Source organism: Gouania willdenowi, chromosome 1, assembly GCF_900634775.1.
Source record: "Gouania willdenowi chromosome 1, fGouWil2.1, whole genome shotgun sequence".
NCBI lineage: Eukaryota > Metazoa > Chordata > Actinopteri > Blenniiformes > Gobiesocidae > Gouania > Gouania willdenowi.
Window position 1 is genome coordinate 18068698 of NC_041044.1, and position 144179 is coordinate 18212876.

At 38.3% G+C, this 144179-nt stretch overlaps 6 protein-coding genes across 17 annotated transcripts in view; 5 read left to right on the top strand and 1 right to left on the bottom strand.

The window, feature by feature from the left end:
- Nucleotides 1-55733: 55733 nt before the first annotated feature.
- Nucleotides 55734-73499, top strand: frg1 (FSHD region gene 1). The gene is made up of 9 exons (XM_028460443.1): nucleotides 55734-55890; nucleotides 59896-59963; nucleotides 60404-60526; nucleotides 63120-63177; nucleotides 65126-65240; nucleotides 66089-66193; nucleotides 66366-66457; nucleotides 72059-72169; nucleotides 73354-73499. Exons 1-9 carry the CDS (start codon nucleotides 55832-55834, stop codon nucleotides 73388-73390), a joined length of 768 nt encoding a protein of 255 aa, XP_028316244.1. The 5' UTR covers nucleotides 55734-55831; the 3' UTR covers nucleotides 73391-73499.
- Nucleotides 73500-75012: 1513 nt separating this feature from the next.
- asah1b (N-acylsphingosine amidohydrolase (acid ceramidase) 1b) lies at nucleotides 75013-84127 on the top strand. Its single transcript, XM_028460354.1, has 14 exons — nucleotides 75013-75131; nucleotides 75258-75304; nucleotides 79885-79975; nucleotides 80062-80148; nucleotides 80231-80309; nucleotides 80396-80470; nucleotides 80541-80586; nucleotides 80666-80810; nucleotides 80883-80937; nucleotides 81036-81117; nucleotides 82503-82634; nucleotides 82890-83013; nucleotides 83652-83708; nucleotides 83790-84127. Exons 1-14 carry the CDS (start codon nucleotides 75063-75065, stop codon nucleotides 83877-83879), a joined length of 1179 nt encoding a protein of 392 aa, XP_028316155.1. The 5' UTR covers nucleotides 75013-75062; the 3' UTR covers nucleotides 83880-84127.
- Nucleotides 84128-85306: 1179 nt separating this feature from the next.
- Nucleotides 85307-110235, bottom strand: pcm1 (pericentriolar material 1). 6 transcript variants are annotated; one of them, XM_028444747.1, is made up of 40 exons: nucleotides 110031-110235; nucleotides 108267-108383; nucleotides 107837-108085; nucleotides 106950-107276; nucleotides 104764-104934; nucleotides 104216-104305; nucleotides 103527-103734; nucleotides 102762-102871; nucleotides 102396-102666; nucleotides 102180-102318; nucleotides 101669-101890; nucleotides 101383-101549; nucleotides 100235-100464; nucleotides 99909-100060; nucleotides 99635-99764; nucleotides 98737-98907; nucleotides 98464-98636; nucleotides 98151-98357; nucleotides 97820-98060; nucleotides 96505-96650; nucleotides 96204-96403; nucleotides 95566-95737; nucleotides 95172-95476; nucleotides 94854-95015; nucleotides 94568-94624; nucleotides 94193-94365; nucleotides 93322-93453; nucleotides 92891-93014; nucleotides 92481-92624; nucleotides 92272-92369; nucleotides 91275-91409; nucleotides 90993-91205; nucleotides 90834-90893; nucleotides 89366-89507; nucleotides 89133-89278; nucleotides 87461-87515; nucleotides 87095-87357; nucleotides 86105-86197; nucleotides 85885-86008; nucleotides 85308-85785 (listed from the first exon to the last, which is right to left on the bottom strand). In XM_028444747.1, the coding sequence occupies exons 2-40, from the start codon at nucleotides 108360-108362 to the stop codon at nucleotides 85742-85744; spliced, it is 6342 nt and encodes a 2113-aa protein (XP_028300548.1). In that variant the 5' UTR covers nucleotides 108363-108383; nucleotides 110031-110235; the 3' UTR covers nucleotides 85308-85741. The 6 variants fall into 6 exon arrangements, with proteins under 6 accessions (XP_028300558.1, XP_028300548.1, XP_028300524.1 ...); XM_028444723.1 differs by having other exon boundaries at nucleotides 90834-90908; XM_028444732.1 differs by having other exon boundaries at nucleotides 90834-90908; nucleotides 109941-110235.
- A 3203-nt stretch (nucleotides 110236-113438) lies between these two features.
- On the top strand, nucleotides 113439-118203 carry sart1 (spliceosome associated factor 1, recruiter of U4/U6.U5 tri-snRNP). Its single transcript, XM_028458803.1, has 2 exons — nucleotides 113439-113604; nucleotides 115872-118203. Exon 2 carries the CDS (start codon nucleotides 115880-115882, stop codon nucleotides 118184-118186), a length of 2307 nt encoding a protein of 768 aa, XP_028314604.1. The 5' UTR covers nucleotides 113439-113604; nucleotides 115872-115879; the 3' UTR covers nucleotides 118187-118203.
- A 2218-nt stretch (nucleotides 118204-120421) lies between these two features.
- LOC114463797 (oxysterol-binding protein 1-like) lies at nucleotides 120422-133761 on the top strand. 7 transcript variants are annotated; one of them, XM_028447599.1, is made up of 17 exons: nucleotides 120422-120937; nucleotides 122990-123162; nucleotides 124897-125105; nucleotides 125783-125945; nucleotides 126031-126142; nucleotides 126242-126440; nucleotides 126571-126682; nucleotides 126787-126850; nucleotides 126952-127119; nucleotides 127195-127440; nucleotides 127598-127718; nucleotides 128536-128639; nucleotides 128798-128893; nucleotides 129003-129187; nucleotides 129278-129507; nucleotides 130757-130804; nucleotides 133566-133708. In XM_028447599.1, exons 2-17 carry the CDS (start codon nucleotides 123029-123031, stop codon nucleotides 133706-133708), a joined length of 2334 nt encoding a protein of 777 aa, XP_028303400.1. In that variant the 5' UTR covers nucleotides 120422-120937; nucleotides 122990-123028. The 7 variants fall into 7 exon arrangements, with proteins under 7 accessions (XP_028303400.1, XP_028303407.1, XP_028303424.1 ...); XM_028447606.1 differs by having other exon boundaries at nucleotides 120422-120878; XM_028447623.1 differs by lacking the exon at nucleotides 120422-120937 and adding an exon at nucleotides 122153-122172.
- A 7581-nt stretch (nucleotides 133762-141342) lies between these two features.
- The window catches only part of casp3a (caspase 3, apoptosis-related cysteine peptidase a), an 8901-nt gene continuing 6064 nt past the window's right edge, over nucleotides 141343-144179 (top strand). The window contains exons 1-2 of the mRNA XM_028447668.1: nucleotides 141343-141567; nucleotides 142493-142632. Of these exons, the coding sequence (XP_028303469.1) occupies nucleotides 141503-141567; nucleotides 142493-142632 (205 nt within the window). The 5' untranslated portion in view covers nucleotides 141343-141502. The remainder of the gene's footprint in view (nucleotides 141568-142492; nucleotides 142633-144179) is intronic.

Genomic DNA, 144179 nt, shown 5'->3' on the forward strand with positions numbered 1-144179 from the left:
CGACTTTATCTCGGCAGATAGGTTTCGTAGACCCTCGCATATCATCTCCTTGACCTCTTCCAAACCCGAATTGGGTTCTGAAGGGCCTCCCTGCGGTTTTTTCACCATTTTCCTTCAGTCTTGGGCCCAATGTTTCAGGCTGTTCAGCTGTAGCCAGCTGTAGCCAAGGTCGTGTTATCGGAGCAAACGAAAACACGTCTGCTCTCTCCAAAGACCAGAGAAGTATTGCACCTCTGTCTTTCCTCAGAGCCTGTTAGCCTTCATGGCCCCTAGAATATTTCCCACCAAACAACGCTCAGCGAAGCTGCGTCTGTATACTCCAGTCTCTGATGAATAGAAAATTAGTGCCTTGCCAATGATCTTCAAACAACGCACTTATCAATGCGTCAGTGGGAGCTGCTTGAACACCACATGGTTCTGTAAATATTCTTCCTGCAACTGATTCTGTTAGCTTGTTTGCTAATTAGCCCATTTATTTTCAAAAATTGGGAACATTTTACAAAACATTCTTTGGTAAAATGTTGTTATGTTGTTGTTATTGGTAAGAAATATTGTTATTTTATTTATTTCAGTCTAATTTATTTAGTTTCATAAGCATACCTACACTCGTAGCCTATTACATGTAGGCTAATATTCCATTTATCCATTCATGTTCCCTAATTTCTAATATTAATAGGTGCAACCCATGTTAGAGCCCTCTGAGTCTTATCTCACAATAAGGTTGGCAAAACAAAATGAAATGTAGTTATGTAAATAATATATGAAGTCAGTTCACATAAATGTGTTGCGTGTCACTCTTATCGAAATAAAGGTCAGTGCAACACTGTTATAAGAACATACAATAGCTGACAGTCACACGACATGCTCAGTTTATTAAAGATTAAATGAAATCAGGGCTTTTGCCTTTATTTATCATCATATATGTTTTACACATATATGGAATTTGTTCTCTGCATTTGGCCCATCCCTGGGGGGTAGTGGGCAGCCATGGTGTGGTGCCTGGGGAGCAGTTGGGGGTTAAGGGACTTTTTCAACATCCCACAGTGATGGCCCAGGTGAGATTCAAGCTGGTGACCCTCGGATTACAAGCCCACTTCCTAAACCACTAGGCCACCACTCCCTGTTGCTTCCTTTCTTGTTATTTATGAGGGTAAATTCTCTGTTCCAAGAAAAACATTACCCAAATTCCAAGCCCCAATGCGTAAGTTGAGGTCAATTACATTTTTAAATTATAATTACACATTCAATTATCAAAGTTCAATCACAACTCAATTATGATTACAGTGAACAGATTATATACCAATTATAATTCAAATTCAAATTAATATTTTTCCCCTGAAAGTCAATTACAATTAATCACAATTATTGAGTCTTCAATAAACAAGCCCATGAAACGTAACCTTCCTCTTGTGTTAGCTTTTTGTTAGCATCTCTTATGATAACGGGTCAGTTTGACCCATATCTTAAATCAGCTGTAAAATACACAAAGAAATCATCTCTATCGTCAAATGTGTTTCTCATCCCTTGGTTTCCTTGTTATGCTTCCTGATCCATGAAAATATTGGTATTGATAGTTTTGTTGTGGGCGTCTGAGCCTTTTTTCTGTCAGTATATCCTTTGATTTAAATTTTTTTTTAAATGGTAAAGTGATCCTCAAGAGAACTGACCGGTAAACTTGATATGAAACACATTTTGATATTTGTTAACTACATATGTGTAAGCCATAGAAGTATAACATGGTTACCCAGTTATGCATTTAATTACCTTGTAATTGGCAGTTTTTATAGCATTTTCATACTAATTACGAGTACAAAGTCAATTATATGAACTCAATTACAATTCAATTATGATTACAATCATAATTACATCACAATTGTAATTAGGGATGTAACGATTCACTCCCGGTTCCACTGGCGTGGCACGTACAGGTGTCGAGGAGCCTTTGTGGTGTGGCCGTGCATGCACTGGAGCGCTGTCTGGCATTTCAGCAATCATAGCGCACGCTTTCCCTTCAGCGTTCAAGCTGTTACTGTGTGGACCGGGCTGCCTCACTGGAAGCCCTCTTGACAGGGTTTGTGTATCCTCGTGGGATTAAAGTGCACGCCTTCCCTTGTATCCAGGTGTGCGCACCGCTGTTCTTCCTCCTGCTTGGCCCCGGCCCCCCCGACGAGAGAGGACGCCACCAACCACCCAAGCAGGGCCACCCCGCCAGCCACGAACTGAACCCAAGCACCCCCAGCCAGTCCACTATTTCACGATGCAAATCATCTTATACATTCCACAGTGTGGAGCAAAGCATTGACACTGGAGGATTTGTGTCAACTCTCTACTCCTTTTATGTTAGAAACGATTAAAAATATACAAAAATGCATCAGTTTACATCAATGATAAACACTGCTATTGCTTTGTTGGCCATGATGCAGTTGCGCCTCAATTGTGCTCTATTGATTCCTGCCTTATTCAAAATGTCTATGCAGAGATGATGATTGTTAAGAGGGAAATCATCTGCTAATTTCATTTTCACAGTTACATTTGTTCTTGAAACATCTGCACAATATTACAACAATAAATTGTGTTGATGGCAAGAATATTTCGACTACAAAATGTATTATTTTTGCAAGTGTGTCTCCATATTCACAGCCACAGTGCTCCCTCGTGTTTGTTTGGTTCAGGAGGATTTACAAGGCAAAAAAAAAAGGTTAAAGATTTCCGACATGGATTTCTTCTACAGTGACTCGCTGTAACAAAATATTCTCTACAAAGTGGCAGTGCTTTCTCAGGTGCACAAGCAAGCAAGATTGAAGATCAATGGAGAATACATTTGCGTAATTTCGTTCTCCCTGGGTGGGATATTGCCAAAAGGAAAGCTGCTTATTGTGTTAGTTTCTTGTTTGCAATGTTCGATTCTCATGTCTAAATGGTTTTGCATTATTCTGTTTAAAACTAAACACCAAAGTACTTTTGCTTCGACTCTAACGACATCCCACTCCTCAAACAGTATGACGCAGACTACCTTTGACCTTTTGCAGCAAATAATGGCCAGATGTTGTATAGAACGTAAATGTTGCTTTAAACATCAAAACAGTTTGTCCTTGGGGGTGGTGAGGGGAAGGCTGTGAGACTTTGTTTGATTTCGCTCTATCTTTAGTGATCATGTGTTCATAAAATGTGTCACTTAACATGGCAGTGATGACCCATTGATTTGCCTGCTGTCCCTCATTGGTATTCACCTTTAGTTTGTTATCTACATATACGCAGAGCTTATAAAAAGAAGCCTTGGTGGCCGCACAAGGTCAAATACTGATATACATGCAAATACCATCATCATGACTTCAATATACACGTTAATAAAACATCAATCAAATGAAAAGCTGCTTCCTTTCAGAAGCTGATGCTTTATGATAAAAAAAGACTAAACTGTTTGGCTCAAACTGTCAAGTGGGTGGTTGTTATAATCATAGCCTAATTTACTCCAAACTGAAACAACAGCATTAGCAACAACAATATCTGTCAAAAATGTTTTACGTTAAGCAAAAAAAAGCATATCTGTAGCCTACTATTCAACCCTTTAACTTTTATTCTTTAAACCAGAGGTGTCGCCCAATCACAAAACAAACAAGAGCCCTTAGAGGGCTCCAACCTTCGCCAAGCGCCAAATATCCTCTTTGCCAGATATTGTCAGTTATCTGGATCAGTGATTCTAATCATGGTACTATTATCATTCTCACTTTAAAGGCTTGGAAGAAAGTTCTACCTCCATTAATAACAACACAGTAGGTCCAAAAGTATAAGCAACCCCATTTCTTTAAAAAAATTCAGATGAACTGTGCAATCCGGATCTGATCCAGATGTGGGGTGACTGAGGAACCAACCCGACATAACTGATTCATATATCATAAAGATTAGTCCCCTCCAAAATATATTAGAAACTTCCAAGGCGTAAGGTCTATCTTTGGTTAAAATTTGGTGAAAATCACACACATTCCGTTCATACTTCAAACTGATTGAAGCGTAGTTAATATGTAATATGAACGTTCATACAAAAAAATCTGAGTTTTTTTTGTGTGAAAAAAGACTTCCGAATTGTGCATTAAGACCTGCAGTGTGAACGTAGTGACAGTGTCCTGCGGTGTGTAGCCCAAGATGTAACGGAAATGTAACGGTATTTAGATTAGCTGTACAGCAGAGTGATATGATCCATAAGAAGTCACGGTGCTGTTGTTGCTCTGTATCAGCACTCTCGGAATGTCTGTCATCCAATCAAATCACTTGGTCTGAACTAACATTTGTATAAAAGAATGTCTTTTTCTTTCTAAAGTAAACCACCTGATTGTGAGTGACACGGGCTTTTCTCTTGTCTCCTACGAGTCCAAACAGTGTTATTATCCCGTTCAGTGGAGCTTTGATTACCATGGATGTGGAGATAGACACTAAGGTCAGACCGAATGAATAAGCAACTAAACACATTGTCACTATAAAAAGATTTCCAAAGATGACATTTCGAGGGAAAAACTCGATCGACTACTGCAGTAAACCAATGTCAATTACCACATGGTGATAGAGGAGAAGAGAGCAGCAGGCAGACTTTATACTGATAATTCAAGTTTAATCTGAGCTCTGCAGTCGTACACATCACGACAGATTTACTCACAGTGGCCTAAAGGTATCAGACCCTGCAAACAAACACGGAGAGGGCTGAGCAAACTCTGGATAAAACCTGAATTATAACATTTATCCTTGATAAGAAGGGAATTGCAGCAAAATTGTGTTCACATGCTCTAACAGAGGGAATGATATGAATCACTCTGAGCCACTGCCTTTGAAAGAAGTGACCGTAGCCTTAAAAAAGTGAAAGTAAAGAAAGCGTTTCCACACAGCTGTTGCCATGGGGACATTGATTAGAGAGACTGGTCGTGATTGTGCAGCTTGAGCTTGATTTCAATCAGATGAAGATGATAAAATGAAGACTGAAATGTGTTTTCATTTGAATGTAACCATAGTTGTAGGTTTAACAACCAAGTAAACAAATGTTTAGTTGTTTCTTGAACAAAATAGTTGTAAAAGTAGTAGCTTCAATCCAAACAAACACTAAGCCTTTCAAAATAAAACCAATGCACAAGTTATGGCTGAGAAAGTGAAAATATAAGACACGGTTGTTTGACATTGTGTGTGGCGTTTGAAGAAGAACAATAATTAAAAAAATTCAAATATAATTTTAATCAGAAAAAAAAAAAAACTATATACATTTCAGTCAACCCCATTTAATTTCAGCATTTTTTGACAGCTGATACTGTATATAAATCTGATAGCACTTTGACTGACCAATGGACCCATCTCAGGCTTAATCAACATTGGAATAAATATTTTTGTTAAAACTTTTGAATTCTTCAACTGCCCTCTTAAAGAGAAATAATAACTGGATTTTTTTTTTTTAATGAAATTGTTTTGTAAAAAGGCCACTGGTCCATAATGTGTTTCACTTTTGAAAAATGATGAGTCCTTTGCTGTGACGCTTAGTGGATAGAAGACTTCATTGTCCTATTCTGTTCAGGAAATCGTCTAATTTGACAAGGACCAACTTGTGATGCCTGCCAGAACTTAATTAGATTCATCTCTAAGTAGCACACTGAGCCACACAGTCACATTAATGGAGATGAGATAGACTGAGCACATTTCTGATGGATAGTGGAGTAGTATAAAATGTATTGACAGCAGTGTTGCCAGTTTAAGTGATTTCAAAAGCGTAAAATGAAGGTTTGTAGTATCTTTTTGGTGATTTAAACTAGTTTTTGGCTAAGTGCATTTGTTTTTATGTGGCAACACTGTGAACAATAATCATAGGTTTTAATGCACATTGTCATATAAATGATTGGTTATGGATGGAGACAAGAATCACATATATTACTCATTGCATTAATACATATTTATGGTTTGATTTAAGTAGTTCGACTAGGATTTGTTTTATTATGCATAGCATATAGACGCCATTGTAGCAAAGTTCATTTAAAGATAATTTTTAGATAGAGTGTTTTGCTGTTTTTCTGTCTAGCATAACTTGCACATGTATAGAATATGTTTGCATTTGTATTGATGTTGAGAGGATAATCTGTAATGCCAATGTGTATAAAATGTAGAGAAGATAATACTTCTCTGGGCATTTCATCAGATTGTAACAAACTGAAGAAGTTTCTCCCTACATTCATGCACGTCAAAAAGTAAAACTTAAAGAAAAGCTGTTTTGACTCAATGTTGTTGTTTTGACCTTTATTTCACAGCCAGGGTTGGGGGCGCTTTCAGTCACAGTGACAGGTTTTAAAGAAAAATCAAAGTTGATTTATGTCATTTCAAGGTTTAAAAGGTTTCCTCCCTCAGGCTGGTTGTTTAGATGTTTCACCAAAACACAAGTTGATTAAAGTTGAGCTTGCAGGTTTTTGCACAATCGTAACACATGATGCAGATCCCTGACGAAACAAGCACACGCTTGAGGAGAACATGCAAGCTCTTCTGCTAAAAGCTTGAGCTTGGACCCATAGCCTTTCATCCATTGCTTCCCAACTTTTTTGGATCGTGACCCCATTTTGGTATCAAGAATTTCTGGCGACCCCAAAGACATTTTTTCGAGAATTTGTTCTCGAGTTTGTTCTACTGTACTGTTTTGTTTTGGGTGTTTTTTTTCTTTTCACTGCATTTCATTTGAACTAGATTCATATTTGACGAAGTGAAAATGTATAATACAGTCATTTAAGATTGTGTTTTAATATGAAAAAAGAATACAAATTTAAAAATCAGTAAATATTATTTTTTGATCAATTACTAGATATTTCAGGCGACCCACATGGGGTCCCGACCCAAAGGTTGAAAAACACTGCTCTAACCATTCTCAGCTAGCCTATTTGTGCAGAAACCTAGAAACATTAAGATAGAAGACTCTTTAAATAATTCCTCAGGTACTACAGTCCTTCTTTTTGGTATTAAACTGTATATTCACCCATATGATGACACAGAGTAGTTGTGTACAGTATCTACCTGTTATTCACTTGTATGTATTTCCCAAAGCCATTAGATATAACAGCCCATGATGCAGCAAATAGCCCATTTGATTGATTTGTATTCCCCAGTATGATTTTGCCATTTACACTATAGATTAGAACCGTCACTAAAATTAACATCAACCTTTAAATGTCAGACTTTAAGCTGATCCACTGAGACGCTACACTACACTGTAAACCAAAGCTGGTTAGAGCTATAGCTTGTCTTGATTAGTGGATGTTTAAACTCACAGCCAGTGCTGAGCCGTTTTCCCATGGGTAAAATCAAGTCTATAGACAGTGTGATGTGCTTTAAGTCCTACTGTGCTGGGCAAAATGATTGATCACTGCGATGTCTTTTGTTCTTACTGTAGCAATCCATCAACATTGCCATAAAGACAATGGTCGCTGCTCTAGTTTGGCATTTAAAGGAAAAGATACAATGTGGATCAAATACCACCCGGATTTCATTCGACACAACTAAATAACATGTGACAAAGTTAATATCTTGTACATTTACCTTTGGCAACAAGTGAGCTGCATTTAAAGCTCGACTGATGTAAGTGTTTTGATAGCTAGAAAAACAGGCCAGATGATAATTCTGTTATGGTTGTCCTGGACAGAGACAGGCTGGAAATGGATTCCGATCCGTCAAAAGGACAGACACTGATTACAGACTGTAGGAGTACACGGGAGTGCCTTTAAAAAAAGGAAATACAAGAATGGAAAGAACATGCAACTACCTTAACAACACTGCTCCTTTCACAACCAGACCATTATTGGAAAAAAAATTGGTATTTGCTTGTATTATTGTAAGTTATACAGTTTTAATGCCAAGTAGGGATGTAACGATTTATCGTAAGGCAGTTAAAAATCGATTCATAGGTACCACGGTTCACATCGATGCTCTGAAAATTGAATCGCAGTACTTTTTTTAAACAGCAGAGGGCGCTATATATTAATCCTTCCAGATGCGGACGTGGGGGGCGGAGTCTGCTACTATTTTCTTTCTGGCCGCCATTTACTGTTAAACATGCTCATAAATGATTCTTTACTCCTTTAGCACCGAAAGAATATCTGTAATATTACGTGAATATCTGTAAAAGTCACGTTTTTCTATTAGCTCTGTCTGCTAGCATAGCTTCTCTTCTTCTTTGGTGGAATAACTGCATGCCAACCGACCACTGGGTTACCAGCGCCCTCTGCTGGTCTAAACAAATATCTGACCTAAATACAGTAAAATGACTGTTTTTTTGTTTTGTTTTTTAAAAAAGTCCAATTGTTAAGGCACAAAATACATTTTCAGTTGCACTTTTAAAAAGAAAAAGAACTATTATGCAGTTTTGAAGCGTTTACTATAGAACCAGAATTTAAATTAATAGGTTTCTTCTTCATTTGTATTATTCCTTTATGTATTTCATTCATTATTTATTTTTAGTTAAATTGCATCATTTTGCATAGTTTATCAAGGGATTCTTTTGACAATGAAAAATAAAAGGAAAATAGTATAGTATTTCCCCCAAAAAAATAAAGGAATTTGTCAACATTCCCATTTTGTAAAATAAATCGTGAGAAAATCGTATCGCGAACCCAGTATCGTGAATCGAATCGTATCGGGAGTTGAGTGAATCGTTACATCCCTAATGCCAAGTATGAAAAGGCTCTCCTCGAGATTCATGTTGTTCACTGGAAATGTTTAATATTAGCTTTTAGCCCATATCCAATGATGTTTGACTTTTAAATTTCCATTTCTCATAGTAATTTGATATTTGAAAATGAATATCAGTGGAAAAACTGAAAGCGACGTCAATTATACATTGATACATTACATTTAATGGCAAGTATTGACTGATAATTGTTGTGTATACTACTGTAGACTGAACAATGTTGTAAATTTTCCATGTGTCCATGTGTTAGGTCCTGGGGCGTCATTTATAATCACTGCGTTCATGCAAAAGAAAGTGTACGCCACTTGTAGGCAATGTTTGGGATTTATAAAGAAAAAACAAACTTGGCGAGATAATGTGTGCACCCCCACGACAGGTCTGACAAAATCAGGAAAAACGGAAAACTTCGACCCCAACAGGTGAAGGATGAAAATAAAGACAGCACTGTGAAATTCATACATTTGTGTTAAATAATCGAATATTACAAATTTCACAAATCACAACACATATCATATATGAAGGATATACTGGCAAAAACAAAGAAGGAGGACAAAAATATACTGACTTCCCAGAGAGTGTGTGAATGTGCCCGCGCCTACAAATACAGTTTTATATTATTAATAATTGTAATTAAAAGGACTTGATCATTGTGCAAAAATGCTGATCAATTAGCTGCAACACCTGGAGCTGTAGGAAGCTGTAGCTGTAGAAAGTTTTTTGCATATGCATTTCCTGTGTTTCATCGTACACCAGCTTAAATGAGCTTACCTATGCACAGTTTTATAAATAAGCCCCCTGGTTGGCATCCTGAGTTGCTTCTGTTAAATATCCTGTTTCCAGTGTCTTGCCAGATGCTGGCATATGTTTTGGTCTCTTAAAAGTCACTGGATGATGATCAGAAGTTAGTATTTATTAATAGGTTTTTTTTAACACCTTTACAGCCTTTATTTACTGAAGTGCTCACACCATCCATCTACATCAGGTTTCTCGTGGCTCTAGGCACATTTACACAGCAATATCAATTCCACTGCATTTACACACAGTTTACTGGATGAAATGCACTTTATTCAGTCGATTTTCTCCTATTAAGTTAGCTTCACAGATTTCAAAACCTTCTCTTTTATTTTACTTGGCTCTTACTTTTACTTTATTTTTGAAATGTGGTTACTTCAATGCATTTTCAGCTTCAACCTGCAAAAAATAAAATAAAAACATAAATCAAACACAGTAACCAGGACTTTGTAGTAATTTTACATCAAGCAGAGAAAAACATAGATCCTAAAAATGCCTTGAGGGGGATTGGCAACATCCACATAGTGCACTCTAGTCTGCCTTTTGTGCTGTTTTTGGCATCAGTATGAGAAGAACGTAGCCTAGATAAAGTAAGCACACTCTTTGCACCAACTGTGTCCCTATTCCAAGTGATCACTTTTGATCAATCAAAGTTGCAATTGTTACTTACTAAACTATGAGCACCATCATTTTGTTGCAGAATGGAAAAAAGTACCTCCTCTGTGGAACCTGGTGCTTTTTAGTGCCGCCTTTGTTGGCCAACAGAGGCTGACAGGTGGAATATTGAGACATAAGTGACATAAAATGACAAAATTATTATTCCGTCAAAGAAACTTTTGTGCTTACTTATTTAGAAGCAATTATATTGTGATGGATTCCTTTTTTAATTGACTAATACCTCTAGCCAGGCTTACATCATTTGTTATTAGAATCTCAGGTGAAAGACTAATCGTTCTTTGTTATTCTAAAGTGGTGGACTCGTGTCAAATGCAGAAAGATGTTTACAGACAGCAGCTCTTTGATCACAAAGATACCCTACCATTATGTTCTAAAAGTGTCAGAAATTTAGAGTGATTTCCACACCAAGGCTTGCAACGTGACAGCCATTATTTTCATTTACCAACAGAGAAAAGAGGCATCGATCACTGTGACTTTTCCAATGTTTCTTCAGCTTCAATTTCTCTCCCCATTTACCTGAAGCTAAAAGCAGCTTTTTTTCAAAGTAATTACAGTGCATGAATGACATGCTGTAGATTGCAATGAATTATTCAAAAATGTCAACACCTTTTAAATAGATGTTACTCCTGATTATGGGTTTTCTTTTTCTTTTTTTTAATGCTGTTCACAGAAAGTTGAAATATCCACTAAAAACTTTTTGAGCAATGCAACATGTAGGTTTATATACTGTATACATCTTTTTTTTAGCCTTTTTTTATTATTTGTGAGATTATAAAAATGTTTTAAATGCTAAATCTTCACCATCAATAATCCTCTTCTTGTATTTGTTGTAGATTTTGTGTAAAAGTAGCAGCAAAACAGTGTATAGAATATTTAGTTTGAGCTCCATCGCGTTGTTTCAAGGCCCTATTCTTTTTTATATTTTTCTGACCTTTATCCTAAGCTTTTCAATCTATTTCAATTTAATGGAAGAAAATTTGTCATTCAAACCATACATGTGTTTAAAAGGAAACGTTCATCAACATTCAATTACATACTCACATAAAAATGACCAACTTTTTCAAAAGACATTGGGCAAAGTGACGATCCAGATGACAGATGTTGTCATTTTGAGGAAATAGTTTTGGTCTCTGAAGAGAGCAGAAGTGGTTTATGCTAGATGTTATGTAATGCTCTTCTTTGAAGGAAACCTATGGCAGAGTATTAGTCTTAGTTACTTCTTAAATCCAAGAGCAGGCAGCTCAGTGAGCACTCGATCAAGCTCTTATTCAAAGTGTCAGGCTTACTTTCCTCCAAAGACTGGATGATCACTTCACAGCTCAGCGTTACGATGATTCAGAGAGTTCCTTCGAATATGCAAAGGGAAACACTCAAAATGTTAATGCTTGGATTACAGTGTTCAAAAGGCATATCTATTGCATAACTGTGTGAGGATCTGGGGCGGAGCTGCGGCTTGGAATCTTCAGGAGAGCTGGGCACCTGCCTCTGATCAGCGCTGATTACCTGCAGCAGGATTTAAGCTTTGCTGCAACTCCACATCAGTGCGAGTTTGTTCGTCTTCCTGAGTGGTATTACCTGTTGCCTCTCTCTTGAGGTCACTCTCCACATGTCTTCTGTGCGTAACCTACTTCTCATTGCAATCTCTCTTTTCTCCCTCCAGTGTTCTCTGTGCCTTTGCCAGTGTCTCCTGCCAGCTTCTGCTCATCGACTTCCAGTTTCCCTTCACTCCAGGACCTTCTCCCTCTGCACATCTAAAATAAACCAATCCTCTGTCAATACTAACTCCTCCATCTCGCATTTGGGTCTACATCCTCAAAATGTGACACATCGAACTGGCCAAGAATAGACCCAGCGGACGCGAGCACTGTAAGCGCTGTAACTTACAAGGAGTCCTTTTGCAGAAGCATGACGAGCTGCTGGGCAGCAAGCTGGAATCACTCCAGTACCTGAGCTGGCAGGTACAGGATATTAGCGTTCATGTCTCCCAGGATGCTGCTGGAGCTGCCAGGCCTGCTCTCTCTCAGTCTGTGAGTCATGTTCCCCCCACAGTTTTTTCTCCTAGTTCAACGGAGGCTTTTGTTCCTACCCCCGAGCCTTGCTGCGGTGAGCTTGGTTTGTGTAGCTGTTTTTTGTTGAACTCTAATCTTGTATTTGAGCAGCAGCCCTCGAGTTATTCCTCTGACAAAGCTAAGATAGCTTATTGTATTAATTTGTTACGGGGGAGGGTGGGACAGTGGGCCCCCGCCTTATGAGATAAACAGTCTGAGGTTTTGAGTTCTTTTTCTTCTTTTTGTTTGGAGCTGCGCAAGATTTTTGATCACCCGATGAAAGGAGGCTGGTAGCCAGCTGCTCTCTTTAAGACAGGGCTCACAGTCGATGGCCCAATTTTCTTTTAATTTCCACATAGTGGCCGCGGAGAGCGGATGGGATGAGCCAGCTTTAATGACAATTTTCATCCGAAATTTATCTGAGGAGCTTAAGGACGAGCTCGTTACCCGAGACGAGCATCCTCTCTCGACCTCTGGCAATTTGAATAGACAATCGGCTCTGGAAACGAAGGAAAGGTCTTTTCAAGCCCAGAGTCCCCACCCCCTCCCATAGCCAGTCCTGTCCTAATGCCGGCTAATGTAGTTTCACCCCCAGAGAGTTTTGAGGAACCCATGCAGTCAGGGAGAGCACGTCTTCTACCTGCGGAGCGTCGTAGACGTATAGAAGGAAGGTTGTGCCTCTACTGTGGCCAAGCAGGGCACTACGTTTCCCAGTGCCCGTCTACGGGAAACGCTCCGGCTCATCAGTGAAGGAGGGGGCACTGGTGAGTCAAACATCTTCAGTGTATCATGTTTTTCCTGCAGTCTGTGCCTTCTCCTCGCCCTCGGAGGGCTCTCTTTTCTGTTTCAGGTGTTATTGATGTTGGAGCTGGCGGTTCCTGATTGATGGTTTGCAGCTCAACTAGTCTTTAACACTCGGATGGACTGATCATTGGTCTACGGCTCAGCTAGTCTGGGACACTCGGATGGACTAGCCTTCTATCCTATCCTGTTTACCCTTCTGTTCACTAACTCAACCAGTCGAAGCGGATGGCTTCAACCTCGGAACCTGGAGATTTCTTCCTATAATATAGAGGGAGTTTTTTCTTCCCACTGTCGCTAAATGTTTGTTCATGTGGATCTTGTTGGGTTTGTGTTCTTACTATGGACTCTATATTTTGTTAAGCGCACTGAGATTACTTTGTTGTAATTTGCCTACTGTAGTGATTGCTGAGATCACTAGGTTCGCCCAATACAAGACAAAATCTGTAATGGCTACATACTCAGCATGGTGGATGGCCGCTAGACCAAGCGTCCTTTCCTGTGGGGTCCTGAGGCACAACAGGCCTTTCAATTACTCAAGACACGCGGATCTGTTTGTGGTGGAGGTGGATGCCTCTGACTCTGTGGTAGGAACTATCCTATCGCAACGTAATCCTGAGTCTTTCAAGCTTCACCCTTTTGCCTTCTTTTCTCGCAGTCTAAGTCCTGTAGAACGGAATTATGATGTCGGGAATCGGGAGCTTCAGGCTGTGGTTTTGGCGCTTCAAGAGTGTAAACACTGGTTGGAGGGTGCAGAGCAACCTTTTTTGATTTGGCCAGATCATAAGTTTTTTGCCTACATCAGTTTGCCTCACCGACTCAACTTTTGCCAGGCTCGTTGGGCTCTGTTTCTCAATTGTTTTAACTTTTCTCTCTCTTATAAACATGTATAACAACATAAATAACACCAAGCTGGATTCCTTGTCTCAAATTTCTTCCCCTTTATCCTGCTCAGATGACTTGGACCCAATCCTCCGTGGGTCCTGCATTGTGGGAGCAGCATCTTGGGAGATTGAGGAGGTGTCTGAGAGGCTCAACAGCACACCCCAGATCCTGGAGATGGCCCTAGAGACTGGTTGTTTGTGCCTCTCCAGTTGCAATCTCAAGTTCTTCAGTAGGGGCACTCATCTAGGATCACGTGTCATTCATTCGCCTGTGGTTTTGGTGGCCCAGCATGAAGTATGTACTAGAGCAGGGGTCACCAACGCAGTGCCCGCGGGCACCAGGTCGCCCGTAAGGACCAGATGAGTCGCCCGCTGGCCTGTTCTAAAAATAGCTCAAATAGAAGCACTTACCAGTGAGCTTTTATATATATATATATATAGATTTATTTATTTAGCTATTCTTGTTTAAATCACACATACATGTAACTTAGAAATGACAATACATATATATAAACACTTAAAATGTAAAGTGTTTTTTGTGTTTAATACATACTTGCCAACCCTCCCGATTTTCTCCTGCTTTCTGCCCGACATTGTCCGGGCGGACCATCCTTCACTGAGCGTCGTTTCCAGCCGGACAATAATAACGATTACACCGCATAAGAAGAGGAAGAAGACTCTTCTTCCTCTTCTTATGCGGTGTAATTATATTATTGTAATAATAATATTGTTGTAATAATAATAACGATTACACCGCATAAGAAGAGGTGTAATCGTTATTATTGTCCGGCCGGAAACGACGCTCAGTGAAGGATGGTCCGCCTGGACAATGTCAGTGAGGAAATCGGGAGAAAATCAAATCCAACCATGTGTAGGGAAGTGTTTCTGTTATGGTTATAGCCGTTGTTGTATAGGCTATGTTTAATTTTCTTTTTGTTGATTATTTTTATTTCAAGCATACATTGCATAGATTGATGGATAATTTATGCAATGTATGCCTCTTTTGTTTAATTTTATGTTATTTATTTTATTTATTCTACAACTACCACCATTTACCATTTGCACGGGTACTGTGGAATTTGTTCTTTACTTTATGTGTTTTTCAAATAAAAGAACACTGTGAAATTGAATTATTTCATTTTCTCTTTAAAAAGCAAACTACACCCCCCCCCCCCCCCCCCCCCGCTCTTTTGAATATAAAAATAAAGTGTTGCATATTGATATTTATCTGTTTCTATATATATTTATTGTTAGAAATCATTGAGATGATCAGTGTTTCCACAAAGATAAATATTAATTATTAATAATAACATAGAGTTTGGCTATTTCTGGCAATTTATTTAAGTGTGTATCAAACTGGTAGCCCTTCGCATTAATCAGTACCCAAGAAGTAGCTCTTGGTTTCAAAAAGGTTGGTGACCCCTGTACTAGAGTTTGTTTCTGCCTGATCTGTCCGGGGAAAAGTCTCTCATCAGGTTCCAGCCAGTCTGCTGTGTCCAGTTCCTATCCCTAGTCGCCCCTGGTCTCACATTGCTGTAGATTTTGTGACTGGACTTCCAGCATGCGGTAATACCACTAACCTCACTATTGTTGACCACTTCTCTAATTATGTCCAATATGTTCTCTTGCCTAAACTGCCATCAGCTCTGGAGACAACCAATCTACTTGCAGTATATGTTTTTAGGATTCATGGGATCCCATTTGACATAGTCTCAGACTAAGGACCCTAGTTCTCCTCCACAGTCTGGAAGGAGTTCTACAAGGCTGTGGGTGCCTCTGCCAGTCTGTCCTTGGGATATTATCCTCAGACTAATGACCAGATAGAGCGACCCAACCAGGGGCTCCTGGAGTTCTTTCAAATACGCCCATCACTCCCTGATCAGTTCCTCTACAGGTATGTCCCCTTTTATGTTCTGCAATGGGTTCCAAACCCTCTTCTTCTGACCAGGAAAAGGAAGAAGAAGGGCCTTCAGTCTGATACCACCTTAGGAGAATTTGGGTGGTCTGGAGGAATGCTAGGGCAGCTCTTGCTAGCTGCCCTAGCAAGAGCTCCCAGGCTCCGGATTATCTGGTGGGACAGGAGGTGTGGTTGTAGACCATACAATTTTGTTGCACAGATTGTAACCATTGAAAACTTTGAATCTGGCAGATTTCCAATGTCTTGTGGGGTTCCCCAGGGCTCTGTTATTGGACCCCTTCTGTTTAGCCTTTATATGCTTCCTTTAGGACACATTTTACACAACTGTAAAGCTGATTATCAGAGCTATGCAGATGACACACAACTATATCTATCACTGAGCCCAGATGACTATGATCCCATAGAGGTGTTGTGTGACTGGTTCGGAAAAAGTACTGTTGGATGAGTAAAAACTTACTTCAACTAAACCATGACAAGATGGAGGTGATTGTCTTTGGTAACAATGAAAAGAGGACTGCTATCAGCAAGTATCTTGAGTCTTGATCTTTAAAAGCTAAAGACCAAGTCAAAAACCTTGGTGTTCTGATTGACTCAGATCTTACATTCAACAGTCAGATCAAATCTATCACAAAAACAGCCTTCTACCACCTAAAGAACATCTCCAGAGTGAAAGGTTTAATGCCTCAAAAAGATCAGGAGAAACTGGTCCATGCTTTTATCTCCAGCAGACTGGACTATTGTAATGGTCTTCTGACAGGAATCCCCAAAAGAGCATCAAACAGCTACAGCTGGTTCAGAATGCTGCAGCTCAGGTCTTAACCAGAACAAAGAGGTCAGAACACATTACTCCAGTTTTAAAGTCTTTACACTGGCTCCCAGTCAGCCTCAGAATAGACTTTAAAGTTCTGCTGCTGGTGCATAAATCTGTGAATGGGTTTGGTCCAGAATACATCAGTGACATGTTAGGCAGGTATGAACCCAGCAGGTCTCTCAGATCTATGGACACAGGTCAGATAATGGAGCCCAGAGTTCACAGTAAACATGGCGATGCTGTGTTTAGTTGTTATGCTGCAAAGAAGTGGAACAAACTGCCAGCAGAGCTGAAGTCAGCATCCAATGTGAACATTTTTAAATCAAAGTTAAAGGCACTTTTTTCTCTACTGCATATGATTGAGAGGGAGATTTTTGGTCACGTTGTTGTTGATGTAATGTGTTTGTTTTACTGATGATTTTAAATGTTCTTATTGATTTTTTGCTGTTGAATGTTTTCTGTTGCACTTTTTGATCGTAAAGCACCTTGAGTTGCCTTGTGTATGAAATGCTCTCTACAGATAAATTTGCCTTGCCTTGTCTAACTGTGATCTTCCCCTCCAGGTTGAGTCCCGGAAGTTGGCTCCCTGGTTTGTTGGACCCTTCTCGATCTCAAGGATCTTCAGCCCAACTGCAATTCGACTCCTCTCCTCCCCCCGTCCACGAAGGAACATCCCACTTTCCATGTTTCTCTTCTCAAGCCTGTCTCTTCCAGTGACCTCCTGTTTTTTTTTTTTTTTCTTTTTTTTTGTCTGTTATTCTGTTTTCATCTAGGTGTACTTCGTTTGCTAAATGTCCTCCCCTACTATTTAAAGAAGATGTCTTTAGATTGTCTTTCCTGTCCAGTTTGTTTGCCCTTTTCCAATCAGTCTATTTGGTATATACTTAACTTAATTTTGTTAGGGTTTTTTATTATTATTATTTTAAACATTTGTTAGAATAAACAAGGACTAATTAGTGCAATTCCTGCTTGCTCAATCCTTGAGGGGTGGATTTATTTGATTAGATATTTACAATACACCAATATTAATCCAAATTTAACTTTGATTTTTGTTTTGTTTTGCGCATTCCCTTAATTTCATGTGAAAAATCTATAATTTCAGGGTTTTGGGGTTTTTGTTTTTTTTTTACAAATAAAAGATGCTCTTCTGCACCGCCCACTGTTCCCAGTAAGGAGCCGTGATTGGAACAGGCATGTGGGGATGATTTAACACGAGGATTGAGAGTTTGTGTGTGTTCTTGTGTCAAATGTGTTACATTAAGATGTTTTTTGGTTTTGAATTCTTAAATTTCTCTTGTTTTTCAATTTAAAAGGCCACGTACAGTGCACTTCAAATGACAAATATAGCGTAGTGTTTAAAGCATAAGTATGTGGGATGCTTTGCTGTTGTCCCTTGAGAAAACAGCCAAACTGATCTCCAGTTAACAAAGAAATGTGGAGCGTTTAACCACCTCTTAATTAAATCTCCCTCATGAAAAACCAATTCTTTCTGTCCCATGGTGACTGGTAATGGACATCAAAGCAAAATCCAATTAAGAAGTGCCTGCTGAATTAAATACCCCTGCTCCCATCTCCTGCCCCTTTGCTTTAATTCATACCTATTTATGCTGTTTCTGAAGTAGCTCTCTAATGTTATGCTTCACATGCAGATATAGTTGAAGTTTTGTGAGTTTTTCTTTCCTGCCTCACCTTGAAAAGACTTTGGTGTAACACATTTGATTTTGTGTTACTTGATTTTATTCACCAAAAAAAAAATAGTTTTGGTATTTTTGGTCTTTGCTTTCAATGTTGCATCAAAACGTTTTTCATTATGACCATGGATATGTACTGTATGTTAAATTAGCACTAATCTTATTGATGATTTTGGTTATAAATGTTTTGGTCACACTTTACAATAAATGTCCCCTAATTAAAGTTAGTTAAGGCATTATTAAACATTAATTGACAGTTGAATAATGTTATAATAATCATTATAATGTATGAACTAACATACCAGTAAAAGCATTAATAAACAGTTAATTAATGCTTAGCAATTTAAAAATTACTAAGCATTAATAAATGTTATATAATGTAACTAGTTATCTTTATGGATGCATCACTTATTACTGTAACAGTAAAATGTAATATCCCTCATAATCATTTACTTACAGTGTTTATTTGGAGTGTGTATGTCACTCTCATCACCAGGAGCCTGGAGCCTGTTATGGCAATTTTTATATTCATCATAATATCGTCAAATGTATGTTCATGTGTACAATTTGCCATGTTTTAATACATGATGACTCCATTACTCTTCGCACTTTTGAACAGCTGAATCATGTTAGATTAAACAGTACAGATCGTATTGTACTCAGTGCAACACAGAGTCTCAAACTCACATGCAGATACACATGAACACACACACTATCAAGGATAGATAAGAGTGGCGCCCAATCTTCCTCATAATATACACGTCTTCATCATCCTCAAATGTTTCCACTGTTGGGCATCTGACTCCCTCCTTCTCCTCACCTCAGGGTGGAACTTTTCTGTTATCTGTATAAAAGCCTAAGCTGTGAAACTGTTAGTTAGTGAGTCTTGCCTTTTTGCTCTGCCACGAGCCTTTTGCCTTTCATTCTTTCAGGATGGAAGCTTCTTTTTTACTCCTTTTTATTTAATTTTATAATAAATCTTTTTTATAAAATCATCAATGCCTCGACTGGACTCCATCATTCAATCAGAGCAATAAATCATGTCTCCAAATGAGGTCAACCTCAAATTTGCCGTGACAAGCTCTTACCCTAAGTAAGGTATTGCGTAACATTAGTAACCTGACATAAACCTTAATAAATGTATAGGAGTTCTTCATGAGCATTACTTAACCATAGTTAACCATTAGTTGAGCCTTTCTTTAATCAATGTTGAATAATGTCTTAACTAAAATTAATTAAGGGACCTTATTATTATTATTACCAGTGTTTTTTAAACCAGCACTTTGAATGGCAGGTTGTACAGTTGGGACAAATAAATCAAATTTCAGAATGCTGGGCAGAAAGGGAAAAGCTTATGGGCTATTTTCCACTAATGCAGCACGATGTGTCTGAATTTGTGTATTTATTATCATGGTGAGACAAAACAACACAGAATTCACATCAGCAATCATGTCACTAACTAAAATGATCACTTTATGTTAGTGTTGTGGTGGTCAAGACCGGTCTTGGTCTCGAGACCAAATTTTAAAGGTCTTGGTCTTGTCTCGGACTCTGAAGCATTTTGACTCGGTCTTGTCTTGGACTCGGGCTGCCCGGACTCAGGATTTTCCGTCAAGACCGTTCGAGACCAGCACTAATTCCTGCTATTTTTAAACTTTTTTATAATGTGATAATAACACGGAGAAGAACGGGATAAAACAATCCTTTATTCATTATTTAATCCACCCTGTATAATGACCACAACCTTCCTTAATGTGACTGAGTGACGTGTGTGACACACTCATACGTGTGTGACTACGGTGTCAGTTTGGACCGCGGAGCGCAAGGGAGATATGAACTAATCACCGGTAAAAATCCCAGTAAAACTCCAGAAAACAATCACCAGTAATAAATATTATCTCCCTGGTAAAGACAGTAGCTCTAATAACTGGTAAAATGATAAACTGATGATATTACAGCCTGTGAAGGCTGGATAGGAGACGCACTTACTCTGCTTCTGGGTCCTAGTGCCAGCCGTGGGGTGAAGCCTGTTCCATTTACCATGTTTACTGAGGTCTGTGTGTGTTTAATAAGTCCGTGTGTGTTTAATAAGTCCGTGTGTGTTTAATAAGTCTGTGTGTGTCCGTGTGAAAGTCCGCATGTTTATGCATCTGTCCATCCACTCTTTTCATTATATCCATGTCTTTTAAGGCTTTATTACATAATGTCGGCTGTAGTCCGGGCCGCCGCCATCTTGGATTATGTCGTCACCAGCGCGTCATCGCCGCAGAGTTGCACGAGCATAGAATGACGCATATAACTGTAAAAAGGTCTTATATTAGTCTATTTTCTTTTTAAAGTGGTGTTTTTTTTTGTGTGTCTTTAGACTCCAATTACATGTATGTATATAATATGTTCCCCACAATATAAACAGGTTCACAATGTAATTATTATTTATAGTTTCTGTTTCCACTGTATCCAGAATAATAATAATAATTCTCAACAAGAACTATTGATTAATTTGTTACATGACTTTTCCAGGGTTTGAGTTTGTTTTATTTAGTTTCACATCTACCTGTAGCTGTTTGTTTTTTACACTGATGACAACTTGTTTGTAGTTTTATTTCAGAAAGTTTCACTTTTACAGTTGCAGTTGAAAACCTTTGTAATTGAATATCCTAGTTACATTACAGCAACCAAATTAAACTATATCAACTAAGTGAATTAATAAAAATAACCTGTGTAAAGGCTTTTTCAAACTAAAAAATGATCTTGTGAAATCTGTGACCTGTTGACCTGCACAACTCAAAGAATCAGAATCAAGAATCATTATTTCTTGGCAGAAATACTTTTAAACACTTGCTGTACATTCAGCTGACATAAAAATCTTGTTTTCAAATATGTAGAATAATTGTGAATTTATCAGTAGCAGTAGTAGTTTTAATATTTTAGTTAATTTTTTTCCAGGCACGTTTTTTGTCCTTCAAATGTATTTAAAATAAACTAAAATTAAAGAGAGAATGTTTTTTAACTGTCGAACCTTGTCATAATTTTATTTATTTATAGATTTTTTTAAATTGAAAAAAATAATGTTTATGGTCTTGGTCTTGGTCTCGGCTTGTCTCGGTCTTGGTCTTGACTCGGTCTCGGTGCATTCTGGTCTCGGGCAAGTCTTGGTCTCGGATGGTGTGGTCTTGAACACAACACTACTTTATGTGACTCAAATTAAATTTTTTCCATTTGAGAGATCATGATGTCATCATCAGAGGGTTTCTTTCAATTGAAACGACTTTAATCAGAAAGTGGTGTTCACATTTAAGTCAGGTCTATATATTTATTCAGATTAATGCCTCTATGAGATGTAAACTTAAGAAAATCTCAGATACGTAACAGTATTGAAATAAGCTTGTCAGCAGGAATGAGGTTGTTATCTTCCATCCACCATCCATCTTCTGTAACTGCTCTCATGCAGGAGCTTTATCTAACAGACACTCTATGACAGGATGAATGAAGGCTAATGGCTGTCAGCTAAAGCCTGACCTTGGCATCTGTTTAATACCTTATTACTCCACTCTGAAAGCTTTACAGCCTTCATAATAGAGGACAATGACATTTTCAGAGGGTTATATTATAATGGACAGCCTCCAGTTCCAGCTCATCACTTCCTGTTCAATAGCATTGATGAGGTAGGCTTGTGAAGACTGGATTAAAATGTGCACTAAAATCCTGAGGTTACTTTGAATGTCTTCTACACCCACTTTGCCTCTTTGCACTATTAATATTGCATTATGCAATTACATCCATCAAGAATGTAATATGTTCACCAAAGTTTATTTATTTGTTTGTCTGTTCACAGGATCACATTGAAAGTAGTTACCCAAAGACCTATGCTATGGAAAATTTCAGTAAAGGTTTGTAGGAGATCCAAATCAATATACTGATTCTGGATCAGTTTAAAAAATGACAGAAAAAGTAAATCCCTATCTCTTATCCTTTGCGACATTTAAAAAACTCATATCTCAGTCCGTAATGGACCAGTCTTTGTGAAATTTGACTCAGTTATGTCAGGTTTGTTTCTCAATTAGTCCATCTACACAAACAAAAATATAAACGCAACACTTTTGTTTTTGCTCCCATTTTTCATAAGCTGAACTCAAAGATTTTAAACATTTTCTATATTCACAAAAGACCTATTTCTCACAAATATTGTTCACAAATCTGTCTAAATCTGTATTACGGTGCCTTCACACCAAACGCGTTTTCTGCGGCACACGCGAACAGATTACATGCAAAGTCAATGGTTTAGACGCGCTGGGAGGCGAATTAGTGAACACTTCCTTTGCAGAGATAATCCATCTCACCTCACAGGTGTGGAGTATCAAGATGAGGATTAGACAGTAAAGAGGATATTTGCAGCTTGGCCAAGGTTTTCAAGTGTTTTTCTGAGTACTTATGTTGTTTTTTATTATGAAATTACACATTTGTCTTTAATAATTATTGAAATATTTTTAAACCATTTTACTAGTGTTAAATGTAATTTCAATTATTTTATTCCAACACTATTTTATGTAAATATTAAATTTTTCTACTGTAGAAAAGATTATGGGCCCAACTTGTGTTATCAAAAAAGGTAGCAGTTCTTTAACATTTACATTATAATACATTGATATAAGCTTTTTATTTCTTAAGAGTAAGAAAGCGCTTTGAGTCACCAAAATAAGGCGCTAAATACAGTATATCCAATTTATTATTATTATTAGAAAGTGTCTATTTGTACAGTTGCCCTATGGACAACCCCGGTGCAATTGGTACAGTTACCGAAGTACATGTACGTAGCGTCTTGGGTTAGGGTTAAGTTATAACCCAATATCACAACAATTTTTAGGGTAAGGTTTAGTCTTAGTCACGTGACCTAAATTGGCCTAATAGGAGCACTGCGTAAATGGACTTGATTTATATAGCGCTTTATCACCACACTGAAGCAGTCTCAAAGCACTTTACATATCAGCTCATTCACCCAATCACTCTCACATTCACACACCAGTGGGACAGGACTGCCATGCAAGGCGCTAGTCAACCACTGGGAGCAACTTAGGGTTCAGTGTCTTGCCCAAGGACACTTCGACACATAGTCAGGTACTGGGATCGAACCCCCAACCTCTCGATCAGAAGATGACCTACTACCACCTGAGCCACGGTCGTGTACTGATAGAATGTCGATATATTGATACGGCAACCGTACGGATAGCCACTGCCTTATTATTATTATTATTATTATTATTATGATTTTGTTTATTTTGTTCTTATTGTAAAAGGTTAGAGGTAAAAGTTGATATTCACATGTACCACTTGAGACAGGAAGTTGCACCAATATTCAGGAAGTAGCACACTTGGTGGGACTTGAGGCCATGTTCTCTGCCCTGAGAGACAGCAATGTTCATGCATCGTAAAAGCAAAAGAAATAAGAATACCGTAGCAGATGCTACACTGACGCATTGGCATGAATCGGATGTCTGCACACATTAACGGTTACAGGCCACTTGTTTAATCACTCCATCATTTTAATGGGGCTTTTATTATTTGAGGTCTGAAGACTAGCTTTAAAAAAAAAAAAAAACTGCAAATATACCCGACAGTCCCTTTTGTTTGTTCTGTCTAAAATTTCATGCTAACAAGTCTTCTCATCTCCCTTGGGAATCTCATGAATATAGTGGGGAGTATTAAAGTCTTTTTTTCTTTTTACCATTTTGCATGCATACAGTTAAATCATTACAATGCAAATGAGACCGGTGGGATGGTAAATACCATCTGAATGAGAAAATGGAAAACAGATAGGGAAACCCATTAGGATGCTCATCTGTGAGCGACGAGATATTAGTTAGGTTGCCCATTATAGTCAACTTTTATTAGTGGTTTTGTCATATTGATGCAAGGCTGTATGCAGTTATATGAGCCGTTATCAGAGGGCGCAGCAATTTTCTGCCTTACCTGTAAATGAATGTAACTGTCACACCCTGAGTGTTGTTGCCTTCTCTCCTTGACAAGATGTTCTGCAATCGCTATTAGCCCCGTTCCTGTTTGTCATTTTGATGTAGCCGTGTGGTTTCATTCAAAAATCAAGAACTGTTAAAATAAGCAAAATAATTCCTGCTGAGAAACATCCAATGTGATATTTATGATGCAGTAAGATAACGCTGTGCATGGATTCAGATTGGATGTTTTAAGTGATTGGCTCTTTCTTTCCTTTAATAATCAGAGTTCTCATCATCTCACATGCCAGAGTAGGGCGAGTTCAAACTAAAGTCTCCATTGAAGAGGCTTTGGTGCAAGTTTAACTTATTTCTCCTTTACTTAATCACACAGATAATCTCAACCCACCAAAGAAAGTCTCAGATCATTTAAATCATTGGTTCCAAAGCTTTTTGTTTGATGAACCTCCTTAGACTTTTTAACACATCACATGTACTACTTCATTTTATACTAGTATCTCCCTTGTACGAGTTAGATTTGCTATGTATTTGTTTTGGGCTTTAATCAATTTTTTGTGTATCACTGACATTCTTTACAAACCTTGGCGTTTTGACTTTATTGAAACTCTTCAACGTCATTAAAAACATATATATACTGTATATATATATATATATATATATATATATATATATATACTAGGAAACTTATCTGATTAAATAAAGATGACTTGATTTCTAATTTGATCGGTTTGCATTGCATACACCCTGTGTAGAGGGCTCACATACGCCTCTCACTCTACACCTCCAACCATATGGTCCATGCTGCTGATCTGCTCTAACGCAGCTCACACAAAGGTTGTACTTGAATATGTAAATAAAAGAAGTATCAACTTGTGCAAATCTAGTCATGTTTTATTCAGTTCTATTATTCATGGAATGCGTGTGGAGAAGATGGACCTTAGATGGACTCCAGAAAATATGGGTCAAGGTCCCTTTGGTGGCCCCTAGCGTGTCTGTCATTGTGTGTTTGTTAGTGCTGTGATAGTCCCTGCTCATCATAGACCCTGTGCTGCTAACAATCAGACAACAAATTTAAATGGCTAATAAACAGAGGACTCTTTTTATTTTATATTTTAAACACGCTGTGCTAATTTGTAAGTGCTAGCAAACACTTTTGGGCAGAAATTGGCAATTTTTATTAAAGCAAAGCCCATATAAATATTCATGTCAGCATTTACTTGTAGAATAATGACCAGTCCGAGCATTAAAGGTCCCATGTCATCCTATTTTTCACCCATCTCCATTTGTTTTAAGAACCCCCAAAACATTGTATTTGGGGTTTATTTTCCCAATCTCGCCTGTTTTCCAGTGTTTTAGCCTCTGAAAAGTCACTTTACTCTACACAAAAAAAGGCTGATTTGCGGCCTACTTATGCATATTCATGAGTGGGCGTGTCTATAGACGAGACACTGACTTCCTCCTCCCCGCACAGTGACGTAGGGCCAGAGGACAGCCCGCCCTCTTCCCACCCACTCCGTAGCCCAGCTCATGCTGCTTTATAAACACGAGACAGAGCGTGGGGGCGGGGCGTTTGCCGGTACATATATAGACTGTAGATAATACATACATTGTACTGCACAAAGGACGCTGAAATACACCTTCATGGGCGTGTCTGTTTACATGTCAATCACAGCAGGGAGCTTCCTGGAGGCGCGGCTTCTCCAGCTCAGTGCCGCGTCAAATTCGTCATCAAAGTGGGAACGCTTCATCAAATTGGAGCGAGGTGTTTGGGCTCACCCTGCAGTAAGAAAGGAGCAAATCACCCTCTAACTAACGATTGAGGGAATCAATGAAAAAAAAGCATTTTGGGCATGTGTACGAAGCCCTATTAGCACTTTATGATGTTTAAAGCACAGAAAAGTTGATTTAGCATAACATGGGCCCTTTAATACAGGAAACAACAAAGTTGTGTTTGGTATTTGTGCATTGTGTTTTTGTTGATGTGTGTTTTTAGAGTCATTTTGTATGTGGGTTGTTGTTTTGTGTGTTCTTATTGTCATTTTGTGAGATTTATGGAATCGTTTGTGTGTTTTTATTGTTACTTTGTGTTCTTTTGTTGACATTTTGTGTATTTCGCTGTCGTTTCATGTGTTTTTGGACTGATTGTGTTGGTATTGTTATTAATTTGACTTCATATTACTTCCAAAATTACAATTTTTTTGAAGTTTGCTATGGGGGCCGCACAAAATTAGGCTAAGTGCTGCATGTGTACCCCGGGGCTGCAAGTTGCCCATATCTGCTGTTGGGTATTAAGCAGGAGGTGTTGGAAAAATTGCCACAAGAAAAACAGGCTTGTGTTGACCAAATGTTTAAACTAAATCTGTTTTTTGATGCATTGTATGACTAATAGCAATCCAATTATAACAATAGGATATTTTATTAGTCATCTACTTAGAGGGTCAAATCTGACGCCTAGTGTGGCAAGACGTATTGTTTCTCCAAACACTCATTTGGAAAGTAACAAAACGCCCATCTGACCAGCAAAACACAGGTTTGACCACACCAGTGGCAGAAGACAGGATTCCAATAGTTTAGCTTAGTTTTTATTCAATAATAACATTATACGTTTTTAAAAACATTCTTTTGTTGGCCTCTGTTGTGCTAAACAGAAGGTAAAAATACAAAACTATATCAAAGTAACTTATATAATAACTGTTGAGGACCAACGTCACACAGAGACAAGACAAAACACATAACACCTGACCACCCGTGAGGCACAGCACATCACTCCAAATATGTGAAGGAAGCCGCCACCAGGGCTATTGAAAACAAAAGGCTAACCCAAAATACAGTACACAAAATAGTAACAAATTAAAAGAATAAATTACGAAAAGTAGTTAAATTAAATTAACATGCTACGTGGCATTGAAATTATTTTCTTAAAACTTTGACACACAACACACACAGCAAAAATACAGTTAATTAGTGGCAGCCTTAGTCCGTGATCTCCTGTCCTCCAACAGCTCCACTGTCTCCCCTTTCAATACCGCATTCAATACAAGTTTCTCCTTCTCACCTACAAGTCCATTCATAACCTGGCCCCGCCCACCGGGCTCCTGCAACAACACCAACCCACCCAAAACCTCCGCTCATCTGACACCAACCGCCTCACTCCCATCACTTGCACTAACCGCCGGACCTTGGGGGACCGAGCATTTGCCACCGCTGCCCCCACCTTTTGGAACTCACTCCCACCACCCATTAGAAACTCTGACTCACTACCAAACTTCAAATCATTACTCAAAACCCACCTGTTCAAACTGGCTTTTCCATAAACCCCATTTTTGGTTTAGTTTGGTTTGTTTTGTTTTGTCTTATTCCCCATGTAAAGCATCTTTGAGTGTCCAAAAAAGTGCTTTACAAATTTGATGTATTATTATTATTATTATTATTATTATCTGTAGCAGAGCCCAGAAAACAGCAGCACAGTAGGAGTTAAAACAGGACGACAGTAGTCACAGAGGAGGGACATAACAGCAGTGCCCGCCCAGGAGTGGCCCCTCTGAGGCAACCTTCGTGGTGAGCAGCCTGACACACGTCTCACCACCTGCCTTTACGGCAGCGCATGGCCCCCGCTACATTCCACACGATAAATTGCTGCCTTGTAACCACTGAAACCATATATTGTGAAGAACTATTCTGACCTACCTCACAAGAGGGAGCGGCCAGCACTGGGAGGACCAGGAAAGAGACCCGAACAGTACAGGTGTCCCAGGCAACACTGTTGATACACAGCAAAGCTAAGCATCACGCTAGAGCTGAGCAATGAGGTCAAAAGCTGCACCTACCTTCCTGAGGTTAAAGAGGAATGTGCCGATTGCCGGTATGAACTGGAGACTTCAGCTTGACGCCGTCAGCACAAACACCCGACCACGGAAGGTGCGACGTAGAAGGAAGTGAATACTGCATCGGCTCCTGACCGATACAGATATACACGTTCTCCTGGTTACCGCAACGCCCACCAATTAGGGTGTCACAGGAAATTATCAATGTCTAAGCAAAGCCAGGTGAAGTTTTGGCATTTTTCTTTTTTAACATGATTTTTCTTGAATGTTACACAGTAGTTTTAGATTTTTAGCTCATGTGAGGGAATACTTTCAGAAATATACACAGTGAATCTGTTCAGTTTGAGGCTTCCCAGAGAAGTGAAATACTGTAATACTTCCTCTACTTGCTCGGTTTGTGTTTAAGGGTTTAGAATTTGTGTTTCAACTGGGAATTCAGCTGGGGCTGTGTTAGCGTAAGGAAGCAGACTTGATATCAGAGAGTCACTGGTTCAAATCCAACCTGGACCTGGGATGTTAACTGCTCATGTTATACCTCACCTTGGACAAAAGCGTCTGCTAAATGTAATGCTGAATTCCTGAAGGAAACAACACAGGAGGGGCAAAACAACACTTTACCCTCCTGTGAAGAGGAAATAAAATTAAGTTTTGCACACCAGGCTTCTGCCGTTTCTTTTTCCTCACTGATAAGAATAATTTTGAAAAAACTTTGTTCTATTTGTTTATATTGCCTCTTAGTTGAGCTTGAGTTTCCTCAGCTAAAATTGCCCAATAACAGAGCTTAATAAAGACTATGAGGCAAGTTTTTTTCTGCTTAAATATAATAACGATTTCATTTTACAAGCTGTAACTCACTTAAGGCTGGGATACACTGTGCGATTTTTTTCAATCGTTGCACTCAGCTCCAGCTCAAACTGTGCGACTCAGACGCAGAGCCCGAATGTGCGCAGTTCACGATGCATGTTCTCACACTGTACGGTCCGACACTCTGATACGATCTGACTGCTCACACTGTACGTTCATACACAACACGTCGGGGTCTTGTTTCCGGAAATGCAACGTACAAATTAGAAGAAGAAGCGTCACCATTAAAACAGACGAAGAAGAAAAACCCGGAAGTGGGGAGACGCTCGCAAATCTCAGCAAAAAGAAAAAAGAAAAGGCGGCGATGTGATGGACCAGGAGCTGGCTGGACAGACGTGGGCACGACAGTCCGTCAATTTTACAGCGGTCCTACGGTGTTCGCGCACGTGCAGTGTGAGCGTTAACGGTATGCCAGTCCGTGGCACTGCTTCAACTGTGAGATACCCTTCACGAGGAGCGACTGGATTTCAAACATGTCTTACGACCTACGATTGCTGATCGGGAGCTGGTTGTGAGGTGTTAATCGCTTCACGTGACCCCATGTATATGTTGCACGACACACGATCTAGCAGAGACTCGCACGATCTCACAAAATAGTCGCACGAGTCAAAAGTCGGCTCAAAATGGGCCAAAAATTGCACAGTGTTTGCCTGCCTTTAGTTGAAAAATATGCATGATTGAATTTAAATCTGTTAAGTAGTGGGGGGAGTTGTTGTGATGTGTATGTTCTGTATATGACCACTCTATTGAATAATCTGAATAAGTGAGTGGATAAGTGTGCACCTGGCTGGTTCTGTCCTCCTCCTCATGAGGCTTTTCTCCTGATGTTTCTGCTTCCAGTAGCATTTATTTATAACAGAGCTCTTCTCTCAAGTGTTGAGAGGGTGAAATCTGCTTTGAAGAGTCTGTCTGACATAAAAGACACTGAAATTGTTGCTTTGACCAGGCATATCCCCTCCTCACTATTAGCTTACACACTCTGAAATGACACATTTTTCCCCTACTTTAGGTTTGATCCTTCTTTGGTCTTTTCACATCCAACAGAGAAACAGTTTTAGATGGATTTGTAGAACTGTTGTTTTGCGTTCTAGATTGTGATTGAATTGAATCTTACTACACACTCTCTCACTTCTCACCAAAGCAACTCTGTCCCAGTCTTCAGCCAGCTCAATATTCCCCCATTGGCATTTTGTTTCCTGCTGAGAGCAGAAAAACAAGAGAAAGAATGTTTGCCTTGTTAAATTCAGCCAGCGGGAAGAAGAATAACAGAAGAAGGTCGTGTATTTTTTTGACAAAAATACGTAGTGGCCATTTGCCTCAGGGGGTTTACTGTTACAACACGTTGATGGGGATTGTCACATCGTAGAGCATCATAGCAAACTATTAGCTATCATCCATTATGTAGCTTTCTCTAAACAACACCACAGGCAGCTTCACTCCCTGAAGCACTCAAAGGTAAAGATGCTCCATCACAGAGTTACCTGCGTCTACAGTATGTGCTCAAGTATCTATTGTTTGGAAGGTTTAAATCTACCTCACTAAGGGCCCTATTCTCCCGTCTGGACTTAAGTGCTTTTTTGCGCACCTGCAGGTATGCACCTCTCTCCTGTTCGTATTCTCCGGTCCAGGTTTTTGACACGCGCACCACGCGTAAGTAGACCAAAAGCATGCAGTCTGTGAATGAGTAGGTGTGAAGCAAAAGAGGCGGTGATGTCATTTTTTGGGGGCTGTCTAGAAATCACGGAACATGGAGTTGTAAATGTCATTGAAATCCGTGAAAATGATAAAGCACACTTTTAATTTGAAATGCCTTCATTGATAAACAATGTAACAGGTTGATTTGATCAGATTACTGAGGATCAACCGTATTCTAGTCACAGTTAAAATATCTCCTTTTTTCCCCTCATACTAACGACAGATTAACCTTTGTTAGTGTGGAAAACCTGATTTTATTAACTTCACATTCCTACATTCAGAAATGATCAGCGCCTCACCATCATCCAGTGACGTGCCGTCAAGGTAGGCAAAGTAGGCAGTGCCTACCCAATGGTGAATTGATATTTTGATTATTTGTTTTAATTATAATATAATTAGAAATTATTTATTTTTCCATTTCCAATAGCCTACAGTAAATATAAGTTTGAAAGTGTCCGCATTTTCTGCATTTCATAGCCCAAATTACTAAACAGCGCTATTTCCTGGAACAGCTGCACAGTCTCACTCCGCTGTAAGGCAGAGGGAGGCCACGCCCCCAAAGGCACGTTGCTCCTCAGCCTCTGTTCCCATTGCATGGTTTTACGTCTTTGCGCATGCGCACTCAGGTCCCCAAGATGACAACCATTTATGTCCAAAGGCAGCGTAGAGAGATGCCTTTGGACATAACCGCGCTATGCTAAATGCTATACGTAAGTTCATAGTACATTAGTAAATTGATATCACGTGACCGCTGCTGCAACGTTCTCTATCTAATGGGCGGGATAACACTACAGGCAGGATGACAGCGCTAGAGACGATAAAGAAAACAACAGCTTTTAAAAGATGGGAGACCAACACCTGAGTTACCAGACCTTCAGCAAAGGAAAGGTCGGAAAATGTTTCATACTTTTCACAGTGAATGGAACAAAAGGAAGGATTGACTTTGTGGATGCCCCTCACTGAGGCTGTTCTGAGTTGTTGTTGTTGTCATTTTCTCTGTGTTTCTGTGTTTCCAACACAAACAACGGATGGGCTGCTGTGTCATGAGATATATCTTGTTGGGAGAGTATGGAGGCTATGTTTAATAATTGTTTATGTTTCTTTAATGGCGTTTATGTTATTGATTTTGTTAGACGGCTAAATGTTTGTTCATGTGGATCTTGTTGGGTTTTTTCTTTGTTATTATGAAATTTATATTTTGATAAGCGCATTGAGATACTTTGTTGGAAATTGCGTTATACAAATAAAGTTGTTTTCAATTGAACTAACACTTACCAGCAGAAACATATGAAATTGTCATTAGTGGTCTCGATTTGCTACGTGCCTATCCAACCCTAGTGGTGACAGCACGTCACTGTCATCATCAATACGGTACCTACTCTAAAGTGTGACCGAGTGTGATGCGCTGGAGGTTTGAGGAAATAATGAGTGTCCAGTTTAATACAGAGGAGACAGAGATGTTTGCAGTAAAACAGAACCATTGGCTTCCATAAGATGCCGTTTTAAATATAAATTGTTTAATGCCTTATGGAGCTGATGGAATGAGTCTGATCTGAAATGAACATCATTTAAATATGTGTGAGAACAGTTTCTGCTCCATCCTTTCATAAGATTTCACCAACGGCATGTTTCACTTGTTTACTCTGTAGTGCTATGAAAATATGAAAATAGTTGAATCACTAGTGGACTTTTGGACTTAGTTACAACTGTAACTAAGTCTATATTTCTAGTGCAATATAATGTTTCACCACTTATTCAAGGGTTAGAAGCATGTAATAGGAAAAGAACTTAAGCATGCGTGTAAGGCCAGATTTGAATGGGAACGCCCACATTTCAGGCTGACTGGGATGAAGGTGTGCAGCGACTGACTTAAGTACAGGGGGAGAATAGCGTGCAGCCAAAAACAGCGCCACTGTGCGGCTTATTTGACTTACGGAGAATAGACTCCTAAAAGACTAACTGTGCTGAAATATTAAAAAAATATACAAAACGGGAAGGAAACCATTTTTAAAATCAATGGCTGTTTTTCAGCATTCTCCTTCAGTTTGGAGGGCAGGGGTTCTCAACTGGTTTCACGCTGGGACGGACATTTTGCCAAGGTCACTAAATCGTGACTCACTTTTTTTTCCTTTTTTTTGAGAATTCAACCAACCAAATTTAGTTTTTCAAAAACAGCAGTTGAAAACATACATATAATCTTTTCACAAGCATAAATCTATGTATTTTCTTGTGCAACATGCATTTCACAGCATGCCTGTCGAAAGAAAAGTTTCTTTTAAAATAAAAGAAAAGTCCAACATGAGACATTAAGTATTTATTTATTTTTGACCAGCTGTCCGCGACCCACTTTTGGGTCCCAACCCACCAGTTTAGAATCACTGTACTAGGGTATATAAAAAAACAGACTATTATGAACATAAAATTTAAAAAAATTATAAAATAATGTCAAATAATAATTTTAATGAAAATAAAAATAATGATAATTTCAAAATCTAAAACAATTTTAAATCAGATGCTACGACCTGAAAAACAAGGACTGTGAAAATGCTAAGTTGTTGGGTTCTTTATTTCTTACTATGGACTTTACATTTTGTTAAGCGCACTGAGATGACTTTGTTGTAATTGGCGATATATAAATAAAGTTGAATTGAATTATGTTCTAACTCCTGGTTTGTCTGTGTTTACTAACTGAGGGCACTATTAGTAGTGTTCTGTATAGTTTGAATAGGCCTTATTGACCTATGGAAAGCTTTACTGCAGTACTGTAAAATACATCCTGTGTGTTGCAGATGTAAAAAGGTTGTGGAATTACTGTCCTACAGTTACTTCTGTTCTTGAAAAAATAATTGTTCTGTTCTATAGAAAATACTATACAATTATTCCTTGCCACCAATATTGTTAAAGTTCACACACAATCTGGGGTGAATTCAATGTTTCTTTTGAGACAAATAGTTTTGATGTTTAAAATTCAACTAAGCTGCTTTATTTGAACAGTTTAGTGATTATGGGTCATGGGTTTGTCAGGTCCTGTTTAGTTTTCAGTTGACTTTAGGCCTCTTTTGGTTTTTCTGTGAGTCTTTGTTTATTCTGTTCAGTTTCCATTCCAGTTGTTTCGTTAACTTGTCTTTGTGTTGCCAGGTCTTCCTGCTCGTGTCTCCACCTCCCAGTGATGTCAGTGTGTTTGGGTCGTCAGTGATTAGCTGACTCATGTTTCGCACTCAGGTGTGGCCCGTTACCAATCAAGCCTCCCTCACTATTCAGCTGTTTAGTGTTTGGACACAGAATGATGGTTCATTGTTAATGTTATCCTCCTTGTCTGCTGTGGTGTTTTGTCTCGTGCTTCCAGTTTTACTCCTTTTGTTAGTTTAGCAATAAAACATGGACTGGTTCTATATTAGTGGTGGTGTTCATTTGTAGCTGTTTGATTTTTTTTTTTGGTCATCTTTGTTTGGTTTTATATGTATATATTGTAAAACTGTATAAACCAATCTGCTTCCGTCCTGTTCTTTGTTGTTTTTCGTTTTTGATTTCTATGATTGAGTTTTTACTTGTATTGTTTGTCTTGCAATAGAAAAATGAAACAAGACAAGATAAGAATGCAGGCTGTTGCTCTTCTTGGGACATTTTACACAAGTGAGGAGACGTTCCGATCTTTCAATGCTGTTAAAAGCATTTCGATGTGGTTGGACAGGAATGATAGGAATGCCCTGTCAGAGTTTTAACAAAATGTAATTAAATGTTAAAAAATACCAATAGCTTGTTGCGTCTTATCCTCTGTACCTGCTTATCCTGTCAATTCAGACAATGGCCAAGTTTACATTGAAGCTTTAATTCCTCTTTAAAGTGGAATAAAAGTTCATTTCTCTTCAACCTGACCTTGTAAACACTTAATTCCAAATGCTAATTAAATTCCAAATGAAACCTAATTCCAAATGAAGTGGCTGGTTCATTCTGTTTTAAATTCTGAATTGAATAATTTCTCTTTCTTCTAAACAGTTAATAAGACTTAATTCCGCTTTAAGTTAATTACGGTTGTTTTGCACATGTGCAACTTGCGGCGATGACATGTTGGGTGACGACATGGCGACCCGGAATAGAGCTGACACTATTTAATAAGAGCCTTAAAAGACATGGAAATAATGAAAAAAGGGGATGGACGGAGGTATAAACATGCGGACATTAACAAAAACACATGGACTTATCACACACACGGAGATCAGCAAACAGAACAGGCTTCATCGGACAGGTGAAGCCTGTTCACTCGGAGACGGAGTAAATGCGTCCCCATACTGCTTCACAGGCTGTAATATCACAAAGTTTATCATTGTAACGGTTGCTAGAGTTACTATCTTTACCAGGGAGCAAATATTTATTCCTGGTTATTGTTTCCTGGAGTTTTATGGACTTTATTTACAGGTGATCAGTTCCTATCTCCTTTCCGTTCAGCGGACCAAAGTGTGTTATTGTCGAGCTGCTGCTTCAAAACTACAATCAAAATAAAGGTGAAAACAGTTCTCATGTGTGGTCTTCTGTGTTACAGCCGACAATAAAATGTTGTGTGTTTTTTCCCGATAGACGTGATACGTCACGTTCTCCCCCTGTCCAATCAGAGCCTTCCCAACACCCAGACCTAAAGCAGAATTAACTAAAGCCGAATAAACTGATTTTCCATGTAAACCTCAATTCGGGAATTAATATTTCCATGTAAACACGAAGCAGAACACTTTAATTCCAAATGATTTCATTCGGAATAACTAATTCCGGATTAAACCGTTGCCAATGATGTGTTATATCCTTGGTTTGCCCAAGTCTATCACAGGACTAACAGAGACTTTGAGGGGCCTGCACTGTGCCTTTCATTAACCATTTCATACAATTAGCCTATATTTTTTTATTTTAATTGTGTGCCAAAAGCAGGAAATTTGGTGAATTTCCTTGAAAAATATAATAAAGTCAAATTCATGTTTTGTTCAAAAGTAAAAATAAAGAACAGAAACTAAGCAGGGCAGAGATTAAAGTATTTTTGCTTTTTGAGGAAGTTATACATTCAATGACTTTGAAATATTTTTTTCTTTATATATATATATATATATATATATATATATATATATTACTCAAACATTGGTTTTAATCTGAGATTCCAGAGTCAAAGCAGTCAAAGTTATCTTTTAAAACTTTTGTCCTGTTTGCCTCTGAACCTTTCCTGCTCGTCACATCTTCAAAGAGAAGGTGCTACTCTGCTCTGTGTTGATAAAACACCAGCTGGGAGTTTAACTGGCCCTTTGAGGGATGATACTGAGCAATGGAGAGGGCAGGGGAGATTTTTCATCCACCCTTGAGTGCACTCACTGTTCTACCTTTACTTACTTATGTAAAACTTTCTTTTCTTCTCTTCTCTTGCCTCACTACCTCCCTGCTCCTTCTGTCCTCACCTATTTCTCTGATCCCAACTTTAAACACATTTATACTTTATCTCTGTCCTCTTTAGTTACTTTCACTGTCACTGTCCCCTGCTTTTTCCCCTATTTCTTTCTCATCCCTCATCCGTCTGTTTTATGTCCTGCCAATCCAAGCTGCAATCTGAGCATACACATACAGATTTAAAATGAATCAAATGATACATGAGTAATTCTGTTTACTAATGCGGACTGGTTTCCGGTTTGTGGATCCGTCTAGTGCCGGGTCGCAAAGAAGGCATTAAGTTTCTTTAAATTACCTTTTATTTCCAAATGTTTCATTTAAAAAAGTTCTTACTTTTTCTTTGATGCTCAACACTCCTACTCCTACACCCCCACCACCCCACATCCCTTCCACACAAACCCCCCACTGCTATCTTGTTCAGAGCCTTTTTTGATGAAACTGATTTTTTTTTTTTTTTTCCAGTTACCCTTGAATGTTTCTCTAGGTCTCTCATTAATCATGTTGCCATAACATGTATGCTATGCTATTAAGTTTCACTAATGGTTAAGAATGTTTGTGGGCAGTTTTCTGTATCCATAGGTGTTTCTGGCTAGAGGCAGAAACATCATTAGCCCCTTAGGGCCCTTAGGGGCCACAACGCTGAGTCAACATCATCCGAGGCAAATTAAATGTACTTTTTTTCTTTATCCCTAAGTGTAGATATGAGAATAAGATAAACTGCTGTCATTAGCTGTGGCTAGTGTGTTTGAGGCAGTGTTTTTGTTTCAGTGCAGTGTTTTGCACGTGACACATCCACACTTAAATAGCTGTACATACAGTATCTATCACATATGAACTAGGGGTGCATGGGAGAAATAATTGATGCATCCTCAACTTCATTCAGACATAGTAATCAGTATTCAGTGCATACATTTCCAATTCTTTAAATGGTGAGTTACACAAAATACTATAGAAGGACATTTAACGTATTAACTGATGTTTTAAAAGCACTTTAGTACTTGAGTTGCTGAGTTAGTTTATTATATATGATAAACTGTATCATTTAGGACAGCTCTTTTTGTTTATTGTACAGTATATGTTACAAGGAAAGATGCTGCTACTTTGGCACTGTACCATGTACCGTAAAAGGTAAAAAGGTACATTTGTTTCCTGTCTGAATGCAATTTCTGTTATTTTAAAAGTAGCAATTAATCATTGAGAAACAAAGAAATGCAATGATAAATAAACACAAAAAAGTGCCTCTCAATGCATAATTGGAATGGAATTGAATTGTGCAGTGACTAAATATTCCCAACCCAATATTAAACCTTTAACAACTGCATAGAAGTTAAAGTAACACAGCGACACCGAGCACAGCTTTCCCAATTAAAATTGTCGCCACTCTCACTTATTTGTTTACCGGGTGGTGACTTTTTTTTGGTCAGTGTTTGTTCTACCGAGGCAGGATACCATGGTGGTGATTAGCTAAGAATCATAAACATGTTCATTTGGACTGGGTACATCTGTACATCTGTAGGTCGAAAAATAAAACACCACTGATACTTCTATCTACAGTATATTGAACTGAATTTATAAAATTGAAACATGTTTTAAGTTTCCTGATTCAACCAAGGCTTATTGCATGGCTTGATATACTTCTTTTTACATTATACTTTGATTTCCTTCAAACACAGCCATCCTTTATCTTGCTGTCTTGCTATAGCAGAAAGCAGATGGTAATGAAAAATATGCCCTGCATCATAATCACCAGTGACCCTCACACCAACAGTTGATTGGCTCCTTTGTGCCCCCCCCCCCCCCCCCCCCCCCCCTTAGTATCCTCTGAGCAAGGTCCTGACCATCCACGGTTTCATACCTGACAGGAATATTCATGAAATGTGCATGTGTTTTGAAAGCCGTGAGGCTCCCACTGATTTGTCTACAATAACCTGTCCCAGGTGATGTTCTGTTAGAAGCTAGATTAGCATTACAGAGCCATGCAGTTCTGACATGAACATGTCAAGTATCTATCAGGTTGTTAATGCCCCGGTGAAGTCACTAGCATCCAATTAATGGCTCATAAAGGGTTGACATTGACTCTAATTGATAAGCTCTTGTGTTAATGTTCCAGCGTGAATCTTGAGCAAAAAATTAGTATTGGTATTAAGGGTATTATATACAGTGAATTTTAATACAAATGAAATGGATTATTTACTGTAAAGTCATTGTTTTTAACTAAAATGCAACTTAGTGTTACTCAAATCGTTGTCATCAGGACTATTTCAGTTAAATATTCTAGTTTTAGTAACTAAATTACATTAAGATTATAGTCGGTTGCAGATATAGTAGACTAAAACAGGGATTCTCAATTGGTGGGTCACGGACCTGTACTGGGTGGGCCGCGAACAGCTGATCAAGAATAAATAAAAACTTATTGTCTTTCATGTTGGACTAGAAACTTGACAGTCATGCTGTGAAATGCATGTTGCACAGGAAAATATATAGATGCATGTTTTTAAAAAATGACTATATGTGTTTTCAGCAGCTATTTTTGATAAATTTGGTTGGTTGAATTCTAAAAAAAAAAAAAGAAAAGTTGGTTGCGATATAATGACAATGGCAAAATGTGGGTCCCAGAGTGAGACCAGTTGAAAACCCCTGGTCCGAAATATAAATCATCATTACCATTGATCAACCTGATATGGAATGGTGTTAATGTTTGTAAATACACACAGGCAGATTAAATGTGATCATTGAATTAGCTTACTTCCTATTGGATCACTTACCGGCTTGTCCCGCCTTCCACGCAACAAAAGTAGTTTTGACTGATATCTTCCAAAAAAAGGAACTCTGATTGTATTTCATCCAATGTCAGTCTTTATAGTTTTGTTTTTATTAGTTGATTAAAAAAATCGATATATTTAGATGGAGTTTTTGTTTCGTTGACATGTATTTTTTAATTGGTCATAATCTAGTTATTGTCACTTTTTTTTTTTTTAATGCAGGATATGGAAACTATGGCAAAAATGTTAAGTCAACAAAATCAACACTGTGGTCAAATGCCGAAATCACACATGCAGGCACACATACAAGTGTGAGTCCCACATTGTGTACAAAACAACACCTCTGCGTCCTTCTTTCTTTTTCTCTGCAAGGCAACAGCCATGATTGATACACACCCTTGAGCTCAGAACCTGCACAGAAATGATCCCTAAAGCAACACTGAGCAATCCAATAAGTACCTCGTTACAATTGATCACAAATATGTTCTTAAACGGTAGTTGCTCGCAGCTAGAGAATCAAAAATCAAATTGTGTCTTGACCTGCATCTGCACATTAGCATACAGAAGTCACGGCATCAATATGCAGCAGTTAACCAAGCTCATAAATCTGTGTACGTGTGTGTGTGTGTGTGTGTGTGTGTGTGTGTGTGTGTGTGTGTGTGTGTGTGTGTGTGTGTGTGTGTGTGTGTGTGTGTGTGTGTGTGTGTGTGTGTGTGTGTGTGTGTGTGTGTGTGTGTGTGTGTGACTCTGCTGCAAATGGAGATGAAGCCTTTCATCTTTGCGAGGATGTTTTTTTTGTGTGCACTTGAAATTGCATGTTACATAAAATTGATGTTTTAGTTGCGCCTGACAAAAATCGGTAGAAAGCAGTAGCCCAACAATAGTATTAACACATTCATATTTTAAGTAGTTTGTCTTTTAGAGACAAATAATTAGCAATTCAATAAAGTTTATAAGGTACATTAATTATTTGAACATTAAAGTTTTGGTTTTTTGTGACCTTCAACCTTAAATAGTGACATGCACAATGCCAATGTTTTGAGGTTAAGGGGAAAATATTGACTAATGATTACAAAAGCTAAAGTTCTTGTCAATACAGTTGCAGGCTTTTTTTTGCTTGTGACCATCTTCTTATATCTTCTATGACACTGTGTATTATGTATGCTTCTTTCACTTTGCTGCATTACTGAACTCCGAACGGAATCTAATAAGGCCGGTGCTAATGCTTACCTTATCTTTTTTGAAGAAGGTTTTTTTTAAATAAACATTATTTAAGTTTCATTGGGGATAACAGGCCAATAAAACTGCCTTTTAGTTTTTGTAGAAGGGAGGAGGGTCTGAATGTAAAGAAAGGGTACACTAAAACATTATGCTTCTGTATTGACTCAATCACCACATATGGTGAAGTAGGGGTGGACTGGCCATCTGGCATACCGGGCATCGTCCCGGTGGGCCGTCGACCCAAAGTGGGCCAGTAAGGTTTTTTTTTTTGACAAGCGTGTGGAGGTAGACATGGTAACGGGTGGCCAAAAATAGTTCAAAAGTGGCAAAAATGTGGTAAGAAAATAGTGTAAAGTGACTAAAATGGCCCAAAAGCATACACAGAGTTTGCGGTGGGGCAGGGGGGGCATTGCCCCCCAGTGATCAAAAGTTTTCATTTAAGCTTTCCCATATTCATTATGAAAAAAAAACAAAATTCTTAGTCTAATGTACATAATAAACACATATGTTAAGTGCCAAAAACACAGTGACTAGGAAATGATAAAAATGGAGATATAAAATTAAACAGTTCACAAAATAAAATCAAGTAAAAAACTTTTAAAGGACCAGCAGCCGATGACAGTCTTTTAGTTCGTAGCAATGCACCGAGAAAACCAGCAGGCTGGAACAGCAAAGAAGCAAACTCCAAGCTCAGTGTGCGCTTGTTTGGATAAAGCGTTGGAATAAGAGGTGTTTTGCCAATCTACTCACCCCCCACCCCCAAAACCGGGAGCACGTAGACATTCAGCAAAGGTAGAGTTACATTGTGACAGACATTTATTGCCATGATCCACGTTGTTGGACTTTTAAATGCTTTTAATCTTTTTATTCTATTGACACCAAGTGTGTCGTCTCCATGTTAAAGCGTATCTCCATAAGTTAAGTACATGTATCGAGTGTTGAATCATATATCATGTAGAACATCATAAATAACAACATGGCTTAATTTGAGCAACTTTACTCTCTCCTTCTAGTGGGTGCTGAATATTTCAAGGTGCATTTTGGATTTATTTTGGCAGGTCCAGAAATGACGATAATAAAACAAATAAAATCAGTTATTGGTATATTTGTTTTTATTTTTTTTGTGAAGCTAAACTCGAGATGTTCTATATATTTAATTTATTTATTTTTTGCTGTCTGATCATGGCCTCGTTATGGTCCGCATCATTGACACCATAAATGTCACTGTGGACCTCCTTCAGTATGCGTACCTGAAGAGGTCCACCTGCTCTTTGTGGACTTCATATCAGCATTCAACACCATAATACCATACACACATGGTCCACACACTCTCCACAGTCTGACCTGAGCTCCAGTTTCAAGGATCCTTGACTTTCTATCAGACAGGCCAGTCTGTGAGGACCCATGACGTCTTGCATCATGGAGGAGCCTACACCTGCCCTGCAAACAAACTCTTTGCCCCCCTCCCCTCTGGAAAACACCCGTGCAGCATCAAAAGCAGGACGACCAGAATGAGAAACAGCTTCTTTCCTGACTATGTTAAACTGTTGAACTGTGGTGGAGCTTTGTAGACCCCCCCCCCCACATTTCACCATCTGCTGCTGCTGCTGTTGTGAAACCAGTTTTGTACTGTTGTGTTATTTTCTATTTTACGTATTCAATTTTTCTTGTTTCTTTAGGGCTGTACGGGGTACTCGGGTGAGAAATTTCATTCTGTCATGTATTCATTAACATGAATGACAATAAAAAATATTTGAATCCTTGATTGGATGAAGCCATCAGCTGCCAGCCAAGACCCAACCATTTCCTTCATTCATTCATTCATTCATTCATTCATTCATTCATTTCCTTCATTTATTCATTCATTCATTCATTCATTCATTTCCTTCATTCATTCATTCATTCATTCATTCATTTCCTTCATTAATTAATTAATTAATTCATTCATTCATTCATTCATTCATTCATTCATTCATTCATTTCCTTCATTTATTCATTCATTCATTCATTTCCTTCATTTATTCATTCATTCACTCATTCATTCATTTCCTTCATTAATTAATTAATTCATTCATTCATTCATTCATTCATTCATTCATTCATTCATTTCCTTCATTCATTCATTCATTCATTCATTCATTCATTCATTCATACACTGTCTAGAATAACAGTAACTGAGGGACTTTAGAGTAGGGTGACCATACGTCCACTTTTACCTGGACATGTCCTCTTTTCGCGTCTTCCAGGGATATTTTAAAAACCGATATTGCGGCCTTGTGTCTTGGCCGATATCGATACTATACGATATCAGCATGAATCATACATACTTTTATTACTTATTTTGTAGTGTGGAATGTTAGAAAAGACTTGATCAAGTGATGTTACTCAAACAGGGAACAGTAATCAGCAACAGTAGGTATGAGAAAAACTGACCCATTTATTATTAACCAATTGATTACATACATTTTAACCTTCAGCATTATTTCTACAGTATTCTACAATTGAATAAATATAATATATATCTGAGATTTTAGAAGCAGTCCGATAAAATCCGATATTTGTTTTCTGGCTGATATCGGACCGATATCTGATGTCAATATTGGATCGGGACACCCCTACGAATAACAGTGGATTTAATTGAAAAGGTTAATCGTTGAAGTGTATATTCAATGATTATTTGCTAGTTCTGTAAGCGATGAGTTTTGTGTTATAGTTTTCAATTCATTTCAACCTTTATTAAATAGCACAAATTACAGCAATAGTCATCTCGCAGGGCTATAGTTTTAATGTCTAGGAGGCAATGTTTCTCATCATTTCAATGATTGAGAGATTTTAAGAAGGTTTATATGAGATATTTTTCTAAGTGTTTGTTATAAAGACAGAAATAGTTTTTTAAACCTTATGTATATTCAACTTATTTATATTGTATTTTGCCGTTACAAGATATATTTAATGAAATGTCAAGTTTGAGAATGCTGTTGCAGTCGACCTAAGGGTCACCCTGCTTTAGAGTTGGGGAATGCAGACACGTGCACATTTTAGCACCACGCTGATGACTACCCTACACCCCAAGCAGCACCAACAGTCGGTAAGTGGCTATAAGTTACTCCAGTTGTTATAAATCAACAAATTGAGCCTACCTATTTATAATGGATGTGTTCCTGGCTCTGCTGTCAATCATTTTCTCCTCTGAAGGATTTTGGTACTCAAAAGCAAACACAATTTAAGCTCTGCGTCCACATTTGCAAGGCAACATTGTTTGAAGGCTGTTGATGCAACTCTGAACACAAATGAGCAATTCTCATCTTCAACAATATTCATCAAGCTACAACTTCAGCTTCTTTTCCTGCTGCTGACAAAGCCTCAAACATCACAGGCACCAGAGCTCTAAAGGAATGTTTAAATAAAATATGTCTTTTATTCAAGATGACATTTTTTGTCTTTAAAAAACAGGTCTTTGCTCAAACTGTAAGCTGTAGTAAGCAGGGTTGAACTGAGACAGAAATTCAGCCCTGGCATTTTCTGTCCAGACCAGCCCACTACATTATCAGTGGACACCATGTAGAAGCCGTTATTAAGTAATGATACTTAACATGTGGCTTTTTAAGTCTTAATTTTAATCATTATTCCTCTAGAAAACCTTAAAAAGGGGATACTTTTTAATCCCTTTTTACCTATTTCCTTTGGCCATTTTACAACTTCCTTTGTCCCATTTTAGCCCCTTTTCAAAAGGTTTTTATCACTTTCTTCAGACTTTAGCTATCGTTAGCCAATAAATATCCCTTTTCCCTATTTTTGTCCATTTTTGTTCAATTTCGCACCTTTATGCATTTTTTGTCCTTTCTTTTGCTTTTTTGGCCCACTTTTCATCAAAATAAGCTAGCTTTTGCCCAATAAATATCGGTTGTGTCCTTTTCTCCCAATATTGTGCCTTTTCTTGTTTCACATGTTTGCCCTTTTTCACAATTGTTTGCCACACTTTGCCCATTTAAGCAGCCATTTGCCATTACATACTATCGGGTTTCTCTTTACTTACCCGTTTTTTGGCCACTCTTGACTGCTTTTGGCCCATTGTAGTCACTTTACACTTTTTTCTTACCACGTTTTTGTCAATTTTGGACCATTTTTGGCCACCTGTTACCCTGTCTACCTCCACATGCTTGTAAAAAAAAAAAAAAAAAAAAAAAATGTTGCTGACCAGACCGGCCCACCAGGATGAACCCTCTTATGCCAGTTCACCCATGGCAGAAAGTGTCAGATTTATGAGAAGAAGCTAAGTCATCTTGTTTTTGTTGCTTCCACAAGTGTTCATTAGTTTTAAGAAACTACATTAAAGTAAGAAAAAAAAAAAAAAAATGGATGCTTGATTCTTACTACACGTGTTTACCATACAGTATATAGGAAATCAGTTGGATGTTACTGAACAGAATGTCTTAGTCACTCAGTTTTCTATACGACACATGGAAATGTCCCGTGGCTGTTGTAGAGGAAAAGTGATTATTAACGTGGACGGCGATTAAAAGAAGCGCTATCTCATGCCTTGCATTTAATGATCGTAAGTAAACAGAACAAAACCTGTCTTAGAAATGATCCACGCTGACTGACGTGCAGATGAGTAAGGTCTGGTGATTAAAAGAGAAACGGATCACATGTTGGTTTTCAATGAGCGTCAGAGAAAGACGCCATATTTCCATTAGCCTCCATTACTAAGCTTTTTCTAATTTAAACATGCAAATCTTTGTCTGAGAAAAAAAGCACTTTTTGCTGCATTTTCTTTCAATGAGTTTTCTAGTACAAAATGGGTTTCAATAAATAAATAAATAAATGAATAAAGCTGGTGCTAGTAAGCAGATAATAAGCTCCGTCTGAAGTCTGTCGCTAAACAGAGTGTGGCATAAAAATATAGGTTATGAATCTTTTCCAGGATTAAATGTGGTCTTATTAAAGTAACATATCAGAGAAGTAGGAATATTGTATTCTCACGTTTAAGCTGTTATGATGGTGGGTCCCTCATCTCCTGGCCTTAGAGGGGGGTGGATAATAAGTTCAACAACGTAGTGTCATCGTAGCTGATCATTTTCCAGCAGCACTAAGTCCGATTACATGGAACAACCCAATATTGCCTAATATCATAATCCTCCAGTCCTTCATAGCAAACATTCAATTGCTTTGATTCAGACTGAGTTCAACAAGCGTCTTCCATGACTCCGTGAGAAGTCAAAATACAGCGTTCGCTTATGTTTAGGGACAATATTGCTGCTGCAAAACTCATGGTACGTGCATGTTTGCTGACCTTTATATAAAGCCACTGAGAAATGTCTGTTTTTGATCAAAGCTTGAAGTCTTTGTTCTTGAATTATATGGATGTGTGCTTATTTCTTCTTGCATTAACACAGCTAGGAAAAAAAAAAAAACAGTTGTATTGATGTAAAAGTTGTCAATAATTGACTGAGCTCCCTAATTGAATTGGTTACTTCAGGGAGAGCACAATTATTTTGCATCTGTCTAACCACTCTTGCTATCGCACTCGTCCTCTCATTATCTTGTACAGTGTTGATTATTATTGTGTTGTCATTTGTTTTGTATTCTTTTCGTCTCTTCATTCCCCCAACCACAGCCAGGAAACTTAGTCACCATGGTGACTTTATCGTAAAAAAATAATTGTGCTTTTATTTGGCCAACTCTAGGCATACTTACATACTCAATGGGAATATTAAAAAATGAAAAAATATCCTAATGAACACCAATTTTATCTTTTCAAAGTACAAAAAGTGCCTCTCTGCAAATAGAATGCAATAATGGAGACTGACAATTCATGCCAGTCTAAAATAGAAACCAAATCATCATCATGACAATCGTCAAAAAAAATATTCCTATGTGCTCATGAACTTTACATAACATTTTTATCACAACATCAAACTAGAACAGTCTACACAGCCAAGATTAAAGATATAGACATGTTATTTTTCAACAATATTAGCATGTCTTTGTTTGTTTGTCTTTGTTTTTTTTTTGTTTTGTGCACCAACTACCAAGTCAAATTCCTTGTACTGTCCTTAAAGCTGTACATGGCCATTAAAACATTTCTGATTCTGATTCTGATTCTGATGTCTGAGACCTTTGTACAATGACTCTGCCTCCTGCAGTTAAAAAGACATTCTCTATTAGGACAGATGTAGCAGAGATGGAAAGGTAGCCCACCCCCCACCACCACGATACCACTCATACCATCCACAATATATCTTGTAATGTTTTATTATTGTGACATTGTTGCATAAAACATTGTCCCACCTTTATCAGGAACTCCTCCATAAAAACAAGTGCAGCACTGCACATTTCATCATCATGACTGCACATTTCACACGCTATAGGCCTATTCTATGTGTGTGTGTGTGTGTGTGTGTGTGTGTGTGTGTGTGTGTGTGTGTGTGTGCGGGGGGGGGAGTACTAGTCCAGATCTCTTCATTTGTTCTTGGCAGTGATTCACCAATAAAAGCCCACAGAGACGTGCACACTAAAAGATTAAGACCGTGTCTGTTTCATATGATTCTACATTTCCCTGCATTATAAATGTAAGGAGGAGTTTCGAAATTATACAAGACTGTAAATTATTCAGCAGCTCAGAGGCTTTTTGGCTTGATGGTGCACTGGTACTGGGTAATGAAGCAGATGACTGAGGGGCGACCATCAGTGTCTTATTGAGTTTAACTTTTCTTTATCTTAACAGAGAAAGTGAGTGACTCGTGGACACAGCTTCTGTACGTCAGGACTATTGATACGGAAACGTGCAAAATAGCCTTTATTACACGTGCTATCACTCCTTTCATGTACAATGTCTGTAAATGTGCAAAATGATCTACTGATGCCAAATAAAATGTGACAAAGACAACTAAATTACTCATGAAATATTTAACAAAATATATTTAAAAGAAATGAAGTATAGAGTTTGTCATTGTATTATGACATGAGAGCATACAAAGTAGTAAATTAAAAAAATTCATTACATTTGTGTAGTTGCATATTGCAAATAATGTATGGTTGTCACAAAATCCCACGGCACACTCAGACTTGCCTCACCACACACCAGTGTCTAAGGTGCTGCTCTCATGGATCAAATCCCACTTTTGTCATATATATATTTTTATTTTAACAGATTTAACAAATTCCACCTTTAAAAATACATGTCCAAAAAAATAAACATTTTAGGATATTTCCTGGGTTAGGGTTTGGGTTAGGGCTAAAATAAAAGGGTTAGAGGGGTAGCTAAAAATAAATATGAGCTAAATTAAAACTGACGGAACTTTAAGTCACGTGGTGCACCTGTCACATCACCTAAACTGGCCAATGAGGGGCGCTCCATATGAATAGATGACCAGTCTATTCATACGTTTCTGTATGAATAGCCACGGGCTATTTGTAATGGTAATAGGGTTAATTTAATTGAATAGAATTAGTGCCACTAATTACACAAAATTAATAAGTGGAGTCAGTCTGGTGTGTTTAACATCACATAGAGCAATACTGCATGTTATTGTGTGATATGTGCTGTATATAGGAAGACATTGAAGCCTCACTGCATGTTGTAAGGGTGGGAGTTTAAGCCATGGTAAAATGTTTTGGTTTTTGGTTTTGAGTTTGCATGTTCTCCCCAAACGTTCACACATTATTTGGTGTTGATTTTGCATTACATTCACTCTTGTAATTGCCTCCAGCAAAACAGCCACACAGTCTTAAGGCAAACTGAAAACTTGTAGAATATTCTCATTTCCTATCATAGAGCGTGAACGAATGCATGACTGAAAAACGTGCAGTATTGAGTCATTACGGGAAGCTAAATTTCACACTGGCAAAGCGGGAGCCATGTAATACATGTCATGCTGTGCATTGGTGGGGAGTGCACGTGCTGCACAGACTCATGTGTGTGCACTGCCACCCAGTGAAAAGCTGATCAACTACAAAACCTGATTGAATGTGTTGCCCTTGCAGCCCTGAGTGGGCTGTGATCCTTTAGACCTAGAGTAGAACAGTGGTTCTCAAACCTTTTTTGGCTCAAGTACCCCTTTCTATTATTTCTGAATCCAAGTACCCCCTTTAGTCCAACTACATTATTTTGCTCAGAATACAACTATAGAGCATAATGGTGGCATTTGTAAATAAGAGAAATGAAATAGTATTTAGTGCCTCCTCAATAGATATATTGTTAAAGTTTTTATCATTTCTGGTCTTCTCCCACCACACCTCTTGTATGTCGAGCTCATGTTATAATTTAGAAAAATTTCTATCATCATTATGACGATGATTATTTTGAACTAAAAGAAACATGATTTAAAACCCCGTGTTTTGAATACTTTCATGTGTTAATTGTCCACTCTCTCTCTCTCTCTCTCTCTCTCTCTCTCTCTCTCTCTCTCTCTAAGTACCTCCTGTAGTGCCATCGTGTACAACTATGGGTACACGTACCCCCAGTTGAGAAACACTGCTGCAGAGGAACCTGAAGCGGGTCAGATATTAGTCACTCGACACTCACAGTGGGAAGAAATCCACAGGTAAGAAGGTGGAAAGTATGGATTAAGGCAGTTTTTTTTTTTCAACCTTGGGATCGTGACCCCATGTGGGGTTGCCTGGAATTTAAATGCGATCACCTGAAATGTCTAGTAACTAATCAAAGTAATTACTGATTGAAAGTACATTTTTTACATTTTTTAAGTTATTATTCTTTTTCAAATAAAAACAACACATAAACCTAAACAATGTATTCTATCCTTTCACATTGTCAAATATAAATCTAGTTCAAATAAAATGTAGTATAAAGAAAAGGAAGAAAAATAAAATAAATTAAATAAGTGAGATAATCTAAATATCTGACCCTTATCACTTATGTACACTAATGCTAGCTACTCTATTTGCTACATAGTATAACAAACATGATTAAAAAAAAAAAATTCTAGATCCCTTTGGGTGCGTTAGAAATTTGTGATATTTTTTTTTTTTTTTTTTTTTTTTTTCTTTTTTCTTTTTTTTTCTTTTTTTTCCTTTGTCTGCACATTCTGTTGAAGGTTAACACTACAAGAAGTGCAATCTTTTAACAGCAATGCATATTTTGTTATTGCAATTAAATAAATTTATTTATTTCATTGCATAATTGTGACCATCACCAGCTCTCCCTAGGGAAGGGTAAGAAATACTTTATTAAAGGGAGGATGTAAAAAAGAGAGGGCAGTGTTACACCAAGGTGAGGGGGTGGAGGGGGGTGGGGAAGTTAATAGGGAAGAGGGATACAAGATAGGAAATGGAATGGGTGGGGAGTAGTCGATAGGTTTCAAGTGATGCGATGTGAAATTGTGGTTGTGTATATTGTGCTTATTGTTGTGTTATCAAGCCAGTTTGGTGACCAGTGTGCGGCTTAGGAATAATGGTGGTGGCTGTGAGCAGAGGAAGAAGTGAGTGGACATTCCATAAAACAGGTATTTGGGAACAACGTGTCTATGGTTGAGCCCAGTATGAGTGTTATCCCACAGCCCAAGGCCAGTGCATCCATGACAAATGTATTTCCAAAAACCGCCACTGCAAAACCCACGAGCCGCCCCCGGGCCCGAAGAAGCAGTCAGGCCAGCAGCAAGAGTGGGCAATCTAGGGGCCCCCGGCGACCACCCTACGGCCAAGCAGCCCCCCGAACGCCCCCAAGATCCCAAGCCGAGAGGCAACCATCGCCCCCCCCATACACACCCGAGAAAGCCCCAAGGAGCCAAGGACCCAGCGCACCACGCCACCGATCCAACCCCCAACCACCAGACCCCAGACCCCCCACCCCATCCCCCCCCCACACCCCCCACACCCCCGCGCCCAACCCCCGAGGGGAGGGCCCAGAGAGCTCCCCGCCCGAGACCCCAGCGGAGGAGCCGAAGCCCACGCCCAGCAGACGACCAGAGCCACGCCGAACGGGCAGCCGGCGGGCACCCGCCGCCGAGCCCAGAGCCAGCAGGGACCCGACCCCAGGCCAGAGGGACCCGGAACGGACGCAGCACCAGGAGCAGCCCGCCCAGGGAGGACGACCACACCCCAAGCCGCATAAGGCACCTGGGGGCCGCCGGGAGTCTCCCCGCCGGCCCCCAGGCACCCCAACCTAGCCCCCCATGGCGCCCCAAATCACCTTTTGTTGATGCCGCCCGCGCCACGGGCTTCAGTTTTTTTAAAGCCAGGGCCCCCTCCAAGGGCCAAGCCAGACCGCCTTGCCGGGATGTGGCCCCCTATTTCTGCCCCGACACCCTGCCTCACGGGGCACTACCCAAGCAGGGGCCGTACCAGTAGGTATGCAAGGGCGCGGCACGCGGCACCCGCCCCGAAAGACCCCTGCCAGGACCGGCCCGGCCAGCCAGCCAATCACCCCGGGCCCCAGGAGCACCCCCCGGGACCAGGACCAGGAAAAAATAAATAAATTAAAAAAATTAAAAAAAAAGAAATTTGTGATATCAAAATCGATATCGGAGTCACAATCCTAAAAAAGCTTGGGAACCACTGGATTAAGGAGTGAAAATACAAAGAGGGGATGGATGGGATTTTATTGTGCTCTCAAGCAAAAAAAAACAAAACAAAGTGAGCCACGATCAGCAAGTGAACAAGCAACCAAACACATCTGATGCTTTTTCCATACCTTATGTTGTTTTTTATGATAACTGTGTCTGTTCTGGCATTTTTGGATTCTGATTCTGATTCTCTTTCAGAAGGAAAAGACGGTCCATAAACATATATATAGCTTACTTTGTCCATTGCAGTAAAAGCTCTCCTACACTGCAAGTGCACTAGATTCACACCTTAACTCTAAAACTATTTACATGTCTACAAGACAGAAAAGCACATGTAAATCATATTAAACATTTGAGTCAGGCGACTAAAGTGAAATAGATTATTTGTATTCAGAACATGGAGCTCTTTCATTACAGGAGCTATTTCAGGAGGGAGATGAAAGAAAACAGGTTGTGGGTACCTTGAACATTGCGCTGAAAGGAAATGTCACCAGTGTTTATCCATTCCTGGAGCTCCTCTCTTCCATAACCTGCAGAGAAATTGCCTTTGGACCGCTAAATGACTGTAGACTGTAGTCAATTTTCAGACCCAGAGCCCCGTGACGTCGAGTAACACCGTAGCCCATTCTACCGTGAAGTATTACAGGCGAGCGCTCACGTTGTCTGAGGATAAAACGTTCTCGTCCCAGCGTTAATCTTTTGTCATTAGGTGCCCTCTGTTATTAATGTTTTGCCTTCTTCATTTAGTGAGAAAATAATAAATTATTCAATCAGTGCTTGAGATACAATGTTCTATCACGTAATTAGTGTTTGACAGGTAATTTTGGGCGAGTGGAGCCTGAGTTCATCCGTAATGTTTAAGAAAAATTGCCAATAAGGGAAGATAAAATATGTCATATTATTAACTCTCATTAATATTGCTCTGACACTTTCAAACCTTTCAAAACTCCTCTGTGCCAAAATCTTGCCATCAATCACAATAAAATATAGTCTAAAAAAAACTGTTGCACACAGACTCTAAAGGTCTAATAATACAGGCCATCCATTTCAAACCTCCTGCTGTCACTCTGAGGAAATGCCATCATTAGGACATTATTAATAAAGCAGCCTTGGACCTCTGAGCGACTTTATGGCGCCGCCTCATCTGTCTGCTGTTGCTTATGTTGGACACAACAAAAACTGCGCCGGTGCCACCGCACACGGTGAAGACAAAGTTCCACACTGAGAAGGAGCAGTGACATTGACAAAGTGAGAGCGAGGCCATAGTGCAATGTAACAGCACGCTGGCACTTATGAAAACACCTGCTACACACTGTCAGCAAGTTAACCTTCCATCACAGACATCCCCCACTGGGGGATTAGAGCGGACAGATGTGGGACAGGCAGGGGGTCAGAGGACAGAGGTGAGGTAGAGGGGGACGCTACAGGAGTGACTTCATAAGTCTGCGTTTTTGTTGTGGGAGCTTAGAAATAGCGAGGACAAAAAAAGAAATGAGAAGACACAAGGGAGTCGGTGAGACGGTGTGAAAAGAGGAGTATAATTTAAGATGAACATGTGTGTGCCACTGCCATGTGATACACACTCATCTGAAATCCTCTAAAGTTCACCTCAATATTTAAACTAGTCACATTTATATTAATAATGCATTTTCTATAGGGAACTTTTACAGGATAACCTTCATAAGATGACAATCTATATATAGGCAGATGTTTCCAGAGGTGAAAGAAATTGATTACTAGTACTCACGTTAATGTAATTGAGTTGCTTTTATGGGTACTTGTACTTTTTTGATTATATTCCTAAAACAGTAATGTTACTTGTACTTAAGTATACTTTAAATTAAGTAATTAAATGACATTACAGTAAATTATTACCTTTTGTGGTTGTTTTTTTTTTAATTTCCATTTCATTGTCTCTTCTAAACTGCTGACTTCAGGACTAAAAACATAATCCATATGTTCTTAGTCGTGCCATTTCTGATCAATGCTGAGCCATTTTTTGGGGTTCGGGTTGTTGTTTCTACCTATTATGTTGTTACCCACATGATACTGTTTTAGAGTCCATACATTTAGCTATACTTAGAGCCTTGAATTTTTTTTTGAATTTTTGAATTGAATTATTTGGGGTTATTTTTTTTATTTAAAAAAAGACTTGCACATTTTGACAAACCTTTTATTTTATACAGATGCCTTTGCGGAAAATGAATTGTGCAAGATTTAATCTCTTCCTTTTTAAGTTTAGACATGAGATGTTTAATGTATGCAAGGAAACCGTGACAAGATTTATTACCAAAAAATAAACTTGGAGGGTGAAAGTAACTAGTGTAGTACCTTTTACTTTGAGTACTATTTAATTGGGCTACTTTTTTTACTCGTAATTGTGTACAATTTCAATCAAATAACAGTACTTCTACTTGAGTAGGATTTATCAGTGCTCTTTACACCTTTGTGATTAGAGGGATTTCAAACATATGGGTTCATAATATGTTCCCCAATAGCACCACTGGATGATTATTGAAAGTAAAAATGTTCTAGACTTTATAAGCGTGTAGAAAATCATGCAGAGATCGATGCAAGCCTCCAGTCAACAACAGATGGTGATGATGCCAGCGATAGTGACTCATCGCATACAGATGAAGGCGGCAGTTTCAAGGCACTCCATCTGAAATTTGTCATTAAAGTGATCTAATGTCAGACAAAAACTTTCAACTTTTAATCAAATTCTTTTCATTAGGTACCTAATGATGCATGTGGGCAACAAATAAGTCATTGGAGTAATATTCCTGAGTCAACTTGCTCTGCTGCTGGTTGCAATGGGCATGAGTGCAGTACCATGTGACCTTTTTTGATTTTTCTTTTTGTTGGCAAAAGTATGACTGATTTTATCGTGTGGAGAAAAAAATAGCTTTTAACAAAGTTCATTTACAAAAAAGTTGTTACAACTTGTTTGATCTCCTTATTCAAATCTACGATTTATTGTGTGTTTTTTTTTTTTTTTTATGTGACTTGGTCTTTAATCTTTCATCAAACTATTTGACCATTCATCAGGAACAAACAAGTCAAGCTGGCTGTGAATTATTCAGCAGCTTGTTACTATTTGTAACAGCCAACTTTGTTTAACCCAAGTTAAAGCTCTGACTCAGAGACTTTGAAAAATAGCTAATATTGCCACTTTAAATTTTTCCATTTAATGCATTATAAAATATTGGAAGGTCTCTGCCATGATTGACATGTAAACAGACACGCCCACTAAGGTGAGCATTTCAGCGTCCTTCGCGCAGTGCTTCCACAGTCTATCACCGCTGCACATCGGGGAGGTTGTGCAGCTTCATGCACCTCAAATTCAGGGTCCGATTCTGAATCGAGGACTTACGGCTCTATTTGACGGATCGCCATTGTTGAAATAGCTTATTGTTGAAATAGCTTATTGTTGAAGTACCGCTATGTACCGGCAAATGCCCCGCCCCCACTCTCTGTCTTGTGTTTATAAAGCAGCATGAGCTTGGCTACGGAGTGGGCGGGAGGAGGCGGGCCGTCCTGTGGCCCAACGTCACTCAGTGAGGGGAGGGGAGACGGACTCACACTCAATAACAGCTTGAATAGTGTTTTACTGTAATGTGCACTTCTTTAGCTGAAAACAATCAAAAATAAATTTGCTTTGGTGATTACTGATCCCCTCGTAACAGAGCGAGACATGCAGGGAAGTCAGTGTCCTGGCTATAGACACACCCACTCATGTATATGCATAAGTAGGCCGCAAATCAGCCTGTTTGTAGAGTTGTTCAGAAAGTGACTTTTCAGGGGATAAAACTCTGGAAAACAGGCGAGTTTGGGAAAATAAACCTTGTTTTTGAGGTCCTTAGAACAAATGGAGATGGGTGAAAAATAGCATGACATGGGACCTTTAAATATAATATGTATCCTCTGCTGTGACATATTTACTATAAGCCTGAAGTATCAGATACTGTGCACTGTTTGGTTTGACAGCAAGTATCTTCCTTCAGCTTGGTTGCTGAAACATTCAGTTTTCTTGACACAAGTTATGAGTGTTTAAACCCATCAGCACCAGAGATTGCTGTCAAAGTATCACCATGGCTGACAAATGACAGCAGCAGCAGGACTGGGATTAAGTTCATGGGGAAATGTTGATTCGTGGTTGCTGAGAGCTCTGCTTCCTCACCTACTTTTAAAGTATTTTATGTTTTTCATAGATTAAATTCCACACTCTCTATCAACTTTTCCTAAAGCGTAAATTCACAAGGGAGTCTCAAATAAATTACAAATGGTTTTCTCATTTTCTCTATCATTGCTGAGACCTTGTGCTGAAGTGCTGGTACGAATATTCACTTCATTGAATGATGGAGCTTCTACCAATTGAGTAACCAGTTAGTTTTTACACCATTGCCTAATTAGGACGTACTAATTCAGATTCACTTCCTTTTCCCTGGCTCCTGCCTACCTTGATTTGTGTTTGAAAAGTCACTGCAAGGAACTGACAGAGTTTGACACACTATGAGACAAAATATCGATAAAATTTGATACCAATTCAACTTTTTTTATATATACCCCTAATTACAACAATAATGCTGCGTTCACAAAAGACACAAAAGAAATCTAAAAAAAAAATTAAAAAAAACCTCTGAGATTAAAACCGAAGTTAGCTATTATAATAGTTTCATTAAAGCCTCTTTTACAATACTTCTACCTAATACAGTACATACTTATGGTCATTTTCTATAATGTGTAAACCTCTGATGTTTTTCCGAGTCATGAAGAAAATAATGAGGTTCCGAGGGAATGGCTGCGTCCAAATAGTCTCTCCTATCTCCTTTCCTATCTACTTTTCCATAACCCCGTGGATGACGTCACGGGGTTAAGGAAAGGTGTTAGGAGAGGAGTTAGGAAAAGGTGATCAGGTTTGTTTTGACGATCAGACGCACTTCCACTGGGTAACGTAATAATCCGTTCCTTAGCTTAAAGAAGAAAATTAATTAATTAATTAATAAAAATAATAAAAATTAAAAAAAATTAAAAAAAAACTTTTATCATGGCCACCACTTAAACACTTCTGGGGGTTAAAGAACAGTGGATAGGAAAGGAGATAGGAAGGACTATTCGGACGCAGTCTATGGTTCCGTGCAAGTAGAGATTGTCCCTTCTCGGCTACCATATGCATCTGCACAAGACAGGAAGCTTCATCGTTTGTTGTGCTATCGGCTAACTTTGAACGGAGAATGGCTGATTATTCACGTGTAAAGTCGACAAAACTTGTTTTGAAAGGTCAAAACAAAGGGTAGGTCCTTTCTAAAAAGCATCACCAACACAACACTATTGGCTATATATGTCCACGTTTCTTTGGAGAAAATGCTAGGCTAAGCTAACATCGCTAATACGTGACGTTGATGTTAATGTCCTATCTAAACTTGTAATGCACTTTTTTAATGTAGCTAAACATCTATATCATAAGTGAAATTGATAACCCCTACCCCGGGATAATTTATTTTAGATATATTCTATAAATACTAAACACCTCGGTCTTAATTAAGTCCAACCTGTTACCACCAAATATTTTTATATCATTATAACTTGGTACATAAATGTGTTTATATTTTCCTGTTGACCAGTGGGATGATTTTGATCTCAGCGGAAAACAAACGGGTAAAGATTCTTGACAGTGGTGTGTTGACAGTGTCCAATAGCAGATTGTAAACACTACTCTGTAAAGTCACACACATCATTGACTTGCATTGGTTTATAAAAACCTACTGGCCTGAAATGTCCTGTATATGAACGTAATGCACCCAAACCTGTGTAGCATAATGTTAAGGCAACACCCTGCAGTCAACATCACTCATATCATTTGACATTATGTAAACTAATCAAGAATAACACTGTTGTTATGAAAAATGACATTTAACAAATAATAAATGCACATTTTAGAAGGTTGTTCAAATTTACATGTGAATTATGATCCTCTAGAGCACAAATGTCAAACTCAAGGCCCTGGGGGCCAAATCCGGCCCTTTAGAGCATCAAATTCGGCCCGCATGTGTGAACAAAATTAAACAAAAAACATTAAACATTTTGTAAATGACCATCTCATTCAGTTTTACATTTCTCAGTCATTTTTTATTTTCAAATTGTCGAAAGAAGTTTTGGAGAAAAAAAAAAATACAAAATCTGGCAAGTTTTCCTCTAATTATTCCACACAGTTTCCCCAAATTCCCAAAGTCAGGGATTTTTAAGTGAACGTCCTGCAGGGACTGATATACTCACATACTTTACAATTTATACATGGAAGTACAAACCAGGGAACATTAATGTTGAATTTGCTCTTCTTCCAACCTAAAATCTGTGGCCCGCTTAAGTTTAAACTGGTTTGTATTTGGCCCCGGAACTAAAATTATGAAACAATGCAATTTGACTTACACTCACGGATCAATTTTTTTTTTTAATATTTCATTAAACAAAGGGGAAACAATAGTGTTTGAATTAAAGCAGAATCACATACAGTGTAGAAGTTAGAACTACTAAAGTCATTAGGAGAAGTCTGGCTGACTCAGGGTGTATTTTGTTTTTTACTGAGTAAAAGCGCCTTCGTCCTAAACTGATACAGTGGATATGAGGAATGGATTTATTTTGTGGAGTCTGATTTTATTTGAAATTCTCATTTGGCTACGCAATACTAGTTTTTAGTCTGGTTTGTTTTTTGTTAGTAAATATGTCTAGACTTTTATTAAATTGTCATTATTTTAAGCAATTTTATTTTGTGTACTCTATTGACGGGACATGTTCTGTCATCATTTATGTTGATTAAAATGTAGATGCTATTCCTCTGATCCTAAAGTAATAACCAACCATGGAATTAACAGTATTGAGGAAAAAAACAGTAAACTAAAGAGAAATGTCCATGATGATACTCATATGTCCGTGATGATACTCATCCTCAGATGATTGGTGTAGATTCCTGAAGTAGTGTCTGTGTATTGTTCTCAGTCTGACATAGGGCTATGATATAGGGCAATATTTCGTCTTGCGGTACATTATCGATACACTGGCGACCCAATATCTATTTTTTTCTTCTTTTTTTTTCCTTTTTCCCCCTGAAATGTATGTGCAGGTTTAAGTTGAATTTTACACATGGTGGTAATTATAAGTTAAAATGCCCAGGTTTTCATAGACCACCCAGTCATTTATGTTATAATGCACTGACTAAGGCTGAACGATGAACCTTAATCGCATCGATATTGAGGTTTTCACTACTGCAAGAACGTAAGCTGAGATGCTGAGGTTTTTTTTTTTCATCTCCATCATTTGAGTGATAAATATGTTCACCAATAAAAATTGCCGAGAACCGCCTTCCTGGGCTGCTGGCCAATCAGAGATGGTTACAGGACAAGCTTGTGTGCGCTACAGAAAGTCTCTCTTTTTTTTTTTTTTTGCTACAGCGAGTCTCTGTGTGCGCTAACAACAACTACACTAGGGCCCTATAAAATCCACGTTAATGGAATCACGGAATCTACTGTTGAACGCGGAAATGGACAGAATCGGGTTTAAACTCCATCAACGTGAGGAAAATCTTTCCCACTCTCATCCTGGCCATTTCAAACACCACCTAAACACAGTCTCATGTGGCAAAAAAACTACACAAATCATCCCTGACTCCTAAATCAGAGCCAACCAGTGCCCGCTTAACTTTATCGTGTCTGTGGAGCTTCGTCCGTGTCTCGTGTAGCGCTGCTGTGCTCCGTGAGAACAGCCGCAGCTTTAATCAGTTTCACCTGCTCAGAGTGTTTAAACAACTCATCAGAGCTACAGAAGATCTGTGGGAAAAGTTGTTTTGTTGTTGTGGACGTGACCATCATCTATACCAAGGATTGTAGAGTCTGAAACATCATAGATTAATGATAACTGCTGATACTGTAAAATATTCTGGCACCTAGTGGTGAAATAACTGATGTCCATTTATTTTTGTGTAATCATTATGGTCTGGATTGATGTCATCAGGATAATTTAAATTAGGTTGATTTAAATTAAGTTTATCAAAACTTAAACAATAAACCTGCTCAAATTCAGTAAATGATTGATCCCTGAGGGGAAATTGGGTGACTGTGACATTATGGCTGTTCTCATACATCTTTACTGTATATGTATGTATCAGAATAGTGTCACTACAACTTAAATCTACCTTTTAATTGTATCTTACTTTATTTTTGACATACAATTTTGTTTAATTATGGGGTTTTTTTGGGGTTTTTTTTTATTTTGTTGATATTTCTAATAAAAAAAAAAAAAATGGAATTTAAAAAAATTAAAGTGGAAAACATGGAATTTGGAAAAAAATAAAACAGAATTTGGAAAAAAATAAATAAATAATAATAATAATAATAATAATAATAATAATAATAATAATAATAATAATAAATAAATAAATGGATGTTATATCATAACACTGAGTTAGCTAATATCGGCACGGCTGCAGAATGGCTCGTGCTGCTGCTGGGGGGGCTGCAAAACCAGTTTTAGTCAAAAAGGAAATGGAAAAATTTGCTAAATTTTGTATAGTTTTTATTGTTTACAGGTCCTCAAAAAAGTGTAGTTTTTGTTGTTTACAATTACAAGTGTTGTTAAATGTTGCACTACATTTTACTTAATTTAAAATGACTTTGTATACTGTTCATAGTTTGTATTCTCAACTTTATTAAAGGAAATTATGCTTCTAAATTTTTGTTATTTTTTCGGAAATGGTATCGAGTATCAAGGTTTTTTCTGAGTATTGGTATCGAGTTCGAAATTCTAGTATCGTGACAACCCTATTCTCCGCCCACTCTACTTATAGTAGGTACCTGTCGCGGATGAATACATTTCACCAGCCAATCAGGATTGGCGTAATGAGATAGGGCTTCTGAGATATGACGAGGTGGCGTATAATTACTCAGAGAACCTGGATTATGTAAATAACCTATAGTTTATATTGTACTACTTTTAAACAATGTGTTAACAGTGCAAAATGAAGCTTTAAATAATAATTATACAAAAAAGCAATTAAGAAAATTAACCAGAGAATTGAAAATGTACCAAACGCTAACCGAATAAATACATTATTACAGATTGCACAGCCCACATTTTAAATGCAAATAATGCCAACGATCTGGTAAATTTAATCGTCAACCAAAATCGTGATCGTGATTAAAATTTGATTAATTGTGCTGCCCTTGTCTGACATAGTTTCTTTTTCTCTGTAACTCGGCAGCTTTTGTGCTAAACTATTTTTATAAAAGTATTTTTATACCCACAGAAAAAAGAAGAGAGACAAAGATAAGAAAAGAAAAGCAACTGGAAATGAGGACAAACTGGACATTATAGGTGAGTTTGACTGAATCGGCCGACTGAGAGCTTTGTCAACAAAGCTGGAGATTTAAATACTTTTGCTGTACATTGGCTGAATCAGCAGAGAAATTTAGAAAGATGCTAGAAATGAGAAAACTGAGTTTTATTTGGTTTGAGTTAGTTTTTTTTTTAGAATCATGTGGTTAATGTAAAGCGTTTTGAGTGTCCAAAAAAGCGCTATATATATACACAATGCATTATTATTTATTATTATGAATTGTATTTATTTTATATCTTTGTATAAATCATAAAACATTAATTTGATCTGTTTTAGGCTAATAGTGGTTGGTGCAATAGATGTTCTTTTGTTGTGTATTTTATCTGTTTTACCTTTAAACATGTCTGTAATATCTTGTACCTTTTATCAATTCTAATAAAAATGTCAATGTGTTGTTTCACATGCTAATTGTTAATAGGTGGTTGGTGGTCTGTGGGTAGCTTTGGAGAAATTAAAGGGACCGTTGCCATAGAGATGCAGAACAACGCATACATCCACGCACTGGACACTGGACTGTTTACACTGGGAGCACCACACCAAGGTAAGGTAATAAGGAGAGGAGATTTGTTTATGGTAGTGACTTTCTAACCAATCCCATACCAGATTATGTGCATTGCTTTTACTGTTAAAACAAATCCTTTCTTTAGCATTTGTTTTGCCTAAAAGTGTAAAGTGAATCTATTTTAAGATAAAATGATCAGTTGCAGCTTGTCTGTTTGTTGTTTTTATGTAGTTTTTACTTCCTAACAATGCCTTGGCAAACAAAAAAGATGTGAAATGTTTCCAGAAAACATGACAACAATAACCATTGTCAAACAAAACAAATTGCAGTAGTTGATGACAAGTGACTCGCATGAAAAATTGCTTTGACTCTTGAAAGCGAGAGAAAAGATCTGTTCCTGTCAAAGTCTAACTCCCAAATGAAACCGAAAACAAAACATCTCCTCCTCATATTTACAGTTTTTTCTGACTGTTTTTGTCTGTGCATTGGTGTCCATTTGAAATGCCATTATCGTTTTTAGTGCTTTTTAATTGAGGGATTAGAAAAGTTGAAGGTGTTTTCTAGAGCCCAACTAATTTGAACCGATTAATTGACATCTATCAATTACTCATCCAGTTAATCGGTCAGGCTTTAATATGTCACTGATATATTCACTTTTTTGCTCTGTGGAGATTCTCTGGCTCCCTGCTGTGCTTTCTGCATTATAACTTGACACTTTATAATCAACAGTAATGATTTCAAACTTGCAACACTGGGAGAAGTGCATTAGTTCATCGTTTACAGATACATTTTGCGTTTTTGGGGGGGATTTATTAGTGTTTTTCCTTACATCTCACAAGTTTGCCTCTCCTTATTTATCAGTGGTTTTACAGTCCTTATGTTACTAATTAAAGTTCCTTGTTTTTGTATTGTATTGCTTTTTTGTCTTAAATTATATTATGTTAGTAGAAGAATTTGTGTTCATGTACATAACATGCTGTGTATTTCAATCTTCTTATTTTATATATTGGTTGTTGGCTTTTTAAATCCCCACTATTGGTATCGGCCCTAAAAATCCCATATTGGTCATACTCTTTTGTTTTCCTTCCACTGGAAATCTTGGAGTTCCACATATTAAAGTATCTGTATTCATCTGAGACTGTGAAGGGACTCCATACCAGCCATCCAACATATTTTGGTTAGCTTAGTCTATAACAGCGCAGGCTAAACTGGGTTAAATGGTAAAGAGTTGACAGTACTGTTTACATTTTTGTTCAAAGTATTCGTCATCAGTTCATCTGAATGGTTTTAAAAATTGTACACTTGGGATCTAAAAAAAAAGCATTCTTAACCGTTTGGTTTCTAATCCTAATCTTTGGCTTTAAATTTGATGTTGCATTTGTTCCTTGCTTTTGTTGTGTTTTTTTCTTATGTGTTTCTATTGGACAATCACTTTAGCCACCAGCTCATGTTGGCACTTTTTATGATATTAGGTCTTTGGAGACCAGAAAAGGAGTTTTTTCTGTCAGGTAATTAATTGGCCAGTCAGTGAAGAGCTTGGGACAATAAATAGCGCCAATACATAGTGTGTGTGTTTTAAACTGGTCCCACTGAGATGAGGCAATTCCTGATTTTTGGCCTTAAATTGACAGGAGCCTTAATGCACTGTGAGGATCAAGGAGAGTTCTGCCTTCAGGCAGTGGGAAAAGACTGTGTTTAGGTTGTAAATCCAGTCTGCAGCCTGATAAGATCGTCAGTGGTCTAGTTGAGGAAAGGGACAGATAGCTGGGAGTTTTTACTCATTTCTGCCTGCAGGCAAATTTTCAGGCGCAGCACTCTTTTAACTGTCTACTCAGATCAAGATGCTACTGAACAATGAATTCAGCCCACGTGGAAAGCAAAGCTGGGAAATTGGATGGGAGATTGAAACATCTAAATTCCCGCTGTGAGTGGCATCCTCAGCATGCACAGAGTGAAAGAGGAGAGATGAAAGAAGAGTAGAAGCAGAGATCGGAGGCTGTGATGAAGATGATTTGTGCAACAATGCAGCTATAATTCTCCCAGTGACCTGTCGTTCAGTCATTGGGTCTTAATGGAGGGGTCACTCTCTGACATATTCAAACCAAAAAAACAAACCTCAGACTCTGCTCCACTTTAAAGGCTTGATGTGGTACACAACTAATTTGTCTGAGCTATGATAGATGACTAAGGGCACGACTCTGGCAGGAGGACACTGTGAAACCCCGGGTATAACATAAAGCAATCTTAGTATAACATGACAGCTCATTCTACGTGTCATTCTAAAAATGTCCTGCTGAAGGGGATATGAACCCATAACAGTGTATACTCAGCATGGTGCATTGTTAATTACCATTAACCTAAAGCGGGACTGAAAAACTCAATATGGGCAAAAAAAAATTCATTATTTAAATAAACCTGTAATAAAAGTAAGTTTCCTTATGAAATGACAGCAGTGATTTAGGTTAAGGTAACATGGAACTTCTGCGATGCAATTTGTTGAAGATAAAACTCCTTAGGATTTAATATTACCTGTTTGTTTTTGGTGTGATTAATAAAACAAATCAAACTATTTTGTAACAATCTTACCAATTCAAGCCAGGAGCCTGACTGAAAGTAAACATTGCTGTTTCAGATGATGAAGGACCAGATCCTCCAGAACAATTCACTGCCGTCAAGCTCTCAGACGCACGGTGAGTTTAATAAGACAGGCTGCAGTTTGTGTTTGCATCCTTTAGCAGCTGATTTATCATTCTATTTCTACATTTTTTATTAAAGACTAACTGAACCGCGCAGTCAGGGCGTTGAGGGGGTCCGGTTTGGGGGCCTCAGTATTGCATCACTGCTTTTTGCAGATGATGTGGTCCTGTTGGCTCCAACATACCGCGACCTTCAACTCTCACTGGATCGGTTCGCAGCCGAGTGTGAAGCGGCCGGAATGAGAATCAGCACGTTCAAATCCGAGTCCATGGTTCTCGACCGGAAAAAGGTGGAGTGCCTTCTCCGGGTTGGAGATGAGGTTCTGCCCCAGGTGGAGGAGTTCAAGTACCTCAGGGTCTTGTTCACGAGTGAGGGAAGGATGGAGCGAGAGATCGACAGGCGGATTGGTGCGGCGTCTGCAGTGATGCAGAGTCTGCACCAGTCCGTCATTGTGAAAAGGGAGCTGAGCCAAAAAGCAAAGCTCTCGATTTACTCACCTATGGTCATGAACTTTGGGTCATGACCGAAAGAACAAGATCACGGGTACAAGCGGCCGAAATGAGTTTCCTCCGTAGGGTGGCTGGGCTCTCCCTTAGAGATAGGGTGAGAAGCTCAGTCATTCGGGAGGGGCTCAAAGTAGAGTCGCTGCTCCTCCGCATCGAGAAGAGCCAGATGAGTTGGCTCGGGCACCTAATTAGGATGCCCCCTGAACGCCTCCCTAGTGAGGCGTTCAGGGCACGTCCCTCCGGAAGGAGGCCCCGGGGAAGACCCAGGACACGCTGGAGAGACTATGTCTCTCGGCTGGCCTGGGAACGTCTCGGGGTCCCCCCGGAAGAGCTGGAGGAAGTGGCCGGGGAGAGGGAAGTCTGGGCCTCCCTACTGAGGATGCTGCCCCCGCGACCCGGAAATGGCTAAGCGGGAGAAGATGGATGGATGGACTAACTGAACCCCTGCTTTCTGCTGACCTGCCACTAGGAGGGAAATTAAAAAAATGCGTTGATTATGGGCGGTACTGCTGTAGCAGTAAGACACGCCCACTCTGTGTGCAGAGAAAGACAGTAATACATACAATGATGTGTCTGTACTCACACACAGCGAGTTCATAAGCTGAAGTTTGTCACTACAGCAACAGACACACACACACAATCACGACGTGAAGCTCACACACAGCCTTACAGACACCACTCAGGGGCAAAGAGCTCTGCTCTCCCATCACCTCGCGCACATAGCGATAAGATGTACACACACAACCACGCTCATGCAGAGACAGACGGGAATACACACACATAGCTTGATGAACCCTCTGATTAGACCAGAATCTGCTCTTTATAGAAGCACAGAGTCAAAACAGCAGTGATGTTTCACACGGAACACAGTGGACTTCCTCATTCACTGTCAATCAATGCTCACTGAAGCCTGTGATTGGAGGAAACCCTGCTCCCTCCTCTCAACTGTTATAGGAGGGGCGGGGCCAACAGTGAAAGTTGATGATGCTGGGGAATCCGGAGGAATCAGTTTTAGCCAATAGCAAAATTCACTTTTAATAGCCGACGTACAACCCTTAGTGGCCAGTATATTGGACATTCTACAGCTAATATGCAAAATTAAAATACTTTTACTAAAATGTGAAGAGTAGGACTAGGATCAATCAATAGCACTACTTAATACCCAAATACACATGTATTCAGCAGAAAAAGTGGGTTTGGGGTTCAGTTACTCTTTAAGAACTTGTTTCTATTGTTGAGATATCCATAAGTAACCAACCTGTGGGCTTTCTTGTTGAGTTGGTGCTGCTTTTATAAAGCTATTTTCATTAATCTAAAAAAGAAAACACTATATCATCCTCTTATGTGCTTGTAGCTGATGTGTGAAAAAAGGAAAAGAGTTGGCAGACAGCATGCTTTGAAGTTTTGATGGAACCGTGTTTATTTGTCTTTGTAGGGTAGCGTTGAAGTCTGGTTATGGGAAGTACCTGGGCATCAACTCTGAGGGACTGGTGGTGGGACGCTCTGATGCCATTGGCCCGAGGGAACAATGGGAGCCAGTCTTTGAGGATGTAAGTGGATCTTACAAGTTCAATCTGCATTTGAAATGACCCGGTCTGCCGTCAATCATACTAGTGTAGTGTAAATGAAATGGTGCTTATATAACATAGCATTCTTATGCTTGCTTACAGTTTAAACAGACCCAGTTCTCATAGATAAGAACTAAGGAGAATCAGAGAGAGTGGGACTGCTTTTGTTCTTTAGTCTACAGTAGACATGGCACCTCTGGAATCATTTTATTTATTTTTTTAAATAAATGCACAAAATTGCTCTAAAAACATACAAAAAATGCAGCAAAATACCTAAAAGGACACCAAATATAAACAAAATGACAACAAATATCTCTAAAAAAATGACTTCAAAAATATACTACTAGTAAATTTCAATAAAATGTACAAATGAAGAACTAAAATACACAAAATGACAACAAATTACACAAAATACACAAAATGACTAATAACACAAGACAACAGTAAAAACACACAAAACGAATCTAAAAACATAGGAAACATCAATTCACAAAACAACACAGAAAGCCTTTGTTCTTTCCTGTGGTAATGGTCAGAATGATCATTATTCTAAATGCTGACATGAACGTTGACGTCGTGGCCCTCAGATCAGACAATCATATTTTTGTGGGCCCCACTGTGATAAAAGGATTCTCTCTGTTTTGAGTTAGCTTGCGTGTTGTACCCAACACATTGCTACATGACTACATGCACTTACACACTGGTTTGAACATAAAATGTGTGCAGTATTCAACATCCGATGGTGATAACTGGCATGTTTACCATTTATTTGTAATCAAAGGAATGTGCATCCCTGATCTAATCCATGGCTGTTTTCTCTGTTGCTTCAGGGCAAAATTGCTCTTATGGCGTCAAATAGCTGTTTCATCTCCTACAGTGACAGTGGGGACATCGTAGCCACAAATAAGACAGCAGGGGAAGGCGAGATGGTCAAGGTGAAGAGCGAATTGTCTTTTTCCACAACGCTGCATGCTAATCCCTTGGTTTTTAAGTACTCAGCTCTGTAGGGACTTTCCTGCCAAGAAGAAAAATGTCTGTGACCTCTTCTCATGAAGCTCAACACATTGATATTTAATGCGCATCCTTTCTCTGTTTTCCTCCTCCCAGATCCGAACTAGTGCAGAGCGAGAGGTCAAGCGTAAAGATGACATTGCCGACGAGGACAGAGGCAACGTGAACTCCTGTGAGGTCAATTATGTGTACGTAGCCCCACTGTTTCCCACTGCTGCGTCCACCACACCAACAGGGCAAATGAAAACCAATGAAGGCTGATGTTGGCTTCTCTCTGCATGCAATGGGTTAATTCACTGTACACTGATTTTAGTTAACTTTCTACTGCATTTAATGAGCTGTTGAAAAGCCTGCCAGAAGTTGTTTCAAGTACGTTCAAATGGGAGCGTGTGAGGGCAGAGCTGTGTGAAGAACCTGTTAAGTATGCAGGTATTGTCCTGCACTGTGATAGAGTGGCCCTGCATGAGTGGATGCATTCAGCACAAAGCTGCAGTTAGTTTTTGGATCTGAATCCAAGCTCTTATATATCAGCCTGTTGGTAGTGCGAGCTGTGGCCTTTTTTGAGGAGTTGAATTTACTTTCTGAATTTACTGATGGAGAGCATATTATTTATCAGATAAAAATTGCTGCTCAAAAGTTTATTTTTATACATAAGGCTGACATTACGCTGCTATTATTATGACATGAATAAGGTGTCATTAAGTGGTCTAGGCCCACTAGATCCCTCCATCTAACCCAAAAAATGCCAACATAGCTCCAAAGGTGTCATAATTTAGCGAACGACACTTAATGACAGCCTTCATGACACCTTATTCATGCTAATGGTCCACTGTAAACAATGTCGACATTTTTGAAAAAGTTTTGCACATTGCATTGTCGGATGTGGAGTTCTATAGACGTATACATAGAAGTGTTTTTACTTCATTTCTTTTGTTTGCCCAAAAACTCTGAAATAGTGACTTCCCAACACTTTTCCCTGACTGAAAGTTGCATCGAAACTATGACTGATGTTTATTTTGGGGTTTTTACTGAAAGACCCAAATCTGGTCAAAATGGAATGTCGCACAGAGTGAGGTGATATCACAGGGAATACCGGGAACGGGTCAAGTGAATCACTGTTCTCCTTGTCTGATGAAGAAACACAAGAATATATCATATAGGTCTATTGATATATCATAATGGTACAGTATTAGTCCAAAAGACAAAATGTCCATCAACATCATTATTTTATTGGACTACAGATAATTTTATTCCATTAGTTTGATGAGAGTTAAGTCGGGATTACTTCCTCCACATTTTATCACCATGGTAACTGATAAAGGTGACCATCCATTTTAAAGTAATTGTGAGCATCGTTTTTGAAAATCAAACATCCTTAACAAAATTATTTTTGAAGAAACGCTTGCATCAGTTCTGCTATGAGACACACACAGTATCTACACTAGCAGAAGGTGGAATCAGGTCAATATGACTTTGAAGAACCTTCAGGTCTATCCTGAATTCATAAATAGTTAGAGGTTATAAATTTACTCTAAAGGTCACAGAGTAAAGTCCTTTTTCAGGGAATTGGCTTCCATAATGTCAGTGTTTCTGCTTCTTTCTGAGATGGTCCCAGGCTTTGGTAACAGAAGAATGATTGATTTTAGTTACAGGTACCCTGATACAACTTTTTAACTTCCAATTCCATACAGGTATTGCCTCCTTTTTACGTGATGGCTGATATTTAGTTTTTGCTTTTTTCAGGTCTAACAAAAAAACATTCAAACATAAATCACAATTTTAAAATATATGACAAGACTGAAACAGACAGAAGCAAAAAATGCTTATATGCCCAACATAAATTACAACATTCAAGTCAAATACTTTCTTTTATATACAACATTTAACAAATAACTCAAACATATTTCTACTGCTTCACATAACTTTCTAAAATATATTGTGACATTTTCTTTTTGAAAATAAATAATGTGTCACTCATTTTTATTTCCTTACCAACGTTATTCCACAATTTAACCCCAAGAAGAGACAGACATCTTTGTTATACTTCTAATCTTGCTTTTGGTAAAATAAACAATCTGATTACTTAAGCTGTATTTGCTGGTCTGTAGTGAGAAGTATTTTTGAACGCCTGATTGATATTGGTCTGATACAATATCGGCACGGCAACCATACTTTATATCTTATTAAGTGTAGAACGTTAGAAAAGGCTTGATCAAGTGATATTATGATACTCAAACCAACAACAATAGTCAGTAACAGTTGGTGTGAGGAAAACGGACTCATTTCTTTTTAACTAATGAACTCCATACATTTTAACCATAAGAAAACTTCATCAGAAGACACTAGAAAAATAACTTAATAAATCCATTTAAAAACAGATTTATTATATCAGAAATTTTAGACGCAGGCCAGGCTTAGATAACTTGATACTCGTGTTGTAGGGTTGTTTTTTTTTGTTTGTTTTTGCTAATAACTGATCAGGATTTTGGACAACCTTAATTTTAGTATTTATTCCTGGTTTTGTTGTTTTTAAAGTATTTGGTTTATCAGTGATTAATGTTGCTGATACTTTAAAAACGTTCAAATGTCAAGTAGTGAAGCTGACTTTGATTTTTTTCTTTTTTAAACTCTTTTCCACATATTTTGATTTTTTTCCATGGCTCTTAAAGGCAAAAAGATTATCCACCTCTGTTCTGAGATGTGGTCACTTTACATTGGTAACCATGATTTTTGTAGACGTGTTGACATGTTGCAGTTCAAAGTAACACCTTTCAGCTCTTTTTAAAGCAGCATTAAGGCCCTTTAGTTTGATGGTGGAGAACAACAGTGATTTCCTTCCCATTATGGGGGCCGTGTGTCAGTCTGTTCTGACAGCTAAATCACACACGTCTGGGTGGGAGATGAAGCCTTTAGCCACTCGCCTCATCAAACCCACAGCCTAAAGATGCAATTGATGGTCCACTCTGCTCCAAGATTGTGACACAAAAGTAAACAGTCTTCACATTTTAGCATCCGACGCTGCAAGTGCTTTTGTACGACCTGTCTGTGTCAGTACGTCTGTGTGTGACTTAATAAGTCACTGTTTCTTGCTCAGTGGCTTTTTCTCGTGTTCAGTCTCCATTATTTGTTTTTAAGTTCAATCTTGGGGAAATGGACTCATCATGCTGAAGTGTTGGTAATGGCTGCCCTTGACTCATATTTTGATGTTGTGCTTATCTTTGGAAACTTGCTTTTAGACAGAGTGCGGCGCAGGAATCATAAAATACAGGCCTAGCAAAGGAACACTAAATTTCCATTAAGTTTGTGACAAGGTGCCTTGAACGTTTATGGCTCTGTTTTTAAGGGTGTTTAAATATTTTGTAATGACAGGTCATTTAAATCAAGAGGTTGTTTCAAGGTGCCTGGTATTGTATTTGTAACTTGTATTTTTTTACTACTTCACAGGTGTCGTGTTGCATAATGTGCTGTTACTACTGCCAAAAGAAGATGCTCAAAACAAGAGCTGGACTTTTTCCTTTATAAAACCATTTGTCACGTTCATCTATCAGATAATGAGTCAGAAACCCACTCCAGAGTCACCTGGCCTTAAAGTGCATGACACCATTTTTCATGTTGAGGTTAAATGCAAAAATCTATGAAATATTTGGCATTATTATCATCTAAACGTCTGACTTGGCATTTTTAATGTTGATATTTGTGCATTTGCGGTCTGTTTTTCGGAGAATGTCCATATGTGCAACCAGGAGGATCTTGGGAGTTTTCCTTCAGCTTCAAGGCAGCACAGAAAACGCACACTGACCACGCCTACGGAGCAAGATAGCATCATCATTATCATTATTACACCAACTACTCTCAAAGACGCCTCCACACCAGCACTAGGCGATATGGACCAAAACTCATATCGATATTTTTTCTCAAAATGTCGATATATGATATAAATCTAAATATTTTTAATTTAAATATAGTCAGACCTGAAAAACTATTTGCTGATGCAAAATGCCACAAAGGCCCATTTATTAACTAACAGCTGCACAATATGTGCCACTTGGCTGGGCGATTTTATAAAGAAAAATTAGATTTTCTATTTTTTTTTTTTTCAATGCACTTAAAAATGACTGCAGACATCAGATATATTGTCAAAAGTACAACTTTATTGCTGTGATTGTCCTCAAGAGTTAAAATGCATAGAACAATCCCAAAATAAAAAGTAAATTATTCTCTGTCATTCAACAATTTCAAGCTTTAACCCAGGTTTGAGTTAAAGTGCAACAGCAACTTCACAGTAGCTTAAATTTTCTTTTTGCCCAGCCTTAGTGCCACTTTTGAATTATCCTATTAGGAATAGCATGTGTGAGTGAGTTCTGCTGTGTGGCTTGTTTAATTCAAATCAATTAAAATGAATTTATATAGGCCATACCAGCCCAGTCATTGCCCGATCCCGTTAGATCTCAGAAGCTAAGCAGGTCTGGGCCTGGTTAGTAGGTGGATGGGAGACCACTCAGAATTCTAGGTGCCACAGTGGGGTGGCAGTCACCTCAGTGGTATCTGTCATTGTGTAAGACACTTTACCCACATTGCCTAGTATGAATGTAGTGTGTGAGTGAGTGCTGGTGGTGGTCGGAGGGGCCGATGGCGCACTTTGGCAGCCTCACTTCCGTCAGTCTGCCCCAGGGCAGTTGTGGCTACAATAGTAGCTTACCACCACTAAGTGTGGAGTGAAAGAACAATCCCTTTATTCTGTAAAGCGACTTTGAGTGTCCAAAAAAGCGCTATATAAAATTGATGCATTATTATTATTATAGCGCAAATTACAACAATAGTCATCTCAAAGCAGTATCAAACTAAGGGGAAGGTCTGTGTTAGGACGCCCTCAGCAATCCATTTAACTGTGATTTTCATGCTATTCTGAGAAGTAGCAAAAGCAGTGACTCCTAAAATGAGTATTTTAATACAAAATAAGCTATAAAATCTATATATCAATATAGGCGATATTGTAATTTTTTATATCGCCAAAACAGAAATATTGATTTATATTGCCCAGCCCTACTCCATACTATGTAGCAGCAAACTGTAAGAATAGACTTTTCTTTATTAAAGAGCCTATTTATAATAGTGTTCACTGAGAAGTGTTGTGACAAATTCTATGACCTCACCAACTGATGGTCTAGAAAAATTACAGATTCGGACGCCACCACAGTCGGCTCCAGCTGAAGCCGGAGTCTTAAATAGCTTTGATATAAACTATAATTCTTTACCATAATCAACAAGTATAGTATAAGTTTACTCTTTAGTATTTTTCAGTCTGCCTTCACCTACAGCCTAAGTCTACCTCTTCATCATATTAGGTTCATATCATTGAGGCTGAATGAATCCTTCAAGTGGAATGTCTGTCTGCAACTCATGCTTAGATTGTTCTGAACATGAAGGGGAAACATTTTCCATGGATTTCAGCAGCGGCGCTCATCGGGAGTAAAAATTACAATAATAAAGAAAGATTATGGTCAAACCGAGCATCGTTTGGCACTTTTATCAGTGGATATCAGCATGATTTTTTTTCATAGAATAAGATAGTGTTAAAAACATTAGATGTTAAAACTAGTGTCATGTGCCCACAGCCTTGGAGCTGTGAAGATAAGCAGCCTGGAGACGTCTTTATTTCAATAAGACTAAAGCCTTTTGTAAAATGTCTTTTTTACCAAATATGTGAAGATTTGCTTGTAACCAGAGGTCTGTGTGTGCGTATATTGGTTAAACTTTGCTCATGTCATTTTTTATCCTTTGAATTTCAGAAAGAAGTTTCAGAGCTTTCAGGATCGAAGGCTGCGGGTTAACGAAGATGACCCATCGTCTTTGAAGAAAGCCAGAATGGATGGAAAATTTCACGAAACTCTTCTCGACAGGTCTGAAAATAAATGTCAATGTTAAAACTGTTATTTCTAACATCAAAGACAGCTTATTCAAATTGGACTAAGTATGACTTTAGTGCCTAACTGGTAAAAGTAGCCGAATTCTGTCATTACTGCAGATCAGACTAACGTAGCAGTGAAAACCAACGTGATTTGTGAGAGTTGGTGCTTTATAAACTCTTACATTTGACTACAACTGGGATGGAGCATTTTAACTGGGATACTATCCTAGAATTGTGAAATGGTTTTATTTAAAGGCACACTGTAACCTTTGGCCACTAGGGGCGCGAGACCTGTAACTTCCACGTCAAGCGCCCCTGGTGGCCACAAGTGCCACAGCACTGTCACAAAAATCAACAGTCAGTCAGTCGGGCCAGCCTCCCTTGTCTTTTGATTGTGAATGCAGACAGTAGTTGACCTGGAACTTCGGGATAAGGATTTGTTCCAAGGGCTGTGTCGGTTGAGCTGGAATGTGAAGCTGGGCTCCCACTGCGGCTGGAGAAGCAGCTGCGGCCGCCACCCTCCTCTCCCCTTGCCGCGTCGGTGGTGCTCCCCCCTACTCCCTTGCCTCCGTTGTCGGCCCCTTTCGCCAGGGGGTGGGGGGGCGGACAGGTGACCGGCCGTGCTCGGGACGATGTCCGGCATCGAGCGGAAGGCGGGTCGGCGAAGGCGGCTGGGTCTCAGCACCGTCTTTTTAGCCTCCTCAGAAGCAGTTTTTTTGCTTGTCTCGGCCATGACCAGGGGTCGAACAGGCGGAAAAATAGTAGCAAAAGCCTTAGCCCAATGAGTATATCCAAGCCTGTGGTCACGTGACTGCTGTAAAGTGATACGTTCTCCAGGTCACATGACCTGGCCAAAGACGGTCCGTCTCTCCAAACTTAGTCAGTATTTCAAGAGCGAAGCCCCGCTTGGAGCATTGATACTGTCAAGCGCTGTATATCGGCCTGAGGAATCATTTAAAATAACTCGTACGGGTCAACTCTTTAGGTCATAAAGTCTGTGGTGTGCCTTTAAGGTAGCTGTGTGTGCGTCTAGTGGGATATTTCTTCCCAAAAAAGAAAGCAAACTCGACATATGCATAGCAACTAAATTAATATATTTATATTTATGTTTTTAATTGCAATTTGGTTGAATAACAGTGAAGTATCATAACTTGTTTGTTTTGTTTGTTTTTACAGGAGAAGCAAAATGAAAGCAGACAGGTACTGCAAGTGAAGACTTTGCTGTGACAACAATGTAAATGTGTCCATTTTATAGGTTTAAAGCAGCATTCAAATGACTGTATTTGCTTTGTAATGTTTTAAATAAACACTTTTGGGTCAAATCTTTTTTTGTTGTTTTCTTAGACAGAGAGTTTTTAATGATGTCTATCAATCAATCACTCAATATTGTATTTTAAAAGCGCTTTTCATACCAAAAAAATGCAGCTCAAAGTGTTTTACAAGGTTAAAAATGGATCTCAGGTGACTCAGAGTCCCACTGAAAGTCAACCATTAGCCACGAGAACCTTGTGATCATTGTATTTTTTTTTTTTTTTTTTTTACATTTTTGTTGCTGTTTACGTCAATAAATTGGTCTGTGAAAGGTAATGTAAACTAACTGATGGTCTAGTTCAGTGAGCAGTCGGCTCCATATTGACCTTTAGCCAACCTTTTGTGAAATATCACAGTCATTCATTTATACTGCAAATCAGTGTGACAGCTGTGTGGAGGCATGTTTCCATCAGCTGAATAAAGATATCAGAGAGAGAGAAGGCCAAGTTACACACACGCCAGACTTGATGGAATAAAGATTGTTTGGAAAAAAAAAGAGAGAGCGAAGAAGAACTCCTCAAAGCCAATAAATGAGGTTGTCTGTCATGCTCAAGAGCTTCAAGATACTTTGCAATAAACACAATGAATATATGCACACAGAGAATATTAGCAGTAAAGGAAAGAAAACATTTAATCATGAACTTGAAAAGATTCTCGAGGCTCCTGATTCATGTGTGAAGCAATAAAAGAAGGCCATTGTCTGAGGATAGGATGTATTTTTTTTTTCTATAGAGACGAGGCAAAATAAAACTGCCATTTTTAGGCTGCTTTACAGAATATCTAACTAAAATAAATAGCAGAAGCTTCTTTTTTTTTCTGATTCTAGGGGTTTTCAATCATGCAAATTGCACAATTGATTGTCGAAACAAACAAAAAAAAAAGAAAAGTCCAGCAGCAAGTTTGTCTTGTGATATGTTGATTACTAATATTATCGGTGAAAAAAAAAATCTAAAGCTTCTTTAAAGTAACCAGAACTCGATCAAATAAAGAAACTTATGGGTGTGATAATAACAATACATTCTATTTTCTTCCTTGTAAAAAAGATATAATGAACATTATGAAACATTTTACTCCCTAGGTGTAATATTGGCTCTACTGTAATGAATAACTTCTTGTACACTGATATTCCTCACATTCAATAGTAGGATTCTGAAAGGCGCCATTTATCTGATTAAAAACACCAATGTAAAGCTCCAATATGAGTTAGCAAATATAATCAGACCGTGTCTAAGCTTTTTATCAGAAGTTCAGGTGAGACGCGCTTACAGTTTAGTTTCTTCCTGGAATCTACCACTTACTCTCAGATGGGGGGGGGGGTGAATAATTGTTTTTAGTAATTTGACGGGCTCTTGTTGTTTATGCTGCAAATGAAGGGAAACTTAGCTGTGTTGCTTGTTGAATAGGTTCATAGTTGGATAATGTATCGTTAAAATGTGAGTTGTAAACGTTAAATAAACTAGATTAAATAGTTGCGTTGCTCCCTGTGTGAAATGAAACTTGTCTCATCCGTCACGAGGTAAATAGCAGCAGCAACAGCAGCTTCCGGTTAGAACAGACGGTGGAACACCATTGACATGGAGTCATGTATTTTCCTCTGTTTTTTTGCTTTATTCACTGTCACAACAGCACAGTTCATACCACCGGTAAGACACTCTACATTGTATCAATGTGCAGCTTTAAAGTCATCCACTTTGAGTCAATGCTGTACTTTAAATGTGTTGTTATCACAAAGTGATGAAAGTGAAGTTTTTTTTGTTTTTTTTTTACAGTATACAGAAGACTGTCGGACTGACATGTATCCACCAAATGGTCCAACGTAAGTAACAGTATCAGTCTACTACACTAAGGATTGGAACCACATGAATCTGCTTGGCCTCATTAGTGGGTTTTGCAACACCTGAACTTCACCTCTGACGCCTTCACTGCTCCTCGTTAATATGAACATCCAGTATTGCCTGCTTTGGGGCCTGTTGTCATAAAGTTTAGACACAATTTCAAATAATGTTATAATCACTTCCACAGCCACAAGTGTGTGAGATTAAATACTTAGATTTCTATCTAATTATCACTTCCACTAGTCACTTCCAGGAAGTAAATGTGTTTGATCGTAGCACAGTGATATATTGGTTAATAACAGAGGTGAAAGTAATGGATTACAAGTACTCACGTTACTGTAATTGAGTTGTTTTATGCGTACTTGTACTTTTTTGAGTATATTTCTAGTTTTGTAATTTTACTTGTACTAAAGTACGTTTTAAAAGAAGTAATTTGTTGCATTTCTTCACCCAACCGTTACTGAGTAAATTATTATAATTTTTTTAATTTCTGTTTCGTGGCATAATAACATAACTCATTTGTTCTTAGTCGTGCCATTTCTGATCAATACCCAGCCACTTTCTTGGGTCCATGTTGTGACCCACATGGCACATTTGGTATGGCACTGTTTTAGAGGTTATAAAGTTAGCTATACTTGGAGCCTGAGAATGTTTTTGTTTTGAATTGAGTTCATTGGTTGTTGTTTTATTTAAAAATAATTCTACATTTTGACAAACCTTTGATTTTAGAAAGTGTCTATTCATACGGTTGCCGTACGGACAACCCTCTGTGCTATTGGTACGTTTACCGAAGTACACGTACGTAGCGGGTTAGGGTTAGGTTGCAGCTAACCTTGCCTGCAAGATGGATTCTCCTGGTGTTCACAAACACCAGAATCCATCTTGTGCTGTTCCCGCCTTTGCTTTTCGAATCCGAACGGTTAGAACCAATCATGAGGCAGTGTTGTGGTTGAGGGCGGGATATCCGGGTGTGACGAAGGCAGAAGAGGCGAAGCAAAACATGCGCAGTTGTGGGGAGAGGAACGAGCTGGGCTACCACTATTAGAATAGCGCCAAATTAAAATAGAAAGATGTCGACATAGGAGGATGGTTAACGTGCCCTTAACTTGCATACTCGTGTTGTAAAAATGGCAAAAGTCACTCAACGACATAATGACAGCAGCATTACTATTCCAAAAGAAAGTTTCCATCTTGTTGTTGTAGCAGCGTCTCTGCGCGCATGCTGATGACGACATCATCATTTGTTATCGTGTGATTGACTAAAACAAATCATGGACAGGCGCTTTCCCCAATCAGCTTTAAGCATTCTGTTCATGTCCCTCTCTGGTTCCCATAGGATTCGCCAGACACAGACCCAGATCGATGTGGAGAACTGGAGTTAGAGGGAGGGGCTACACATCAATCTGGCTCTTGCCAGGTTAGGTTATAACCCTATACCGCAGCAATTTTTAGGGTTAGGTTTAGTCTTCAGCACGTGACTTAAAGTGGCCAATTAGGGATGCTGCGTACAGATAGAATGTCGGTATATTGATACGGAAATCGTACGGATAGCCACTGCCTTTATTTTATACAGATGCCTTTGTGGAAAATAAATTAAGATCCAATCGTGCACGATATGGTCTCTTCCTTTTTAAGTTTATATATGAGATGTTTACTGTATGCAAGGGAACCGTGACAAGATTTATTACCAATTTTAAACATGGGGGGGGTGGAAGTAACGTAACTTTTACGTTTAGTACTATTTACGGAAATTGAGCAATTTTTTTTTTTTTTGTACTTCAGTATTTTATGTATGACTTACTTGTACTTGAGTACAATTTCAATCCAGTAACAGTACTTCTACTTGAGTAGGATGTATCAGTACTCTTTACACCTCTGGTTAATAATCAATAATAAATATTCCAATAAAAATTTTTCATTGTATAACAAAAAGAACACAATACAGAAGAACAGGAAGTTGTCACATTTTTTTTCAAGCCAAAGGCCACAGACTTTTAGAGATTCCTTCATTTGCACAAGAGCTGGGCGTAGGTCTTATTTCTTATTTTATTTATTTTTTTATGTTTACAATGTGTTTCTATGAACGAGCTGCTGCATTCAGTTTGTGGATAAATTTGCCTATAGATAAGTTTGGGTATGAAGGTGGTCGAGCACTGAGTATTGACCTTAACTGTTGAATACTTGATACTTTTCTAACAGCAGCACAAGTCTCCATATTTTACATTTCTGTCTAATTTTTGAAACACAAGTTTGTTTGTTTTTCCCGCAGTGCTCAAGTCTTCCTAATGTTGTTTGGATTTAACTTTTCCTTTAGTTTTTTTTAAAGCTGGTAGTTGAGTAGGTTAGCTTTAAGTGAATCATTACAATGATTGTCCTCGTGAATGGATAAATGGATAACTCCATGACACTGATTATTGCTCAACTTTTTCTTTGAGATCTTTTAGCTGTTTTTTTTTTTTTTTTGTTTTTCATTTCATCAAACTCTTCTCAGCTTTAAGAACAGCGGTTCAGCCAAGCCTCCTGACATTGTTAAGGTTAAGTGCGCGACTGTCCATTAATTTCTGCAGGAGACCAGATTAACTGATCAGAGACGTGAGGACTCATGCGCCGCAGCTTTTAATGCCGGTGAACAGCCAATAGAAACAAACGCCTAGACAGAGAGGATGTGACTTTGATATTTGAGATATTTGTACTAAATTCACTTTTTGTGCATCTGTGCAGCTGCACACTCGGCTTCTCTGAGAAAACAGAGATTAATGAAATATAATAAAAACGAATACCCTCATGTATTAATTCAATACACCCTTTTCTCTGCACACACCCAACACAGCATAACGTGGATGGCTGTTCATCATAGGAATGGGATCCACACAAGGTTCCTGCTGCTTAACAGAAGGTTTTCCTTGCCGCCATGATGAATTCATGTTGGGTGTGGGATACATATGTATGTGTATATACGTATATATGCATATGTGTGTATCCACAAAATGAAGAGTCCGTCCCTAAGACTGCTCTACTGTAAAGTGCCTTGAGATACCATTGGTTATGATTTGGCACTATACAAATAAAGATTGATTGATTGATTGAATAATCAATACTTGTGTTTATTGAAAACTGAACAAGGAATGTAGGAATCCTCCTTGTTTTGTTTTAATTGAACAGGACAATCAGGTTAAACCTGATAAGAATTGCTTTTGTTACAGCCACTCAAGAAAATATCACAAATAAAAGAATAAACGTTAAACAAAGACGAAAGAAAGAATAAACATCAAATAAGTGTATCATTAAGTAAAAAACTGTTAAAAATAAGGATTAGATAGACACAGTAGTAAAAAGTTAAGTAAGATAGATAATAATACAAATATGATATAGATATTTACAACAATCAAGATAAAACCAACTTGAGAACTAGGGATGTAACGATTTATCGTAAGGCAGTTAAAAATCGATTCATAGGTATCACGATTCACATCGATACTGTGAAAATGTAACCGCAGTACTTTTTTTAAACAGCAGAGGGCGCTATCCAGAAGTGTTGGCGGCGGGGGGAATCTGCTAATGCTTTCTTTCTGGCCGCCTTCTACACTTAAACATGTTCAGAAATGATTCCTTACCCCTTTAGCACCGAAAAAATATCTGTAATATTACGTGAATATCTGTAAAAGTCACATTTTTCTATTAGCTCTGTCTGCGAACATAGCATCTCTTCTTCACTGCAAGATATCTGCATGCCAACTGACCACTGGGTTACCAGCGCCCTCTGCTGGTCCAAACAAATATTTGACCTAAATACAGTGAAATTACTTCTTTTTTTTTTTTTTTTTAGTCCAATTGTTAAGGCACAAAATACATTTTCAGTTGCACTTTTAAAAAGAACTATTATGCAGTTTTGCATTGTTTACTATAGAACCAGAATTTAAATTAATAGGCTTCTTCTTCATTTGTATTATTCCTTTATTTATTTCATTCAAGATTTATTTTTAGTTAAATTGCATTGTTTTGAATAGTTTGTCAAGGGATTCTTTTGACAATGAAAAATAAAAGGAAAATAGTACCGTATTTTTTTCCCCCCAAAAAATAAAGGAATATTTTTCAGTCATCATTTTTCTACAGTCCCATTTTGTAAAAGAAATTGTGAGAGAATCGTATTGTGAAACCAGTACCGTGAATTGAATCGTATCGGGAGTTGAGTGAATTGTTACATCACTATTGAGAACTGTTTGTTTTTACCTTTGGTCCAATCACACAATACAGCGCACAGCTGAGTTGTCACATTGGTTTGTTAATATATGAAAGCACAAATGTTTATGGGGGAAAAATAGGTTTTATAATTTCCAACAAATGATCAAAAGATTGCAGCAAAGCAAGCTGCTTATGAATGATCTTCAGTTCTTTCCAGCAGCTAAAAACACACACTTTCACATAATTAGCATTTTTAGGACTCGCATTTCTACTTGGTTCCGTGTGTTTAGTGTTCTCTGTCCAAAGCGTCTGACTCGTTTTCTGTGGTTCTCGTATCAAGAATCCAAAGCCTTTAAAGTCCTCCTTCCTCTGTAATCAGGTTCAGAGGAGCTGTGGGCTGGTACACAGTGGACCTCGACTTACCTCCCAGTAAGAGATGGACGGCTGTGATTACAGAGAAAAAAAACGAGGTAAGAGTCGAGTGCACCTTCAAAGTAAGAGTCCCCGAGTCTGAGAGCGGTGAGACTTATTTTCTTTGCTGTAATCTGCTCTTCAGTTGGTCGCCATGATGGAAGCCATCAAAGAGCTGGCAAATGCGTTTGTGCCCAGTGGACGGCTGATTGAACTGGTGGACATCACTCTGGTGAGAGACTTTTGGTGAATAACAGTGATTTCTGTGCTCCCATCAAAGTGTGTGTGACTGCAGTGTGTTGTGTGATGTGCAGCCTTTAATGGTGGAAACTCTCCCAAATCCCTTTAATGAAGAAATCAAAGGAATCGCAGCCGTCGCAGGAGTTCCTCTCGGTATGAAAAGACTTGAGTATTAAAAATGTGAAGCTTGTTCCATTACAAGGGCCTCCAGCAAAACCTCTGCTTGTTTTCTGTATCAGGTGAAGTCGTTCTGTTCAACATTTTCTACGAGGTGTTCACCGTGTGCACTTCAGTCGTCGCTGAAGATGATAAAGGTGAGTTGACCTGGAGTGGTTTTTACTGCTGTGATGTGTGTGCAAAACCTCTTCTTCTGGATCCTCACAGGAAACCTCTACCACGGCAGGAACTTGGACTTTGGCCTATTTATGGGGTAAGCACGTCTGACTTTAAGCTCTAAAATTACACACCTGACCTGGATTTGGACACATTAACAAATCTCTTCTTCACAGCTGGGATGTGAAAAACAAGTCATGGGTCATTAGTGAGAAGCTCAAACCTCTCTTGGTCAACCTGGACTTCAGAAGAAACAACCAGACAGTCTTCAAGTCGACAAACTTTGCAGGTTATGTGGGCATGCTGACAGGAATGAGGCCTGTAAGTGTTTCTCAGAGAGTTAAATCCAACCTAATAGAAGAGTTCTAAACATGTCTGCACTTTCTTTCCCAGCATTTATTCACTTTGACCATGAACGAGCGCTTCAGCCTTGACGGAGGATACATCGGTGAGTAGTCGTGTCTTTGACCAATAGGTGTTAGCGTTCATATGTTTAACTATTGAAAGGCTTTGGTTTGTGACGGCCAGTGTCCATGTCACATGCAGGAATCATGGAGTGGATCTTAGGACAAAGAGACGGGATGTGGATGAGTTTTCTCACTCGGTCTGTCCTAGAAACAGCAAACAGGTATCAACATGAAACACAAAAACAGCTTTCATTAATTTACCACATTAAAGAGATTTTCCATTGTGGCCTAAAACCTTTGAAATGTACTTATTAGGAGATCTATGCTTAACAAAACGCTTTTTTTTGCACCATATTCATTTAATTTACTTTTAAAAATGGGACTATTGACCATTTTAAAGCATGTGTTCTGCCATCTTGAAATCACATGTTTGTTGATGTCACAAGGCCTTATATGCCTGTAAACATCCCATTGTTTTCTATTGGAGTGAAGCATTTAGCCTGCTTTTTAAATATTTTAGCAGCTTTTTTGGTCAAAATGCCAATTTGTGTTGCTTCTAGTTGCTCTAAATAATCAGGAAAAGTTAAATATGTCGATGTAACCCTCTTTTGTTTACGGAAAGAGGATGAAAACAGTTGTGACCCGAAAAATAATCGGACTGCAGGGGGCGACAGTTCCAACTCTGTGTTTTCATAGTAGACAATGAAGCAGAGAAGAAGAGCTCTCCTAAGGGACCTTTACTCTCCCTTAAACAGTGTGCAGCTGAAGTTAGCAAATAAATCACAGACTCGTTCTTAACTTTTCTTTACCTGCTGTAATTGTTTTCAAGAAGTTGCACTCTGAGTCTTAAACAGTGTAGTTATATAGTTAGCCCACAGTAAACTTTAAATTGTTGTTTGTTTTTTAGCATTTATCGTTCTTGGTTTTTTTTTCTTTCTAGCTTTTCTTTTGCACTCTAAACTGTTCACATATTGTTTGTTAAAACCACAGATGTTTTCCCATAATAGGATGAATAATTGTGATTACAATATTGGTCCAAATAATCGTGATTATCATTTTAGCCATAATCGTGCAGCCCTACAATACACTAGGTCCAAATGTATGGGCACTCCCATTTTTATTGAAAACTCACGATGAAATTCTATCTGGATCTGATCTGGATGTAAATCAATGAACCACCTCAACATAACAGTCAAATTTCATAAAGATCATTACATTATGAACTGAAATATGATTTTTAAAGTTTTGCTAATGTCGAGATAGGAATCAGGAAACAGTACATTGATCCGGATCTCCTCCAAAATTTCATGAAATCTTCTATGATGTAAAATTTGGTCAAAATCCATCAAATGCTTTTGATGTAATCCTGCTGACAGACAAACTAATAAATAAATACATGTGGGCTGTTGCCAATTGCAGCTGACTTGCAGTGAAAAAGTTCTGTCGATTAAAAGAAACGCCCACACATGCAGATGATTGACACTCAAAGATGGACTCAATGGAACCCAAAACACATTTCAAAGTTTACTTCATTTAAATCAAACAAACTTGTAGATCTGTGCCTCAGTTTATGTCCTGAAGATGAATATTGTGTTTGTTCCCGTAGCTACGAAGAGGCCAAGCATCTCCTGGCTCAGACCAAACTGCTGGCCCCAGCCTACTTCATCCTGGGAGGAAACCAGACAGGACAGGGCTGCATCATCACCAGGTCCAGGCTGCTCAGCTTAGACGTGTTGGAGTGAGTACAGACACATGGAGGTTTAAAGGGGGAACAGAAAGGAGTGATGGTCAAGTGTCATATGATGGTTTGACTGCTTCTTTAAATGCTTGTCTGTGAAAACAGAAAAAAAAACACCATATCAGAGTGAAAGCAGCAAACGAGAAGTTAATGTGGGAAAGAATGAGGAAGTGTTGCCATCTCTGGTATCTGATCACTAGTTTCACTTCAGCAGGTGCTCAGTGTAGAACTCAGTGTTCTTTATTTACTGTCTAGGATTGATGTGAAACTGGGCCGCTGGTTTGTGTTGGAGACCAACTACGACCATTGGGAGGAGCCTTTTTTCCTGGACGACCGCAGGACTCCAGCCATAAAGTGTATGAACCAGACCACACAGGCAGTGAGTACCGAGCACAGCAGTCCTCTGTGATTGGATGGTGTTACAGTATAAAGCTGGGATGGACAACTCTATCATAGATATGTGACTGCATCTGATCCGAGGGCCACATTATGAACATTTGTCAGCATTAGAATAATGATTGATCTGAGCATTAATGCAGGGGGGAAAGGGTTTTGTCTTTGTGTGCTTTTGTGTTTTTGTCAGGTTTTAGTCATTATGTGCATTTCTGTTATTTTTTGTGTTTTTGTTGTAGTTTTGTGTATTTTACTGTCCTTTTCTGCATTTATTATGTCAATTTGTGTGTTTTTGGGGTCACTTTCTGTATTTTTGTTTATGTCATTTTGTGTGTCTTTGGAGCTATTTTGCAATGTGTTGGGTTTTTTGTGTTTTCGTAGTTATTTTGTTTGTATAAGTGGTTGTTGTGTCTGTCTTTGTCATTTTGTGTATTTTAGGTTTTTCTGTACTTTTTCCAACTTCTTGAAATATAATTTATGGGGATTTGTTTTGGGTACCACACAAAATTAGACATAGGGCCACATGTGGTCCCCAGGCCGCCAGTTGCCTATATCTGGTATCGAGGGTCAGTCCTGTTTCATCAAAGAGATCTAATGTCTGATTTGTTTTGGCTTTTGTTTCAGAAAATCTCCTCAAAGACGATGTATGATGTGCTCTCAACCAAACCTGTTTTAAATAAGGTTTGATTCTTCACCACAACAATCATTTAACTGCAGTTGTGTTCAGTGTAAATAATGTTTGTCTTTGTTTTGGCTCTGCAGTTGACCACATACACAACACTGATGCAAGTGTCTGAAGGCAAACTGGAGTCCTACATTCGGGACTGTCCTAACCCGTGTATGCCCTGGTGATTCTGCCCTGGTGGAGTCCTGATCACCACTGATATTCACACACATTACTGTAACACTTTCTCTTTTTGCTTTAAGTGATTCATCAACTGTTTGTTTTTTTTTATCTGTAAATATTTTCAAAAATGATCACTAGATACATTAAATGAAAAGCGTGTAATCTGTTAATAGATTCAGTCAACAGGCCTGACAGATGTCTCCATCTCTCTATTCACATGTAATATAATAAGTAATAAATGCATTTCTACGTTTAGAGTTCTTGTTTGTTTTTGATGGTATATAATCTGCTTTTTGGTTACATTTTCATCTATTTTTCTGATTTTATGACCTGATCAGGATTGCATAGAAACATTAACAAAAGAATCTAGAATTAACAAAACTGAGAAGAATGTAAGTGTTAATTAAACATCACACGAGAGTGATGCTCTCTGGTGACCTTGTGCCGTAATTAATCACACTAGTGCTGATATTCACCACAACCTCAAGTGTGTAATTACTTTCCTACAACACTTCTACAAGCTTATTTTATTAAACAGTATTAACCGACAAGATTTGTTTATTTAATCATTTATTTGACTCCACTAAAACAAATTGTTTCACAACTGAAAGGAGACTTGTTGCCAGGCAACACAAACATTTCCTAACTGAAAGTTATTAGAACACCTGAACAGTAGAGTGATCATGTCTGTTACTCTATATCAGCGCTCATGGATTCTCTCGTCCAATCATATTACTTGGTCAGAACTGTTTAAGTTAAAATAATAAATAACATTTCCCAAAAACAATGAATAGGAAAACAAAGCGAAATGGACTATGCACAAAACGACAAAGTTCCTGAGAGGAGAGATTTTTTAGGGTTTTTTGTTTTCATGATCGTTCTGGGGATTTTGTGTAAAAAAAAAAAAAAACTACTTGTTAGTTTTACACAGGTTGGAAAACTATGTAAAATAATCATATCTACATTTTTTGGAACTGCTTTAAAGTGAAACCATTATAAATGTAAAGCCAGGGGTCACCAACCTTTCTGAAACCATGAGCTACTTCAATGTTAATGAATAATCTAAAGGGCTACCAGCAGGTGCGTATTAAACTGTATAAAATTGTCGCTATGATGGTATTGTGGCGAGCACGTGGACAATTATCTCACCCTGGGGGTTGATGGGTAGGGGGTGTGGTTTTGTGCCGAGTCGTTCGTGTGTTGCTGAACTAAAAAAAAAAAAAAAAAAAAAGCTCACCTAACCTCCACCGACGCATTAATCACTCATAAAAATTACTTTTTATAAATGTCGTTTTTGGATTTTATGACACTAGTGAAAACATTGTAGTTTATGTAAAGGAAAGCACAACAGCCTAATGAAAGCAGTTTATTACTTAGAATTCGATACAGTAGTCAACATTTTATTGAACATGGAATTATTGATGACTCAGCATTAGCAGAACAATGCAGAGATTAAATCTAACTTCGAGGCAAAAGCTTTAACTTTTACAGGAACTGTAGTTATTAAACTTTTATGCAAACTCTCAAATAAATGTTAAAATCAGGAACCAAGTGCACAAAAGATGCAATAAACAAAGAAAAAATAAAATAAAAACTTCCATCAAACTTATCCCAGAACAGAGAAAGAAACATTTGAAAAGGATCACAGTACCTAACGCTTGGAGAACAAACTACACCGTTAATGATCAGCAGCATAGAGGCCAAGAACAGGCCCACCTGGATAATCAAACACATCAAACATTCAGGAAGTAAATAAACTAGTATGATGTGTGAGTGTGAGAGTCATGAGTTTAATAAAAACTCATACCTAACAGACAGAAAGAATAACAATGAAGTGACTATGTTTGCAAAACCAGCAGGAAGGAAGTCATTCCTCAACCATTCCTAACAGATTCTGGTCAACAACAGCCTCTAAAAAAACAGAAAAACAGCACTTTGTATTATCGTTCAGTGGACTAAACAAGCTGCTTTGCTTTGTTATACACAAACACACGTGCGTCTGTGTCATACCTGGTTCCTTCAGGGCTTGTGCACTTCCTGCCAGCCCCGTCAGGTGCTCAGTGTTCCCATTGAGGATTTCTGCAGACAAGTTGTTATTCTGCTGCTCCTCCACAATCCTTTTCTGAAGCTCCTCCTAGTGTGTACACACACACGCACACGGTATAAAATTACACGTATTTGAAAGGCTTATTGCAGGTTTTACCCCCAATTCTGGATGAAAAAGACGCACCTGGCACATGACGGTGAGCTGCAGCGGTAAGTCATCTACTTTAACAAAGTCATCCTCGTCAGACTTTTGGCTCGTGTTACCTGAACTAACCTCCTGAAAACAAAATATAGACATCAACATATATTACATTATTTTATTTATTTTGTTTTAAAGGTAATGGTTTTCCATCGCAGCTGCATCTACAGACAGAAAACACACAGTGAGCCTGTGTGTGTTTTTCAGATGCAATAACATGTTGGAGAAAACTGTGGAATGGTTGGCAACCATTCACATAGATTTTGGGATTAACCATTTTTGATTCCTTTCTAGAAGGGTGTGAAGACATATTGATACATTTCTGGGAGTTGATTTACTGTACACTCCTAGCCAGCTCTTTTTTTTTTTTAATTTGAAGACGTGTTCAGATCAAAAGCACCAGCTACATACTGTATAAGGAAAATGGTGAGAATAGTGAGGAGGAATTCACAGCCATCAACAGTGGAAACAGAAAGTGAGCATGTGTATGGAATAGAGGCTTTAACTGCAAAGTCACAGTTGAGGTTTAAGGTCTTTATTAGTGAACAGTTGCCTATAGAAAAATACCTGTGGAACTGAAAGGACACCTAAACTCTGCTGTAATGTGTTGATTATCCATCTATTGATTTGTTTATTTTCTGGGACCAAACATGTTTTTCCTTATTTATGTTTTCCTCACACTGTCATGTATATCCTGTATATCTGTGAAGGAAGGTTCTGTAATGTGTTTTCTCATGTTTTTTACTAAAGAGAGAAAAAAAAAAAGTGAAAAACAAAGGAACAGCACAAACACACACACTGATGTTTTCAGGCTGAGGTGCTCCTATAATGCTGTTGTTGTTCTTCCTATTCATGTATTTAACTTACACTGTAAGGCTGTCGCTGCCAGATGACTTTAGTTTCTCTTCTTACCAATTGTTGTTAGTCTGGTCTGGATACTGGATACTACATCAGCACTTTCTTGTTTGAACTTACCTCCACATTGATCATGACAGGCGAGTCAGAGTCTGGGCTGCTGGATGCTGGAGGATCTTTGGGAAAACCCTGACTGTGAGAGTCTTCTGAGCTTCCTCCTGAGCCTGGAACTGCATCAGCATTATTCTTCTCCTCATTATTATTGTCATTGTCTTCCTCTACAACTTCTTCTTCTTCTTCTTCTAGCTGCTGCTGCTGCTGCTCCTCCTCCTCCAGGCTCCGGTGCTCCACTGACTGCTCAGTCCCAGAGGATCGGATGATTTCTGTGTGCAAACAGGAAAGTTTGGGATGAAGTAGTGGGAGGTTAACTACATATCACAGAGAAACTCTGCTGCTGGAGGGAAACATTAGTAACTCCATCAGTACCAGTCTGTGGATCCTTCTGCTCTGGTTTTATTTCTGCAGTTCCTTCAGCTCTGCCCTGGAACACAACACAGCAACACAAGTTGAGGACAATTACACTTTTCAGATACCCATGTTCAATTACAATTCAATAACAATTACAGTGACCAGCATTATTTCCAATTACAATTAAATAAAAAAAAAAAAAAAATTTATCCTCAGGAAGTCAAATTCAATTATGTTCTCAATTACTGAGCCTGCATTAATTAATGTAAAAAAAGTTCACCTCCCTCTTTCTGTTAGCATCTCTTATGATAACAGGTCTTAAATCAGCTCTAAACTTGGGGCCGGGACAACGCGTTGACGTAATCGATGGTGACCAAAACAAAGATGGCGGCGCCAGAGAATAACTAAAGGCAGGCATACACTGTGCAATTTTTGGCCCATTTTGAGCCAATTTTCGACTTGTGCGACTATTTTGTGGGATCGTGCGAGTCTCTGCTAGATCGTGTGTCGTGCATCGTGTAGTATACATGGGGTCACGAGAAGCCATTAACACCTCACGACCACTCACGAGTCGCACCTCGTGAGTGAGCTCCTTGTGAGGGTATCTCACAGTTGAAGCAGTGCCACGGACCGGCTTACTGTAGACGCTCACACTGCACGTGCGAGAATATCGTAGGACCGCTGTAAAATTCACAGACTGTCATTCCCACGTCTGTCCAGTCAGCTACTGGTCCATCACATCGCCGTCTTTTCTTTTTTAAAGTTCTTTTTGCTGAGATTTGTGAGCGTCTCTCCATTTCTGGGTTGTTCTTCTTCGTCTGTTTTAATGGCGACGCTTCAGTGTTCTTCTTCTTCTTCTAAGTTGTAAGTTGCATTTCAGGAAACAAGACCCCGAAGTGTCGTGTATGAACGTACAGTGTGAGCAGTCGCATTCGGGCTCTGCGTCTGAGTCGCACAGTTTGAGCTGGAGCTGAGTAAAACGATTGAAAAAAAAAATCGCACAGTGTATCCCAGCCTCAACGCAAATGGCTCCTTCGAGTTTCAAAAGTGCAAGGCAGTGAAGACACGCACTCGTTCGTCAAAGGCAGCTGTTCCCCGTAACCCTCCTTCATCCCGGGTGTGACCGTATGACAGCGCGTCAACTTGACAAGGAGAAAACACCCGCCGTGAGATCAGCAACATAAACATATATTGCAATGTTAAGGAATTCATTTTTTTTTTCATTTTAGCTATGCAAATCAACACATCGCAAAATTAATCATTTAAAAAATAATCAGTTATCCCAGCCCTATGTAAAATACACTAAAAACAAACATCTATCATCTAATTTATTTCCCATCTCTTGATTACCTTGTGAGGCTTCCTAATCAATGGAAATATAGGTTCTTATATTTTCGGTGGGGGCGTTTGAGCCTTTTTGTGTCGATTAAAAAAAAAATGTAAATGGTAAAATGTGGGAAAGCTTGATATGAAACATCTTTTATTAACTGTTAACGACATACATGTAGAAATGTAACATAAAACTGTAACATGGTTCCCCAGTTTTGTGTTAAATTATAATTGACAATTTTATAGAATTTTCACAGCAATTACAATTACAAAGTAAATTATCTAAACTCAATTACGACAGCAATATATTTTTTTTTAAATTACAATTATAATTGACCCCAACCCTGGCTGGAAGCCTGACCTTCTGTTCTGCGTATCCATCTGCAGAAACCTGTAAAGATGTCTGAACATCCACAGGTGGAGCATCAAACTCCTCCATCTCCTCCTCCATCTCATCCTCTCCACTGCCGTAGTTGGTCAGGGCCTGAACCTCTGCCTTAGAAAGACCTGAGCAGCAACGCACACAACACCACCATGGATTGAAGAGTGATGATGACCATGTGATTCAAACCCCGCCCACAAACTTTCACTCACTGATTGACAGAGGCACCCCCTGGCTATCTTCATCCTCCTCATCGTCACCCTCTGAGGTGGGACTGCTCCAGTGGGTTTTAGTGTCAGTCTGCAGGTAAAGCTGGAAGGCAGCAGCTCCTTCCTGCTCCGCTTCATCCTCTTCCTGTCAGAGGAAGTCACAGGCTGTGTTTGAAATGGCACTATGCACTACAAACTCAAAGAGTAATAAAGGTCCTATATCATGCAATTTTCTCAATTTGTTCTAAGAACGCCAACAACATAGTATTTATTTGAGGTTTATTTTCCCAAACTTGCCTTTTTTCCAAAGTTTTAGCCTCTGAAAAGTCACTTTCCGAGCAGTTCTAAAAAACGGGCTGTTTTGGAGCCTACTGGAGCGGCTATTGTGATTGTGAGTCCGTCTCAGTGCTTCAGGCTGTGTGTTTATCACAGCAGCAGCAGCGGAGATCAGCTGCTTCAAACACTGACCGGAGTGTTAAGCTGCTAAGTCACTTTCCTCTCCTCCTTATCTCTAACGACAGGAATAGTGCATATAAGGTGATAATCATTTGTTTTGCCCATAGTTTTGCGTTTAATTAAATTGTAAAAAACAGTTTTTATAGAATTTCCACGGCAATTACAGCAACAGATTTTTCCAATTCCGATTATAATTACATCATAATTGTTATTAATTACCAATTATGCAATTACAATTATAATTGATCCCAACCTGCTGTCTACTATATACTATGAGTATAGTGAGGAGAGCCTTGTTTTGTGTACTGTGATGGGGTAGGTGTGTATAAGCTTCTACACCCGTTGGGCTGATTAGACAACTGAGTGATGTTTGTTCTGTTTATTGTTTTCCTGAAAACTGCAGAAATAAAAAAAATTCTAATTGAAATTGTAATAAAATTCAAACTTAGGATGATGACCGTTCCCACTTAAGTATACTTTCAAAGTTTCCCAAGATGCATTTGGAACCTACTACGACAAAAACCTGAAGTACACTGAGGCTTAATATCTCTGTTGATTCTCCACCTTTGAAAGTTCTGAAAACATTTAAGGCCAGAAAGTGATCAAGTAGAAAATCAACTCATTTGATCCATTAAAAACTCACAGAAACACATTTCATGCTGACATTTCAGAGATTTCAAAACAAGAGCCCTATTACAAAAGCGTTAAAAACTAATGGAAGACAAGAAGAGGTGCTTTTGTTTTGACAAGGGGATGTTTGACTTTTAGCTTGAAGCTGGTCCCAGGATGATTTTACATTCCACTCGCAATGCATCATGGTTGAGTATGACTACTGTGCCCACTGTGCATACTTGAAAAACGTCCCGATATAGTATACAACCAGGTATTTCTTGTGTACTCTATCTTTCCACACTATCTAATGTGAACGCACTACATACTATAACGTACTCATTTTGACGTCAGACTTAGTAGTACATTAGTATGTGATTTTCTCTTTTCTCTCCAGTCCACATACCTTTCCTTCATCCGTGTCGGGAGGAGAAAGTGGTTTATTCCCTCCGTCTGCTGTGTTCTCCTGATTGGACGGAGACTTTAGCAAACAAGGTCATTAGCATGATGAAAATTAATAAAAATTTAACTAAAGATTAGTTAATAAACACAGTATGCAACTGACCTTCTGAGTATTCCTAGCTTTATGGAGTTGCACATCTCTCTTCTCATTTAAGTGTTTAACAGCCAAGGCCACGCTGCTGCTGCTGCTGCTACTGTCTAAGTCCTGCATCAGCCGAAAGAAGGCCAACTCATTGAAGAGGATCTCTGAGATCGCCACCAGCAGGTCCTCTCCACAGTCCTTCAGGGTGCGCCCCAGGAACTTACTGAGAGATTCCTGGACCACAGACTAAGTGTCAGATGGGAGGTTTTGAAAGATTGGAGCAGATAAAGGATGGAGTCACACCTGCAGGATGCCTCCCAGCTCTCTGTGGAAGAAATGCACAAACTCCTTGCCGTCATCATGTAGCTGCGTGAGGGCGAGAACCATGCGCCGCACAGACGTCAGCAGCTGAGGGGAACACACGTCATCCATGTTCTCCTGAAAGTAAATAATGAAGTAAATAAAATCATTTCGTAAAGTGCATTTAGAGGTAAACAATGTCAAGAAAAGCTGGTATACATTTATTACAGAATATTGGGGTAAATTATTGATAATTAATTACAATTATGGCATAATTGTGATTGAAAAAAATTAACTACAATTGTTGTAGTTGTTCTGAGAACCTTGCTACAGTTCTATGGCTTACACCTATGTAGTTAATCATATGTTCATGACAAGTTTACCTGTCACTTTTCTTGAAAAAACAATTTAAATTGAAGGCCATACAGAAAAACATTAAGGCCTATATTTCCATTGATTAGGAAGCCTAACAAGTTAACCAAGAGATAAAAAACAAATCAGATGATAGATTATTGTTTTTGTATATTCTAAAGCTGATTTAAGACATGGGTCAAAACTGACCTGTTATCATAAAAGATGCTAACAAAGCTAACAAGAGGGTGGCTACGTTTTATGGGTTAATTATTTCAGGCTCAGCAATTATGATTATTTGTTATTAAAATTTAGTAAACGAGAATGTAATTATAATTGACTTTCAGGGGAAAAATCATTGTAATTTTAGTTGTAATTGGGGAAAAATGAGTCACTGTAATCATAATTTGGTTGTATGGATAAATGAAGACGTAATTGTAATTTAAAAATGTACTTGACCCCAACCCTGGTGTCTACACAGGGTCAAACACAAGTATAGGCACAAATTGCCCAGTCCTCCCTTCCAGTGAAATCATTATTATTATTATTATTTTTATTATTAATAATAATAATAATAATAATAATAATAATAACAACAGACATTCTGAAAATAACCCTCTCCTAAGTTTTTCCTAGTTGTCCGTCTTACCTTTAGGAATGGAATGACTTCCGCCATGATGACTTTAATTTCACGATCCAGCTGCTGCGTGTCAATCTGAGGACAGTGAACGCCGCCGGCTCCACCCTCTGCTCACATACCGTACATAGAGAGTCAATCTTTACACAAACGCTACCACAATTGGAAGTGTTGCTGCTTTCTGCTAATAATGCTCAGACAGACACAGTCTCATTGTGTACCTTCTACTTTAGCAGCATTGGAGGCCTCAGAGTGGACTGCAGCTGCATTGCTGTTGTTGAAGCGGTTAGGCCCAGCTTTAAGATTTGTGCGCTCATAATCTCTAATCCTGGCCAACGCTTTGTCTAAATGAATCACTGTAGTGCCTGTCAGAGCAGCACAGACAGGAGAGCAGGAAGACACATGAGCAGGATAGAGGAAACACCAGGTTAACATTGCTTTAACAGGCCCTGAAAGCTTTGATGCTGAGGAGTGGAAAAGAGTTGGTGAGCATTGAAAAGCCAGAAGAAGAAAAGAGGACAAACATCTACCACCTCTGCTGCAGTCTCAAGCTATAAGCTGATCATTATGCACACATGATGAGAAGTGGCCTGTCTGTCACAGTGAAATGTGTGATTGAGGAATACTTTACCAAGTTCCTCATTGGCAAATGGCTCCATGTTGGAGGAGGTTGACATGATGCTGTCTTCATCCACAGAATCTGCCTCAGCCCTCGTCTTCATCACGCTCAGAGAGAGACTCCGCTCTGCCACTTCCTGCAATAGCACAAGCAACGTGGAACAGGCACAACTCATTGAATATCACTTATTTACGTGTAAAAATGAAAAAGTAAAGTGGAACAAGCTTTAAGAAATATGTTTTTCATAGGTCATATTTAGAACAAAAGGGATGGGGTGAAAATTTAAATTTAGAAAAAAAGAGACAAGTAAAGAAAAGTTTAGGAGATGTAGATTAGAAAATGTGAAAAGTGTGGAGAAAAGGTAACAAGTGCTCGAAACAAAGTCTTTACAAGTAAAAGTCACAGTGTGAGGTGCAGCTATATAACAATAACAGGTATCTTACTGCATCACTGGTAGTCAGACTCTCACTGGGTGTGAGCTCAGATTGAGAACCAGCAGCCCAAGCTCCAGGACCAAGATTGACCAAACACTCCTGAGCTGAACTTTTCTCAGCCAGGTGTCGGGCGACCAAGTCCTGTGAGGACATGAGGAGTAACAATTAACAACAGGTATTTAAACTATTAAATCAATTAAAAAGACCAATATGAATTGTTATTTATTTATTAGATTTCCAAAAAAGCATCTCCACCCTTTTCTTCCCTGCCCTGCGCATCACTATTGTTTCTTAAGCATGTGAAGTCCCTTTAAGATTACCACAGCAAGCATTTATTAACTGTATTTTTTTCCCCTGTGGGAATTTCTATCAATACCAAGTAAGAAACTATTATGACTAATTTTACAACTTTCATTTTTTTTGCCATAATTTTGATGAGACTTTGGAAAACGTCGATCTTTTTTCATTCATCATTTGTTGATTTTCTAATAATGTGCTGTTTTCTTTCACACACTAAAACGTGTATTTGACATGAGGAAAAAGTGAGTAGCGAGGACACCATGCAAAACCCTGTCACTTATTCTGTTACCAATCGGTCAAAAACAAGATTTGTTTGATTGCTTGTCTTTGACTTTCAATTGTAGTTGCAAGCTGAATATATGTTGAATAATATTTTATTACCAACCATTATTCATTTTTTGAATTTATCTTTCAATAAAAAAAATTGTAATTGAGAAATCCATTTGTAAGAGGATGCTTATTATCTGTCAAGTGAACAAGTTAACTAATTTAGCAGAGGTATTACCTGGTCTGCACCATATTGGCGTCATAACCACCTGGGTTATTAAATATATTGAGCATAAAAGGCAACTCTACATACCTGGAGGGAATAGAGCGCCCTCTGGCGTAAGTAGTCTGTGTTGAGGAGCTGCAGCTCGTGAAAGAGTTCGATGAGAAAATGGGGTCGTGATTCATTCTGGGAGATCAGTGTGGCCACCTCAGAGTAAATGGTCTCCCTCAGTGCTTCAAACAGTGAGAAGTCACTGCTGGCATCTAGAAATAAAAAATGCATATGCAATTAACCCCAACTATTGAGTGAAAGAAAATATTTGAAAATTAAAAAAACTGCTCATTTATTTAAGAGTGAGAATCCTCTGTGATAGACAAACTTAAGTTTAGTTGTGAATAAGAAACAAAGAGAAATGCATGGAATGGTGAGGTGACGTAGTTACAAAAAGATGCAGGGTGCATTTACCTGGTGCTTCTGTGCATGCAATTCTGTTAGATAGGAAGGGTGTTCTCCAAGCATAGGCTGTGAGTAAGATACATTAAAACGTCATAACAAAAATTAACTCAAAGTCAAAAGTAAAACAAGATCATGACTAAAAAAATGTGTAAGAAAAAGAAACAAGATGTTGAATTCCTAATAAAAAGAATACTTGGCATTAAAGTGAAAAGGGTGGTAAAATATGAATAGTGAAATGTAAAAGGACGGACAAAGTAAACGAGGCCTGACGGAGCATGTATAGTTCAGAGCGTACCAGAGGAGAGGTCGTTTCGCTTGTTCCCCAGCTTGGTTTTGCTTTTCAGTTTTTCTTGGGTGAGCTTATCCAACAGACTCTGGTTTTGGTCTTTGTGATGGGACAGGACTGCCCTCTGCTGGGCAAGCTCTGCACTGCTGCTCACACTGTCACTCTCATGACCTTGGAAAGTAACAACAGTATTCTAAATTATTTCTGTCATCAAGCATTGATTAGTTTTGCTGGAAAGGCAGTCAGTACGTAATAAAAAAAGACTCTCAAAAACTCCTAAAACATGGCTGACTAAAGCAGAATGCTACATCGATGTCGGAATGTCACCTTCACATGTTTTGCTGTGACCTTTGTTCCTCCTCCGTCTGCTCTTTGGAGTCTTGCTTCTGGATGCCAGGTTGGCTTGTGCAGAGGCTTTGCGACCAGTTTTAAAGGTCTTTGTAATGGTGGAGGGATCAACAGGATCAAGCATACTGCTGAAGCTTCCCTCGGACACTTTGTCAAAGTCCTGAGGTTGTGAGCGGCAGTTAGCATACATCGGGGATGAAGACAGAGACTCCTGGGGCTCTGATTTTGAGGCGAGATGGTGAAGTGCATTGTTTGTCTGCGAGGTATTAAGTAAGCCAGCCGGTCTGAAATAATCATGAAAGAAAAACATGAACAACAACAATGTTTGGCACATACACAGGTATTTAGCTTCAGGCAAAGCTGATGGGCACACCGTCTATCTGTTGAAGTGTTGAGAGGAGAGCGCTGCAGGGGAGGAGGAAAACTCATGTATTCTGTTTTCAGTGAAACGTTGTGGTCCTTCTGACGCACAGCGCTGGGCTGTTCAGTAACTGTTGGAGCAAATCCCCCAGGAGCAGCAGGGAACACTGGGTTTACATTCAGACCTTCAAACAGAAACAAACAAGAGAAGTGGTTTGATTGGATGAACAAAAAGGCAGCAAGTCAGAGGTCGGATTTTGTGTGTTTTCGGAGTTGCTTTGTGTATTCTCTCATTTTTAGAGTTTGTTTTCATTTAGGATTTTTTTTATGTAATTTTGTATATTATGTACTTCTTCAACTACAATTTCCAGATGTTGTTTTGGGGGCTGCACACAATTAGACCAATGCCCCCCCCCCGTGGCCCCCAGTTGCCCTTGTCTGATTTTTAAAAAAAATAATAATAATTCAATTGCATATCAATTTCAAATGTTAAAGCCGTGTAAAGTTGAACCTTCAATAAGTTTTACATTTTGTTTGTCTATGGCAGCATATCATAATGTGCCACAGCCATAGGAAACAACTAAACAACACTCTAAACCACTGTTTTTAGAAATAAAGTGTAAAAAGAAGCTAATGAAATGTGCATCGTACTGTGTGGGAAAGGGAACAGGCCAGTGGGTGGCAGGTTGTTGGGTGGAGGTTGCTGGGTGGAGGAAAAAGAGGCAAAGGCTCCAGGGGAGAGAAAGGGGCCAGAAATGGGTTCCTTCTTCTGTGTCTGCCAACCTGCAGCTGAGGAAGAACATGGTGGCAGCTGCTGTTGTCGAACAAGGTCGTTCAGTACCTGCTTGAGCCTGAGAGGGACAAAAACAAAATGAATTTTAAGAATGAAAAAGCAAAGGCACTTGATAATAAAAGAGTTGAGTCCATCCACTCTTGGCCTGGTTTTATGTACCTTTGGACGTTGTTTTGCTGCCATGCCAGCTGGGTGTAGCACTGGTTGAGCTGGTGCATAACAAAAATGACTTGAGGTGATGATACATTGTTGGGCAACACGCTAAACTGACCAGTCAGAAGCGTTTGCAACATGTATGATAGCGTCTGTGGATGTGAGATCAACAAGAACAGTGTTTGGTTTTTCATGGACCTGATGAACTGAAACAAAAAGGGTCCAACCTCACCAGGGTTGGGGTCAATTATAATTGTAATCGCGTAGTTGATCATTACAAATACTGTATGGCGTAACTATAATTGTAACTGTAATTGAAAACATCTGTTGCTGTTGTAATCGTAATTTAATTGTAATCAAGTTCAGATAAATGAATTTGTAATTGTAATTGATATGGAAATTCTCATGTTAGAGTTCTATGGCGTACACAAAGGTAGCTAATTATTAAAATATGTTTCAGATCAAGTTTTCCGACTACCTGTCAGTTCTATTGAGTATCATTTTATTTATTTTTTCAAATAAATTGAAATCGAAGGGTATACTGACAAAAAAAAGGCTCAGACGGCCACACCAAGAATATTAATACCAATATATTCATTGATAAGGAAACCAAGAGATGAGAAACAAAATGGATGAAAACTAATATTTTTAGTGTATTTTACAGCTGCTTTAAGACTATAATAAGAGATGCTAACAGAAAGCTAACACAAGAGGAAGGTCATGTTTTTTGGGGTTATTTATCAAAGGGTCAGGAACTGTGATTAATTATTATTATTATGAACAATTGAGAATGTAATTGTAATCTTTCAGGGGCAAAAATTTATAATTTTAGTTGTAATTGGGGAAAATGCCAGTCACTGTAATCATAATTAGGTTGTATGGATAAATGAAGATGTAATTGTAATTTAAAAATGTACTTGACCCCAACCCTGGTGTCTACAGCGTGTCAAACGCAAGTATAGGCACAAATGGCCCAGTCCTCCCTTCTAGTAAAATTACTATTATTATTATTATTATTAATAATAATAATAATAATAATAATAAAAAAAATAATAACAGACATTCTGAAATTGAATTGTGATTAATTGATTTGGAACTTTGGTAATTGAGAATGTAATAGTAATCGACTTTCAGTGGAAAAATTATATTTATAATTTAAATCGTAATTGGAAAAAATACCAGTCACCATAATCATAATTTTGTTTTAATTGATCATGAATTATTGAATCGTAATTGTAAAGGAAAGTTGTAATTGACCCTAACCCTGAACCTAACCGCCATTATCAACGCCATCATCCTACATGTGTGCGAGTGCACTGACCTGCTGGTCCTGCATGAGTGTCTGACACATGCTGGAGCTGAAGTCCAGCTGACTCTGTAAATTGCTGATCTGTTCCTGCCAGTGAGAAGAAGAACCTTCAGCAACAGAGAGCTCAGAAGCCCAGCGCAGGTTCTCCTGTCTTTGTGCTGATCCATGCTGAGTCGTAGACTGCTGCTGCCTGGCCTTGTTATGAAGACACCCGCTAACATCCCCTAAAAATGCCTCTGGAGGTTGCAAGTTGCTGGACACAAACATACATAACTTATTAGAGCCAATAATAAGCATTAGTGCTGCTATAAATATTGATATTTGTGTAAACAATTATTCACACCTTTCTTGGTTTTTCCTGTTGCTGTATGAGCTCTGGTTCCTGTTTTGTGAAAAGTCGTGTATGTCCTCATCGGAGCTACTTTCTGTACACACCTCCTGTGCCTCTTCACTAATCTCAGAGCGATATTCATGCTCATCACCATTTTCCTCTTCTTCATTAGTATCATCATCGTGGCAGCATGGAGTGGAGCCCCAGGTCGCCACTGTCCTGAAAATGAAGAAAATAAAACAAACAGGTTGTGATATGACGTATGGTTAGCTGCTGTCTCATGTAGAGAATATGTGAAGAACTCCAACACTGAATCAAAGCAAACCTTGTTGAGACTGTTTGTGAGGGTGTACCAATGCCCTCCTGGTCTTCGATGCGGCTGGGTGAGCCTTCATGTCCGCTACGTCTCTGGTGTTCTGCCATTAGCGACTCCAAATGCTTCCTGCGCTGCCGCAGCTCCTCCCTCAACATCTGGTGGCGACGCATTTCCGACCAAAGCTGTTGGGGGTGAGAAAAAAATAAATAAAAAGACAAAAAATTAACAAATAAAAAGATATCATGTCAGGTGTCTTTGAATCTGCAGCACTAAGTTCTTCACCTCTTTGTCAGTGACTGAGGAAATAGCAGCTTCTGGAGCTGTTGGTTTCAGCACAGCTGAGTTGGTTTTGTGTGCTGAAGAGGCAGAATTGTGACCAGCAGCAGGAGTGGAGACAGCAAGAGGAGCCTTCTTCAACAAACCTTGTTGATTTGTTGAGTTGGACACAGAAGACTGAAAAAGAAGAACCCAATTATTAGATCAACTTTTTAAGGTTTCTGGGGCACAGAACTTTGGATTGCCACTTTTCATGGCAATAATGACTAATGGATGGACACTCAGTCACTTTACAGAATTAAGGGATTATTCTTTCACTCCACTTAGTGGTGGCAAACTACTATTGTAGCCACAGCTGCTCTGGGGCAGACTGACGGAAGCGAGGCTGCCAAAGTGTGCCATCGGCCCCTCCGACCACCACCAACACTCACACACTACATTCATACTAGGCAATGTGGGTGAAGTGCCTTGCCCAAGGACACAATGACAGATACCACTGAGGTGACTGGAATTCTCAGTGGTCTCCCATCCCAGACCTGTTAGCTTCTGAGATCTAACGGGATCGGGCAATGACAGGCTGGTATGACCTTCTAATTTCAGACTTGAAAACAAATGACAACCTACCATTATTGACTTTAAATCTACTGTAATTTTTACTGAACTGATTTTGGATCACTGCAAACAACAGTAAAAAATATCTTGTAAATAAAGAGAAGGTTCCATTACTTCATTATAAAGTGCAACAATTCCACAATACCAACCATTCTTTGTAAGATTTAAGATGTGCTTTAATCATAACAAATAGGTTAATTAATTTTAAGATATTAAAAATGCCAAAACATGTATTTGTTCCATTTGTGAACATCTTTGTATATGTACATGTGTAACTGAAGAGATTTAGTACCTGGAAGTCAGGACAAGCCCACTGCAGATCCTGTATCTTGCCTTGGATTTCAATGAGCCTCTGGCGCTCCTCATGGAGCTGCTTTAGCTCCTCCTTCTGCTGACGCAGCTTCTCCTCATACAGTTTCTCTCTGTCAGATGAAGCAGGAGTGTCATGCTCATTCACCATTACTGAACCTAATCTACATTAAACACATTTTTTGACTTTTTTTTTTTTAGAAAAGATCAAATCAAATATATACTGGACTGTTGTTGACCGTTATAAGAAGCCATACCTGGCCTTGGTAGAGAGAGATACACTTCTGGGACTTTTGTTACATCCTAAACTCAAAGTCCCAGGAGCAGAAGGTACAGGCCCTCTGGTGTTATTTGGCTGTTGGTCTAAAGCTTCATCCTCATTAGCTGTGGTAGCATCTGTGTCATCACTCTGAATAGAAAGAGACAAGGTTAACATTTCCGCTAGAAAGATTTTAAATCTGGTGCAAAATGAAGGAGACCTTGCAAGCTAATTTACTTAATTTTTACTACAAATGAAATAAAAATTAAAAAACAGACAAATAAATCCAAGCATTTTCATACTTTAATGAATTATCTACCACACCTGAACCATGGCCACCAGCTCTTGCAGCTGCCGGAGTTTCTGCTTTGCTGTCAGGCGTTGACCATTTGGAGAAAGACGTGCATCGTTTGCAGTGCTGCTCCTCCGACTGGACTGTGAAGCCTCACTGTCAGGAGCCATTGCCTGGGCTCCCACTTCATTTCCAAGACCTTCTTCATCTTCATCCTCATCCTTCACTGGATCATAGGGGATGTTTCTATTATACTGACACTCTGAATGCAAACAAAGTCACAAAAACATTTATTTCTTTTAGTATAGTGCATATTAAAAATGATTAAAAACAGGCAAGTGATGTGGCGCAATGTGCATAACTCCTCCTGGGAGACACTTTATATGATGGAGTTTTGCCTTATGAAGCACTAACTTTACAAAGCAGAGCCATAAGTTGAGTTCATCATACAGGGTACCTTGCTCATACAAATCCATTGTTCTTAAAATCAGGTCCTTTTAAATTCTGGGACGAGTTAAATTTAAAACATATCAGATATTGTACAAAGCATGGAATAAATTATTACCAAGCAACATCCAAAAAATGTTTATGTTTAGGGAGGGAACATATATTTTAAGAAGGAATTATAATTTTAAACAGCCTACCATCCGTTCAACTCTAAGAAAAATATGTGCATCTCTGTTTATGGTGATGGAATAAACTAGGTGAGGACATCAAAATGCACGACAATAAAAGAATTTAAAAGCAGCGATAAACAAACCTTTTTGATCAGCTTCAGAGAACTGGACAGTTATAAATGTATACCTCTTTTAAAAAGGATTTTACCGAGATAGTTTGTATTTAAGTGCTCATTTATAATAATAAAAAAAAAGAATTTATGAATTAGGTATGTTTTTATAGATTGTAAAATTTTATGATGTAAAAGGGAGTGAACTTGATAAGCTTTGCTTCTTTTAGCCCCCTCTTGAACGTGCACTTTATCAATTTGTACCTTTTTAACTTTTTGTGCTTGTTTGAGATAAATAATCAAATCAAACTTGATATTGACTCATATCAAAACTATTGCTTTGTAAAAAGAATGCAGTGGAATTCATTACAAAAAAACTTTCAAATAAAAGATGCTACAAATGAGAGGCTGAGACGATGGTGTGATGACAAGGTGCAACAGAGGTTTGTGTACCAATGACTAAGGGAATAGCAAGGCTGCGGAGATTGGCAGCCAACCGATTGTTGATTTCACACTCGGTGTTGAGTCTGCCGTCGCGGTTGTTGGAGGTGCCGCTCCTCAAGCCATGTCTATTCGTCAGGCTGTTCATTTCAGCCCAGTTCCTGCTTCCCTGTGAGTTTCTGAACAGATAAACCAAAGTGACATTTAGAGTGTTAGCACTGAGACCAAACAGGAAATAATGCATCAGACAGCTATATAATACAATTCCTTAAGCCTTTTGTAAATGTTACAAACACACCTAATGTTGGTGACAGGTCTGTGACTCTCTCGCTCCGAGTCAAACACAGCTTCGAAAATGGAACTATCCTCAGTGGGGTTTTCCTCATCGTCTTCCTCTTCCTCCTCATCATCTCGTTTCACATTCTCATTGACCGCATCCACCATCATGTCAGAAGTCTGTTCGTAATACTGAACCAACTCCCGCAGCTCGTTCAGACGTTTGTGGACCTCCTTCAGCTTTCTGGAATAACAAAGAATGAACATGATCACCAATTAAATTTAATAATTAAACCAATTACCTTACAATGTAATGTTAATGTGTTCCACTCTTGGATCGAAGCTTTAAAAGATTGGACATTTAGCGTTTCAAGAAACACAAAGACTGAAACTTGTCACAAGGCAACCATGTAGGAGAGTTTGTTGTTGTAGGAAACACAACACCACCATTTGTTATACGACACCAAATGAGGAGCTGGCGAGCCTATTTCTCTTCTTCGAGCTGATTGTATTTTTGTGTCATGGTTGTGCACCTGAGCTTGTCGGCAGAATGTGAAGTCTCATGTTGATGAGCAAGCAAAGCATGACGAGACACAGGAGCTGAAGCTCCATTAGAAGAAACATCTGAAGATCCACCAATGCTCACACTTAACTGTGCGGACATACCACGACCTGAAATGGAGAAAAAGACTTGTGAAAAAAAACTTCAGAGTGGCATAAAAAAATCTAAATGAATGAAATGTTTTTACGGGAGTTGTTGAGTGTCTGATCTCTGAGTGAATGCAGCTCTTGAAGGATCTTGTCCATAGTTTGCTTTTTATCTTGGAGTTCCTGCAGTTTGGTGAGTGTAACACTAGCGGCTGCTGCTCCCGTGTCGAGACCAGTGTGTGGGCCGGAGGCCGAGTGGAGGAGAGGTCTGTGCTGAGGTGGGCCCACAGCCTGGGGAGAGCGAGCCCAGCACACTTCTCTGGAGAGAGAGAGACTCTCGGCCTGACGGCGGTTATCTGGCACTGCTTTGGACTGCATGAGGGAGAAAAAAATATTTACTATACTATTTATTTACTTATTCTATAAAATATACAATAGGTAAAGGCAGCATTTTTATGTGGCTTTACCTGCGAGTCATGTAACTGGTTGTGGTAACGCTGGATTAATTCGTTTAACTCGTCATTCAGTTCAGATGTGATGCTCAGACCAGACACGCTGCCTGTGGTTTCCGTCACAACTGACAACAAAAACAAATGACAGAAGAAATGTAGAGACAAAAATGAAATGTTTTTTTTTACATAATGTTCACTCAATTGCTGAAAAAAACAGATAACTTAACAAAAATATTGGACCACCAGATATTTTATTTTTTTAATGATCATTTGAACAAGTTTCAAACAATGTTTTCATTGTAAGAACATTTGACACAAGCTACTGACTTAACAAGTGAAGGTTTCTTGTCTATGAGAAATTAAAGCTCTGTGATATAACAAAATATGAGATCTATCAATGTTTTCTCATATGCCATATAGAAAAACACAATATAATTCCCACCAACATAGCTTTATTTCAAAGCTCATTTTGCAATTAAATAATGGTTTAGCTATAGCTTGTAGTACTTGTCCCGTCTGCTTCTCACACAAACTCTGCCCTGCAGTAGAGGAATTGGTAAGCAAGAAAAAGCAAACAGCTCAGGTATTTGAACAGAGTGTAACCATCCGGTGTGCAAATTCAAACATGTTCTTACTTTGAGCACAACTTATCGAAATGTGGTATAATCTAAATCAGATATACTCTAATCAGAGCTAATCGAGATAGACCATAAATTGGTATTGCTGTTTTTAGAAGAAAAAAAAAAAAAAAAGATTTTTAATTTGGGAAATTTGACTCACCGTTGTCTTCAAAAGCGAGTTCTGCATTGTGCTGCAGGGCCATCAGAGCTTCCCGTTGGCCCTGTAGGGCCATCAGAGCTTCCTGTTGGCCCTGCAGGGCCCTTAGCTGCTCTTGCTGCTCCAGCATCTTCTTCAGCAGTTCGTGCTGCTTACGCAGATTATCCAGTTCCTCCTTCTGGTCACTGCCTGTAGCGCCTGCTCTGCCAGTCTACAGAAAACACATCGCTTGAAATTTAAAAAACACTACAAAATAAGACCTACATTATCAGTCAATAAAGATGACATGCCTTTATATGCAAACCATGGATCAAACCTCAGTGTTTTGGTGCACTTTGCTTTGTTTCATTTTGTCCGTAAATCTGGAGAAATGAAGTCATAGTAGCACTGCTAGGTTTTTTTCCACTGTAAATATAATTATTTTTTCATGCAGCCTACATTATTTTCAGATTACCTTTATTCGTGCAACAAACACCAAAGTGGCCCAGAGCAGTATCTGATCACTCTGCTTAGGAATGTTGACAAGGTCATTAACAAAGCAATACCAGAAGCAGTAACAAACCTTTAAAAAGATTCAGCAATAATCAAGTACTTTGCTGTCGAGAACTATTTCTTACACCACATTTGTATGATTCAACCCGGTGGATGAAAATACTGGCAATCATCATCCTCATGTTTACAAAAGAACAAACCTCAGTGTTTAGACAGGTGCTTTCTGCCTGGGACTCTGAGCCAACTGCAGAATCTCCAGTCCCAACATCCTCTTCCTCATTTTCTCGTGCCTGAAGCATCACAGAGAACAGCAAATGATTGAAAAAGGAGAAAGACTTATTCATGAATTCATTATCAGGCCTCTTTTATGACCTTTGAAATGAGAAAAATCTACCAAAGAAAGGAACTTCTTTACCTATTCAATCAATCAAACTTTGTTTATAGAGCGCCTTTCTCACAAATTCAATTGCAGATCAAACTGCTTCACAGAAATTTGACAAAAGTTAAAAATGATAAAAAGGTTTAGAGACTAAGTCATTATTATTATCATTATTATAATTATTTATTTTTTAAAGACACAAGCAGGAAGCCAGTGAGAAAACATGCTGAAGCAACTGCATAACTATGTTCATTTCAACTCTGAAACAATCAATGTGGTTTAACATAATAAAACTTTGTCCAGTCAAACACTGAAGCAACAAATTCAGACATGCAAAAGCATTTAGAAGTAGAAACACTGCTGACTTACAAGCATTTTCTGCAGGAAGCGTAAATAGGAGCGCTCCTGCTCTTTGAGGTGGTTAATGAGATGAGAGAGTCGCTCCACATTGGCCGGCACGTCGTTCTTTTCCATCAGATCTTCAAGCATGGAACTGGCCTTGCTGATGTACTCCCGAATCTGGATCACCTTACCAACCACCTAAAACCAATAACATAAAAAGTGGTGGGGGTTCAATAAAGGGAAACTAAAGTATCTAAATCAGATGTTTAAAATGCTGTGTATTCAGAGCACAGCCTCTGAATACATGATAAGGGCAGAAAGAGAGAGCAGAAAGCTCAGTGAGCACCAAGGGTGGCATATTTATAAATTGGCCTAAATACAGACTCATTTCAGCAGCACTACTAGCTCTCCCTCTCTTTTCCTAGTTTTAGACACATTCAAATTAAGCACAAAAACTGTGCTTAATGATAACAAAACTAAACTAATAATCAGCTTTTTACAATTAGCCTGCTGCACTGTCACTTTTTGAAAAGTGGTCAAGTGTAGAATTATGTACTGTACTAATAATGAATCCATTATCTATATCAGGTCTCATAACCTAGTACTAACACCAATAATTCATAATAAAAATCCTTAGTTTTTGATCTGACCAAATAACAGCAGCATGTGATGTTAGTAAATGTAAGAGAAATCAATGATTGTGCCACTTGTTTTTCCATTGGGACCAGGTGGGGGTTAAGGATCTTATGAAATCCCTAAAACCAATCAAACAATGGGGCACTACCAGCCATTGATACCCAGTTGCTTTTTTTTTCATGGTTTATAATACAAAGGAGAAAAAGGTACAAAAATATGTACCAAGGAGAAAATATGCCATAAACAGTATATTGATTATCAATAGCCGGACAAGTCAAACCAATATCACCAGACATGTTGGTAAGACATAGATGCTACTCTGTCAAGTCTTCATTTATTGCATAATTTTAGGGCCTTTAACTTTCTCCTTTAGCTGTTTATTTGCCAGTAGTCAAACCATCTACCAGATGTATGACTTGACCATCACAGATCTTTCTCTTTGTTTGTCTATTGAGTTACTTTTGCAGAATGTTTTAAGTCCTGATCCATCCCGCACACTAAGCCCAATCCAGTACTAAATTTTAAATCCTGAGGAACATTGTTTCAACTTATGACATCACATTTAGCCAAACACCAACAAAAATATTCTGTTGTTGGAGGCATCGTGCAGCAAATTGCAGCCGTTTTGCTTTGTCATGCTTTTCTAATGAAGTTCTTGATTTGTCTGTGTGACTCTCCACAGTTCTCTGAACATCAATCAGACACAAGTAGATCTTTCATCTTATTCGTTCATAGGATGGAATTTCAAAGCTGTGGAAGCTCCCAAATATTGACTTTGACACATATGCTTTTAGTTTTATTTAGAGGTGTCTCAATCCAATACTGACATTGGTCCGATATCAGCCAAAAACCAAATATTTGATTTTATCGGACAGCGTCTAATATCGCCGATGTCTATTATATTATATTCATTCAATTGTAGAGTACTGTAGATATTATGTTGAAAGTTAAAATGTATGTAACCAATTGGTTAATAATAAATGGGTCAGTTTTTCTCATACCTACTGTTGCTGACTATTGTTCTCTGTTTGAGTAACATCACTTGATCAAGTCTTTTCTAACATTCCACACTACAAAATAAGTAAAAAGAGCTGTTTGATTCGTGCTGATATTGGATCGGATAAAACCCAAGGCTGCAATATCGAAATCATATCGAAAGTGAAAAAGTTGTATTGGGACATCCCAAGTTTTATTCTTAAGGGGTGTTTTTTAACTGTCTTTATTATCACGATCAGTGAAGCAGTGACAAATTCCTCTGTCACCCAGACTTGAACCACACCTAAAATGTATTATTGATCTGGAATAGCTCACTTCTGGCCATGGAACAGCTAAATATACAATTCTCTAAGTGTTTAGGCCATAAAAAATTGGCGACAAATCCTACAGAATTCTCCTATTTTGTTAGTGAATAGAATATAAACTGAAGCTTAAAGCCTGCCCTTAAATAATCTCTTCAGAGTTTATCTACAAATTGATGATAAAGTTGTAGACCTCTCCATTCTTTACATTGCTCAAAATCACAAGGTATCAGTAATAAAAGATTAAAAAAAAGATAGCTTTAACAAACCAAACTTTACCTGGCTGCTGTCTAATCTCAGCTCTGCTATGGCGAGTTGTCTGAGTGCAAGGAGATCTCTTCCTGTGCCACTGCGATCCGGTCTTGCAGGTTCTTTGGTAGGAATGGCGGTGGTTAAAGTCTCCCTGAGTCCCTGGCTGTGCTTCCTCGTCTCCTTGGTGATCGCTGGGGTGGCTGGAGCAGAGGAGGAGGGTGGAAGCAACTCCTTGCTTTTGTTAGTGTTCACATGCAGCGGGAGAAAGTTGTACGGTTTCTTGTTCTCTCCAGCCAACTGACGCTGATTGTTGGCAGTTGTGACACGCCCCTGGGAATCGCTGCCAACGCTCCTCTGAGTAAGAACAGCAAAAATGCAATTCATACAAATCGCAATTAAATTATTATTCTGAAATCATGATTGATTTATTTTAATATTCTCATCAAAATACGTATCTATGATTCCACCTTAAATCAATTATTGTTCTAACTTATTGTCATTAACGAAGCAGCAAAACAATATAAGCCGAACTATTAAAAAAAATATTACAGTAGCTTGTTTAGCACTGTACTGATGTTTGGTTTAATGATTGGATAGCGCAAATATTTTATTAAGAATAATATGATTGCATCCATCTTATACCTTTTTTTCCATTATAGGTTAAAACATTTTTTTTATTAAAAATAGAAAAAAAAGGATGAGACATTTTAGTCAAGTTAACGGTTGACCTCAATCAAACTTTTTACTGAAACTTTGCATAATGCTCTAAAAAATTGTATCGCAAAAGGCCAAACAGGACAAGCATACAATGTATCAATTTTAATTGATTGTTTCAGATGAGGAAAAATAACCTATATTGCACTTGTTCAAGTAATCAGGGTACCTCAAAACACAGAATTGATCAGCATTTTTACCTCATCCAAGTCTGTGAAATTGATCCTCTGACGGAGCTTGTCCAGCTCAGCCTGGTCTGGGACAGACATTTGGGTGGAATATTTAATGTGGGGAAAGGAATGTGGAGTCCGAGCTCTCCTTCGACCTGCCCCAGGGGTGGACTCAGGCGAAATATCATTCGTCAGTCGGCTTTCCACCACCGCAGCCGACAACTTTTTCTTGTTTTTTTCTGTTGATCTGTTGGCTTTGTTCTGATGCACACCCCAATCCTGTTATTAATTACAAAGACAACGTTCACATGTGCACATTACATACAAAAGCATAAAAGAGTATGTCCAAATAGACTTTTTTTTTTTTTTTAAATCACTGTTTACAATACATTTGAAAGTGTGTGATAAGTATGAAGTCAAGGGCTTTCCATCAAATACATTTTTTATGTTCATCCATTACCATGTTGTTGAGTCTGTCCACCAAACTGCCATTAGTTACAGTCCAGTTGTGCAGCTCTTCTGCACTGTCATCAAATGGAGTACCTCCGGTTGCCATGTCAGCGTCTTATACAGCTCGCTGGAATTCACAACAAACAGTTACTGGTAACTTAACATAAAGCACTGAAAACCAAGTTCAGTAATGATGGACAGCAAATTCCTTACATTAATCTACCCACAGAAAACAATTGCTTTAGGGTTTATTACCTATACAAAGGAGGTTTGATTTTCATCAGCATTTATTTATTTGTTGGTCTCTCTGTCTCTGTCTGTCTGTTAGAAGAATTACATCAAAAGTGCTTAATGGATTTTGACAATTTTTAAACCCAAAATAGATGTTACACCATGGAAGATTCCAGTAAATTTTGGAAGGGATCCGGATCAATACACCGGTACTGGATCAAAAACATAGTCTCATCATAGGCGAAATTTCAAAAATGTATATCATTTTTTAATAGACCGATCTTCATGAAATGTGTGAATTATGCCAGGTTGGTTCATTGATCAATGACTACCCCACCAAGTTTCATCCACATCAGATCCAGATTTCACATTTTAATGGGGTTTTTTCATACACCCTATTGTATTGTTAATAATGGGGAGAGACATTTCTTAACAAGCCTCTCAAGTGTAAATGATCATGAATCACTTATCCAACTAGCAAAGAGGATATTCAGTGGTTTGTGGAATAAGTGTTATTTTCTTGTTAGATTATTAAATAGTAAATACATGCCAAAATGATGTGTGGTTACTAGGGTCCATGTCGAGATTTCGTTAGGGTGCAGCAGAAAACATACAACTATACAGAGATGGGGGAGGTGAACACTGAGATAAACATTAAAAGGAACATTAATTTAAGCTGTGAAAGCTACCTTTAACGATAATATGCATGTATGTCTACCAACAGATGGTAAAATCACCTGCTTCAGATAACAGACAAGTTTAAAACAGTGTCACTATGTCTGATCCCTAGCATTAGCTGCCATCAAGGCAAAAAGTGGCCCGCTACAGTTCCCGGGGAAGATGTTATTCTAGAACCGCTTTCTGTTGAATTGAAGCCGGACAACTCAGAAACAGTCTTGGGTTCCCTTCACAGAAAGTGATGCGACGGCCACAGAAAAGCACCGCAGTGTGCCTATACAAGGCTTTTTTGCGACTTAGCTTCGTACAAAAACCGTACCTGTCCCACTCCAACCGTCGCCATAGTAACAGCCCGACCAGTTTTTTTTTTTACTTCAGCCTCGCGGCAGCAGTCTATGGTAGCAGGCTACAACATGCTAGCTTAGCACTGTTATGGGCCAACTGGTGACCATTTGAAACGGTGCTTCAATATTCACTGCACTGCGAAAACAATGTTATAATGCAGTCACCACCAGCAACATTAGCTCTATATAAACAATAATACAAACAAGCTACTAGTGGCTAAAATAGGATAAAACTGTGTTTTGCCGTTCATACTAGCGAACTAACTTGGACGTCAGACACCAATTTACCTTCAACACCACAAACTGCTCACAGCAGTGCAAACTTTAAATACCTTGATTGGAGTTATAGCAAATAACCCTAAACAGAACAAAAATAAAATAAAATGTCGCCTTCACCATGTTACATAAAATGTATCTGCATATATAATTACCCTTTTCTTCGATAAACTGTAAGGTTAATTTGTTGTTTTTGGTCAGCACTTGCTGACAGCTAGCTAACCAAATCCGAGTGCTGGTTTTACCATTTGAAGTCAGCGACAGACAAGTAGTGTCGTTGTTCAGCAACTCCTGTAGATTCCAAAAAAAAAATGTTTTAAACACCCTCCTTTCGTCCGCTGCGAGCCATCTGTTCAATATCAACATCTGCTGAGTGCTCGGCCGTAGTAACTAATGAAAGTGGTCTTTCTCTCATGTACATCATCCCAACGCCAGGGGGTGCTAAACAACAGCCAGTCACACATTTCAACTTCCGCCTCCGAGCACATTTCCCCGGAAACACTTTACCGTGTTTTTTTTTTGTTAGTTTGTTTTGGTTTTCTTATAGAACACAAATGAGCGATTACAACAGTTTACATTACAGCAAGGGATAACATACAATAGCTAAGAATAAAAGGAAAAAGAACTAAGAAAACGACACGCACAAAAAACAGCAGGAAAGCATTTAGTTATCCTGAGGTTTCAAATGTTTACAGGCTGAATGGAACAGTTTAACATATTTTATAGTATTGAAGAATTGATGTAGCTCGTTTTCAAAATGATGTCCGTTATATATATATATATATATATATATATATATATATATATATATATATATATATATATATATAATATTAATATACATATATATGTATATTAATATATGTACATAACCTTCCCTTTTATAACATTTATACCTTAATTGTAAAGTGTGTTCTACATATATATATAATGAAACTCCGATTTTATTATTTTATTTTAATCTTGTTGTTTTGCACAAAATTAATAACATTTATTTTTTTCATGTGTACATGGTTCTCACACTTGCTTTGGCAATGTAAACCAGTTTCCTCATGCCAATAAAGCTGTTTTGAATTGAACTGAGAGAGAGAGAGAGAGAGAGAGAGAGAGAGAGATTTGAAATTTTGCAAAACACTTTATTTACACAGATAAAGTTTATTTACACAGATTAAGTTTTACAATTCAATTCAATAAAGTGCTTAAAGTGCTCATGCATTAAAAACCCGGTTTGTTTTAAAAAAGAGAGAGTGTGTGAAAACCAACTCTTCATCCACAACTGAACAAACATTATTATTAAAACACCAGCGCTTTTTAAAAGCGTCCAAAAGAGAGAGAGAGAGAGTTAAGAACTACAAATGAACTTAATTCTGTTGATTCTTGTTTTTTATTTTTTTATTTTGCAATTGAAAGACGCCATTATGTTATTATTATTATTACTCACCTTAGTTACTTACAAACATTGCATTTTGAACATATTCAAGGTAAGTTACGGATAGGTGAAGTATTTTTTTACATGACAAAATTTAAATTGAGCACATCTGATCTGAGACAATCTGATTGGTTATTTCTGTAGGTGTGATTGACATGTTCATGTCCACTCAGTTTTCCAAGGAGGTGGCTTATTTAGAACAGGCAATAAACCCCTTTGGTTTCACAAAGGCAGGACTGGAAATTCTAACATTTGCCAAGCAGTGCCCATACCTGTTGTTCAGTGTAAAAATTACTACTTTCTGACACACACACACACTTTGGCCGATGTTTGGATGATAGATTAAAGATGCTCAGCGCGGCCTCTCTACAGCTTATATTAACTTTTATTTTGCTCAAATCAATCAATCAATTAGTATAAATATCTCCATATCCATAGCCGAGTATATTTACTTAAATCTGATAGGAATATTGAATAAAACAACACAAACAACAACAAAAAAAACAATATACGACCACTAAATAGCTTATTATGTGTGGACAAAATAAAGAGAGACACAGTTCATGATCATAAATGTATTTTCAGCAGCATAGCCAAAAGAGCCCCAGCACAAAAACAGCTTCATGGAGGTGACATTTTACAGTTCTACAATTTTATAAGTGCTTTCACCGATTTGGGGGAAAAAACACACAAAATGACGCATTAGGAGTAGAATGCCGACGCACAATCTGAGGCCGACATCAGCGAGACGGATGTGTGCTATCTGGGTTGTGCAGTCACTCCTGTAGATTCTACACAATGTTAAACTTGTCCTGAGTTACCATGACTACCTGTCAACATCAAGCCATTATGCAAAGCTTCTGCGCAGGTTTCAACTTATCCTGAGTTACCATGACTACCTGTTAAAATTGAGCTGTTCCTTAAAGCTGGATTTAAGACAATTTTATGAAATACTACATTAACAGTATCATTGGAGTCCAAACAAATCTGAAGTTGCATGCCTTTGAACCAAGCAGCAGCCATGTTTAAATTCTCAGGTCAGTCTGATTCTGATGCACAGAGATATTTGACGAACACACTCAGACATACAGAGATTCCTTGCTTTTATTCCTTGCTTGGAATTGTAGTGTTTTCAAAACAAAAGATGATGTCACTCTCCTGGAGGCTGATCACATGACTTGTTTTGTTATGAATAACTTTCTGTATATGAGGAATAGAACAGGTGGGTAATGGTTTCTGTTTCCATATGGCCTAAGTCACATTTGTAATGAATACTTAACTTTCTAATGTTTTTTTTAGCCGGGTATACAATATGTTATGTAAGATTTTGAAAGAAACTTCTTTAAATTTATTGTAGATACAGAGCCTCTCACCAACCGGCCACGCCCTGCTCCAGTTTATTTCTCTGTATGATGAATTCCAGTGTGAAGTAGCTATTGGTCTTTTAATAGGTTGGATGAGGTTCCTGATGTATTTATTGGTACATGTTTTTTCCATAAAGTCAGTTTCTTCAATGTGTAATTTGTTCTGGATTTTCTGTATTAGATTATTGAATTGAGTTTAAGAGTTGTACGATTCCATTTGGGATCGCTTCACCGACTTTGTTATATTCAATTTGGGAGATTGGACGTTCATATATTGCAGTGAATTCATAATATGGAAATATTTGCTCCTGTGAATTGATAAGACGGTTGATCCAAAGTATCCCATAGTCAAACCAGGATTTGAGTGTTTTATTAAAATGCTTGACATTTTGATTGTTCCAAATGTAGCAGCTGGTTGGTGAGAAGCTATGTTTGTAGATCAGCCTCAAGGAGAGCAACGTATTTTAAAATAATCGGTCAGCCCTAACCTATACGTTTAAGAAATTCATTTTAGAGTTTGAAATACTTAATCAATAAACTGTCAAACTACTCTTAATGTTCTTGCATTTAAGACCTTGAGTGTTGATTATTTTAACAATGTCGTACTTTTTAAAATAATGACTTTGTTTATTTTCCAAGATTTGAATAATAAAAACGTTTTTTACAAAGTACATTTTTATTTCATAATGTCCTTTTCCACAATGGCCTTTTTATTTCACAATTACTTTTTTTTCTTTAATTCTGTATTAATGACTGTTTGCTTGTTGCTACTATTTGTAATGTAAAGTTTGAATAAAGATTTAAACAAATAAATAAATAATTTAAAAAAAAAAAAAATAGCCCACCGGATGTAGACGCTTTTTGCGCATGCGTTGAAAGGATCTGAAACTATCAGGCCTGTGAAAAGATTGAGCACCGACGTTTGTTCTTCGTTCGTGAAGTATCACACGGCGTGTTCCGATCTATCGTCATACAAACGATAAGAAACAACGCATCTGATTGATTTCATATACGAATACGACAGAGGTATGTTTTGGTTTCTATGTGTTGTCTATTTTGTCGTCGCCGAATCCGCTAGCTTTTACTGCTAGATTGTGCTAGTTAGCAATAGCCTATGGCGGGCCTTTGAGTGGATCATTAGACAAGACCCACTTATCTATCTATAAAGCAAGGTGTGTGTGTGTGAGGGAGGGAGAGATAGATAGTTAAATATGCATTAGGAGTGTTTATAGGGTCAGTTTAAAGATTATTTAATTTTTATTCTGGATTAATGAGGAATTAAAGCTCCTATGTGAACCATCCATGAGAAAGCCATTAAATCTCCCACTTTTCTATAGCAAGCAAGACATGCTTCCTACGGGCACTGCACTAGTAAAATAAAACCCAAAAGCAAACGTTTTAATATCTACTAGTTCATTAGGACAATCAAACATTTTCTATTTTTATAACGTGCCCAAAAAACTCAAACGCCCTTATAATACATATGTGTTACTAAATATCTTATTTCACTTTTATTTCTCTCTTATAGGAAAGAGATTTACACAATTTTAATTATTCAAAAATAGCAATTGTGTACTATTACACATCAATGAGTTATACAGTATATGCGTTCCAAACAGCTGACTTAAATAATTTTGTTTCACTGCAAAATGTGAGAAGTAGTGAGTCCATTTCAACTGCTTAACCCCTCAGTCAGTCATTGGTTCCCAACCTTTTTTGGATCGTGACCATCAAGAATTTCTAGTGACCCTAAAGACATTTTCTAGTATTAGATAAAAGGACATGTTTGTTTTACTGTATTGCAAATATAGAGTTTTGCCAAGGCAGAAATACTGCATTTATTTATTATTATTAATCAGATTTCCATTGATCAGTAGAAGGTAGTTGTTTGAGTGTGTGTGATATATTTTGAAAAAGAATAATTAATAGGGGTGTCTTGATTCGATATTGATATCGGTCCGATATCAGCCAGAAAACGAGTATCGGATTTTATTGGACTGAATTTAAAATCTCTGATATATATTATATTATATTTATTCAATTGTAGAATACTGTAGATATTATGATGAACGTAAAAATGTATGTAACCAATTTTTCTCAAACCTACTGTTGTTGACTATTGTTCTCTGTGTAACATCACTTGATCAAGCATTTTCTAATGTTCCACACTACAAAATAAGTAATAAAAGTATGTATGATTCGTACTGAGATCAGATCGATATCAGTATCGGCCAATACTCAAGGCTGCAATATAGGTATCGGAAGTGAAAAAGTTGTATTGGGACATCCCTAATAATTAATCAATAATCAAAAATGGATTTTTAATCCGCATTTTTATTTTTTTTTTAAAATTATCAATTATTAGACATTTCAGGTGACACCTTTAAAATCTAGGGGCCCCAAGGTTGTAAAGCACTGCCCTAAGTTCTTTTAAGGAGGGGTTGTTTTCATAATGTTAACTAAGTTTACTTTCATTGTAACGTGTTTATATAAAGGTAAAGGACAGACACTTTCAAAATAATGTAGGAAATTTGCTTTCAATTAATCAAAAGAGAAGGGATAAAGTTCTCAGATGTCCATTGAAATATGAGCTGTTAAAAATATAATTTAAAACAAAGATTTTCACTGTTTGCCACTCTGTAAAAATAAATTGGGCTTTATGATTTAACAATTGTATTAATAAATAATCTTGGGTCTCTCATTTGATGCCATTGTTGCTGCATTCAAACCTGTAACCCAAACAGCATGCAGTGTGGGTTAGTTCATGTCTCTTGACATCTGGCACTAGTAGAGAAACCAATTAACCTGATATATACAGTCTGAACGCCAGGTGTGGTTATTTTATTTTATTTTTGAATTTAAATTTTTTTTTTTTAACGGTTGAGGTCTTAAATGCAAGTACATTAAGAGTAATTTGACAGTTTATTGATTAAGTATTTCAAACTGTAAAATGAATTTCTTAAGTGTACAGTTTAGGGCTGTCCGATTATGGCCAAAATGATGTTCTCGATTATTTGTTATCAATATTGTAATCACAATTATTTGTCATGTTACACCCATACAACCCGCTCCTACCCCTCATAGAAAATGGGTGAAAAAGCAGGGATGAATTTCAATGTAGTGACTAATAAAGGATATGCTAATATCATTATTGAACCTTTTTGAGTTTGATGAAAGAACAATTTCTTATATTCTGAAGTTAAAATGTTAGCAGCTGGCTATTGTTTTAGCTAAAGCAACATCTATTCAACAAAAACTGCATGTAATTAAACTAAATCTTGTTTAATTTACAGGTTAAATCATGCGCTCATCCAAAAAACACAAGGAAAAAAGCCGTGACAAGGATGCGGAGGAGCGTCGCCGTGAACATAAGAAACACCGTCACAAGGAGCGAGAGAGAGAGGGATCAGACCGAGAGAGAGAGAAACGCAAGCGCTCCAGATCCAGGGAGAGAAGCAGACGGGACAGCCGAAGCAAAGGTGACAAAGGCAGCGGTGAGCCACGAATAAAGAAGGAGAAAGTCGATCGGGGATATGAGGAAAATGCAGAAATTCAGCCTCAGTCTACAAGTGGAGATGCCTCACTCAGCGTTGCAGAAACCAATAAACTCAGAGCTAAGCTTGGTCTGAAGCCTTTAGAATTAAACGAGAACAAGAAGGAACTCGGGACCAAAGAGGAGCCACTAGTGGCTGAAACCATTAACCCTGTTCTCATCCAGCAGCAGAAGGAGATGAGAGAAAAGCTGGCAGCCATGAAAGAGAAACGCATCCTCAACCAGAAACTGGGGAAAGTGAAAGCCCTGGCAGGCGATGACTGGCTGGACAGCCCCGCAGCCTGGGTGGAGAAAAGCAGGAAGATGGAAAAAGAAAAAGAACTGGCTGAAAAAAGAGCCAAACTTCTGGAAGAGATGGATCAAGAATTTGGCGTCAGCAGCCTTGTCGAAGAAGAGTTTGGACAAAGCAAACAGTTTTCCTACACATCGCGGGATCTAAAGGGACTCAAAGTGCAACACAAAGTGGAGTCCTTCAATGAAGGCCAGACTGTCATTCTGACCCTTGAAGACAAAGGTGTGCTTGAAGAAGAGGAAGATGTGCTTGTAAACGTGGGACTTATAGACAAAGAAAAAGCCGATAAAAATGTGGAGCTAAAAAAGAAAAAGCCAGATTACAAACCATACGAAGAAGATGAGAGCGTGGATGACATGATTGCTTTCAAGTCCAAGACCGTGCTGTCAAAGTACGATGAGGAAATCGATGGGGAGAAGAAGAAGAGTTTCCGACTGAGCACAGGCGGCTTCGCTGATGGCCAGCGAGAGCGGGAGGTGCAGTCAATGAAAGAAATGCTGCGAAGCCAGGCTCAGTCCCTGGACCTGCCTGCGCTTAGCATTGCCTCAGAGTATTACACACCACAAGAAATGGTTGGCTTTAAGAAGACCAAACGCCGTGTGAAGAAAATCCGGAAAAGGGAGAAGTCCCTCGTAAACGAACTTCACGATGACACTCGCAGTACGGATTTTGGCTCCAGGAGTCGCGGGCGAGGTCGCAAGGAGGAGAACGCAGAAAACTACGAACAGAATCTGAGGGATGACGAGAAAGGAATCCATGTAGAAATTCCGTTGTTGTCTGATGACATTAGAACAGCAGGGATGGACATAAGTGATGATGATGATTTTGCACCCCAAGAGCCTACTGTCATAGAGGAGGATGAGGCAGAGCAGGAGCTGCAGAAACAGCTGGAGAAGCAGAGAAGACTCAAGCAAAAACAGCTTCTCAAAGACTCTGGAGAGAAAGTGGTGGAGCAGATTAAAAAGCTCAGCAAAGGTGACGATGACAATGATGCAGAGAAGAAAAGCAACATTGTTTTTAATGCCACGTCAGAGTTTTGCAGAACTCTGGGTGATATTCCTACATATGGACTGTCGGGTAACAGAGAGGACCAGGAGGATATTATGGACTTTGAGCAGGAAGAGGAAAGGGAGGATGCTGGAGACTCAGGTTCTGAAGAGGACGACAACGTTGGATGGAGCACAGTTAACCTGGACGAAGAGCAGAAAACACCTGATTTCGCTACAGCTTCTGCCACCATTTTGGACGAAGAACCAATTGTCAACTCTGGCCTTGCAGCTGCTCTCCTGTTGTGCAAAAATAAGGGTCTGCTGGATACTGAGATGCAAAAGGTTGCTCGTGTCAAAGCGATAAAGGGCGCCCTCCCCAATGACAACTACTGCATCGAGGACAAGATGGGCTTTGATGACAAATACAGTCGCAGGGAAGAATACAGAGGTTTCACGCAAGATTTCAAAGATAAGGATGGTTACAAGCCAGACGTGAAAATTGAGTACGTGGATGAATCTGGGAGGAAGCTGACCCCAAAAGAAGCTTTCAGGCAGCTTTCACATCGATTTCATGGTAAAGGGTCTGGTAAGATGAAGACAGAGAGAAGGATGAAGAAGTTGGAGGAAGAAGCACTGCTGAAGAAGATGAGCAGCAGTGATACTCCTCTGGGAACTGTGGCTTTGCTTCAAGAAAAACAGAAGTCTCAGAAGACCCCATACATTGTGCTGAGCGGGAGTGGGAAAAGTATGAATGCAAACACTATTACAAAATAAAGTGTATAGAATAGTCATTTGTGACTCATGTGAAATTGTCAACATTTATTCATACTTGTTCATTTTTTTTTTTTAACTTTTTAGATGTAGTTTAAATTCTGGCTGTACTATATCGTTGGTGTTCCTTTAAGAAACTGGACAATAAAATGACTGCTAGCAAAAATGATTTGACATTTCTGTGTTGGAGCTTCTGAGGTCCTGAATAATGAATTAAATAATGTGGTAAAGGGGATTAAAATGCAAATGCATAACAAAAAAACACAGCTTTTCGTCAAGATTTTAACTGCAGCGTCTTTGGAAAAAAGAATACACTGGAATTTTATTTTGCATCTTACTGACATCGAGTGTTGAATGTATTTGCCAGTGGCAGCATTAAGTACACTGCTTAATATCTGCTGTAAATCATAGTTTAAAAAAATCACTGCACTTGTTATCAGTTATGTAGTTAATTGTTTGGCTTGTTGTGGTTATAATGGTATAGTCTTTAATAAATAATTTACATTTGCTATCATATTGGTTTATTAATTATAATTTTGTTTTTTTAACAACTAGCAACTAATTAGTATGGCATTATTTTACACGTATTGAGTTTATATATAATACATTTATCACGTGTTTTATTCAATACATATTTTTTAGATATAATTTAATTTGTTTTATACCATAGTGAAATCAACTAACAATTTAGGCCTAATGGAAAATATTCAGGTGTTGGCAGACAATATATATATCAGTAAATCTAATCGGCATTGTCTCAATTATACTGTCATCCAATTTTATTTAGCTATAAAACACTGCCTTTTTTTTTTAAATTATTTTTCTCTACACTACTAAGTTAGTGTACTTTTACCATCACTAGTGCTGCTGCATTCAGCATTTTAGCTTTTACTGACTAAACATAGGACTGCATACACAGAGGTGAAAGTAACTTTTACTTTGAGTACTATTTAATTGAGCTACTTTTTACTTGTACTGAAGTATTTTATGCATGGTTTACTTGTACTTGAATACAATTTAATTCAAGTAACAGTACTTCTACTTGAGTAGAATATATCAGTACTCTCTAGACCTCTGTGTGTACAACAAATTAAGTAATACTTCAGACTTTGCAAACTAATACATAAAACCTTAGTAAGTTATTGGCTTGGTTCTTTTACGGGAAAACATGGAGCTGTACTTGTAAACAGAAGACACCGGTGTCATCATAGACATTCTATAGGTAGACACCGCATCGACTGTGGAGGACACGTCAACAGCGCCGCCATCTTGGACCGGTGGTGGTGGAAGCAGCGGTGCATGGACCTTACGACTGAAATAGGTTTTTCTCAAGCTCTAAATAGAATTATTCTTTGAAGTTTGAACCGATTTCCAAACTTTAATTTTTTAAAAACGTCACAGATGTATCTATGGTACAAGGTGCTTTGATATATTTAAAATGCTGGTTTTACCACTCAACACTTAATCTTCACACCCACATCCTTGAATATTTCAGTTCTTTGGCTACAGTAATTAATGATGATGCTATAATATGAATATTAATAATAATATAAGAGTCCAGTAACAATAATAAAAACAATAATACTAAACGACATTTATTAGTATAATTAATAGCATTATTAATAATAACAATAGCAATAACAATTATACAATGAGAATACCAGTAACGTTAATATAAAACATTAACAATACAATAATATGAGAATGTAATGACATAAGAATATCAATAACAATAATACACTAGTAGTACAATTATACAATAATAATAATTGTCAAATGCCTGAGCACATCTAAACGTTTTCCGGGTTCCTTTTATTCTATCTATCTATCTATCTATCTATCTATCTATCTATCTATCTATCTATCTATCATGTCTGAAGTTTGTTACAAACAAATATGAAAATTGAGCGATTTATAACAACTTTAATTGTGTAAACACATCATTCCTCTGGAGATGTAATGCGCTGCAGGAGCGATTACCACCGGTCCAAGATGGCCGCCCTGTTGACGCACTGCTTTATGATGTCGATGGGTGTCACGGTCTGAGTTTACCTCCGTGCTGAAATTATATCCATAACCCTAACATAATCCAATAAACAAATAAAACGCGTGTCCGTTCACTTTGAAAACAAAAATGAATTATTTGTTTTAGCAATAATTCATTTTTTATTTTTTTTTTGTAGTGGGCATGCGCATATCCAATCTCAGACCATGACACCGGGAAATTCCTTAGCATTACACTTATTAGTGAAGTAAATGATTAAATGTCACATTAGGCGTTAAACAACAAAGGATTACGGAGTTTTATAAGGAGGTTTGGATCTTCCGTCTTCCTGCAGCGAAGTCTCGCGGGATGAGATTTCACGGGAGTTGCGAGGCTTCTGCCCAAAACAACCTTCAATGCATGCACGTTCAAAGCGCTATTATACTTTCTCGACATTTAGAAATATCGCTTTTATTTTTGCGAAAATCTGTAATGGAAACCTAGCTGCCGACGGATTGTTGATGTGTCGCACAACCCTGGAGCTAAGTATTTAGCCACGCTGTCAGGGGCCAGCTAGCTTCCGAGCTCCCAGTCTGACCAGTCAGCCCCGGCGGAGAGAGCAACAAGGACACCGTGGGAGACACAGCCCCGGTCCCCGTGGTTCTACGGACATGTCCGGGGACCAGCAGAGTGGCTGTGGTGGAACCAGTGGTGAGGATCACAGCTCGGGGAAAGTGTTGAGCTAGCTGAGCTTGGCGGCTGCCAGGGCTGTAAGTAGCTTTAAAGAGAGACCGAGGCTTCTTGTTACTAGTCTGTGTAATTCTACCTCACAGTTTCCAGGCTGTGCTCTGTTATTGGCAGTGATCTGTTGCTTCAGTTTACAAGGTTGTCTTTGTATACGGTCCTATCAGATTATCAAACGTCATATCAACTATCAGCAACGTCTCCAGAGAGATATGCCATAAAGGAGCTTTAACAAACTGAGTCTGTCCTAAAACTCTGGGTCAACATCAGAGCCCGAGTCTACCCGTGAAATTTTCCTATCTGCGCATGCGCATTAATAAATTAATTAAGTAGTAAATATTTTCACGTATACGTACAATATTTAGCGACCATAAAATGTGCCTAGGAACAAACAGTTAACTAGGACTCTCAGATTAACACTAAAAATAATAATTAATAGCTCATCACTTAAAAAAAAAAACATTTTTGGGACAAAAATGATCATTTTATTCTGAATGTAGTAACAAGTAACAATTCATCTAATCACTTTTCAAGTAAAATATACATTTTTGGGACAAAAAATAAATAAACAACAACCTGGAAGAATAACTTTAAAATGCGTGAAGATAAATATCAATCAACTATAAAGTGCGAGAACTGCAGATGAAGAACGAATTGTCGTCAAAGATGCTGGAACTGATAGAAGCACAACTTCTGTGGTACCATTTTTTTTTATTTTTTATTTTTTTTTTTACAAAAATCAACCGATTTTTAAATGTTTCTTTATCCCTTCTCGATGAAGAAATATGCCTTCGGTAGATGTTTTAATGCACATCAACCTTTCTGATTGCTCTGCACACAGAGCCTTTCAATAAATGCTCTGCATCCACAATGTTAGAAACAAAACTACAGTTTGCCAAAAAAAAAAAAAAAAAAAACGTAAAGCAGCGCACAACATTTGTAGCGATGTGAGCACACGTCTGTGGTGTGTGATGGTACTAATGTGTGTCAGAGAAGAGCGTCAAGGTACATTAAATTATTCCCTGAGAAGCGGTGTTCAGGTGGGCGGAGCCAGGTGGAAGCGACCAGGTTCATTTAACAGAGAATGTTACCATGGTAACATAATAGAACTTAACTTACATCTGGAGCTTGAACATACGTCACAAGTGAGGGATAAAACTTTGATAATATGAAGAATGTAAATTAGGCTTTACGCGACCAGGATTTTTGGGCCGATCACTGATCAGAGATCCGATCATATTATTTCAGGTTGTTTTTTAAGGTACCGATCAATTTTTTTTTATTTTTTGTCTTTATTTATTTCATTCAAAAGTAAAAAATAAAATAAATAAATAAATAAATAAACTCCACGACAGTACTACATGAAGCCGCCATTAGCATTAGCATTAGGAGCAAAGACATATTTCCTGACTTACCTGCTGTTGCTTATAGTCTATATTGGCCGATCCGATATAGCCGATCAGATCGGTGTGAAGCGTAATTAAAATCAATAATTCAAACCAAATCCAATACTGTTGTTGCAGCATAAGCAGGGAGGAATGACTGCAGGAATTGATAACTGTTAATGCTTAAACTAGTGAGATTATACAATATTAATTAATGGGAGAATGAACAGACACTTTTAAGGCACAGTCTCTAGTCGACTGCTATAGGCCCTATTAAAGTCAGTCTTTATAACAGTAATTAAAATGAAATGTTAACCGAGTCAGTGCTTTTTTTTTTTTTTTTTTTTTTTTAAAGGATTTTTTGGGCTCTAGTGGCCTTTATATGACAGTTGCTTGACAGGAAAGGGATCAGAGAGAGCAGGGAATGACACGCAGCAAAGGGTCCCAGGCCAGGAATTGAACCTGGACCGGCTGCAGGTGAGGAACTACAGCCTCCGTACATGGGGCGGGCGCTCAACCCACTGAGCTACACACCACCCCGAGTCAGTGCATTTAAAGGCCTTTATATCCATAATCTTATCCAATCAAGAAGCCTTTTGTCCTATTCTTCTAAAGAGAGAAAACTATATTATACCTGACTAGGAAATACATTTTGAGTCTCAATTGTTCTGTTTTTTTCCCTTCATTTCCCAGATTTTTATTCTAAACACAGTTAGAGAATAAGCCACATTGATGACGGAGACTAAGCCACCCACTCCGACCCCTGGAGGTACATACGAGGGTTGGCTTTTCAAATGGACTAACTACATCAAAGGTTACCAGAGACGCTGGTTCGTTCTCAGCAATGGACTGCTCTCCTATTATAGGTAAGTAGTACTAAATACCATTCAACATGTAAAGTCCAAAAACGGTAAAGTTAGTTGTAAATTGTCAGTGACTGCCCTCTATGGGTTGAACGGTGCCTATTACAATTGAATTTTGCTATTGGCTGAGATTAGATCAGTGATGTCACTAGTCCCTCCTATAAAAGATGGGAGGAGGGATGAGATTTTCTCCTCTCACAGCCCTCAGTGAGCATTGATTGACAGCTCCAAGCGGGACTGTGCAGCGCTGCGGGGGCGGGGCCTCTGTGACTGGGTGTGTCTTAACTACTCTCAAAGCAATGCAAATAATTAGGGCATTTTTTGAATTTCCCACTAGGTCAGCAAAAACCTGGGGTTGTACTTACACTTTAAAGTATCTCATAATCACAACTTTCTGTCATAATTATTGCTGTCTTTCTCATAATTATTATACAAAATGCACATAATTACAAGCAAAAAAAAAAATCTATTCTTATTGCAAAAAATCTATTCTTATTGCAAAAAGGGCTTCAGGATTTTGGAAAATAATCTTAATTGTGATTTTTTTTTTCTTCAATATTGCGATTATTTTTTCAAGGACTTCTTGTCATGTATTTTTCAATGAACACAAGCAATAAATGAATCTGTTTCATAATAAACAATTTCAGATTTATTTAAACTTTAAATAAATATACATTTTAAAGCACAGATTAAAACAATAAAGCCAACAAATCTCTTCAACATATCTAACTAACTTCACGTTACATGAAACATGTAAACATGTGGACTGCACTTCTTAAACACACTCTGAACTTAACAGGACAGTACAAGACAGGACAAGAAAATTGCAGCGTTTGCGATTAGAAAATCACATTTTATGATGTCGCAATAATATCGCAAATGCAATTAATCGTTCAGCCTTAATTGCAAACATGTGAATGAATTTTGTAGAGATCTGAAAGATGGTTGGATGGTTTTAGCAGCCACGCTCATGACAAATGAATTGTTTCTGACTTGAAATTAAAGTGGAGAGAGGATTAGCTGAGAAGGATGCTTTTGAATATTTGTACATAATTTGAGTATAAGAGATATTTGTACATCAATTGTGTAGAAGAGACTCTAAATTAAAATAGTTTTTCTCTGTCACAGACTGTTATTAATTGTTGTGTACTGATTAGGACTTGTATTGTCTTTTCTTTTAAATTGCATCACCATTTGGTTTGAAGTCAGTTACTTTTTAATTGTGTAAAAGATTAAAAAAATATATTTGTTTACTCGGGGTGTTGGGAAAAAAAATGATTTGGCGATATATCACGATACTACGTCGCGAGATTTTTGGATCAGTTCAAAATGCATCTATATCGATTTTTAAAATGTATTTATTTATTGTATGATTGTATGTTATTTTTTCATTTTAACTTGTCGGCACATGGCATGTTAAAGCCAATGTTTTGAGTGTAAAATATAATGTTCTCATGATGGTGTACACATTTACAGATTAGTTGTTTCTTAAGTCATATATATATATATCAATAATCATCTTATACTTTAATATCGGGATATATTATATCGTATCATGACCTATGTATCAAGATACAAATTGTATCGACAGATGTCAAGCAATACACACCCCTATTGTGAACAAATAAAAGTAGGCAAGTATATTTAGGGACAGTTACCAAGTACTGAATTTAAAGTGCTGTTTACTGTGATTTACATTGATGTAAAAAGCTTAGCCTTATTATTGTGGTATCTTAGGACAAAGGCTGAAATGGGTCACACATGTCGAGGCACCATCAACTTGGCCACAGCCAACATTGCTGTGGAGGACTCGTGCAATTTTGTCATTTCCAATGGCGGCGCACAGACCTATCACCTGAAGGCCAGCACAGAAGTAGAGCGGCAGAGGTGGATCACTGCCCTGGAGCTCGCCAAGGCAAAGGCCGTTCACATGCAAGCTGAATCTGGTAAGAAGATTGTTTGGAGCACCAATCATTTCCAAATTAGGATTAGGGCTGTGCGATATGGACCAGAACTCATATCTCAATATTTTTTCTCAAAATAGCGATATACGATATAAATCTTGATTATTTTACTTCAAATGTGGTCTGATCGTAAAGACAATTCTGGGTTAAATTAGATGATCCAAATGCCACACAGGCACATTTACTCAAAAACTGACACACATTTTGTGCCACTTGAGTCTTTTTCTCCTCTAAGGGACAGCACGTGTGAGTGAGTTCTGTAGTGTGGCTTGTTTGGGGAAAAGTCTGTGTTAGAACGCACTCAGAAATCCATCAAACTGTGCTTTTCATGCTGTTCTAAGAAGTAGTGAAAGTAGCAACTCCTAAAACAAGTATTTTAAAACAAAATAAACCATAAAAAATATATATTTCAATATAGGCAATTTTGTAATTTCTAATTTCCCTAAAACAGAAAATTTGATATATCTTGAATCTTGATATATCACCCAGCTTTAATTGTTTTTAGCATTTGACAACAATCATTGTAAATGGTAATATCCTACCCACTGCCCCTCAGGGATGGGTTAAATGCAGAGGACAATATCATATCTGTAATAACATACAGTATATGACCAATAAAGGCAAAAACCCCAGTTTAATCTTAATCTTTAATCTTTTAGATGATTCAGGTGATGAATTTCCTGGAGTTCCCCCATCCTCAGAACCCAGTGGAGGTGGAAGAAGCTCAGAGATCCAGTCTGCATTACGCACCCTAAGCAGCAAAGCGGAGGACCTTAGTACCTGTAACGATCTCATTGTTAAGCATGGGTCTGCCCTTCAGAGGTATTTATCTAAGAACATGTAAATTAGTACTGACATGTTGTGCAAACATTGTCCACTGACTGTCTCACTTATGCCACTAATTTAGGTCTTTATTCGAACTTGAAGAAATGGACGCTGGAGCGGACATGGGCGATAAGTTCAGACAAGTTACAGAGAGAGCAACTCTGTTTCGAATTACCTCTAATGCCATGATCAATGTAAGTTAACCAAGTGTAGGAAACAAGAAGTGCAACACGTTCTCTGTTTGCCTTCCCATTATTAGGTTGCTCTTGTGTTTGTATGATTCCCCCCCGAAGGCATGTCAAGACTTCCTTTCCTTAGCGCACAGCCACAGTAAGCGCTGGCAGAAGGCCTTACAGACGGAAAGAGATCAGAGGATACGACTGGAGGAGACACTGGAGCAGCTAGCCAAACAGCACAACAACTTGGAGAGAGCTTTCCGGGGAGCAACAGTCCTGGCCTCGTCATGCAGCAATCCCAATCTGAGCAACAAAGGTAAAAGTGGGATTTTTACGATCAGTTTACCTGCTTCTAATGTCGCTCTGACGTGCCATATGCTTGCTACTGCTGACAGGCAAAACTATAGTTTCAGTTTGAAATGTTTTCCTTCCTTTGTTTATTGAAGGGGGTTCAGGGAATCGTGACGCTAGTGATGAGGAGGATGACAGTGAGTTTTTTGACGCTATGGAAGACCCAGCAGAGTTTATTACTGTTCCTGCTGACCCCAAGTATCACAGGTTGTTTACTATCTTCCTATTTCAGATGCATCTTTATTTTAGTATTGTCCAATTTTGAAATATTTTGTTATTTTCTTATGTTTCACGTCATGTGTTCTCTGTAGGAGATCTGGCAGCAACGTGGGCAGCCTCATCAATGACATTGGAATGGACGATCAGTCTGTAAATGTGTGTTAACTTGTGTTTTTTTGTTGTTGTTTTTTCTTTTGCATACAAGCTTTTTGGTTTCCTACAGACTAAACTTAAGTATTCTTCCTTTTGTTTTCAAGTTTGATGAGGTGTCTTTGGCATCCAATTCGGAGTCGACACGTTCTCTCGAGCTAGAGCCAGTCAGACAAAGACGAACCCGGATCCCAGACAAGCCCAACTATTACCTCAATCTGTGGAGCATCATGAAGAACTGTATTGGAAAGGAGCTTTCAAAGATACCAATGCCTGTAAGACATTGTTAAACGTGTCCCTTTAAGTTGCACGCACAGAAATAACAGGCCGCTTTGTAATTTCTTACTCAGGTAAATTTCAGTGAACCCATATCAATGCTGCAACGTCTGTCTGAGGACCTGGAGTATTACGATCTCCTGGATAAAGGAGCCAAGTGTCAGAACTCTCTGGAGCAGATGTGTTATGTCGCCGCATTCACCGTCTCCTCCTATTCCACCACCGTCCACCGCACAGGAAAACCTTTCAATCCTCTTTTGGGAGAAACGTTTGAGCTCGATCGACTCAGAGAGTGTGGTTACCGGTCCCTCTGTGAGCAGGTATGTGGAACAAATGGAATGTACAAAAGCTCTGTGTTCATCCAAACCGGCTTAAAGAATGCCATAAAGAACATGTTTGTTTTCTTAAAATAGCTCAAAGCTATGTTTCATGTTTGCAGTAAGTTTTAGGAGTTACGGTTTTTTTCCATCATTTCAGGTGAGTCACCACCCTCCTGCAGCAGCTCACCATGCCTTCTCTGAAAAAGGTTGGTTGCTCAGACAAGAGATTACACTGGCCAGCAAGTTCAGAGGAAAATATCTTTCCATTACGCCCCTGGGTGAGTGTTTGTACTTTTTTGTTTGTTTTTTCTCACAGAGCAGCTTTTTGTTTGTGTTCTTATTCAGAGCCTTATTGCAACATTAAGGTAATGTAAGTCTAACACAAAATGTCCCAAACTGGTTTTAGGAGGCCCCCATGGGCTCTGTAAGCCATAGGTAAAGTTTAACACAGTGGGTCCCAAACTGAGGTGCGTGACTTCATGACACGGGAGGCACTAGCGTGGCCTCGCTGAACATTGAGCATGAAAATGCAAGAAAAAAAGAAATTAATTGTATTCTGTTTTAAAATATGTGATTGTACACTTTATGTTATTTTTTAATGTTTTAAGGAATAGTTGTCACAGTTTTGACCTTTTTTAAAAAAAGGAAGCTCTTTATTTTTTATTTTTTACCCTTTTTGATGACAGTTTGCTGCACTGACAATCTTTCCTTATTCAAAGCACGGGCAACCAAAAAAGTTTTAGAAACACTGGTTTAGCATAACAATCCATCATTTGTATTACTCATTTTACTGCACAAGCTTTTGTTGCACAGCTTTTATTGTTAATTCAGTATAAGCACAATGGACACCTGTTTAAATCAATTAACTTTTTGCTGTATGAAATTTAGGTGAGGAAAATTTCGGTTCATTAGAAGTCTGCTAATATCATTATAAATTATTAACAGAAAAATTCAAGCTCTGGTAACCATTTTTTTTCCTAACCCTGTGTTAAGGTGGCTCTTCAGAAGCAACTATTTAGTATAAAACTGAACCCTGATGCCACCCAGGATTATGACTTTTAGATAACAGCTCTCATGTTTCACCTCTGTCTCCAGGTGCTATCGAGTGCATATTTGATAAGAGTAACAATCGCTACTCTTGGAAAAAAGTGACCACAACAATACACAACATCATTTTTGGGAAGCTATGGATTGACCAGGTACTTTTAAGTTTTAAAGAGTTGTAGTTAAAGAAAAAAACATTTTAAATATGTGGAAATGGCAATTATTTAGAGGGATTCTGTTTGTTCTATGGATGGGGTAAGTGAGCTTTAAACATGCTTAACCTGTAAATAATTATCCACTTTCACTGATTCAGTCAGGAGAAATAGATATGGTGAACCATAAGACAGGAGACCACTGCCATCTCAAGTTCGCCCCATACAGTCACTTTTCCCGGGATGTACAAAGAAAGGTTAGTTTCTTTATTTATTCCCTTCCTGAGTTAAATGTTTAAAGCTTTGTTTCCAAAGCTAATGTTCCCACTAAGGGCTAATCAAGCTAACTAATTTGGTGGTTCTCAGGTAACTGGAGTAGTGACGGATAAGGATGGAAAGGCCCATTACGTTCTATCAGGAACATGGGATGAAAAGATGGAGTTTTCTCGGATAATGCAGAGCAGTAAAGGCGAGAACGGCACAGAGGGCAGACAAAAGACCGTCTATCAGACCCTCAAAGCCAAAGAAATCTGGAGAAAGAACCCCTTACCGTAAGGGTTTACTCTAGAGGATTATGCTTATCTGACAGTCCACCAGTGCCTACCCACTGTGACTGCAGCTTTGTGTTGGTTATTTCACAGGGAAGGAGCCGAGAACATGTACTACTTCTCCTCTCTTGCTTTGACCCTTAATGAACCCGAGGAGGGAGTGGCACCAACAGACAGTCGACGACGCCCTGACCAGCGGCTGATGGAGGACGGACAGTGGGATGAGGCCAATGCAGAGAAACAGAGGCTGGAAGAAAAGCAGCGCATGGTACGAAGAGAGAGGGAAAGGGAGGCTGTCATAGCTGCGAGCTCACCCGAGGAAGGTAAGCGAAGGGGGCGGGGGTGGGGGGCGTTTCCTTTATCATGTCTCCTCTTTATCTTGACGTTTCCTGCTCTTTTGTTTATGTTTGAACCCTAAACTGTCACTGAGGATTCAAACAATGGCTCACTGATGAAAAGCAACAACTCATCTCATTCCTTCTGAACTGTTTAGTTAGTATGCAGATGGGGTGTTAAACTCGGGCTTCGGGGGCCACATACAGCCCAGTTTGGCCTGAAGCGAAATAACTTAACTCTCTAATTGACAAATGATCTTTGCTGTGGCGCTCAACACATTTATTTAGAACAGTGGTTCTCAACCTTTTCAGCCCGCTACCCCCATAATAAAGATTCCAGAGACTGGGGACCCCCACTGTACCTGAAGGTGGTTGAACACAGACATGATGTGGAGGCAGAACCATCTATTAGGGGGAATTACGGGAGAGGTTTTTGGGGCCCGTCCATAAAGTCAGCAAAATGATGGTCCATTGTTCTATGAATCTGTGATACCCACATTTATTTATTTATGGCTTAAAAAGTGGCAGAAACGGGGGAGGGGGGTTGGGGTAATTTAATAAGTTGGGACAATTAGTTTAAATTGGTAAATAATGGGCATGACAAATCGTCAATGTGGTCACATTGGCAAAAAACAAGCATTAATAATGGGTCAACATGTGCGACACCAGGTAGAAAAAGTATTGGAAAGGGTTTTCAATGTGCCGAAAATGCTTTGAAATTGGACAAAATGTGCAAAAAAGGCATTGAAATTTGATAGAGAAGTGGCAAAAATGGGAGCAATGTAGCAAAAATGCATTAAAATCAGCAAAAATATGGCAAGAAAAAGTGATGAAAATATGTTCAAATATGGCAAGTTTGGTGTAGTTGCAGAAAAAGGGTAAAAATAAGCAAAAATGGGCTCAAATTGTGAAAAAAAATTCTTTGTTTTTTTAAATCATCTGGCAACACCCCTCCCAGTGTCTCACGACCACAAATGAGGTCCTCACCCCAAGGTTGAGAACTCCTGATTTAGAAGACGGTCAAACTTGACAAATGGACGAAGTAAAAGTCACATATAACTGCTTATTTAATACTGGTCTTGGTCCCGTAGGCCTTTAGTTTGACTCATTTATCCTGCAGTGACTGTAACGCTAGAAGTTCTGCAGAGACCCATGGTGTGTGTTTCATGTCAAGCTGATAGCGTCTACATCTTCCTAACCACAACGTTATGTCATTTCCTTCATCTCTCTCATTTAGCCGAAACACAGGAGACTGGCATTGAGGCAAGCCAAGTTATTGATGAAAGCAAGTATCGTTTCAATCTTTTAAAGGCCTTTGAAAATTGCCCTTTGTTGCATTATTGTAGGAATCAGCCAGGGTTTATTATTCTGACCCACATTCATACAAGGGAGGCAAAACGGCTTACCATAGCATACATTTCCTAGTTACAGATAATCTACTTCATGTCATCACATGGAATGAAATGCAACATCGGACACTTTCAAATGCTGAGTTGCTTTTTTGTTTTTTTTTAAAAACCCTTTTAAGTTGTTATTTGACGTGTTTTTCTGCGCTGAAATTTGCTCAGCTGACATTGAGGATTCTCCCCCTCCAACTCCTGTTGCATGCAAGTAGCCCCCCACATTTCACTCACTGTTTTGTGTCGACATTCTTTCTTCTATTTTTTTTTACAATTCATCGTTTTCTCTCCAGCTTCTAATGGACCGTTTCTCTCACCGCATCAAAGCAAGTATTCTGCTTAGAATGTAGGATGAATAGTGCCGTTATGTCACAACTTATCGTAGTGTAGTAAAATACTTTTTATTTTCTGTCTTTACAATTGTTTACAAAATGTTGCTCCATCAAAAAGCAAGTAACATTTTTTCTGCCATTTTTTACTTGTGATGCGTTGTGTTTTAATCAAGACAGAGTGATTTCTGCTGTTCATTAGTGGATTGAAAGAAGTTCTTATGAAGCTCTATGACAGACTGGCTCTTCCTTGTGTTCTAGTCTGCTTGTACACAACTTTAGGAGCAGAAATAAGAACGCAGCATTGAGAATAATCTTTACACAGATGAATGACTTTTATTCACATGCATAACTATTCGTGGCCATTTAAGACAAATAAAGAAGTATCCATGCATGTGAAGTGGTCCCTAAAGAAGCTACCTAAAGCTTATGCTAGGGGGCCATGGCAAACAGAGAGAGGGGGTGTGGCCTACATACAATACATTACATACATCTCACTCATACTACAAATAGTGGTAGATCCCAGTTAACAGGTACAATTATGCTTAATAGTTTTCCTTACATGGTGTGATGGGTGTCACTGACTCCCCTCAGCAGGACTGTAGCAGGTTGCATTAAAAAATTAAAAAAAAAAAAAGTTGAAAATCCATTATTTCAATTTAAAATCCTGGTGAATTTATACAAAATCCAAAACCATCAAACACGCTGATGAGCAAACTACTTTTCACATGTGCATCACTGAAGCTTGGTCCTTGATCTTTAAACTCCAAAACCATTTTCTTCTTCTGAAGACAAATGTGTTTGGGTAACAAGTTGTGATATTTTGTGGTAAAAATGTAAGAGTGGCTGTCCTCTATGGGCTGAAACTGAGCTATTATACAATCAAATTTAGCTATTGGTTGAGAGGGAGGTCGTTGACGTTTTGGAGGCAGCATTAACAAATGGCCACTGTTGGCCCCGCCCCTTATCGAAATTATCACCTGTGAACTCTGCAATCTGTGGCGAGTAGGTCAGATTGAGAGAATTGTAGGGATGTAGTCAACTAAGGAACGAATGAGCAGGTGCAGAGGAGGACGAGGAGAAACAAAAAGAGAGACAAATGTTTAGTTTTGGCGTTTTGTGGTGCCGACTTGCTTTTAAACACAGACCATTTATGATAAGAACCTTATTCAAGCTTTGACCAAAATCCGACAAAGCAAAAGTGAAACCTACAGGTCCGACAGACATCAGGTACGTATTTATATCAGAGCCCGACCTGAAACCGACAATTAAAACCTATTTTTTCCTCATTCAAAGGACAAAGGACAAGTGCGCAATTACTTTTTCCGAAGTTATTACCCTTGTTGTGTTTTTCTTTACCCTGTTCGAGGTATCTTCAAAGGGTACAGCTTTTTTTAGAAACAGGTTAAGATAGGATAACCAAATTCGGTTTGTGGCTTCAGGGTATCAATACCTTGATGGAGTTCGAAAATGAGAAGTGCCCAAATATTTTTACCGGAGTTATTGCCCTTGTGCTGATTTAGTAGTATCTTCAAAGGGGACAGCTTTTCTTGGAAACCGTTTCAGATAGTTAGTCATTTTATATTCTGATGTGATCATATTTTCTTATGTTTACATCTAAGTTCTTATATTTAGGACATTTAAGAAAAGGTTGTGAGTTATAATGACAACCAATCTGGCGGGGGATGTTGATGACTGTCTTGTTATTATGATATAATATATATGATATATGGTCCCACCTGACCCCCTCCCCCAGCCAACCTCCCACCCAACCCTTCCTACATGCCTTGTCTCGAGTTGTTTGACTGTGTCATGCTTACATTTATGTTTGCAGAGGCGGTTTTTTTCCTGGTTTCACACTGCTTTCTCTGTTTAGGGAAATCAGTTTCAAACTGGCAGTTGTTTTCCCCTCACCCCTCCTCTCCTCCTGTTATTGATCCCTTTTTTTCACCTAAATATGTGGGCGCCGCAAATGGCTGCTCCGGTGTGTTGATGTGTCTCCTTTCACTGCAACTACCTAGTCAAATTCCTCGTATTGTTCTAAACTGTACCTGGTCAATAAAGCTCTTCTGATTCTGATTCTGATTCTGATTGTGATTATGGTTATTAGAATTATATTTACGTAACTTATAGTATTTGTAATAACATATTGTTTGCATTTATTTTACTCCTTTTTTTCTGTTTTTTATGTATTATGTTAAAATATATGTTCATTTCATCAAGAGATTTGATTGGTTTTATTGTCTGAAGCTCAGTGGCCACTCATGGGTTCACTAAAGTTCCTTTCTGTAAAAGGGTTTCTCTCTTTTTGTTCCAGGCACCCATCAGGATAACCACCAGGCTCTTTGGTTTGAGAAGATAAACGACCCTGTAAGCAAAGAGACACTGCATGTCTACAAGGGAGGGTACTGGGAGGCCAAGGACCACGGAACCTGGGACATGTGTCCTGACATCTTCTGATGATGGCTTAGTTTCCCACAGCGATGTAAAATAAAACAAAGGGCATCAACCAAGCTTCAGTGTCTGTAGCTTCCCTGTAACCATCTCTTTAACAATGTGACAATCAATATGATTACGCTAGAGTTATTGGTTAATGTTTAGATCCTCCTCACTGTTGGTCCACTCATTTTCTTTAGCCTTTTTTTCTGTCTAGCATTCATGACTGCATTTAAAAACAAAGTATTTTATACATTTGACACAGCTACAGAGACAATTTGTAAGATGACATGACAAAATATGAAATTTCACCTACCTAATATCTAGTATACACTTTATGCATTCCTAGTTAGGGGGCCAAGCCAGCGGGGCCAGCGGTGATAGGAACCCTATTGTAATCGTTGCGATTATTATTATTATTATTGTTACCTTTTATTTTTACTTGGGTAAAAGTGGTGCTGCAGAATAAATCGTGCAAGGTAGGCGGTGCCCTTTGGTGGTTGGGTCCAAACCCCCAGGGGACCTTGGACGCAAAAATTCACATATGTCCGCCAGCAGGTGGCGCTATAACAAAGGTCAACACGTTTTGGCCAATAACTCCCACACCGTTCGTTGCAAATTTAAAATCTTCATATCCACAGAGTCCTTGAATAGCGCTGAATCACCTGGGCTAGGCCACGCCCATTTCCGCCTAAACTTTTCTCTGGAGCAAAATCGCAAAAACTGGAAAACCTACTTTTTTGAACTCCTCCTTGGGGTTTTGTCCAATCAGCGTGAAACTTGGCATGTAGAGTCTTCAGTTGGACGTAATCTCAATTTGAGAAAATAATTTTGTTCGGGCAAAATATGTGCAAATTATTAATGAGTAAAGTTTTCTAGCTAGCTATGAAAAAGCAAACTGGCGCATATCTCGGTCAAATTAAAAGCTAGCAACACCAAATCTGAGATCCTTAGTTGGCATGTGACTGAGGGTATGCGCCAAATTTGAATAATATAGGCCACTAGGGGGCGCTACAAATAACGAATATTTATATCTCTTAAATGGCACGACCAATATTTACCAAATTTGGAGGGTATGATCTTGGGTCTCTCCTGAGGCGATATCTCAAAGGTATTTGTGATTGGTCAAAGTGGGCGTGGCTTATTACATCATATCACATAAATAAATAAGCATTTATTTCTGCTGAATTATTATGTTGAGGGCAGTGAAATTTACAGGGTAGATATAGAAGACCACACAGACCACCCATACCAAAAATTGTGCCACTAGGTGGCGCTATAATTGCAAAAACATTTTAGCCTTTAACTTTCACAATTTAATTCACATCTTTAAAAACTTCATATCCACTTGTTCAATACATAAAGTCGCATCTTCTGGCATAGGCCACGCCTACTCCCACAGCACAGTTCTCTTTGTAAGTCACGACATATCAAAAACCTACTTTTTCAAATTCCTCTTTGGGGTTTTGTTCAATCGGCGTGAAACTTGGCACGTAGAGTCTTCATTTGGATTTGTTCTACAGTTCAGCAAAAACTTTTGTTCGGGCAAAATATGCGCAAAATATTAACGAGTAAAATTTCCTAGCGAGCTATGAAAAATGCAAACTGTTGCATATCTCGGTCAAAATATTTGCTAACAACACCAAATCTGAGAACCTTGGTTGGCATGTGACTGTGGGAGTATGAGCCAAGTTTGAATAAATTAGGCCTCTAGGGGGCACTGCAATTCTGAGAAATTTATATCTCCTAAATTGCACGACCGATTTCTACCAAATTTGGTGGGTATGACCTTGGGTCGCTTCTGGGACCGTATCTCGAAGTTAATCGCGAGTGGGCGTGGTTTATTACTACATAACATATAAATAAACAAACCTTTATTTCAGCTGAAGTATTATGTTGAGGGCTGTGAAATTTACAGGGTGACTATAGAAGAGCACAGAGATCACCCATACCAAAAAGTGCACCACTAGGTGGCGCTATAATGGGTGCAAATGCATTTTGGCCTGTAACTTTCATACTATAAATCACATCTTCCAAAACTTCATATCCACCTGTTCACAGCAAATGGCACGTTGGCCTGTGTCCTGATGCTCGCCTCGAGTCCGTCAACCTTCGTGACGTACTTCCACGGGCTCCGCGAAACCTGGGGGCCAAGTCGGGCGGAAAGGCTTGGCCCCCTTTCATTACTGCTTGCAGTTCTAGTTCAGATTGTTTTTGCATGTTGTGGCACTCAGCTCCAGTGCAAACTCAATTCAACTTTATTTGTATAGCGCAAATTACAACAGTCATCTTTGAGTCATTTTAATAGTTTGAGGCAGAAATATTTTTAGCAGTTGCAAAGAAGGAATTTTAAAAAAACAAAATATGTCATCAGTATCATGAAAATTTTTAAATTGTCTTTATATTCATATTCATAAATGTTTTAAACCAAACATAACATCCCCAATTTATATTGTTTTAGTTTAAGCAATGTTTCACAATTTCTTAATTTAAAAAAAAAATGTTCATCCATAGGATTTTGTTTGTTCATGTGATTTTCCCACATTTTTTTTAAACTAAAAATTGGTTTTGTATTTTCTTCAGGCATATTTCAGGTTAATATTTGAAACATTATAATTCCTAAATGATCCTCTCTCTCTCTCTCTCTCTCTCTCTCTATATATATATATATATAATTTTTTTTTTTTTGTCTGTCATTTTCCCATATTTTGGTCACAAGTTCAAAACTATAGTCTTAAGTGGTCACTTCCACATGACAAAGAACGTCATTCCATCTTCTCTTCTAGTTTTGTGCGTCATCCAGCCTCCTGTAGTGTTGTGAGGCCAACTTTCATTAGTAGTAATGACACAAGTAGCACCAAAGTGGGCAGAAAATGACCTGCTCTTCTTATTTATTTATTTTCTCTTTGTGTGTGTCCTATAATTGTACTTTCAATCGCTGTGCTTGAAAATCACAGAAGATGAGGTTATAGTGTTTTGACCAATCAAAATGTATAACAAACGTCTGCAGCACCAACTCCACATACTATGTGAAGGCACTTCTCAACGTTTGTTTCCTGAGGTTCCTGTTTGTGTGACGGTGTCTAATGTAAAAGTGGGGGAAAAAGTGACATAGTTTTCCTTCTGACTGATTGAATTTTAATTTTGTCAGTTTCTTCTGTGTGCTGTGAGTGTAAACCTACAGGACAGCAATAAGAGTGCCTCGGCTCATACAAATCCAAACATGGAATCGCTGCAAAGTCTTTCGAGATATGTCAGTGTTGATGCTTGCTGTGAACGGATGGACTCTCGTGAATAAATACATTTACAGTCAAGTGTACTTAATACAAGAACAGCAAGAACTTTCACACTTGCAAATGTGTACAAATGATAAGTATTGCAGTATGTAGGTGTCGACGGTTGCGTTGTTGGAGAATCTGAAAGCTTTAATGCACTTTTTGGTTTGACTTTCTTGTTTTCTCAAAAACTGTCATTTAAGAGCATAGTTGGAAAAAAAAGAATGGTTTGTCTGTTTCAAATTAGTCGTTGCACAACTCCCACATACCCTCAAGGAGGGATTGAGGGAGTTATGTCTCCTAAACTTCGTCTTTGACTCATTTAATCATTACTTGCATTTTTTTTTTCATTGTATGTTGTCATTTTTACATAAATCTTCATGATTTTGTGTTATTTGATTCCTGTATTTTCCAACTGGGTTTTTGTTTCCTGTTGCTGTATTGAGAAGATGTTTATCCCTTATCTTTCTTTCCTGACTCAGCTCTTGAGCAGACCACATGGGTGAATAACGCCCTGTTTTACCCAGTCAAAACTCAATTGTTATTGTGTGCTCTTCAACAGCTTGTATTACTTTGTGATTTTTCCTCAAGAATGTAGTTTTTTTCCACCCATTTCAAGTAACTGCACAGTTCCTGTACAGACTGAGACCTAAGCCTGTGTTCTCTGTACTTAATGCAGTTTATGTTAAATTTATTTTCACATGGTTGTAATAGAGGTTGATAGTAATAAAATTTCCGAGCTGCATTTAATTTGTTGATGTCATTTTTAGAAGTGTCTTTTATGTTCATATTCTACCTTCCTGATTTTGTCTTCCAATTCTCCATTGTTTGGAGACTAACTATATGACTTAATCGGTAGCGTGGTCAGAAATAGTAATAGGTAGTATCTCTATATCTGTTATCCAATGTCATTCTTTTTTAGGGGTAAAAAAGAAGTCAATCCTTGAGTATGATGTGTGTCTATTTGAATAAAAATATCAAATCTCTATTCTTGGAAATGTACTTCTCAATATGTCCACAAGTCCTGACTCTATGGATAGGTGTGTAGGCACTCTGCTTATCTTTGATAAGGAAGCGTTAGAGGCAGGTTGTCAATCCATTTGTTGTGATATAACGCACTTAAAATCTCCGCCCATTAATAGCAGGCCAGTACTGTATTGCACTCTCTTATTAAAGAGAGCTCTATTAAAGTCGGTCGTCTTCATTGGGCGTGTACACATAAATCAATTAGGCTGTTAACCATAATACTGTATACCTCCCCTCACCATCTTTATGTACCAATGATGGTGTGAAATTAATTTGTCTGTGAATAAGTGTGGATACTCCCCTCTTTACCAGATTGATTAGATGAATAGTAGGCTTTATCTGCCCATGACTTTTTCAATTTATCATGCTCCAAATCAGATAAATGTGTCTCCTGTAGAAATGCAATTTGGCAATTTATTTGCTTTAGTTGTTGTAGAATTTTCTTTCTATTCACAGGGCTGTGGCGACCCTTCACATCGTAGCTTATAATATTTGTTTCCATGACTTACTGTACCACCAGGGCATTAGAATCTTTATCGCTTTCATAACCAACGCAGAGAGAAGTGGGAAACAGGACGGATGGTAGAAATGTTGACCTGCACCTATAACATATCTTGGTGAATGAGTTCTTACCTGGAGGAGATACAAACAAGAAGACACAGTCATCAACGTCCCCCGCCAGATTGGTTCTCATTATAACTCACAACCTTTTCCTAAATGTCCTAAATCTAAGAACTTAGATGTATACATAAGAAAATATTATCACATCAGAACATAAAATTAAAGCTGCGAGCGGCATTGTAGGGTCCAAAGGAGTGGCCGGGGTGAGCAACCCATATGTATCAAATATGAGACTGAACTTTGTATATGAGAGTTATATCAGTTTTCTATTGTAGCGTGTGCCATCTGAGAGCACAAAGCATGATTGATAATTTTCACACTGATTCTTGTTTAGGGCTGGACAGTCATTATGTGTATCAAATATGAGGCTGTTTGAACGTTTTTTCTATTAGCTAGGGCTAGGCCTAACTAAAGGGCTTTCATGCTGGGTTTACACCTAACTATGATGCCTTACGAATATAATTTTTGCCATCATTCTTGACATTTTTAACCTCACTTAATGAATCGAAATAGAGTTCTGAACAGAGCGTGTTGGTTGTTGGCATTCGCGTGAGTCGTGTCAATAATCTTAACACATGTACCAGGCAAGGGCGGACTGGCGTACGGAGATACCAGGAATTTCCCCGGTAGGCCGGGCCATGAGAAAGAGAAAAAGAAAGAGGGAATAAACATACCTGTCAAGGAACCTGTTTTGGCAGGGAAACTCACATATTTTACCCCTCTTTCCCACCATCGTCCCGTATTGGTATTTTCCATAAATATCCTGTATTTTAATGTAATAATAATGAAAAGATAAGTAAATAAAAATTTATTACTAAATTATTACTTACTAAACTGAACGCTGTCACTAGCCTGAGTGGCAGATGTTAGTGCCGACAGCAGGAACAAACCAGGAAACAACTCACAAGAGAGATGGATGGATGTAAGAAGATGTTCCGATGAAGAAAAACAAGGAAGTCGTGTAAACCAACCAGATGTAACTTCCTCATAACGATGCTTGGCCTTTGGCTTTAATCTGCTGAAATATTCATAAGACATTGAGTAAAACGTTCTTGTTGTCCGCGGTAAATAGTGTAAATAATAGTTGTCAAGCTAAAGCATACCCCTCTTAAAATGGTGATGGGCATTGCTAGGTCAAGTATCCCGGATGTTGATGTCACCTTGAAAAGGTGTATTGTTCGCAATTTCCAGCCGCATTGCTTGTAGCTCAGACTTCAGTGCATTGAAGTCGTCTGCCAATGCACTCTTCAGTTCATTCCTTATTATTTTGGATATATCTCCTCTGAGGGATGGTAAGGTGTCAGCTTTGATGTATTCAGCGGTCATACTTAGGCCTCTGCTGTCGGTGCGTACTGTCGGGTGGTTCTTGTAGGCCTTGCTGCGTTTCCACTGTACTTGAACTTGTATTTTTGGAGCTTTTCCCCCAATAAAACCAGTGGAACTCACATTATTGGATGTTTAATGTGAGGGCTAAGTTCCTTGAGGTCTTTAGGGCTGGTGTCCTGTGTAGAATAGCTGTTTTTTTTTAAAATTTTTCTTAGTTATTTAAACAATCACATTAGCCCACCCCATATCAATAAAATTTGATCAGAGATTGAATATTTATCTAAAGTTGTTATTTTCTTTCATGTAATGTGTCCATTTTATTGGCTTTTGAGTGTCCTGCCATGTATGGAGTTAACACAACTCAACACACAATAGGAATTGTCATATTTTTTATGTTTTTTGTTGTTAATGTGTTTCTCTGACAACAGTATTACCTTAAGGATGAAAAGACAACGGTGTTTTTCTTCTTCTTTCTTTTACTTACCCAGTGTATCTAAAAGGCAGTTAAAACAATTGGCTAAGGTAAATATTTATCATCATTGCGTAACCTGCGAACATCTGTTTAAACACGAGACTGTGTGTAAAACCAGTCAGGCTTTGGATGTGGTATCAGGCCTAGGAGCAAAGATATTGTCTAACATACAACAATGTCATGAGTCACAAGGTCACAACATTTTTGTAGACATAGGTTTTCTGACACAACCCTGTTACATCATAATACCAGTGTATGTGCAAATGTATTATTTTTAACCAGTTTATTAAAGACAGAATACACAGTGAATACTGACAGAAAAAGAACTCACAGAACTGTAAGAAAAGTAATAATTACTGATATTTGTTTACAGTTTAAAACATGCATTCAACATTTATTAAATATTATTTAAAGCTTATCAGATTGTTTTTAAAAATGAGTTTGACACAAAACTAATTTTGTATGTCCTGTAATTCACATCACGTGTGTCTAAAATCTTGCAAAATGGCAATTTGTTTATTTCAAGGGTGAAACTGTAAATCTGCTGTTTTATAATTATTTTCTCTATTACAGCTTTTATTTTCTCTTCTTTTATTACTCTTAAATAGTCTGCTTTTATAATACTGCCCATGTATTTCTGTTACTGTATGTATACAAATTTGGTATTTTATGAAAAATGAATGAAAGTTATTAATCTGCTGTCTATGGCGTTATTTTGTATTTTTATTTTAATTCTAATCATAATCAATTGGTGTGTGGGTGTTTATTAATTTATTATATATTTAGGTTTTTGTTTTTTGCTTAACATGGAAGTCAAAAACCACACTCTTACTCGAGTCTTGCCTGTTATTCCCATAGACATTATATACATGTGTATATTTCTATGGTTATTCCAGGCGGGTCTTGGACTTAGTTACCGCCCAGTCGGGACGCCCCATGTGAACTAAACGAGCATTTCCACGGCTAATGTCATCTTCATTTATTACGGCGCTGGTGCTGCTGTACGTGCACTAGCCACACCTGCAGTTGGTAGTTATTGAGCCTTCGCGGAGTGTAATTTCACACCTTGGCTATTGTGTTATCAGTGAACACTAGAACATGTCTGAAAACGGGGACAAAGCGGGACAGGACTCCACAGACGCCCGGGTGGACGGTTCACAGCAGTGAGTAGCTTGAATGTTGCTTGTTAGCACCGTTATCTAAAGGCTAGCTGCTTATTGTGTTCTGGTAAAGGTGATGTTGTGGTGGAACTGGATACCATTTTAACTGGTGAACGACCTCAGTAGTAGGCTAGTAGTTCGAAGTGGACTACTAGCCTTTAACAGATCGCAAATTAAAGCTTGGCGATTCTACTAAATTATTTTTTATCGGCACATTATAAAGTTTTTATTTACCTGTGCCACTGAAATTTCCTGCTGTTAAAATATTCATTTATTATTGCATCTTAGAATTGATTATGGTAGATGGATAGCTTTTTAATGTCATTGTACAAAGTTGGACAACGAAATTGTAGCAGCTTGAATGGTTTTACGACACATTTAAAATAAATAAATAAATAGAATAACAGTAAAATCTTGATAAATAAAAAGCACACGTCTATTTAACAAAAGATTGAATACACGGTCAAATACAGCAGTGCAAATGCTACATAGTGCATATGTTAGCTAACGCTGCTAAACCCATGTTTGAGGAGGTTTTTAGAAAGTAATTGTAAATTCAAAGCTTTAACACAGTCTTCTGCAGTGGTCGGTAAATAATCTGAATGGTCGGTCAGTAGTTTGAAAATCTAACTACTAAAAAGAGCCCTAAAAAGGAGTTAGAAAACCTAACGCATTGACGTTCAGTAGGACGGCTTTAGCAGCGGAACAATCGGAAGTTAGTCCACATTTGTATTGGTCACCAGTTGCACCATTACATCACAGCCACAACAAGGGAAAATACGAGGTTCAAAGACCACTACCTACTGCTGCCTCTTTCCTGTTTTAGTTTCTTCTCTAATGTAGTAATCACAATTCATTTTACTAGATCTGCATTTCTGGTCTTGCCTAACTTTATTGCATGACATTTGTATTCTTTTTTGTGTTGCAGGTCCACTGCCTCCTTGTCTTCTTCCAGTCCCATGGATGTGGATGCTAAGATCAATTCACATAGTTTTAGGTACAGCTTGGATTTCCCCAGCATTGGCCAATGCATCATCATCAACAACAAGAATTTTGACAGAACAACAGGTGACGTGAGATTTGTTTTAACACCATTTTACACATGTGACATGATTGCTTCACAGGAAAGGGTTCAGGAAATGGCACACAAACAGCTAAGATTTCTGGCTTTTTTGTTTTTTATTGCTTCACATTAATAGTTCAGCTCAGCCAAGTTAGCTGCACATAGCTCAGTTTCTCTCCTGTAGGAAGTAGGGATAGACCGATATTGATATTTTAGGACCGATACCATTTTTTAGTTTTTTTTTTAATCAGCCTTAGCCGATGACCGATACGGACTGCCGATTTTCTTGAGCCGATACTTTTGCTCGCTCAATTTACATCATAAAAATTACACAAAAATTTAGAAATTTCTCAATTTTTTCAAAAGGAGCATTTCTGGAAATTACAAAGATGAGGTAGAACGACAATAAGGAAAAATTTAAAAACAAATATTAAAAACAGGTGATGTAGAACAAGAACATGTAAAACTATTTCTGCTTTCTGTAAATAATGCCGATTGGCAAACGCAGCAGCCTGCATCGGCCGATGCCGATACACGTAAAAAACACAAAAATCAGCCGATAATATTGGCTGGCCGATGTATCGGTCTATCATTAGTAGGAAATCCAGCCGCTCCCTAGAACATATGAAACACGTGTGATTAATCACATGCACTACACCTGCGATTAATCACGCATGGTCCTTTCCCGATTCACCCCCTCCCCCCTCATTCTCTCTCCCTGCTAACACGTGGACAACATTATGATACATTCAAAAATCAATTGTTATAGGCATTCATTAACAAACATCGGTATCAAACAAACAAGTACTAAATCAACTGTTCATTATTGAAACAATTTATTTTCAATAATCTGAAATTAGAGTAATTATCTGCTCAGGACTTCATTATTCATTTGTTTTTAACGAGTTGTTGCCTTAAGATGCCTGTAGTTTTTTTTTTTTAGTTTTTTTTTTTTGAGGTGAGTCATTTTTTTGGAAGTTTGTCTATGTTAGGCAATTATCTCTCTAAGGAAATGGAAATGCTCTCCTCAGAAAAGGCCAGGCAGACACATACCATTTGTAACTTGTGCTGACCTGTTTCTGAGTCTGCTCTTCTTAAAGAAGCTTCTTGGAGGTTCTTTGCTGTAAAAAGCTATGAAATGCACTTGAGGCTCTTTCTGCTGCCACTCATACTCACTGTATGAGGGTCTTGTTTAGTGTCAGACGAGTGTTTTAGGAAACCTGTCTAGCTGGATTAAATGAGTGAGTACATATTGCAGATATTTCAACAAGCTGTCTTGTGTTCTCAGAGTTTGTAGTTTAATGAGATGGAATGACAATGGACAGTTGTAAAATTTTACATGAACTAGTTTGCACTGTTTAAATCAAACTGGCATTGATTCTCTAACTGTATTTACAATTATTAGTGCTGTGAAGAGTGCAATTAATCATGCTTTGTAAATAATATTCTAATTAATCTATTTTTAATTGCACTTAAATTAATTCAATTAAATTACATTATTGTGGCGGATCAAAACATTGTTATATAAAAAAGTGGCTTCATGAAGTCATTC

Excerpts from the sequence above, each read along its gene's own strand:
- sart1 (XM_028458803.1), top strand. The coding sequence starts at position 115,880 with ATGCGCTCATCCAAAAAACACAAGGAAAAAAGCCGTGACAAGGATGCG.
- pcm1 (XM_028444723.1), bottom strand. The coding sequence starts at position 108,362 with ATGGCAACCGGAGGTACTCCATTTGATGACAGTGCAGAAGAGCTGCAC. Across the intron at positions 102,872-103,526 it reads ACTCGCTTTTGAAGACAACG|TTGTGACGGAAACCACAGGC; the intron begins GTGAGTCAAATT and ends TTTTGTTGTCAG. Across the intron at positions 94,366-94,567 it reads TGCATGCACAGAAGCACCAG|ATGCCAGCAGTGACTTCTCA; the intron begins GTAAATGCACCC and ends TTTTATTTCTAG.
- frg1 (XM_028460443.1), top strand. The coding sequence starts at position 55,832 with ATGGCTGATTATTCACGTGTAAAGTCGACAAAACTTGTTTTGAAAGGT. Across the intron at positions 60,527-63,119 it reads ACTGGGAGCACCACACCAAG|ATGATGAAGGACCAGATCCT; the intron begins GTAAGGTAATAA and ends TTGCTGTTTCAG. Across the intron at positions 66,458-72,058 it reads TCCTGTGAGGTCAATTATGT|AAAGAAGTTTCAGAGCTTTC; the intron begins GTACGTAGCCCC and ends TTTGAATTTCAG.
- LOC114463797 (XM_028447599.1), top strand. The coding sequence starts at position 123,029 with ATGACGGAGACTAAGCCACCCACTCCGACCCCTGGAGGTACATACGAG. Across the intron at positions 125,106-125,782 it reads TCACATGCAAGCTGAATCTG|ATGATTCAGGTGATGAATTT; the intron begins GTAAGAAGATTG and ends TTAATCTTTTAG. Across the intron at positions 130,805-133,565 it reads AAGCCAAGTTATTGATGAAA|GCACCCATCAGGATAACCAC; the intron begins GCAAGTATCGTT and ends TTTTTGTTCCAG.
- asah1b (XM_028460354.1), top strand. The coding sequence starts at position 75,063 with ATGGAGTCATGTATTTTCCTCTGTTTTTTTGCTTTATTCACTGTCACA. Across the intron at positions 75,305-79,884 it reads TATCCACCAAATGGTCCAAC|GTTCAGAGGAGCTGTGGGCT; the intron begins GTAAGTAACAGT and ends CTCTGTAATCAG. Across the intron at positions 82,635-82,889 it reads CTCAGCTTAGACGTGTTGGA|GATTGATGTGAAACTGGGCC; the intron begins GTGAGTACAGAC and ends TTTACTGTCTAG.